The sequence below is a fragment of the Ammospiza caudacuta genome, chromosome 11 (genome assembly GCF_027887145.1).
Source record: "Ammospiza caudacuta isolate bAmmCau1 chromosome 11, bAmmCau1.pri, whole genome shotgun sequence".
Classification (NCBI taxonomy): Eukaryota; Metazoa; Chordata; class Aves; order Passeriformes; family Passerellidae; genus Ammospiza; species Ammospiza caudacuta.
Genome location: NC_080603.1, coordinates 12,655,079 through 12,782,559, shown reverse-complemented (window position 1 = coordinate 12,782,559; position 127,481 = coordinate 12,655,079). Strand labels below are relative to the sequence as shown.

The 127,481-nt window shown below is 42.4% G+C and overlaps 1 protein-coding gene across 1 annotated transcript; it reads left to right on the top strand.

Moving 5' to 3' along the window:
• The first annotated feature begins 11,675 nt into the window (after nucleotides 1–11,675).
• PID1 (phosphotyrosine interaction domain containing 1) lies at nucleotides 11,676–96,565 on the top strand. Its single transcript, XM_058812306.1, has 3 exons — nucleotides 11,676–11,707; nucleotides 44,836–44,982; nucleotides 94,607–96,565. Exons 1-3 carry the CDS (start codon nucleotides 11,678–11,680, stop codon nucleotides 95,081–95,083), a joined length of 654 nt encoding a protein of 217 aa, XP_058668289.1. The 5' UTR covers nucleotides 11,676–11,677; the 3' UTR covers nucleotides 95,084–96,565.
• The last annotated feature ends 30,916 nt before the right edge of the window (nucleotides 96,566–127,481 follow it).

Sequence of the window (127,481 nt, the reverse complement as noted above, 5' to 3'; positions counted from 1 at the left end):
ACACCTGATGAGGAATAAACTCAACACCTCTGAAAATTATTCTGTGTGAATGACTGAGAGGAATTGAAGAGCCACTCCTCACTTGTGTTGCCAGAGGGAACTTCTTTTCCCCTTCATGTGGCTAAACCCTTCTGTGTCCAAAATTTCTCAGAGATTCCCTTCTCATGTTGCACACAACCACCCAGCAGAGCAGACAGGCACATTGCATCAGACAGATGCACATCCAGCCTGTCCTCCCTTTGGGTGTCTCCAGCCTGGTTTCTGTGGGAGGCATTTGCTGTGTTACCAGCTTTGGGAAGCTTTTTTTCGCTGCTGCCATGTTTTTGAGGTTCATGTGCTGCTCAGGGCAGCTGGGCTGGAATTGCTGTTTGTATGGTACTCTGCTCTTGTGTTCCTGACCTCACAGGGGGTGCAGAAGTACAGTCCCCCCATGGATCATGGAGGGCAGCTGAAAGCCAGATTAATTCAGGGAAGAGTTGAGTCTCTCATGCTATGCTCTGCTATGAATAGTTAAAATAATGAGTGTATTATCAAGAGCTAATGAGTTCAGACATGTTCCCAAAATAAAAAATGGGAGTCAGGGCAGTCCAGTGTGTGAAGTTAAACCTTCTCTTCCAACCTGCTGAGAGAGATGTGCACTGGCTTACAGCTTTGAGGCATCCTTTATTTTAAAACAAAATATGAACAAAATTCTTGTTTAAAATTTGTTTTCTCTCTCAGCATCCATTACCCTTAGGGAATGCTCTGCATGAGCAGGGGAGCAGTGAGAGAAGGGCAAAGCAGAGAGCTGGTGCCAAATGAGAGACATGGAGCTGATCTGCTCTATCTGCTCTTTGCAAGTTTGTCTTCTGTCCCTTGAGACTTTGCCTGAACATCTGCCAAAACCCTGTAGTTGTGTGGGGTTGGGGGGGTGGCATAAATCAGATTTGAGACACTTTTATGTCCATCTTAAACATCTCATCAGGGAGATGAGAGCAGCCAGAGTCTGGCATCTGAGCAATCAGATGCTGCTGCTACCTGAGAATGCTGGAGGTTGCTGCCAAGATGGGCAGAGTGTGATGTGCTCTCAGCTCCTGCTCACTCTGATGTGCTGGTCACTGGAGAGGTGACCCTCCGAAATCATCTTTGCACATCTTGACTCTGCTGTTTGCACTAGAGCTGATGCCTCTGGTGCAACTTCTGTCCTGCAGAATCCTCCTTGCAGGACCCAGCATCTGAACCCTTTCTATCCTTTCACCCCCTCATGTTTTGGAACGGCTCCAAGTAGGTGAAGGTGATTCCTTCCAACAGGACATGGGTCAACCAGTGAAAACAAACAAAACTTCAAAGCAGCTATGCCACATCCAGCTTCATCTGGGCTCAGCTGGCTTCTTTTCTTCTGCAGTGCAAAATGGATAACAAATATGACCTCTCTGGAAAAGTCAGATTTCTCTATTATTATGAATTCCACTTTCAAATCCTCCTTTTAAGATGTTTATGATAAGACGATTATTGTAAATAAGCTTCTCCTTTAGCAAAGAATAAATCATCAAATAGGCTTTGTTTGGTGAGATCTTTGGCAAAGGAATGTAAATAAATAAGCTAACTGAATAAACTTCTTTATCTGATGTGCTGAGCAGAAAAGGCAGCAAAGTTAATCATTTAGGAAAATAAGCTGGACTGCTGTGCTTTCTTCAATAATAGACCAGTGTAAGGAAAACAATCTGCTCTATCTTGCTGAGCCGGGACTTTCTGCTAGCATCCCACAGACCATGAGAGATCCTGTTTGTCACTCTGGCAGCAGTGCTGTCTTGTCAAGGAAATGTCCTTTGGCCTAAATTTTTATTTGTTTCTTTTCCTGTGGACTGGTCTACTTCCTGTCAGAGGTAGCTCCTCACAACAGAGCAGAGATCTCTTAGAGGTCAGCTGTGGCTTCTCTTCCATCTCCTGGGAGTAGAACACACACAGACAACAGGCTGGATCTGCAGGGTCTCTCTTTGGACTCCATTCATGTTTCCGTATGAGAAAGTTTGCATGTGACTCTGCATGGATCTCAGTCCAACACCCCTCAAGGAAATGAGTGTGACTGTTCCAATTTTCACCATGGTATTTTATTGACTTATGGATTTGAAGTAATCTGAAGTAAATCTGCCTGGAATCTGAGCCTATAAGCCAAATACAAGATGCACAAGGTAACAAAAATGCATGTAGCTTCTGTGGAAAAGCAAATAGCCTAATGCAATGGAGGTTATTTTGGCATGTAGGAGCTGCAGTACTAATTAGTTTGCCAGCAGAATATTTTGTTCTCGTCCCCATTTGTAATTGTTGGATATGTGATCACTGTTGATACAATTTGGCCTCCTAGAAGCTTATTTTCTATATTGTATTGGGACAGAGAGAGCACAAATAACATGTTCCAGTTATGGTTCTTTCTCGCTGAGAACAGAGAGATATATGATGGGTTACAGAGAGCAGAAAGCAGCACCAGCTTGCTGAAAAGGGTGTTGTAGATCCCAGTGTGTGGCCTTGATATTTATTCTACAGCTCAATCTGAGGTTGTTTGATTTGCTATGTTGCATCTGTCATGTGAATAAGGCAACCAGCCAGTAACGTGTCATGATGCAGAATAATTTAATTCAAGGATTCTGTACCTAAAATGTGCTGCCCACAATGTCTTATCTGTGGACTGTACATGACACCAGTTCCTCCTATTAATTTAATTTGAACATTTATTTCAGTTGTTATGCCTTTGTATGGCATTTGCTAGAAGGGTCTGTCAAAACAAAGCTGACAGAATGTCGTGTAACTGAGAACAGATCTGCTTTCCCATGTGCCTATTATGCCATTTCACTTTCATCTTGCCATGAGTTTGGACTTGAGGTTGTTCTACATATGAAAGATGATGACCAGTTATTTTTATCTCCAGTACTCATCATATTGCTCCCCTCTTTCCTGGTGCCCTGACTTGCCTGTGTGCAATAAGGACAAAGACAGGAGGAGATTTTTAGAGGGCTGAATTAGGTGTGGAGTTTATCAGTTTTCCTCTGTCTTTTGTTCATTTCATTTCCATGGAGAGAATATTTTACAATTCCATGGAGATGCCTTAATTTGAAGGGTTTTGAAGGGTTATTTTTCTTTAATGCATGTGAGATTTAAAATGAGGTGGTAAGCTAGCAGTATTGACAGACATGTCAGGTTTAAATCAAAATGTCTCACAGCTGTTGATGAATTTTGGAAGATTTAATTTGGAATACATTATTCAACGGTTTAGATTATTGAATGGTAAATATGGTGATGCTTTAATAACATTTTGGAGTTTCATGCAATAAAGTACAAAATTTCTGTAAAAACTGGTTAATACTATCTAATTTTCCCTCACTTTAGGGGACTGCCATCTGCAGAGAAAAACCAAAATTCACAACAAAACTATTACCCTACCCCGGCATTTGGCCTGGTGGTATCCATGTTTTTCCATTGGTTTTTCAAGAAGCTCTGATTTTGCACGAGGAATAAAGCCATATTCTCTTTCCCCATAAGGCAGTACCTACCTCTCAAAGAGGGCAGAAATTATGGGCAGAGAATTATCAGACTTTAAATTAGCAGTTAAATGTGGTCTTCATTCAAAAGCAACTCAGCCTTGAGATTTCTGAGAATTCATTGTCTCTCTCTTTTTTGTTTATGTGTTGTCTCTGACTTACATCCCTCCCCTTCAAACTCTAGTGTCAAGGGTGATTTATGAGTGCAATTTTCTGTGTAATATTATGTAGCAATAGTTGGCAAATCCCTTCCCTCAGCAAGGGGATGTATTCTTCTTTGTCAGACACCAAAGAGACACACAACCCTTGAATCTCTTTAAAAAGATAATTCTTTTTGAAAGGACAAATTCAAATCCCATCTTATAACAACTCATAATTATTTATAGATATGTTACATGTACAAAAACTGCTCTGGCCACATGGAATTGGCATTTTCATGTAATGGATCCACTGGGAGTCTCTCTGACTGTCTCAGGTCCAGCTCTGTAACCAATCTCTTGCTGTTTGCTTGAAACAAGCTCTGCATGGTGCTGAGCAAAGCCTGGGAGACCAGCTGCATTGCTGTGCTGGGCACTGTTTGTGATGAAATTTAAGCATAAGATTAATGAAGGACTTTGGAGGTTTGTTAACTTTCTGTTATGCATTTTTGCCTATTCTAGGGTTGAAGTATTTTTGCATTTATAGAGCTCTTTGGGTTGCAAGACAGTAAAATCTTACGTGAAATGTTGATGGCATCAGCCTTATACTCTCGTGAGGGTCTACATTCACTGGTTCTCAAAAACTTAGAAAGGACTCAAGTCCACTAAATTATTGTACACAAGAGGGTGATTCTTGTGCTTTTCTGGATGGTTTGTAAATCTCTATTTACAACCTTTATGTGTATTTGCCAGAAAATCAGTTCACATCCACCCAGTGACACATGTTGAAATTCTTCCTGGTAATGAGTGCTGCACCCAGGTTAGGGACAAATAGGGCAGCCCTTTCCAGCTTACCTGTCTGCATTTTCTTACTTGGGACTGCGATAAATTGAAGTATAGTTTCATCCTCGAACTCTGCTCTGTTTCCTGTCTCACCCATTTTATAGTCTATGATCACTGCAGAACAGGGAATATCTTCCCCTTGTCCAACAGTGGTCGGGGGTTTCTGCCCCTTTCTGTGCTTGGCAGAATTGGATTAGGGTGTTACTGGTACTGGGTGTTGGCTGTGGGGGACAGTGAGTGCACTAAACAAATTACACCAGGGCTGTTGCACACTCTGCCATGAACAGCTCAGCAGTGGAATTTGAAAATTACCTGGGTTTAGCTCTTGAACAATGCTTGTGGGCACAGTCATTTCCAGGGAATCTGGATTGTTGCAGCAGGGCTCTAGGTTGCCATGCTCGAGTGGGGGAAGGAGAAACGTCTCCTGGATTGCCACACAGCTGACCAGTCTCCCTAAGCCTATGAATAACTGCTGGGGATGTGTCACGGAAATAGGAAGTGTGGCTTCTGGTAACTTCCTATTTTAATGGATAAAATTGGGTACTGGAATGGTGAAATCTAGATGACAGATTGCCAAATCTTCTTCTTGCTGTAATGATGCTCTGCAAACAAAAGTTGTGATTTGAGTCTGTCAAAAGTCTCTTTTCTTGGTAAGTTTTCTTATTCTGAGGGAATATCCAGTACATGTAAAATTGCCCACAGTATTATTTATCATTTATCATGCTTCATGCATTTTTATAATTTCAGTCTCTTCAGTCTCAAAACCAGCTTATCTATATAGACATGACTCTTCTCTCTCTTATGTTGTTAAAAATCAGAAGTAATTTGAATTCAATTCACTGAATCACATCTGTGCAACTCAGAAAAGTGTCATGATCAGGAGCCGTGCAGATGCCATGGATTTAACCCATTGTAAAACTGGTGTAAGGGTCATCAGGATCTCTGCACAGATTTGTGGAGGTACATACTTCTTTTTGTCACAGACAAATAAGTACCTAATAATCATTATGGGTAATTAACAAATAAAGACAATACAGTCTAAGGGGCACAAGGTGGACAGGGGTCTTAACAGGTCTTGTTTCAAGTTTTTCTGGACTAAGAGAGAACAAATCTGTAAGCATCTGGCATGTGTCAACCCAAAGATTTTCTGGCGTTCATTTTCTGCTGCTTACAAGATTAATTGGTGCATTAAGAGCTGGACTTGGGCTTCTTTAGATTGTTCGTGCAAGATTTGCTGTTGGAGGCTGCCTGGGAAATCTCAGCGTTCCTGCAAGGAGGTGTCTGGCCAGCAGCTGTGCCAGCGCTGACGCGGCGAGAGCGTTCCCTGGGGAGGTGACGACTGATCCTCCGGTCCCGTGTTCCTGTCCTCTCCTCTGCCCTGCGTGCCATCACTGCCCCCACACCCCGGGTGGGGTTCTGCAAGAAGCAGGAAATTCTCGGGGTTTTCCCCTTGCTGGCTCTCTGCTCGGTGCGCCCCTTCCTCTCTTGGACGCTGCCCTCGGCCCGGCCTGCTGCCCTCACCGGGCCCCACAGCCGGACTGGGCACGGCCGGGGCTTCCCGCCGTGCGCGCCGCCTCTCCCGTCCCCGCTCCCGGATGGCTGCAGTGCCCTCAGCCGGGGGGCTGCTGATCACATCCGCCTCTCCGCTCTCTGCAGACGCTTTTCTCGCCGCCTGTGCGGCCCAGATTCCATGGCCTGAATTCCCCCAGGCCGGCTGGCGCGGGGCCGCCAGGCACGCAGCCCAGAGGCCGCGGCCCCGCAGCGCGGCCGCTGCCAGCGCCCACAGACTCGGCCTTTCGTCCCCGGGGCTGGCCAGGGAAAAACAGCCTTGGTGCTGCTGGCCCGAGGGACTTGGCATCCCCAAAAGATCAACTCTGTGTTTGCTGCGAGGCTGACAGCCCCGCTTCCCTCGCTCACCCCGGCTCCTGAGGGGACAGTGGAGGGGCTGACTGGCACAGGCAGAATAAACTTGCCCCCCCTTTCAGTATCGTGTATTTTGTCCTTCACAGAAGTGTTGTGCCCCTTTAAATGTATGCAAGACCTTTGCAGCAACCTTCCTTCTGCACTCGTTGGCCTGCCATGGCTTTGGTGCTTTATTTTCTCTGCTGCTGTGAGCAGGACCAGTACAGTGCCAACATGAAGGAAAAGTAAGATCAAATATCTCTCTGCCTTTCTAGAAATAAGACCTCTAGAGGTAATAAGAAAAAAAGGGATATCACGTAAACATGGCCAAATACATCACTACCTATGCCTTCCATGTTTTTATTTAGTCCATCCATCTCCAAAACGGAACTTTTGGAAGAGGAAGGGAAGTAGCTGTCCTGGTACTTGGGGAAGGTGGTGGGGTGGGTAAAGCTGAAGGGGGAATCAGAAACACAAGCTCTGTGGCAGCAGTAAAGGTAATTAAAGACACCTGGTTGCTATGGGAACGCCAGCAAGAGCTTCCCCAACAAATTGGAATCAGCACCTCATTTTCCCTGGCAAGCACAATGTGGATGGGTGGGAGAATATGGTATATCCACACCTGAATTATCTCCCTTGACTGGGATACTTACTGCTGCCTCAGTTTCACAAATGATTAACACCACAGTGCTTCAGGTTATAGTGTCTCCTGATGCCATTTAAAAATACCTCTAAAGGGGATTTGAGGCAGATGCATTGGGAGCAGAAGTGCCCTCTGCTGAACCACCTTTGGTGGAGCTGCACTCCCATGTCTGCATAATCATCTCTATGCACCTACACAATCAAAATGAAAATGATTACTAAATAACATTAGGGATTATACAGTAAGCAGGGATGTAAATAAATTTCCCTTTCAAAATATCAAAACACAATACTGAAAGGAAATCAACGGCCTTTGAAGATAATGTGGTCTGTACTTTGCCAGTATTTTAATGAAACGTTCTTACTGTGAATTGCTGCTAGTTTAACAGTGACCATGCCTGAGGAAATCCCTGGCAAGGAACCAGAACCAGACCTTTAGATGCTGCTACTCCCAGCAGAGGGTGTATCTGTCACCACATGTACATTGAAGTTGTTTCTCAATAGCCTCTGAACTCTGCAAATGATTGAGACCCCTCAAACCCCAGGTTTCTGCTGGCAGTGTTTGCAAACTGCCAGTGCTCTGCCCCTGGCTGCCCTTGCCTGCACCCCATGGCTGGCTGTGGTGCTGGTGCTGTGTCCTCCCCAGGTAATGCCCTCACTGCAGCTCCCCCAGGCCCAGACTCCAAAGTGTGCACCCTGCCATGGGAATTGGAAATCTCCAACTTGGGTGTTGCTTCTGCCATATTTATATGACATGAAGTTGAGGCCATGCCATCCTATCCAGCTTTGTCATCTGCATGAGATGAAGTTCTACATAAAAATACATTTATTTTTATCTTGAATGTTAAAATGTAATTGTTGTCAGAAAAACCAGTGTGGATTGCTTGGATAGTGTATTTTGGGGTTGCTTAGGCACTAAGAATTTTTTCAGAGAAATATTGGAAAGCTCGGATGAGGTGTCTGGTGCCATCTATGCAGGGTAGGTAGCTGCATTTCTTCGGGTGATTTGACAAAGTGTTTAAGAGTAACAAGTGTATTTAGATTTTGGAAGTATGCTATTAATTACAGTCCTTTACAGACCATTAAATTTGCTAATTAGGCAAACTTACTCTACAAAAGCAAATACAAGGTAAAATGAATTAATAATTAAAAAAGGGATGTGTTTAATGAGTTCTGTATGCTTTGTAAACTTGCATAATCAAAAAGAGGATCTTGGAAACAGGACTTGCAAAGTCTGCAAAATATTTGGGGAAGCAGCATTTAAATAACTGAATGACTCTTCTAGTTGTGTTTCAGTGAGAAATAAGTGCTCCTAAAGCTAAATTAAGCTTTTGAAGTCAAATAATTCAATGGGATCAGCAAATGGATGAGTTTAGTTAATTAAAAAGGCAATGCTATAGTTAAAACCAAAATAATTTCTTTTTCTTTTCAAATGTAGAGGAGCTACGTTGCTATAAAAACCTTAAATAAAATCATCCTTATTAGGGGATGAGATGGTGCAAAAGGAAGACAAACCCAATAACTAGAAGCCATTAAAAGACAAAAAATATCCTGGAGTCACAGGAAATGCTTCATATTTACTATCTGAATAAAAGTGAAATTGGTCCTAATGCATCCAATACTCCCTTTTGAAATGCAAGATCTCCCCTGGCTCCAGTATTTCTGTCCTGTGAGCACTGAAATGAAGGAGACAGAGAAGTGGGACCAACCTGTCTAATGTATTGCAGTCTTTGAAAGGAATTGTCTTAACTCATTCTGAGGAGAGAAACTCCACAATTTGGCACAGTAAAAGGAAAATTAATAGAAAAAACCCCCTGTATCTTCTTACAGGCACATTCTGGAACACAGTACATCCTGAAAATAGGAATTCACACTATTTATTTAAGTGAAAGATCTCTGACTGGCTTGTAGCAGGACCTTACCTAATGCAGAACAGCTTAAATACCAAATAAAGAATGATGCTTGGATTAAAATATTAGAAAGTCTAGGTAGAAATGACCTAATCTTAGTGAGATTGTGACATGAACTCACCCAAGTTAAATGAATCATTTCCTGAGCTGGGCTCTGGCTGGTGCCTGACTACCCCAGCAGCACCTGGCCCAGCTGAAAATCAAGTTTCCTGCAGAGGTGTTGTGGGGCATGAACAAAAAGGCAAACCAGCTGAATTTCCTGAGACAGCCCATGGTGCAGAGCACACCTGGAGACTAAACCAACATGAGCAGAAGGGCTCAGTAGCTCTCTCATCCCCATAGTGCCACTTTGCTGCCTTGGTGAGGGATAAGGCTTGGGGAGGATGATGGTGGGGCTCAGGGATCACAGATTGCTTTCTAATCAACCAGGTGGATTTAAAAAATTTGCAGCTGAGCTGCTCCTCCCCGTGTATGAGCATATTCCTACCTTCTCATACAACTAAAGCCTGAAGCTTACAGCATTCATTTTCTTTTGTTTTCATATCCTTTTTTGAAATTAAGTAATTCATTTGTTCTCATAATGTGCCACCCATTTCGTAGCAAATGCAAATTTCCCTCCCCAGTTGTTTTAGTTTATATAAAAGTCATGTAAACCAAGAGAGAAGCAGCCTCCAGCCCCAGGGTTGGTTTCCTGCTAATTTCAGATCCTGAACTTCCTTTGTGTGCCCTGCTGCTGACAGCCTGGGTTGTGCCAGCTCCTAGCTGGTTCAGGAAATGGTGGTGGGTGGATTTATCCATATGGGAAGGGTCTATGAAACTGCTCCAGAGCTCACTTGAGGAAGAGTGAGGCTTTTAGAAAAGGCCCTCGTGCAGCAGTGTAGGCACCAGTTGAAACAAACAATGGTGTGACAGGGACATGGTGTTTGGAAAGAGCTCTAGTGGGCATCTCAGCCAGAAGCTGGTGCAGAATTAGTGCTTCACTTCTTGGAGGGGAAGGAAAGGGGTGATGCATCAGGAAATGGAGATGCAACACTTGAATTGCTTTAATCAGACCATCACTGCCCAGGGACAAACTGGTGGAATCTTTCCAGAAACAATCTAAAAGTTCATGTTCATTGTGTCTTGCTCTGATCACATCCAGCCTCAGCTGGATCCTGCAATGTGTCTCAAGGTGTTGGTCCTTGAGATGGATCCTGTGGCAGAGCTGCCCTGCCAAAGGTCATGGTTTGTCCACAGGTGAGCCTGATGCCTGTTGTTTTGAGAAGATTCCCGTCAGTATTGCTTTTCCTTGCTATTTAAAACACTGACACAGAAAGGATGCCCTGTGTCCCCAGGGTCACACACCCACATTGTGTTGGAGCCTGGCTTGCAGCCTGTGGGATGTGGTGGTCAATGCTCAGGACAAGTATGACATGGGCTCCTCTGGGTTGTTAACAAATCCTTCTGCATCCAAGCATGAGGCATTACCCAGGCAGCCTCAGGTGAGCAGGGAGGGCCAGGGGCAGCTTTTATGTCTGGAGAAAATGTTCCTTGGTGCAGCTTTGGAACCTGCAGACATTTTGCTTTTCTCTGGCATTTCTGGCCTCCTCGGGAAAGAGCAGTGCCTGCAGACCTCTAGAGTGTGTATGTCTATCCTTGTGGGTGTCGGGGCGCAGCTGGGATGCCCAATACCGTGAAACAGCTGAATGTGGCCTTGATGCTGGTTTGGTGCTGGCCCCTCGGGGACCACCCCGGTGCCCACCGGGCAGGGGGGATCCTGCTCCCAGCTGGCAGCTCCCTGTGACCCCACGCTGCGAGCAGCAGCAGCCTTACAGAGCCCTGACACCTCCTACGTGCTTGGCAGCAGCTTGAGCCACCTGCAGAACCGGAGGACAAAGTTTCAGCTGTGGTGAGGCAGCGTCCCATGGGGAAAGCTCCTCTGAGGGGGGGCACCCTCCCAGGCAGCGCACAGCGAACGCCATGAGGAAACCGGCACCGCTGCCCCAGAGGCCGTGAGGGGCCGGGACACGCCGGGCTGTGGCAGCCGCTGGGGGAGGCGCTGTCCCGGTCACCACAGGCATCCAGGTGGGATGCTTGCCGTGCCACGGGGGATGGAAGCCGTGCCCAGGTGGGATCGATGCTGTGCCCGGAGATGCTGTGCCCGGGTGGTGCCTTGCCCAGGTGGGACGGATGCTGTGCCCAGGAAGGATGGATGCCATGCCCGGGGAATGAATGTCGTGTCCAGATAGGACAGATGCCCTGCCCGGAGGATGGATGCCGTGCCCGGAGAATGAAAGCCGTGCCCAGGTGAGACAGATGCTGTACCCGAGGGATGGATGCCGTGCCCAGGTAGGACAGATGCCGTGCCCGGGGGATGGATGCCGTGCCCAGGGGATGGATGCCGTGCCCAGGTAGGATGGATGCCGTGCCCAGGGATGGATGCCATGCCCGGAGGATGGATGCCGTGCCCAGGTAGGAGAGATGCCGTGCCCGGGGGATGGATGCCGTGCCCGGGGGATGGATGCCGTGCCCAGGTAGGAGAGATGCCGTGCCCGGGGGATGGATGCCGTGCCCGGGGGATGGATGCCGTGCCCAGGTAGGAGAGATGCCATGCCCGAGGACCAGCGCTGCCGGGCGGGTCCGCGCGTGGCCCCCACGCGTGGGCGGGACGGGGCGGGGCGGGGCGGGGCGCGCGCCCGCAGAGAGCCGCGCGCGGCCCCGCTCGGCAGCGCCTCCCGGCCGCGGCACCATGTGGCAGCCGGCCACGGAGCGGCTGCAGGTAGGGGGGCGGCCGGGCTCCGAGCCTCGGGGGGCGGCGGGGCCGCGCGGCTCCGGGGCGGCGGCGGGACCGGCGGAGCATCACCCCCGTACCGGGAGTTCGCGACAACTTCTCCCCCCGCCGGCGCGGAGGGCGGGTGTGCGGGGACGCGGGACACGCGCGCACACGCAGTGCGGGGCCGCTGCCCCGGCGGCATCCCGGGTGTCGCTGCTCGGCGGCTCCGGCGCTCCCGGCGGAGTTGGGTGCCGCCCGCGGGGCTCGGCGGGGGACGCGGCGCTCGGGGGCTTCTCCGGCGCCGCTCGGGTGAGGGGCACCCCGGGCCGGCCCTGCCTGACCCGCGGCAGCGGGAGGGTCCCTCGGAGCGGTGCGCGGGGGATGCGGGGACCCGTGGGAGTCCTTTGGCACCCCCACGGCCGGAGATCGGGATGTGGCAGGGTCACCGGGGTACCCCCTTGCCGCACCCTCCGGCGGCGGTCCGATGTGCGGTGCGGCTCTGCCGTTGTTCGTGTGGCTTGTGTGCGTGTTGCATAGTCCGGGGAAATCCGAGACAGGCAGAGAGTGAGATGAAATAAAACTCACTTTGTAGTTCCACTGCGTCAGTTTCGTGTAGTTTTCCAGGGTAAGTGTCGAGTGAGAGAGAATTGGATATCTCGGAGAAGAATCAATGGGCACAGCAGATGACAAGAAAAGGTTATTACTACTTTTGCAATTCAAAATGGGAATTTACTTTGAGATCATCAAGCAGAAAATTCAGCAGTTTGATTTGAGTTGATAGTAGAGCCAAGCTGAGAGATCTGTGAGCTTTAATCTTCACCAGCCAGTAATAGGAATAATTCCTGGTCTGAAAAAGCTGTACTTTTCTCTACAATGAAAAGCTTGATTTTTAGTGGATAGAAATGAGGTACTGCATACATAGTTGATGGATTCCAGGGTAAAACTATGTGTTCTTATTATTAGTTATTTCTTTCCCTGTGTTAGTCAGAAACCTCTCTGCTAGACAAGTGGCAGGATGCCCTGAATGAAGGAGTTAATGATCTTGGGTTCTGTGGAGGCAGGGGTTCCCTGGGGAGATGCAGGGGACAGACCTCAGGTGAGGCTGCACCCGGTGGCTGGTGACAAAGGAGAAGGTGAGGGGAGAGAAGGAGAAAAGGAATGCCTACGTTAGTAGTCTGTGCTGGTCTGGATTGTACAGAATGGCTTTGTGTCCCCTTGTGGAATTGTTCAAATAACAAGGTGCTGTTATGACAAATATCTGATACTGCCTACAAGAGCATGCAAGGCTAAAGAGAACCAAATGATTGTGTTTTGCAAAATAAGCTTGTAACCTTGTTTAGCCTTGTTTAGCTTATCCTCTGCACTGTTAGGGGTCTGGCCTTAGGGAACGGGTGGGAATGGCTCTGTGCTGTGGGGAACCAGGGCTGTGAGGAGGGGAAATGATTTACCACTGGGCTCCTCACTTACCTGTTGCAGCAGAACCCAAGCCTGTAGCAAGGGGAGCCTGTGCTCCTCCCTGCTCTTGAAAGGGAGCCACAAGCACCAAAGTTCTCAGCAGTGGCCACTGACTTTGTGCAAATCTACTTTGGTTGCCTCTGGCTGGAGTCTCCAGGCATCCTGAGCTGATCAAAATGCTGAGTGCCTGTAAATTCGCTTTTTGCCAACAGGAGTTTCTGGGGAAGTACATGAATAACTGTAGATGCTCTAAAAAATAAAGAAATCAGGGGCACTCAAAATTGCAGAATTAAAGGATGCTTTGGACTTGTGCCAGCTTCTGAAATAGGGAGAAAGCCTTGGAAAAGTTATAGGAAGCCCATAATAATTCTGTGTTCACACAAGGGGCTAAATAACAATGTAGTGATTTGTGGACAAAATGAATGCAGTTGAGGGGAAGGATGCTGGTGTAACTAGGATGAGATCCTGCAACTGAAAGCTTAATCCTAATCCATATATATATAAGCTAGAGTTACATGGGCAATAAACTATCTAATAACCTCAACCCCTCTGAATTTTTTTTCCCCCCAGAAAACCCTTGAAGCCTGGTACTTTCAAGTAGTCTGATCTCCTCTTGACATGTTGTGAATCATCAGCCTGGCCAGAACTGCTGGCAGTGCTGCCTGGCCCTCTGAGGAGAGCTTGTGCACGCTATAAATGCATCTTTTCCCCCTTCTTCCTCCTCCTCAATATCTTAATTTAGTTTCAGGTGTCCCATGTTGCTCTCTTTGTCCCAGGCTCCCTCCCTCCCGGCACGTAACTGCTGTGAAACAAATGTTGGTGCTGTGGGGGTGTTGAAGGGGGGCCCTCTGCTTGTCCTTGGCATCACTAGCTCTCTCTGGCTGACAAGCAAGTGTTGTGAGGCTCTGGGTGTGGGATTTTGGTTGTAGCAGAGTGGTTTGTGGTCACTGGGTAGAGTAGGTGACGTCTTATGGTCTCTATTAATGTATTCTAGGATTACAGTTATGGCAAGTCACTACTGCAGGATATTTAGGGGATGTATAATGGCAGATACAGCCCTATCTTTTACATCAGGCTGATGTATGGGTGCAGGAAATGTGGAGCTGGCCCAGCTTTCTTGATGTTCTAATGTGTGCACGGTATGTGACTTAGTTTTGACACAGATGTATCTTGTGTCAATATCCAGCTGTGGGGAAGTGCAGGGCTGTTGTTAGTCCGTGGTGTAGCTCTGTACTAAGTAAAACGGCAAAGAAAATATTTTCATCTCTCAGAATATTTCTTTTGGCCTGGTTCAGTAAGGGAAAGTATGAACTGCCTTTGGAAGTGGATGCCTGTTGGTACGGGTCGGTCCTGCCCTCAGAGCTAAGGCAAGCTGTGTGCATTTAACTGAAACGGCAGTGGCCATCGCAGTGTGAAGGCTCCTGTCATGTTCTGACCAGCTGTGCCATGGTCCTCAATTGCTCACGGGCCTCCTTTCCCAGTCCCACTCAAAGGATGACAAGACTGCACATTCCTGGTCTGCTGCCATTCACGCAAAATCTCCTTCTGTTCCAAATGTGCTCAGTCCTGTCAAGTTTCATAGTTTGTGCTGAAGTTTTTGGCATTGACTGGATGGTACAATTCCAGTAGTGAGGTCAGCAGCAAAGCTCACACATACGCAATAGGAATGAAGTGTCATCAGCAGCTGGGTTACAGAACACTGTGAGCTGGGGCATGAGCTGGACTTGTCCCCCCTGCTGTTGTAGCCATTTGCTGCTGAAAGCTTCATCTGCTGCTGAAATGTGCCCCCCTTCCCAGAGCCTTGGTTTCTGGCTTTGCTGGAATAAGATTGTTTTTTAATTTGGGTTTGTTTTTTGTTTTATTTTGTTTTTGTCAGCCTGTCTCTACTTCCCTCTGATGGAAGCTTTTCCTATTATGCTGCCGTTTAATGAAGAAGCCTCTCTGTTTCTGGAAGATATGTAGAATTGAATTAAATGGATTAGAAGAATAACCTAGAAAATTTAGATATTGAGGTTTCTTCTTGAAAATATAATACAGCAAAGCCCGCTTTTGCTTTTTCTTTCCCTTCATGTTTTATGATTTTTTCACCTATAGCAGCATTGAAGTTTCGTCTGTTTTCTCCAGAGTTAGTGGGACAGGCAGTTACATGTGAAATCGTACATCTTGGATGTTGCAGGAATATACCACAGGGATCAGCGAGTCTCTGATGTGGTGAGAAGATGATGATTTTGCAGGTAATACAGGATTAGCATTATTCACACTTAAGAGAGATGATCTGGGACTGCGTCTGTTTGTGAGACTTTTTCGCTTCTAATTTCTGTGGTGGCTTGTGTTCGGTAAAGTGCAGGCGAGCATATGGAACATGTGTGTACCTCCCAGTCTTCTCTGGAGCAGCAGCCAAGGTTGCTTCAGGTATTTAAAGGTCATTCCCCCTGCTGGGAATGCAGAGACTCCAGTCCTGAGCTCACTGTACCTGCCTGATCTGATTGCCTTGCCGTGTTTGCAGCAAACCTTATCAATGGTTATAAGCAGTGAACACTGATTTGTGGCTTGATGCTTGTGGCAGTGGCACTTGTTGAAATGATGCCAAAAATATTGTGAAATCTTTCTTTAAAACTATTTCTAAATGTTCCTCTGTGCCTGGTTCAGCAGCCCTTGGCAGCACAGCTGGGGTTTTGGAGTTGATGGTCTCAGTGATGCTCCCGTGAGGACTCTGAAGTGGTGTTTGGAAACAAGCAAGGTGTTCTCACAACCTGAGAGGTGGCTGCTATTTGCTCTGTAGCCTAATTTTTCCTGGAAGCTTGATGCCAGACATTGTTTCTAGATAATAAATCCCAGTGGGAGCATAGTTTCCGAGGCTGTGCTGTTTATAAGCCCTGCTTGCAAGTTTCCCTGCTTCTCTTGACACGTGTGGGTAACAGGGATCACCATGTTCAAACAGCTTTTCCCCCAGAGCGGCGGTGCTGGTGCTGCCCAGCCTTGGGCTGTGTTGCCAAGTATCCCTGAACTGAGCCATGCTCATGAGCCCTCTTTTTGGAGAAAGTCTCACACTGCTTCTGTGGGTGATAGAGGGCTCAGATGAGTGAGGAAGGGAAGAGGGGAGCAGACAGCATGTGTGTCATGGAGCTTTGGGCTGGACACTGCTTGGCTTCATACAGGCATGCAGATGGCCAAGTGTTCACAGCAGGACTTCAGTGATTCTCTGTCTGCTCATCTGGAAGTTCAGTATTCTGATTGAAACCCACAGTTTGAGGCCATTTTTGGACAAGGATTTAATAATGGATGGCTGTAGTCTATTGTTAGAATTTATTTCTTTCATAAAGCTCCACATCTCTCCTAATGTGCTGTGCAATACTGTGCAGGAGAGCTGTGTGTGGGCAAGATGAAATGATGTGAAGCAGGTGATGAAGGGTAGGGAGTTTCAAGTCCTTTACTGGGGCAAGTTGGATTTCCTGAACCCCAGGGCTTAATTCTGCCATCATATAACTTGTGCAGGTCCTCTGAAATCCATGAGAACTAAGATTGTGTAAGGTTGCTTTACCACAGTCTTTGAGTTGCTGCTGTAGTGTATTTCCACATCTTTATGAACAGTAAAACAACAGTGTAGCTGTTAATGGAAGTGAAAAATTGAAAGCAGCAGTATTGGGGTTGCTGCTCACCTTTGGGCTGGGCTCTGAGCACTGTTATCCAGGGCCTCATAAACATATTCCATTTTTTACAGGAATTTGTTAATATATCTGTAGCCTTGCACCTTCAATCTACTTTTAAATTTTGTGATTGTAGACTGTTGCTAATTTCGCGTATATTACATGCATCCACTAACACTAGTATACACTAGTATCAATTGCCTTTCATGTATCAGGAGCATTGAAAAGATTTTTCACTAAAGAGAAGTGAGCTCTGGGTAGACCTAAACACGTGTGATGGTTTCTAGGTGATCACACCACTGTGGTTTGGTGATATGTTTGCATGTGTTCAGCTGTAATGTGGTTTTAGGTGCTATTGGTGCTTTCAAAATGAGCTTCTAATCCTTTTCAGTGTTCACATGCATATGTGTGTTAAAAATAACAGCATACAGTCAGTTAAAACAATAGTTTTCCAATTTTTAAAGCATATGGAAAGCCTTTCTAAGCCAAACACAAGCTAGCTGTAAGCACACAAACAGCTGTCTAGGCAGAAACTCCTGCAAGACACGTATAGCAGGACTGATACTACTACTGAACTCTGGTTTCATTAAATATTATGTCAGAAGGAAAAAATGGTAAGTATTTGAAATTTAAGCCTGAGTCATGTGGCTGCAAACGTCTGAAGTCTTACAGGCCGGTGTTTTGGCACTATATGGCTTCAGGATATCTTTCGAGGCATCAGAGTTTTGCACTCGTTTGCTGCTATGACTTTACAGCAGTCAGGAATCTTTAAAACAAAGCCCTGTGATTCCAGGAGGCTCATCTGGCACCACTTAACTCAGGTTCCTTTCTTTCTACATTATTTATTCTTTGTAGAAAATGAATGTCTCTGGAGAAATGTTAATTTTGGGAAGCATTCTATGACCAAAAGAAAATCAAAATCAATGAGAGCTTTGTGGAAAGCCCCCTGGGAAATGATCTTCAGGGTTCACTTATAGTGTAATACTGGTTTCTGTTTATGAAAGTGCCAGCCTGTTTGATGACCAAGACAAAACATTTAAGCAGTGATTTCCTTGAAGAAAGGCAAGCTAAATAATTCAGTCTACTTCAGAATTTTAAGTGCCTGCTTCAGATTTTGTGTGTCCCTGGTGTTATCCAGCAGGACAGGACAGGACAGTCAGCAGTGGCATCCCAGATGTTTCCTTCCAGGCATGGCTGTGTTCTCTGCAGACATGCCTTGGGTTGGTGCTGAGGTGTTGGGCTAGGTGTCCTCACCCTTAGAGCACTACTGTGTTTTGATGTATCTCTGTGCAGGCAAGAGGAGAGTCTGATTACCCAGAGACAGGTAAATGTGTAGCTGAAAAGTCCCTTTAAACAATGTTTAGTACTTAGAGTATTTTTTTCCCCATAGTGCTTTCATGTATAGGAATTGAACTTAATTGTATTTCATATAATAGCTAGAAGAGTTACAGGTAACAGTGTTAAGTCTTCTGAGCGGTTTCTGAATAAGTGTATCAGAACTCTTTGACCAAAAATGTTAAATGTGGATGATTGTACAAGTGTCCTGAGAAGACCTAATGTAGCATTTCATGATTTGTTTTTCCTGCTGACACCCTGAAAATATGGAGTGCAAGTATAAATCTTTGCACAGAATCTGAAGGAAAAAAGAAAAGCTGTGTATTCCCAGTATTTAATTTTCTTTTAATGATGTTGCTTCTACAAAATTACACATAGCCTCAGAATGACTAAGTTGGTCTGGTAGCACTGACGCCTTGGCAGTTTGGTGACGACTTCAGAAGTGTTGGTCTTTGAAAAGCCTCCATAAGTGTTTTCATTGGGATCATTTAAATAAATGTCCCTTTCACAGATTAATGGCTGGTTTTGCTTCCAGGCAATGTGGGCAGGAGCATTTCTAACCTGAGTTGCTGCTGGTGAGTTTTGCTGACAGAGCTGTGCTGTGACCACAGTGCTGCTGGGTTTGGGACAGCACCAGGGCTGTCAGAGTCCTTGCACCATCACCCTTTGTGGCCTTTGTCTGTGTTATGCCAGACAATTTTCAAATGTCTCCTCACATGAAAACCCTTTCTCCAGATATATTTGATGGGAGCTGCCAAGAACACTGAGAGCAGATAGAAATGTAATTAAGTGTCCTGATGCTCAGATTTGTGGCCACCTCTTTCTTCCCATGCCAAGCTCCCTCTGGTTTGAGAGATGGTTGTTCCATACATCTCATGTGAAGCTTGCAGGATGACCCCAGAGTAAGTTTACAAGTCTTCAGCTGGCTGTATTCAGCTTTGTTCAAGGCCAGGCTTTTCCAGACAGTGTTTTACCTGGTGGGCTGTGCTCTTGTGAAATCTTACCCACTCACTGAGTGTCTGGAGAGAAGAGCTGATGTTCAGTCTGGTGCCACTGGTGAAGTCACTGCTTTGAAGCTCTTGCAGTGGGATCTGATCCAAACTTCACTGGGGTCAGTACCAACCCTGAGCCTCAAGAGAAGGGCAGGAAAGCCATCCATTGGACTGTTACAGGAGATCCAGAGGGATTGTATAGTCTCATTTAAAATGAAAAGTTGTCTCTGCTATGGAGCTTCTTGAGTAATTCTGCTGGCTGGAAGGCAGGTTTAGAGGAGTTTGGGGTCTGTGAGGGGCCAAGACATTATGATTGTGGCAACATCAAAAACACCATCTGAACCTGCAAGTTTCTATCTCTCCTTTCCCTCCCTGAGTCTGGATGTTGAGGAACAGGAGGGAGGGTTGGATGCAACATTCCTTCTCTGAATGGCTACAGGGAGAAGCTCTCCAGAGTGACTCTCAGCTGCTCTGTGGCTTTCCTCAAAAGCTGGGGACCAGCTTTCCTGCTGTCAGGATTAATCTGTGCTTTCTGAACTGATCATGGTGACACTGACCTGAAAATAATAGTTTCTTGGGGAGAGAAATCACCCTTCCCTCCTTCCCTGTCATTCTGCTTAAGAAAAACAGGCAAACTAAATATCTGTTATTATTCATCAAAACTGTCCCATCCAAATTAGTATGCTGAACTTGGTTTCTAGTGTTGTGTTATGGAATTCTGTCCTTGGTTCTCTAGTATTCCCTTCTGCTGGGGAGAGGAGCACTGGGAATTGTAGTATGGTGTGCTGGTTATTCTGGCTTTGGCTCTGAGCTGGAGAGTGAAAAGACAAGCAGCAAAATTGCTAGAAAAAAAATATATCAGACTTTGAAACAGTGTTTTAATCCTTTTTCCTCTCATTTGAGGCTATTTATTTAACCAAACCTTTTGCAAATTTTAGCTTTTCCATGTGGCATTTATTATATTTTTTCTGGTTTTTGACCAGAAAAGTACCTTTTGGAACTTGAGCAAACACCAGTTGGCAGCTCCCTGAGCTGCCTGGTTGTCAGGGAATAGTGTGGACCTCTGTCCCAGCTCGCTGCACAGTGTGTCAGCAGAAGACAGCAGTGAATTTTTTTCATCTTTCAGAAACTTGTCAGCTTAAGCATTTTTCTTTTTTCCCTAGTCCATGGGAATTTTCTGTGCCTGACTATAAATTTGAATCAGAAAATGTAGAAGCTTGAATCCTGTCCCAGTGCTTTTAAGAAGGAGCCTATACAGCTCAAATCTGTACAGGCTTCAGTTTTCACAGCTGTGTTCTGTTGTTTGGATTAGAATTAGAAGGAAGGATATTTTGAAAATTTTATGTCGGCCTCTTGATAGTGTGGCTGAAAGGCCCTGTTGAGCTTGGTACTGTGTGTTTGAGAAAATCCTGATAGTAAAGACAGCTTTGGTGCCTCCTGCTAGAGCAGAGTGCTGGAGGGATGAGCAGTGCTGCTGAGGAGTGCTGGGTGCTGGCTTTTCCTGGTAGGTAACAAAGAAAAAACCCATCAGTGATTTCTGAGACACCCAAAGCCCCGAGATCCTCCAGCCAAGGATAAGGCATAGGGACTGGCCAGGCCTTGAGCTGGGCTCAGGTTCACCCTTGCTGCTCTGGAACTGTGGATTTGTGGTCCTGGCTGTGCTCAGGCTGTGCTGTGCTGCCATCAGCAATGCTCCTGTTGGGATAATGAGGGAGGTGGAACCCTCTCTGTGACATTCTTGTTGATGGAGCATTGGTGCTGAAGGCTGCAGAAGGGATGTTACTTTCTGAGATTGGACAGTTCACTTTGATAAACGAGTGTTAAATCACTCAGATTTAGGCATGCAGCCTCATCTCAGTGCATAGGATAGGCCTTCGAATCCATTAACTTTTATCTTGCCATTTGAGATGGCAATGTAACTTTTCTGTGGTTTATAAGGAATGTTAGGAAGCATTTGTTTGTGACTGACTTGCTTTGATCTGGTGTTTAGAGGCTCCTTTTTCATTAAAGAGCCTGAAGCTTGGTGCTGGGACATGTAACATTTTCAAAGGGCAACGTTTCAATCTTGTACCGCTAAAATACAGAGTTGCTATGGAAGGAGGAGTTGAACAATTTGAAAGGTTGCAGGAGTGCAGATAGGATCTGCTGTTGCCTTTTTCCCACAGGTGGGTGTTGCAATACTCAGATTTTTTTCTTGTAGCTGTTGAGGTGATGTGTGACTCCTTGTGCCTGCCCTTCACAGTCCTGCAGCTTCTGGCTTGGGAACAGGACCCAGAGCTCCTGGGATTTAACCCCCTCTGAAGTCTTTGGGTTTTGTTTTCCTCAATGTCCATCATGCACAGAGCTCAGATAATTTCCTTGGGGATGTCCAGTTGGAAGTGGGGCTACCTGGTGTGGGAAATAGCCCTGTCAGAAATATCAGTCTTGCTGCAGGGTCTGCCAAGGCACAAGGCAGCCTGTCTGGGCATTGTGGCCAGCCTGAAAGCCATCTCTAAATGAATGAGATGACTGCCTTTTGTAATCAAGGGTAGTGAAGAGCCCTGGCACTTCAAGACAGTGAAAAATACTCACTTATTCTAGTGATAAATTCTAGTTAGTGCTTATAATTCCTTTCCTGAAGCCATTCTCCCCCATCCTGCTCACATTTAAAATGCTGACAAGTTTCAGGCTGCAGAAGTGGTGGAGCTCATCCCCCCTAAGGAAAAGTCACATTTGAAGAGATGCTGAGCTGCAAGTGTGAGCTGAAATGAGTCGTGGACAGATCTTCAACTGGAAAGAGACATTCAGAGCTGCAGCTTAGGGTTTTCACCCCTGTGACTGGACAAGCTTGAGAGGTTTTCTGAGCCTGGGACTGTGTTCCAGCAGGGCAGAGCATGGTCCAGCTGTGTGGGGCAGTGAGATCTGTATAGATTAAGATATTTACATGTGTTTGTCAGAAAGACAGAATCTGAGGAGGCTTTGAATGAAGTTAAGTGCTATACACTGATGTAGAACTTCTGAGTGTGGGAGGAGCAGGTCATTAGCTAGGGACTTTAGAGGTCCATGAACAGGCTAGCATGGCTCAGGAGCCACATCTGCAGAAATCTTGCACTGAAATAGCTCACTTCTAGTTAGTTTAAATTACTTTCAGAGTGTATTTATATTGCTTTTTTCAAGTTGAGTTTTTTATTTCTCTGTATCAGGAGTTATTCATGCTGCTTACATGGTATTTGAAAAATAGCCAGCTGCAGTGTGTGGCACTCACCAGGGAAGTGCCCATACCTTGTTTAAGTTTTCTGCACTGGGTCTGAAAGTTACAGCCTGACCTTTCATTCCTCTGTTATGGTCTGAGGGTGTTCTTACATGGATGTTGAGCTTCCCAAGATAAACAGAGTGAATGTGGTTTGGCATTTAAATCACTGATGTTGTATCAAGCTAGAGAGTTTCAGAAGCCATTAATGTCTACAAGAGATGTTATTTTGTTCACTTGGGGATAAACTTTGCCCCTGTCTATATGTGGGTTTTGGTTTTGGTCCAAATTCAGATTTTTAGAGCATTGGTATAAGTCTAAGTGCCGATACTTATGCCAGTGGAGTTACACTATGTTTCTTTTATTATGAATGAGAAGAAACTTCATGTGTTTCTTTAAAAGCCCAAATGTTACTTGATTTTTTTTTTTTAAGAGTAGCTTTATGAGACAAGACTTAATGTCTAAGAGAGCTGAATTAAATGTTTCTGTACTCTCTTTTTGGAAAGAGGGTTGACCTTTTGTTGAATTCATCCTGGAGCAGGCCCTGATGCTGTTTGGATAAGGGGCTGCTCAGTATCTGCCAGAGGAGCCTCTCTCACACAGCGAGTGCGCCGCCTGCTCATTGGGGCTGGGGGAAACAGAGCACTTAGGGAAGTGTTAATAACATCACAGTCACCCAGTTGCCCCCCTCTGTGGGGGGAAAAGGGACTGTGTCACAGAAGGGTGGGAGCAGGGCCATGGCAGCTGCCTGGCAGTGGGCTTGGAGCATCACCAGCCCTGGTGCTCCGTGGTGCTGCAGCTGCTGCCCGGCACAGCCAGGAGCCTGACGCACCTCCAGAGCCTCAGGAAATATTTGCTGGTTTCAGCCAAAACCCGTATTGCTTATTTGTGGATCCAGTTTGTTTTTGAGACCTTTCCTTCTTTTCGCATTTTCTTGTGAAAATGTCATGTATTTGTTTCTTCAAAGGGTAAAAAATACCCACTTTGCTTTTTATTTTTTTTTCAGCGTTTCTCAGGAACAAACAAATGTTTCTTTTCCAGTATCTATTGTTACAAAACTGAAGTTAAAGAGCAGTCTGCCTCATCCTGGGAAAAGAAAGTATTGTTTTCAACATATTCTTACTCTCAAATCTATACATGTGCAGTCATAGTCTTCCTCATTTCCCAAAAAATCTGTCAGTTGTTAATTTTTTTTCTTGATTTTTAAACACTTTTCTGGGAGGTTTTTAAATCTGTTCTCCACTGAGCTCTGTAACTTGGTGTTTGCTTTAAAATGACCTTACAGTGCCGTGCCAGCACCATATTTGACTTCCCATGCTGGTTGTAAAGTAATGTAAGTTTGAGGAGTTGTAGATAACAGTGTTAGTCACTGCTAACAATTGCAGCTGTGCTGCAGAGCCCTCAGTCCAGAGTGGTTTTTGGCTGTGCAACAGTTTCCAGAAAAGTTAGTCTTTGTAGTATCCCAGTTAGTAGGTCTCATAGGCAGCAGTAGTTTTATTTAAGGTAGAATTTTATTAAAACCTTGAGTTGGAACTCTCTGGCTAAAGGAGCACGTAAAGGCTCCCTTTGCAATGCCAGTGGGATGGACTGGCCAGGGAGGGAACAGAGCTGTTGGGAGCTTTCCAGGAGAATTGGGGACTATTTTGTAACAGGAACTGACACAGCACAATTTGTCCATCTATTGGAGGGGGGGAGGAATGACTTTCAAGCATATCATCACCTCCTAAATGTAATCAATTTTACTACTGGGAAGAAGATGGTTTCAGTGCTAGCAATGCCAAGGTGACTGGATCCTGTGTGCTGTATGGGGACATTTCCCTGCTGAGCAGAGCTGCCTGCACCAGAGTAACTCCCCTTGCTTTGCCTGGGTGATTTACAATACTTGGCATTGTTGTTGCACTCTTTGGCCCTTCTGATTCTTCCTGAGTATGGGTATGAACTGGGAACAGAGATGGTAAAGTCCAGATCTCCAGTAGAACGGGAAGCTGAGCTGGCAGTGCTCACCGTTGTACAGAACTATGCTGTAATCTTGTCCTCTTTAAGTTCTCATGTGTGCAGTAGTTTGTACAGGTCCAGCCTTGGAAAAAGGCTTTGGAAAAAGAATCTGGAGGCAGGTGCCTACCTGACAGTGCCATGACACTCAGAGACCAGGAGCTGAGGGCTCTGTAGTGAGAGTTTGTGCCATAAACACTGTGTGGTGACTTGCTGCTGTGGTTGCTTGAAGCCTTACTGCACACTGCCTAAAGATCCTGGGTTTGCTTTAGGAAATACTTACTGCTGTTCTGCTTTGTACACCTGGAGGTCAAAAGGAAATGTGGTTTTTCTAGCTAATCATCTCTTGCCAGCTAATTGTAAGTAAAATAAAAAGGGAAAGCATGGAGTCTGGCCAGTGCTTAGTAACGTCTGAACCAACAAGTCTAATGTGGTGTTGCTTTTCTGACTTTATTGAACTTCTGTGGGAGTTTGAAGTTTTACCCTGAGAAGCTTATCTTCACTTTCACTGTGTAGTTGTTCTTTAGGATTTCTTTTGATTTTTTTGTTTGTTTTTTTTTTTTCTTCCTGGAAAGTAGTGGGTCAATATAAAGAATTACTTGGAACAGTGGGTGTGAGATGGCTAAAAAGAATAATGGTTGTTGCTACCAGCGCTTATATTATAGATACTCCATGGAAGTTAACAGTAAAGGGTCTAATGGGTAGGATGCTCACTTATAGGGGTCATATTTACAAACATCTGGAATATATATCTCCACACCCAGGCAGTGTTTGCTACTGGAGGGATGTGTCCTCATTTGGACACGATCCAGGATCAGCAGGGCACTTTGGCTGCTGGGGAGGCTGCCCACTCCTGCTGTGTCAGTGGGCAGTTTCTTGATTTTCTTCCTTGACTGTTTTGCCCTCTTCTCCTAGAGCATCCAGACTTTGGATGCTGTGTGTCCATTTGCTGAGATGCTGTATGGACAAAGGCTGGATCCTTGCCTGAGGAGCTGAAGAGTACAAGGAGAGCAAAATTATTTCAGTTCCCAACATATATGGTTCAATTAACATCTTCTTAACCCTGTGTTAATGCCTAACAGCATGTGGTGACTAGTATAAATATTTATTCTTGGTATGTAGCTAGCAGATATGTGGTAGGATTAATGCTAAATTGTTAGCACCCAGTTTAAGTAAAATCAGTTTGTCAGACTGCTTCCTTTTGTGTTTTGTTGTTTTGGATTTTTTTTTTTTTTAATTAGCAAGAGAATCCACAAACAGGGTTCAGATGGCCAGAACCTCTAGAATCTCATTACCTTAATTGAAAACTGTCACCCTTTGACATTCATAAATGATTTAGCTAGTACATCATTTAGTCACTGGGGAGAAAGGGAATTGAATGTTATAACCATCCTTCACTTCTAGATGCTAATGATAAACTACAGCCCACAGCTCTGAAGAATTAATAGCTCTTGGTTTAGAACAATATTTTTGTATAGTGGAACATGACAATTCCATTATATTTGGTAACATTTCATTCCAAAATACCTTCACTTAGAAAAAAACTAGAAGGTGCTCAAAGAACATCCTCTAATGTTGCTCTTCAGCTTTTTACACCCTGCAGATGTGTTGCCAGTGATCTGCATGTTCTTTAGAAAAAAATCAGACTGTTTTGTTTATGTTGGCCTTTCCTCACTCACCATAGGAAATAAGTTGTTTAGACAATGTGTGGGGATTAGCTGTGTAATGAACTACCACAGTAAACAAGTAATTAATTCCCATCAAAACATATACTGTGCTCTGTGCCTGGGTTTTATGGTGTCTTCTGGAAAAGAAAATATTTTTCTGTCTAAAAAGCATTTCCTACCCAGTGACTAGCTTGAAAGAAACAGCTTGAAAATGTTTCCTGGCTGGAGGAAAGGATCAGTACATTCAGTTTGCCATTGTGGTTAACATCACTGTGTGTTTTTCTAGCACTTCTTTTCCTCAGTTTTATGTACCTACTGTTAATAAATACAGGTACAGAAATTACAGTCTGTCTGAGAAAACTGACTTGATCTTTTCATTTGCTAACGCTGATGCTGGGGTTTTGCAAAGGATAATCTGAGGATTCAGGCTTGGCTTCGCTCCTGTTTGAGATCACTTAAAATATTGAAAAGTTTACTGCTGGATCAGGGGCCAGGGGCTCATGCCTTTTTTTTTCCCTTTTCTTTTCCAAGAACTAAATCAGTGGGCAAAATACAGCACTAGTGTATTGAAGGAGACAAGTGGTTGGTCAGTGCTCCTATTGGAGCTCTGTGAGTGGAGTGTGCTTTGGGCAATTGCAAGCTGGGGTTTAGCATGAGATGTTTCGGAGCACAGCCAGTGACAGATGGGTTTTGATGACCAGCTTTTGCCTTTAGAAACAAAAGTGTAGTGTTTATTTCAGCTTCTAAACCAGGTTAGTGAAGAGATGTCAGCAGTACCAGGTGCTGTGCAGCTATTTGTTTGCAGAGCTTAAGGTTTTTTATGCTGTTACTGGTCTGCAAAGAAAAGGTGGGTTCGGAGATACTGATATTTCCAGAAAATGGGCAATTGAGGTAGGCAAGCACTTATGTCCTCAGGATTTCTGCTCAGCCTCCCTGTTAATTCAGGTTTTTCTGCTGTTGGGTCCTGGCTTTGCCTGTTGCAGTTCTCCATGGGCCAGCACAGGGGTTTGGGCACTCTGCAGGTGGCGCCTCACTGGCATCGCTCCCTCTTAGCAAGCTGCCCTGCAAGCTCTCTGATCTACCTGTAACTCAGGAGGGTGAAATTATTTCAGATTGTGAGTACCTTCTGAGTTTTCCAGTACCCCTTAGTTGTTTCCAGTCCTGGTGTTTCCCAGTGCTGCTCAGCAAGGTCGTGTGTGTGTTTCCTAAGCAGGGGCTTCCTGGGCTGCTCTGTAGCATGGTGGTTTCCTTGGGTGACTTGACGCTGAGGTTTGTGTCATTTGGGTGTTGTATCATACTGCAAATGAGCGATTAACTTGTCTGGTTTCCTTGCTGATTCCCGGCAGAGCTGTTTGCCTTCTTTCAAATCATGTATCAGTTTAGTCTGACCTCCTCCATAGTCTGGCATTTCTGTAGTGCCTCATTTACTATAGATGTGTGATTACATGTGATTTTCTGTCTTAAATTGTTGCTTTTTTAAGAGTTCGGTTTTATCTGTTACTGTTCCAGACAACATCTAAAGCTGTGATTGAGGTGCTCAGAAAACTTGGAGGCAAATGAGAAGATTCCTAAATTTATTCACCCCTTGAACTCCTTCACCTGTGATGGTTTCCCTACTAACTTTAGGTGATTGGGGTGAAAGCAAGAACTTTAGGGATGGTGAGCTCTGTGATACCAAAAGCCACATTAGACAACCCCTGTGTTTTTTCAGTAGCTGTGTTCTCTATCAAAAATAAGTCTGAAATGTTTTCAAAGGCTGGGTACAGAGTGAGACCCATAAATAGATCCTGTAAACCTGCTCTTCTGAATTGCAGAACAATCCTCAGTAGTCGCACCTAAAAATGGTGAGCCATTCATGCTGCTATACTCACACGTGAGTGTACTGCCATGAAATTATCACAGAACTGGAACTAAAGCTGAAATGGAAAAGTCGTGCCAATGGAAGTAATAAAAAGAGGAGTCATGCCCCTAAAAATACTGCAATGTAATTGCTATGAAAATCTGCATGTATTTACAATAACAAAGGTCTAATTTCTGCAAAACTTTGCCATATGCGTATTTTTACATACTCTGAGCAGCCCCTGGCACCCACAGGCCTGTGCACTGTGAGTAAGGGACTGAGGCCTTGCTGAGTGCTCAGTGTTTCAATGCACATGGGTCTTTTCCGGAATTGAAAACACCTTTTATTCCCCAGGCTGAGCTGGCACTGGCACAGGAGGCACTCTGCTTTATGTTTATCAGGCTGGGAGAAGCCCAGATCTTGTGAGCCAAGAACACCAATGGTAACTTCACTATCTTCCATCCTCTTTTTTTTTAATTACTTAAATATGGCCATTCAGGGAAGCATTTAATTCTTTAAATGTGGTGAGGAAGGTATTAATGAATTGACAGTGGAGGGTTTAACCTCGTGTCATCCAGAGCTTTGCTGATGGTTGTCCATTGCTGATGCTGTGTGATTTGTTCTGGGAGGTGCTGTGGGAGTGTCCTCCCTTGTGTGGACCAGCTCTGAGCAGGGAATCCCACCTTGCCAGGCTCTCCATAGCCCTCAGCACAGAGGGATGCCATCTGTGTCATAAAGTCATTTTGGGGTACCTGCAGAGGATTCACTTGTGGACTTTTTTTTTGGGAAATACTGCCCTGTGCTGTCATCTATGTGGAGTATATTCAGAGAGAACAAGAAGCCTGGTCCTTATGCATTCATGTTAATTAGTCTAATTTAAGTTGTGGTGCAGGTATGTAAAAATGGCTTTGGTCATTTGGGGCTTGGCTGAAACCCTCTGATTCAAGGCTATAAATATACTCCTGGCAGTGAGTGAAAGCTGAAGGGTTTTCAGAGGGTCTTCTCAGATGATTCTTGTGCCCATGTGTGGAGAAATGGGGATGTATGAAAGGTTTCTGAGTAGCTGAGGAAAATATAAAAGCCTGTATGGTGTGTTTTACCTTCAGAGTCTCTTAGTTATTAGAGTTCTAGGAAGAAAATTTGTTGCATCTATTTTGGCAGCTCTTTTCACTAACTAAATACCAGGTTTATTGCTGTATGAACTTGATAATTAGTTTGTAATCCATGTATAGGCATTTCATCCTGGTGGTTTTCTTGCAGAGAATAATTTGCCTTTTATTTGTTGAGAATGGGTTTTTTTAGTGAAAACAGAACTCCCATTCATGATGGGCACAGCAAATGTAGTAAAACACTATCATAGCTGGGATTTGTTGTACACTATGGATTTATGTCAAGAATGTTAATGATTTGTTTATGAATAAGTGAGCCTGTAGTATTGTGAAACATTATCTGGCAGGGTTGCTGAATGGACATTTTGAGAGCAGAGGATTCTTCCACTGAATAAACTGTAGATATTTGTGTGTCTCAAACTACTCATAAGTAAACTTATGTATTTTAAGCAGAAGTGTTTATTTAATGCATTATTATTAATGGTGCTCATCTGACAGATATGTATGGGCCACTTGATAATAAGCAAAGAGGTGGTTAAGTACTTTTTAAGAGCAGTTAATCTTCTTTTAGTGGGCTTTAGTTTAAAAATAAGGTTTTCTTGCAGAAAGCAACACAAATCCTTAAACAGAGCACTGTGATGTTTGCAGAGTCAGAGTGGATCAACAAGGTACTTTGATTTTGCAGTGTCTCACTTGAGTGTAACACCCAGTTCAAGAGAGCCACTTGAATTTACTGATAAAGTCACCACTTGGTTTCCAGTATGTTGTACAGTCTCAAACACACACCTTCCTGACAGAGACTTGGGGTGGGTTTACTGCTTTCTTCTAATGCCCATTTTCTTGGAAGAATACCTTCTGATGGGCAGGGGAGGTGGTTCATTACCATCTTACATGAGTCCAAAGATCAATAATTATCTCTCGTGTGTTGGTAGTACTTGAGAGAATAGATAATAATCTATTATTATTAATTTAACCCTCAAAATAATAATTTGGGGGCTAAATTGAACCGCATCCCAGGTAATGGTTCCTTTCATTGCCTGTTACAATTTGCAAAGTGAAGGTGTTGGATCTTATCACTGATAGGACAAATCTATTGACCAACATCCGATATCCAACAGAACAAAGTGAGAGCTCTGTCACTGTTTTGGACTCCTTAGTCAACCTAATGTGGGACTTTCCATGCTAAAGTTAAAAAAAAAATGATTGTGATATTTATCTTCTCTTCAACTATCTTTCCTCTAAGGAGTTTTATAGCTGGTTAAATGGGTTGTCACTCAAGTGAGATTCATGCATTTTTAAATGTTGCTAAGCCTCTTGAAAAAGATGATGCTGTAGCAGGAAGCTTTGCTGTGTGACTTCATGCAACATGGGCAGCTGAGCCCAAAGCAGAGGGACTTCAGAGCTGGATTCAGAAAGTGTCAGAGGCAGTTGATGTTGTGCATCCAGGCTGCTGTGTGCAGGGTGCCTTAACTCTGCGTGATAAATTATGACATTTCTTGAAATAGTGCCCTGTACTTTTTAATGAGCTGGATCAGTGCTCTGCATCAGTGGATAGTTAAAATGAAGCAAGAATTGCTTTAACATTAAAACTCTGCCTGGAGGACTTCTCTGAGAAATTGCTTATGATTATTAAGTGAATATAATACAGTAAGACAGCCTTCCTTCTTTGCTGTTCTTTTTCCCTACCAAGTACAGTTTTGGAAGTTGAAAAATGTACAGATGGAAAGTAATGTTTAAATGGGAATGGCTTTGAAAGCTGTGCAGTGCTCTCTCCCTTTGAATGGGAATAGGGAACAGAGGTAAGTCACAATATATTGAGATGAAACTTTTATAGATGAATTGGATTTCCTCTAGATATGGTTTGATCATGTACCAAACAGAAAAGAGGCTGAAGCCAGAGCACTTCATGTGCCGAACTGGAGGAGAATGTCTTCCAAACCAAATGGGCTGGGCCAAAATGGACCTTGCATTTCTCATTCCTTCTGCTGTGCATGCACACTTAGAGATAAAGAAATGGAAAGGTAGCCCTCCTCTGTGGGAATTGATGAGGAGGCAGCTGTGGGGTCAGTCAGGCTGACTGCAACGTAACCTGCTACAGGGCAGCAACACCCCAGGGTGCTTTATACAGCCTGAGGCAGGTCAGAGGCCTTGCCATAGGGAGCTCTGCCAGGTTATCACTGAGATTTACCCCTGTCCTGCCTGTGTTATTTCTTCAATGGTGAGCATCTTGCTGCCTCTGTTTTCAGAATTACTTCCTGTTTCTTCCCCAGAATCATCTCTGACATGGTGTTTCAGCAAATAAATAGCCCCCAACTCCAACCCAGCAGCACACATTCAGGGATGAAGGCAAAGAGGGAAACTGGAAGCTGATGAACTGATTTGTTCTCTACATAGACACTTGTGCCCTTTTTCCACTCGGATACCACACCATTAAACACTATTAAATATTGGCAGCTTCTCAGTAAACTGAATTTCTGATTTCTCTACTGTGTAAGCAGAAAAGGCAATCCTAAATCTCCTTCAGGAATAGCTTCACTCTGCCAGGTTGGGAACATCAGTGAAGCCACCAGAGTCTTTTAATTTCTGACTGTAATGGTGATAAAAGATGAAAGTGGAAGTGCTCATGTTGTTGAGCATGAGTTGGAACTAATCAGCTTCCTACAGATGCTACAGGGAAAATAGATCATAACACATAGCCCTGTTTCATGTGCTGGTTGAAGCTGTTCCTGTTTTAATCTTTATAGAAGGGAAGGAGCACCTTGTATAATAGCATGGTTTTCAAAGGATTTCTAACATGTATTTAAAACAAATTATTTTTTTAAAAAAATCTGTGTTTTAGCAGATGCCCTTGTCATACATTTTTTCATTGTGTGTCAGTAAAACCCACGGTCACCCTGTGTGGATAACTACAGCATACACTCCCCTGGCTTGAGCAGCAGACAGTGGTGGTAGTTTGGGTTCCTGTTTCTGCAGGGGGTCACTGTGGCTGCAACCTCTGATTTTCTCTGTTGTGCTGTGGATGACACTGAGATGCACATGATAGCCAACGAGTGCTTCAGGACAGGGAAACAGCAAAACTTGGAACCCTTGAATTGTGGTGGTTGCTGGATTGTACCCAGGAGAGAACTGGCTTTGTTGACTGATCAAAGGTCCCCCTCGCTCATCAGCTGCTGGGAATGGAGCAGCCAGATGTTTATGTAGCCGATTGTCTTGTAAAACTGTAGAATTGGCTTGTGCAAATAGCTGTGCATGCAAAACTTGACTGATGTTATTTCAGAGGCTTTTCTAATGTCATCTGAAAATCTGTTCCAGTCAGACAACCTGGGATCCAAAATTGAAAAAAATCAAACAAGGATACCTTCTGTTCCTCAAGCCATCTGACACTAAAAATAGTATAGTTGGATTAAAGGTTGGTCTGTAGGAGGGGGACTAGTGGTGATTAATTGATATGGAGTTAAAGTCCCCTCTGAAAAATCTGCGACTTCAGTTAACAACTTGCCCAAGACTTTCCACTTTTGAGGTTATCTGTTTCAAGCTTTGCTTCTGGACTGAAATGGCATGCTTTCTTTAAAAATGAAAATATTTTACTTGTGGTGGTCTCCCAAGTAACTTACCAACAGTACAAACATTTTTACAGACTTTCCTCTAAATAATGGTAATGCTTGGAAGGCAGGAAAACAGCCATCTGTCATCAAGCTCAGAATTACCCCTCAGCAAGAGAAATGTTCATTTTGAGTGTTCAGCTCTGACTACTTTTTGACTTCCCAAGTGGAGACCTAGAGGCAAAGCCTTATTTTGTGCCCACGTGGAATGTTTTGTGCTGAATGTTCCTGATAAGGGTGTAGGCAGAGCAGCTTTGCAGTGGGCAGTGTTTGGGATCTCAGCAGCTGTAATGAAGCTCTGGGGGAGGTGTGTGGTGGTGAGGCACAAGTCCTGTGGAGCTGTCACGTTGTGCCCTGGCTGCTGGGTGGCTCTGCTGATAAATGCTCTCCACAGTGGTTCCCTTCTGAGGATGATGTTCCATCAGACTGGTTGGTCTTGATCGTCCCAGCCATGGACTGGTATTCACTTTAATTGCTTTCTAAATGAGCCTTGCTTTCCAAACATAAGAAACTGCATTAAACACTTGGAGGCAGAGAGTTAATTTTAGGAAAAGTATTTGTGGAAGAAGGAAACTTCAGAGATTCCCTTGAAAAGCCTTCCGTGAGTTTTTCATTGCAAAATTGAGGCTGACCAATAGAGAAATGTCACTAGAGATTCATATTGAATCCCTGTGTACATTCATCCATCTGCCTTGTATTTACAGTTTACCTTTAAATGTTGGTGTTTTTTTTTCTTTTCTTTTCTTTTGGCTAAATTACTGTCCTTGACATCACTGAGTATGGCTTGGAGATCTTTCAAAGAACTGTATGGCCATTCTGTATGCAAATACCCTAGATAAGCAGGGGTGAGAAGCCATCAGCGGGGCTGCAGCATGAAAAATTTAATGAAAAAAATGAATTATGCGATTGATGACCCTTGTGCTTAGTGGTCAGAATGCAAGTAACAAGAGCTGCAAATCTGGGCAGAAAGACATGCTATTAAAAAGCATTATCTCAAGATTAAGCTATAGAGGACGCATTTTTGCATGATAATCTGCTGGATTTATTTTGGCACTTATTTATTTGTGGTGGTAGTGGTTATGAAAGTGGAATTTTTAGCAGTCTCATTATAATTATAGAGGTCTGAATTTGTAAAGCTGCTCAAACATTTTGCATCAGAGTTGAGTATTTTCTTTCAGCCAAATATATGCCTTTTCTTTATTAAAAGATATAAATATATCTTGATACTTTTTTCCTCAGAGGAATGACTAATAGGTATTCACAGGATTCAATACTTTAATATTTCATCAGAGGCCCCTAATTTCTTTTATTCCCTTCTCTTTCAGGGTAAATAATTCAGATTTCAGCTGCATCAAATTTGATAAAAGCCACTCTGTTAACATCTGCAGAACTACATCTCTGTCCTCTTTGAGGGTTGCTGGAATAACTGCATCACTAATGTTTCAAAGTTAAATTGAATGGGGCAGAGGAGGAAAGTTGGGAAATGCTGGGCAGGCACTTAATTTGTTTTAATTTTGTTGGTTCTTTCACATCTGTTGAACTAGCTGCCTGACACAGGCAACAGGAGTCTGTAAATGTAGTGGGTATTCAGAATATTTCCATCTTGTATTATAGGAATATATTTTAGATCTGTATCTAGAGAAACTCAGGGCTGTAACATCATAAGTCCCTTTCCTTGAAACTTGATGTTCTATATTACTTCATTTGTTCTAAGCTTAAAATATGTTAAAACACTGCTTGCAATAATTGACAGGATTTGCATGAACAAACACTTGATAATAATAACTCCTGTCCTCCCCCCCAAACAACCCTCTCATCTACATTCCTGTTTCTTTTGCAGCTTCATTTCTCAAAGTTGAGCCCAAACTTGAAAACACAGGGGTTTTTTTCTGTGCAGAACTATTTAGGTTGTAAAGTGGCTGAGAATGGATCATGTTTGTGGTGGTGAGCAGTCAGTGGAGGGGGGAAGAAAGCTGAGACTGTACTGAGATTAAGGGTGTTCCTCTTTGTTGCTGAGTGGAATTCTTTATTCTGTAGGTCTTTTGCGTGTAGAAACTTTTAAGTCATTGCTGTGTTGAACAAAGTTTGGAGCAGACTGGACAAAAGTGAGAGTATAATTGCTGGAGACAGAGGAAGTAGCTTTCACAGTGTAAAGAGGTTGAATGATGATCCTTGTACATGCCTGAAGTCTTCCAATTCTGGCGTTACTGGAAGGGAACACTTGGATAGTTTCAAACTTATCTGTTTCCTTTAGTTAAACAATTCATGATTTCCATCATTCAGTGCGCTTAATTTCATTGGCAATGTTGAAGTATAAGACCAAGACAGTTACTTCTCTAAGTAGTGGTACTAATTCTTCATGTAGGTGCAGGTAGTAGCACACGTAAAGCAGCAGTAAAGATGAGGGTAGTTCTGTTCCTGTTGAACTTCAGATTGTTTTGCCAGAGATTTCTGTGGAAGCAGGGCTGTTTTTTTCATGGCATATGAGATTCCTAAAGACTGGGATTTGGTTATGAATGAGCACGTGTTTCCAGAATGGAATTACTTGGAATGAGTTTGTTTAATGGATTGTGGGTTCCTCCAGAGTGACGCTGCAGCGCCTGTGTGAGGACTTAGCTCTTTTTAATTGGTCCCATATGTGCTGGCAGATAGTATATTAACCATGCCTGGAGGGGATAAGGGCATCTGGTTGAATCTCATGGTGCATATTTTATTTCTTTTCTGGAGGGATTTGCTTTTTTTTCCATGGTTCTTTTCCCCCCTCTTTGTTCTTAGAACTGTAGATATGTATATATATGTATAACCACTAGCATTTTGAAACTTAATACTCAGCTGAGGGATTAGTTAAGCTTCTGCAAAATTATCTGAACTTTGCTGACAAGTAAAGAGGAAGAAACTGAGGTTTTATAGAGAAACTGGAGTTTCTGAGTATCTCTGCGTTTGAATTACTAAATTGCAAGAAGTCAGAAGCTTAATCTCTGTCTTGTCAAGTGCTAATGAATTGTTATTTGAAAACCAGAAAAATGGAAGCATCAGAAAAGATTAATTACTTTTGAAAAAACGATGCAGATTTAACCTTTATATCTGGAGGATGTGGGTATTGGAAGGCTGTCCTACCCATGGGCCCTGTTGGCCTTAACAAAGGGGAGCACCAGCCTCAGCCTTTTTACTTGACTCTTTCTGAACTGTACAAAGCAGAGTAATTTTGCATCTGGCTGTTTTGGCTCAACTTAACAAGTAAGGTAGTTGCAGGAGAAACAGGAATGTAAATGAGTTGGTCTGATTTTTCTTTTGTAAAGGTTTCTTGGTGCAAATCCTGTCAATTATCCAACTGTAAAGTTTTGCTGAATTAATGAGACACTTTGTAGAAAGGTATTTTTGATCACTTTCTGTAGAATCCCTCATTTCTGATGTGGGCTCTCTAGCGTACTACTTTTATTCATGGCTTAAAGAAGTGGAAAGGCCTACTGTGTGAAGTTGCCCTGGGGTAGTGGTTGTGTATCTGCACTGCAGTGGGACCCAATTTTTGTCTATATTCTGCATTGTGAGCTCAAAGGTTTGTATAGCTATAATCCTGGCAGAGTTCCCCCACGATGAATAATTTGCTGTTGGAGGTGGGAAAGGAGCAGTGTTGCAGGGGATGAAATGCCTGTGGGTGTAGTCAGGGCTGGGGAGGTTCCTTGAGACAGGGCAGTCGTGCTGGCCAGGCACAGCTCCCCAGGGATGCTCTGGGGCAGGCACTGATGGTGCTCATGGGGATGTGTGGCAGCAGGGAAGGCTAAAGCCACCAGGCTGCTTCTTCATCCCGTGCAAGGGCTGAGGAGGCACACCCTGGTAAGGGCTTCCCAAAAAGGCTGACTTGCCAAAGATGCAGGTCCATTCCCTTGGAAGTGGCTTGTGTCCATGGGAAATAAGAGGAGCCCTTCTCAGAGACCCTCAGGAGTGCCAGGTTTAAATCTTGGGGGTGGTTCTGACCTGGAAAAGGCAATGCTGTACATTAGCATCAAAGGACTCAGTGATAAAATAGCTTTAGAGGAAGGAATGGATTCTCCTTATTTTCTAGCTGTAAATACAATAATTAATCAGACCAGAAATTATTTGATTTACATTTAGCAATATGTAACCTTTTTTGTCCAGAATTTGTACACTTTTTTTCTCCACGGTATTAAACAGTCTTACTTGTAGCAAATAATCCGAGCAGATTCCTTGTTTGTAGCACACGCCTTTGTCACCCAGTCCCTATCCCAGTCTCAGAAAATAAGTTAGCAAGGCAAGAGAGGTGTCACTGAACTACATAACTGCTTACCAAGTTATTGCTTTATTGTAAAAAATGAAGGAGAAGAGTGGCAGAGTGAAACACTTGTTTTGAAAGGGCTGCATTGCAGAATGCAGTGGCTGTCTGGCAGGTATTGTCTGAGATGGGCTTGTTGTGCCAGGCACTGAGTGAGGATAAAAAACTTTTTAAAGCATCCTCTGACACAGACATTATTGGAAAGCCTCCAAGGGCAAATTGAAAAAGCAACAGCTGCCTTCATGCTGCAGGATTCCATTGTTTTAATATTGGGCCAACTATACCAAATAATACATGTACTGGAAACTCATGTTAGGACGAAAATATGTTGGAAAGCAGCTTAGGGGTCAGCTCAAAATCAAAGTGAATGAACTTGACGTATCTATGCTGCTGCGTGCTCTATTTTGTTCTTTCTCTTCTTGTCAGCTCCTATTTCTTTATTTCTACTTTTTCATTTTATTTTGTTAACCATTTGCCTTGTCTTGGACTTGTATTTTGACTGGCATTTGTCCTGAAAATTGCTGAAGCTGCTAAATTCTTCTGCTTCCACTGAGAAATTCTGGTATCTTTGAAACTGTAATCTAGTTTAAAATTCCAGAACTAGTTCAGTTGTGACAAAGTTATTAGATTTTGAGAGTTAACAGTAATTTCTGGGACCGAAATTTTGGTGGTAGTTATTTATGAGAGCAGCTCTGTTGATATATTGGTCAAGATTTTTTATGCTTTATTTCTATTGATGCTAAAAAAATGTTCTTTTATAAAATATATATGCCATGAACACCAGGCATTGGAAACTACAGCTTATTTCAAAATATATTTTACAGTCATCAGTGGATAAAAGACCGTAAAAGCCCAAATACAAACAGATATATTTAGATGTTTGTCTTCTATCCAACATGCCTAATTTCCACTGAAATATTAACCTGGGAATTTAAGCAGTATTATGTAGAGACTGGTGAAAGAACATTTTACTGTGGTACTGTGACTTTTTTTCCCCTCCTCCACTCATGTCCTAGGGACGTCTCATTTTATTTTCATCATTTTGAGTGTCCTGAAATATTGATCTTTCCTACTCTGATGTGGATCTCTGTGTTGAGGCTTTATGTTCTGAGCAGTTGTGACTAAACTGGGAACTTGATCTCTGAATATCTTATATGCTTAGATTTGTTTAGGTTGGGGTTTAGTTTGACTGATGATAGAGAGATGTTAGAGGATCAGTCAAGAAATTCTCATCTGGCTCTGAAGTTCCCTGCAGTTTGGAGGGTGTTTGTATCTGGGACTGTTTTGTTTGGGCAGCAATCCTGCTGATTGGAATCACATAAGCTTGGCAACAGAATAGGGGCATTCAGCCAGAGCAAACTTGAAGTACACAGGGTCTGAGAACAAAACATTTCACATGAATTAAATTGCGAGGAAACAGAAATTCTTTAAACTTGTAGGAAAACAAGGCAATGTGAGCACCATCACACAGGCAGCTGTGTGATCACAGCTATTGATAAGGAGTGCCGGTTCTACTTATGAAATCTTGATAATTTTGTGTTTTTAAGAGATATGTCTTACCACCACAGGAAGAAGAATATTCCCAAGAAGTTGGTGTCAGAGTGAGATGGAATAATTCTCAGTACTTGCATGCAAAGATCCAGTAGCATCTTCACTGGAAGGCTTTCTGACACTCAGCTGATTTAGGTTTCCTATGTACTTTGTCATGTACTTTTTCTGTCTGCAGTCTTTTATCCCTTTCCTTTATCTATTGTTTCTGTATACTACAGGTTTTTCCATCAGAGCTTTATCGTTGACTCCCTCATGACCCTCAGTAATGGCAGGAGAAGTGCAGGAGGGGCCCTGCCTGGCAGCTTTGCTTGTAGCACTGCCTCTCCTGGTGCTTTCCTTTCCTGAGTCTCATGCTCTGCTTGCTTCGGTGCCATCTTCCTCTTGCTCTTCTGTCATAAGGATTAGAGCTTATCCTGCCAAATGCAGATTACTCCTTCCTGTGCCCAAACTCTCTGTGCCACCCCATCTCTCTCCTATGCTGTCTGCTGGGGAGGGTGGAAGGAGCATGGGGACATGAGAGGGGAATGGTGGCAGGCACTGGTTGGGTCTCTTATGTGCAACCATGTGTGGTCACTGGACGTGTGGAGAGGGGGAAAAAGTTTGGTTGGTTTTTGTTTTTGTTTTGTGGAACATTTCCCAGATACTTTGTCCCAAGATTCTTGGGGGTGCCATGCCCTCAGCCCACTGAGTCATGACAAGTTGTGCCATGGGCCAGTCCAAGCTCCTCTACTTACAAATTGTATCACAGGGTACCTGCAGGCAAGCCTGTCTTACTATTTCCACATGTTGCCATTTCTTTGTGATTGAAAGGTGAAAATTCAGATATAATTATATGATTTTTCACATAAATAGCATCTGTTACCTGAAAGAAATGGAGGGGATTTGTGTTGATAGGCTGGAAAAATATAGGTCTTGAGATGCTAGATGAGATAAGCTTTTAATAACCAGATTTCTGGATTGGTTTCAAGGAGGTTTCTTAGGATGGATACCTTGAGTAGAGTTGTAACATGGTCTTGGGTTTGTGCATGCCAGTTTTGTGTTACAGACCAGGCTGCTGATGGGATGATTTCTGACTTTATCATGATAAATTGCTTCCATCCCTTCTGTAGTGGGTTTTATTGCAGTGTTCAGTACAATGTTTATATGAACTGCTACTAAAGGATAAATAAATAAAGCACGATATAGTTTAATATGGGGGAGGGAAAGCATTTATATTGTATTAGCAGTATTTGTTTAACAAGGAATGGATCAGAGATGACATTTATCTGTACTGGACAGATTGGCTTTAAACAAAACAAAGCCTTGAAATGGATCAGTTTTCATATAGATCAGAATTCTCCTTTCCTTGCTGAAAAGCTGGAGGCTTGGGGTTGGGTGGTCCTCAGCTCACAGCTGTGCTGGTGTAACTCATGGGGAAACCCTAGTGCTAAAGGACTGTTGTGTTGTCATCTCCTCTTGTACCTACAGACTGGACATGCTGGTAGTCAAATTCCACTGGGAACAGGCAAAAAGGGACCTTTGTACTTTCTAAAATTCTCTTGCAGTTCAATTCACTTGGTTGTGTCCTTCCTCTCCTAGGCTGCTTTTTCTTGCTGTAGGTTGCAGTTGAAAAGTTCTGGGTTCACTCAAAACTAAATGGGTTTCAGAGGTAGAGAGGTACTTCTGCTGAAATAGTAAATTATAGATATTATTTTTAATTTCACTTTTATCTTTTACTGATGCACTAACATGGATTTCATCTGGGAATTCCTTTGTAGGTGCTGTAGAAGGGTGAATTACCCGGAGGATTGCTTCTTGCTCTGGCAGATCCCTCTTTCAGAGTCTGAACTTTTAGAATAACTCTTTCTCATAAGTTAGCATCGTGTCTATTTTGGGTTTGGATTCAATGTGCATCTTTGGCAAAATTGGCCAAGTGCAGGTCATCTGGAAATGTGATGCCAGTTTAGGCAGTCATGTGTTGATTGTAATGCTGATGTTAAGAGAGACTGGGGGATGAGGGCTAAGGTGCTGAAGACTCTTCTTTCAATCACCATTTTGCAACCCAGTCAACCTGTAAAATGTATTTATTTTGCTTAACTCCTGTTGCTGGATTACAGATTACAATAATTTACAGTCCCCTCTTTCTTGACATTTATTTTTAAACTCCAATATATAACCCTTTCTTAGATTTTTGAGTTTGCGCCTTTATTTCCATCAGGAAAATTAAAAGATCCACTAGGCTTGGCTGCTGAATACTCAATATTGTGAACAGCAGTGACTGTTTTGTCAAGACCTGAAGATGAAGAGCATTATTATTACAAATTTCAGTGCATAATTTTCTCCTCCAAGTCATGTTTCCTTGCATGGAATCATAGTTATTTTCTCCAAGATATTTGGCCTGAGTTCTGGTAGTGACTGTATTTTTGCTGACAAACTAAACTAAAACCCAAATGCTGTTAATTTTTAGTTTTAACTAAAAATTTCAGGCAACAGAAATTGTGCCTGAACTAAATATGCAGCACATAAAATTTGCAAGTTGAATGTTCTGAGCTAGTTATTCTGGAGCTGATGTGTGACTGTTGAACTGATAACAAAATATATGTTAAACAACATAGAAGTTCTTGATTCTTACATTCAGTTAACTGGTAGCTAAGTGTGTTAGTGATGACAGGGTTTTCACTGAAATAGAGAGCACTTTGAGGGTCACCAAGGAGGAAAGAGGCAGTACCTCTGTTGTGACAGTCTTAGCCAGTTATGGGTTTGGGCTGCCAGTTATGCACCATTTGGTTTTCTTCTGCAGGGGGAAAGGATGCCATTAAGAGGGGTAAACTAAGTACAATAAACTGATGGAACTTGAATCCTTGAACAAGCAAAACTATGGTTTTGAATTAAGATAATTGTCCAGTGTTATTGTCAGCATTACTTAAATTTTGCTCTGGATGATGTAATGTTCAGCAACTAGTAAATACAATGCTAATTACAGGACTAATGCTTTCTTTGGCATTTAAGGTATTTTCATTTATGTTACTCCTTGTATTTCTTTCAAATTTAAAGTCATATCAGTAGCACCATCTAAATGGATACAGAATGAGCCCTGTGTAGTTTTGAGCTGTTGGTATAATCATGCCAGCTAAGAAAATCCTTTGATGATGAATTTCAGTATAAGAGCCACCAAATGAACCTAGTGGTTCTGGCACATGAAACATGAATGGTACAATGTTCCCTGAAACTTTATTCACTGAGTTGCCAAAGCCATGCTTTTCAAGAACTTAGTGAACTTAAAGCACTTTAAAGAAATATTTAGAGCTCACAGCAGTGGAGAGTGAATGCCTTTTCTCAAAAAATTCCTTGGCTACTGTTATAGATCAGCTTTTGCCAACAGTTTCTGCAGGAGATGCCAGTTTGGAGTGGAAACCCAAGAAATGGGTTCAGCAAAGCACTTTATCCTGTTCTTGGCTTAAAGCACATGAATAATCCCATTGACTACCCACGTGTGCTTTACTGTGACTGCTCACACAGCGAAAGTCAGGCACGTGTTTAAATAACCTGTTTATCTGGGGGTTCCCTGCATGATGTCTGCTGGCAGAGATTTGATTTTCTCATGGCAGCCATCACATGGCCTGTGCAGGAGCCCAGCATGGTCTGTATTCTCCCTGTGGGCCAAAGCAAAAGCTATTTCTGCCTCCACCCCCAGTCCTTCCTGCCCTTCTCTGGCAGCTGATCAGCTCTTTGCTGCCAATTGTGCTCTCGTGTTTTTGGCACCCAACTGCTCCGACTTGCTGCTCATGCAAGTTTTGAGTTGCCTTTGTAAGGCACAGAGTAGGCTTTTCCTTGTTTAAGATTGTATATATGGTTGTTACAACATGAAAAAAAAGATAGATCATTGCTGTAGTTTTCTTCATTTTGGTCAAATTGTGCCCTTTCTGTCAGTAGCCCCATTAAAGTTTATAGAGATGTAAGCAGAGTAGAACAACTCTTTTGCAGGTCCAAGCTCACTGCTCAGGAGAGCTAAATGGAGTTTTTTACATCTGTTGTCTAACGGAAGCTCCATTCTTTACTGGAGAATCCCTGTAAACTGATCTATGGAAATAGAGCTCTTTCAGCACTCAAGGGAGGGAAAAGTTAAATGCTAGGAGAGGTTCTTCAACCTGATTATTTCACACCATTATCTCTGTTGATCCAAAACTGGTTTACTTGGAAAATAGTATGGCTTAACCTTAATAGTACATTTTCTCCATCTCTGCCTAGCTCTCCCATCCCTCTGCACGCACAAGACAGCAGCAGAAAGCCCTGGAGGCAGCATCTCCCCAGGCTTGAAAAGGAATCCTTGCAGGCGAAATCCCTGTGACCTGTGCATGGCTGGGCCTGAGCTCCAGCACCCTTTGCCTTCTGCATTTTTTCTCTTCCAGAAATACAACCTCAGCAGCAGGTTAGCAGACCTAGAGCCTATAGGTAGAAGCAAGTCAAGCTGTAGGACACAGCAGGGAGTCAGTGGGACCAGCCAGCCCAGCTGGTAAACAATGATGCTCCTTCAAACATAGCATCTCAGACCTTCCACTTGCTTTGTACTCACCATGGCTTCTCAGCTGCTCTTCAGCCTTTGCTAAAAGCTCCACTGGAGAGGGCCTAGGAAACTCCAAATACAAGGCTGTCAATTGCAACCTAAAGGTAAAATGAAGTAGGTTTTCTCAGTCAGTTTAGTAATCCTAGATGTCAAAGAGGTGTGTTATCTTCAGAAACATGTCAGAGAATATTCTTTAATGTATAATCATCTTAAATGGAGTACTATTTTGCTGGAGCTGTGTTTGGGGGAGTGAATGGGGTAATGTGTAATATGAGGAGATGAGCAGATAAAAAATAGTATGAGTGCTTCACTGGGATGAAAACTTGAATGCTTGCACAAACACCACAGAGGCCCTAAAGGATTGCTGTTAACAGGGTGTAACTTCATGTGTGAAATAGGTAAACAAGTACTATTTTCACAGACTCTTAGTGTATATGCCTTGAACATATTTCTAAGAGTGTTTGAAGTGCTGTACTTCCAGTGGCATAACAATTATTAGACCTAAACACTGACAAACTAAGGACTGAACTGTTACAAAAAGTGTCTCAACAGGTTTTCAGTTGGCACATGATAAAGTATTTATGATCTGGTAGCAAGTTCATTTTCAAAGGAAATTCATATCCACAAAAATCCACAGAAAACCAGCACAGTATCTAAATAGTTGATTCATCCCCTGTGTATAAATAAAATGTTGAATAGACACTCTCTTCATCTAAAGTACAGGACTGAACAACAGGGACCTGTGTTGATTTCTAGCTCTGATAGAGACTTCTTGCATGGCTCTGGGAAATCACTTAGCATCTCTTTTTCTGCAAGCCAGACCCTGTAATGCTTATCTGCCTTGCTAAGGTAAAATGGAGACTGAGAAAAGGAGTGGCTGCAAAGCAAGTTAAGGATCTCCTATCAAGAGTCCGTGCAAATGGTTTAGTTTTGATGAAAGTAATCTGGAACCATTGCACATATGTCTAATAACTGCTTCTTGGTAAGGGTCAGCTTATGAAGTTTTTATAAAGTCATATTTCTCTAGACAGTGCTGTGACATGTTACTACCTTGATTAGTTCATATCTGCATTTTTTCTCTCTTAGATAAGTAGTAGCATGTGAAAATGTTCAGTTTTTCAAATAAAGGTCCATTCACGGAAGCATCGAAATGTTAAAAAATTTCTCTTGACTTCCCTGATTCCACAAATTTGCTTTGGAAGTCTTTTGAGGATTGACTTTACTAACTCTAAGCAATTGCTGAGAAACTTTTAATTTGGTGATTTTACTCTTCACTTGGATAGTTCTTCACCTAAGCCTGGGGAGTCTGTTTAAGGAAGTGACAAGTTTTGAGTGACATCTATTCATTGGTACCGAGAGTGACATTTACATTGGAGGCTACAAGAACTATTACTTACAAAGAAAGAGAATATAAAATTCACATGAAAAAGGCAAACCAATGAGGAATTCAGCTCAGTGGGAATGGTAACATCTACAAAGGTCAATGGGATGAGATTTAAGTACAGAGGAAGGAGAAAAAGTTCTTTTAATGATCTTTGATCCCCTGTTCTTCCTCTCTGTGGACATTAGTAGAGGAACTGGGTCCATAACCAGCTTTATTATATACTTGCAAGGGATCAGAAGTTGAATTTAGACCCTTTGTGGAGCATATGTGAATTGTAATGAATTCTTTCACTTTGTGTGTGTATGTCTTTTTTAATTAAAAATAGCCTCCACATTGCTGATAGTAATGAATGCTCTTAAGTCATAGGACTTGGTAACTCTCCCCAGGAAAGCTTGTGAGGCATTGAACAGCAAGTGAAACATGCAAACACATCCAATTTTAACTCTCATTTTTTCTGTACTAGAACTGGGAGTAATTTCTTTTCTTTTTCTGTTTAGCACTTTCAGACCATGTTAAAGACTAAGTTGAATGTCCTAACTCTTCGTAAAGAGCCGCTCCCGACAGTGATCTTCCATGAACCAGAGGCCATTGAGCTGTGCACCACAACTCCCCTCATGAAGACCCGGACTCACACTGGATGCAAGGTACTCAGAAGTGTAAACTGGAGGAGTGACACCACTGTGGAGGTGTCCCATGTGATTGTGAGAACTCTAAAGAGACCAAAGTTACCAACAGCATTCTGGAAATTCCATTAACTGCTACTATTACTATAAAGTTTCTGAATCAAAAAAGTCATTGAGCGTTTCTGACCAAAAATTTTGGTTTTCAGGAGGAAAAGGTTTGGGTTACATGTCATGATGCAAATTGTGGAGGATTTCTAATAGGCTGTGATCAACTGGTTGTAAACACTGCTGGTTGTAAACACTGACAATATTTCCATAAGGACTAGTGAGGTTTCTTTGTTGGTTTGGGGTTTTTAAGATTAAAAAAAGAAAAAAGCGAACCAGGAGTCTTACTTCTTCATTTGGTTAAGCAACAAGATCAATCTGCCCTGTTACATCAAAGAAGAGCTTCTGCAAAGGCTGTTCCTCTTTTAAAAAGTTTTATGGCTTAAGAACCTCGAGTGTGTTCTTCTGTGGTAAGAAACCATATAAAAATAGGAAACAAATCTGCTCTGTTTGCATCTTTTCTTGGAGTCATTTTCCTTGATGACAGAGCTCGCCTGGCCTTGCAGAGCCATGGGCAGCCTTGCAGACTGAGCTGGGTACCAGTCTGGCCTGTGCTGCCATTTGGGACTTGGCAACCAATTCCCCTTCACCCATCCTGGCTGCCAGTTGTAGGGAGTGTCCACCTGCCCTAGAAGGTCTTGGTGAAAAAGGAGAGAACTGGCCTTCAGACTCCCCTGCTCTGTAAAGTATTAACTCCAGGAGAGCTGTTGCTGGATGCTGTGTGTGCTGCATAAGATCCAAAGTGCAATTAAATGTTCCCTGCCATAGTGTGTACACAAACACGTGCACACAGACACTCTTCCTTGCAGGGGGATCAGATGTGAGTGAAGTGGGGTTGGGAGAAATTGCTTCCCCCTGCTTCTCTTGGCATACTGTACTTGGGCACCCCCAGGCCTGGCACTTGCTCAGCAAAGTTTCTTGGGAAGTGTCACTTCCAAAGTGTTTGATTCTCCCTGTCACAATAGCCAGGAACAGGACTCTGCTGCTGGGTGTTGAAGCAGAGCTGCCCTGTGCTGATGCAGAGGAATGCAGGGGAAGCAACCCTAATGTGCTTTGTGTGGTAGCTCACAGGATCTGCTCTTCCATGGTGCTGCTTTTGTCCTTTATGTTGACATCTAATGAATTTTTATAGAATATTAGTACGATCAAAATGGTTCACAAAGTATCTGGCTTTCACCCCCAGTGAGAGAGGTCAGGCATAATAATGCTTTCTGAAATCAGTTTATCTTTGTGAATGTGTATAGAATTTAAATGAAGCTTTTTATTCAACTTGCAGTCCTTCAATTGGAAAGGAATTGCAGAGAAATGTTGAACTCCTCAGTGAAGAGAATCTCATTCTATATTTAGACCTCTTTTATTTATTCATTTATTTTTCCTGTAGTATAGCATGGTAGTGCTGACTAGGGAGCATCTACCACAACTCTTGTTTTCCTTCTTGCATTGTTTCTCCTTCTCCCCTTCCCCTGTAGCTACTTTGCCTCCTGTCAGTGCTGGAGTTTCACGATGGTGGTTTTGGGGTAGTGGCCAGTGGCCAGGCTCTCCTCAGGTGATTCAGCTGTTGTGATTTTCAGTACTTCCCATGTGTATGTTCTTCCTGTGGCTAAGAAATTCTCTCCTGTTAATAATTGAAAGGCTTCAATTTTACCCAGTCTCTGTAGTCACAACCTCTTTCTTTTCCCCCTCTTTTTTCCTGACTAATGTGTTCTTCCTGACAGCTGTTAATAGGTAATGAACTTCCCTGTCCTCTTTCCCCTCCAATTACTCGTTTTTTGCTGACTGATACAACAGTAGCATTGCCATAAAAAAGCTAGAATTTTATAATTTGATTTTTTGCTTTGGCTGGTCTGATCAATTCCTGTTATTCTGGGTGTAAGGCAGGAGATGCTGTGGTGTTGCTGGTACCACCAGGCCTGTCTGGTTCTGAGACTTGGGCTTTTCAGGCAAGAGCACAGCATCCAGTTTCTACTTGCTTTCGTGAGTCACACTTTTTTGGTCCTTAATAATTTTATTCCTCTTGACTGAAATCCCTCCAATTTTTCTATGTAATCCCATTACTGAGATAGCATCATTTGTCTGACAGAGCTCCAGACATCTAATTGTATTGCACAGTTTTAACATAAGCCTCAGCTGGCACCATCTTGTTATGGGAACTTGACACATGCAATTTCTTTGCTGTTTAGAGGTCTGGGCATTGGTTTTCTGATGTGATTGCTCTTTTACTTGTCCTTTCATCACAAGGCAGGCTTTTCCTTTTGCTTTCATTTGCAGTTAGCTGCTGAATCAAGAAAAAACCTTTTTTGCTGAGGTGTAATCTCATTTAGTAATTCAGTGGGGTGATTTTAAGAATAGCAGGGAAATGTCTAGTGTAAAGTAATCTAGGGGAACCCCCATCAAATCTGGAAAGTTAAAGAGTTGAACAAATTCAGAGAGCTTTTCTTTCTTGTCCAGTTCCACATCTGATGCAGCTTTGTCGCCGTTGTGGTTTCTGAAATATATTTCTTCACCTATGACAGAAGGCTTAAGTCTCATTCCTTCTGTAACTGCATGTCTACACCTTCCTGCTTGGATCTGATGTGCTTGTTGTCCTTCCCACCCTTCTAGACTCATGGGCATGGTTTCCCTAAGCAGGAGCAATGGATAGTGTTAGCACTGATTTGCAGAACAGAGCTTTAGGTGCACACATTTGGGAGTTTGTGGTGCTGGTTCCTCAGTCAGGTGGGTTGACCTGGAGGCTGTATTTCCCAAAGGGCACCTTCTTTCCTTCTTTCCCTCCTTGCCCACCAGCCCTGTTTGCAAGTGGGGAGCGACAGCCCTGGGGTCAGAGTGGTGCAGCCCCACGCAGCAGGCAGCCTAAACCAGAACAGGATTTCTGGGTACAGTAAAGTACACAGCCTCTGCTTTCTCCTGGGGATCATTTGCTTTATTTGAGCTGCAGTGTACAGTCACTGCAGGCAGGTCTCTGGCCCGAGGAGCTGCAGCTTCTCATCCTCCTTCAGCTGAGGATGCCAGGGCAGGGCACTGGGGTGCAGCTCCCAGAGAGCTGCCAATTCTCTGGGACACACAGCTGGGGACCTGTGTGCATCCTGCCTCTTCCCTGCAATGGGAGGGGCATTTATGAATGCTGGATCACCAAGGGCTAAGGTCAGTAGCTGCTCCAAAGAATGAGAACACCTAACTGACTTATTGTATACCTGGAAATGGCAAATCTCAGCTTAAGGTAAACCACCCTTTCCTGGAGAATGACAAAAAAGAGTGAGAATAACTATTTTGTTGTTAACTGAACCACAGTTTCAATCTCAGGTTCTGATTTGATTTTATTTTAGTAGAGCATTCATTTGGGTAGGAGTGTAATTTAGATGTGCGTATAGAAAAATGCACCCATTCCTCTTCAGATCCTAAGGCTTTCAATGAGACTGTGGCAGTCCTGCTTGTAGGTATTTCCTGTCAAATGGGCACTCCTGTGTTTCAGCTGGAAACCTGCTTGTTGCTTATCCCAGCACTAAGTACCACCAGATGGAAATGCAAAATCTGGAGTATCTCCAGAAAATAAGTTACTTTCTACTCAGAAATGCCTGCCTTCTCCATGCCTTTTAAATGATTTTGTTTAAGTTCTGCATGGTTTGTTCTTCCTTAATGTCCTAATCGGCTTATATTGATTCTAATGTTTCTTGATTTCTGTCCCTCTGAGCCATGGTGGTGGCACGAAGAGAGCTGCCTAAATTACTTTCTCTCTCCTGCTGTAGCTTTTCCAGGCACTGGTGCAGTAATGCAAAAGGACAGAGGTTAAAAATGCTGTCTGCAGTTTTTAAAGTGGTGTAGTAGGTTTCATTTTTTTTTTCCTTTTTATTGGAAGACTCTTCAAAGTGAAGTCAGTGCTGAATAATCAGCACTGGGTCAGGCAATCTTATTCCTCCAGTTCCCACCAGTGGACGAGCTTTTCTCAGCAGCCTCAGAGGCCGAAAGGAGCACAAACGGTGCAAATAGTTGTATTTTTAAGAGTATGCTTTAATGAAATAGGAAAATATATTTTAGTGATATGGTACTTACAGGAATGATACTTGTTGCTTGCCTGTCTTATTGGATTGATTTTGTGAGCTTATTAATTCAGGCTTTGTGGAAGGTAGGATGTGGCAACCTCTGTGATGGTGTATCTTAATTTAAGATGGATGAAAGTCTTGTTTAACAATTTGTATAAATGGCATTTGTGAGGTAATAGTGTTTAAAAACAAGTCTTGTACATACTGATAGAGATTTAAAAGAAGACAAGAAGTAACATAAATAAATAGAGGTTGGTTTCTCAGAATAGCTTAATAGCTTCACTCCCAAAGCAAAAAGGAAGTGTTTCTTGTCCTAAGCTGGCTGCAGGCTGGTGATGACAGTGGGGCCAAGGCCACAGCTGGGCTTCTGTGGCACCAGTGTAGTGTCAGCAGTTACACAGCAAACTTGACTGGTGTAACTCTGATGCTGCTACAAGTTTGTCAGCCTATGAACTGGGTTTGGGGTGTTTTCTGGGACTTCTGGGCCCTGCCTGAGATGCCCCGACCTGTGCCTGCCCTCCAGCAGCAGCTCTGGCCCCTTCAGCAAAGCCACAGCCTGTTGCCCTTGTTCCTGCCTTTCTCCTGGCTTTGCTAGCTGCTGCCAACAGCTTTCATTTTCCCTTTGTCTCTGTCTTTCTCCCATTTTTCTTCTTTTTCTCTCAAAAGTAGCTTTCACCATTAGAGACAGTTCCATCACCTGTGGGCCCTACTAATGAATCTCCACACACACGAAATTGTCCCATGTGCTTTGAGCAGCAGGATGTACAGCAGTGCAGCAGAGACTGGAAGTTTGGCCTGCAAGGGCTAAACAGATAAATGGGGACACAATTCAGCATCATAAAGTCACCCTAGGACATAGGGGAAAGCTCATAATAAGCTTATAGGATGAATAGAGAGTAAGATTGATCGTGATTTAATTGTGATCTGTAGAATTACAATGTTTCTCATTGGGATACATATTAAAAACCCCTGAAACATTGTCTTAAAATTGCCCTCCTTGGTTTGATTCTAATTCCCTGTGTAAGGCAGTCATTTAGGAATAATGTCTTCTCAGATATTACTGCCTATTTTTGGTTTTCTGCCTTGTTAATTTTGATTGCAAGAGCCTTGCAGCAGGACTGTCTCTTACCACATACTTGCAAAATACCCCATTTCTACTCTACCCTACATGCCTCTGTAGCAAATTTAGTAATGCTGTATTGTTGCTTTTATTGGTCTTTGCATTTTTAAACTCACAATGTTGTTGCTTTTTTTCCTGTAGACCAGACTTTCCCAAGCTGTTTTCTCCAGCATTTCTGGCCTATGCAAGCCCTTCCACTGGTGTCCCATCCTAATCAGCTCAGCCTGTGGTGGCCAAATCTGTTACTATTTGAGCATTCAGGGGTACAGCGTCTGCTGGGCCTGGAGCCCCTACAGCATCCAGAAAATGTTTAAATGAGCCATCCTCCCAGTTTCAAACAGCCCATACAGCATGGTTTTGGTGGTGGCAATTTCAGCCTCATTCCTCTTCCCCTTCATTGGTCCCCCCCCAATGCCTGAGTTTTAGCTTTGGGTCACTGAAGCATGGGCAAATGGCTTCCCTCTGATGCCCTGTAATTGTGTTACTGTTATGGGTTGGTTTTGTGTCTTAATCCTGAATCAGACAAAACTCAGCAAGAACACTGTCCCTCATGTCAGTACTCAGAGACCAAGGTACCCTTTACTGGTTTAATGTGCTGTTGACTCAAATTGCCTGAAAATGCATCCATAGCCTCTCTGGGAGGGTAAAATCCAGATGACATAAATGGGTAGTTAAAAATCTTGTGTTTTACTTAAATTTCCACAAATAATTAAAAAAGCCTACTCCTGTTGAACATTTATTGCTCTTTTGGCTACTGAAACCATAGCAAATTGGAAGCTGCATATATTCTTAAAACCACCTCACTTTATACTTATAAAACTTAATGAAAGTGTTCTCTTTGCATCTATAGAATGGTCAAGGATGATTGGTTTGAGTGCAGCTGTAACTATAAGTCCCACTAGCTGCCTGGTCTTCATTACCAATTTAAGATTATATTAATATTGTAATATGTATATTATATATTACATATATATATACACATACATATATGTATATATATACATATATATATGTAATATTATATTATCTATAATATATGTAATATTAAGATGACCATTAACTTTACTAAAGAAACAAATTAAACAAGTGAGAAAAGCTAATTGTACCATCACTCCCCAGCATGCTGTTTTCCCCCTCATCTTTCATCTGAGTCAGAAGCACAGAAGGTTATTTTCTTCTTGCAATTAAAGGCCTTTTATTAAAGGCCTTCTACTGTTATCCTTAAGCATTACTTCTTTTGCATTGTGAACTGAGAGATTGTTTTTGTACTTCTTTCTCCCCTCATAAAATGACCCAAAAGAACACACATGACTTCTTGCATAGGGCAAAACTTAGTAGCTTCGCTGTATTTAGATGTAGATATAGTGCTGGTTGGTGAGAGATTCAGAGTCTGTGAGGATGTGTTTTCCAAAGGTGAAGTGCATCAAATAAACTAATAACCCAACAAGTATGTTATATAAAGATGAAGTATATATATATATTTTGTTTAGTGTTATAGAAATAAAAGAAAAAAAAAGAAAAAAAATGAATCCTGAAGCTGTGGAAGAGTAAATTGCTTGCAGAAACCTTGAAATATTACTTTATTGGCTGCATCTTGTTCTAACATTGAAAATGGAGAGTTGCATGTGCTTATTTCTGTTTCAAAACATGCCTCTATGGCAAGGCCCTACCTTGTACCTGCCTTGTACCTTGAAGCTGCTGAGTTCTGCTGTGGGCTCTGCTGTGAGCAAGGTGGGATGAGCTGTGCAGGATGGCAGCAGCCCTCAGGCAGCACTCACTGCAGGGTGTTTGACACTGGCTGCTCTCAGCTTAGGAAAGAGTCTCTCTTGCATATGGTTTTTTTAATTACATGCATGGAAAACCCATTTGTGTCAGTGAGAATTTATACTTTAAATGAGTGCAGAGGATCTAATAGAAACATGAAGGGTAGATGCAAGTGCAGAAGGTTGTTAAAGCATCGTAATGCTTCATTTCCTGATGTCCAGGAGTCTTAGGTGGAGAATATAAATTGGGTAAAGCAGTTGAATTAATCTTTAACTGAGCCTGCTTTAAATAGAATCTTCTGCAGTGTTCAGTTTTCTGTGTTGGATGTATTTTGGCATAACTTTATTTGCTTTCTGCTAAAGTGGCATTGTAAGAATAATGTATACTGAGAGTAGTGGAAGTTATGTCAGATATGTTGGTGGTATTTGGTTTTTTCTTAGCATTTGCACTGGTGACATTTTTCAAGCCATGTTTCAAGTAAAGGGCATCTTGTTATTGAGGAAGTTCTTACATCCCATCTAAAAATGGTCATATATTGCAGTCAGTTTCATATTTCTGCTTTAACTACCTTCATAGCAAAAAGTATGTGTCTGTTTTCTGCATATGGTGGAGCAACCCTGCTCTGAATATATGTATATTAATTAAAGGAAATCAGTTTTGCCTATTTCTGTTTCCTTTTGGATTTTCACTGAGAAAGCATGTCTCAAATAATTTGAAAGAGCTCCATGAAAAGAATAAGACCATCACCTTGGGAGGAGAGCTCTGGTGTCAGGCAGGATTTCTGGGAGCTGGCTGCATGTTTGTGGCCAGCAAAGGGCTGGAAATACCCTGATTGCAGAGCCTTCTTCCTGTGGTTCCCCTTGGGTTTGCTTCCAGAGGGAGGGAGCTCAAGGCTGGGTGTTGTCAGGAAGATCAGGCATGAATTGAGTTTCATAGAGATGTGTGAAAATATGCTGGAAATAGCTCTGTGTGTGTTGCACAGTCCCAGGAGGACTGGAGGATTGGAGTCCCTACTTGTTGGGCTGCATTGAAGGCTTCCAATTGCTGTGGACCCTGCAGACAGACCAGGCACCTGGGAAGAGAGTCCCCCTGCCCCAGTGCAGCCAGTTTGTGTTGAGGACGTCTCCTCAGTTCCTCAGAACAAGGCTCAGGGTCCCAGGCTTTGTCTGAACAGAGCTGTTCCCAGCACTGCTTTGTCTTGCACAATGAGTAAATAAGAGCAGAAAGGTTGCATTGGGTAAGACAGACTTAGGTCAGATATATGCGTGTCTGAGCCTATTTTCTTTGGCAGAAGACTGTAGAAAATAACCCCTAAACAATAAAATCCCCTTGAAAAAGCCAAGGGTATACAAAGTCACAGCATCCATTAGCATGTTGTGCTTTGCTCCTCCCCTTGGTGCATGTATTTCATCATTTGCACAACAATTGTGTACATTGCATTTCTTCTTACTGCTGTAGTTCTGCCCTTGTAGTGGATGCATTGGGTCCCAGTGAAGAAAGTGGGTGAGAATGCATGATATGGAGCCTGGGAAACTGTTTTAAACTTAAACAGAAATCCCTTTGGTTGGAATCTAGCACTTCCTCTGGCTTCAGAGCTTTGACATTATTAGTTGCCTTTGATTCAACAAAAGCTTGAATGGGAAGTCATCGACCCTTGATTTTGTTAGCAAATGGTATTTATCAGCAGAAGTCATCTAAATCAAGCCTTTTAGTGTAAAACAAGGCACTAAACAGTTTATATTTCATTCAGTTATGGAAGAGATGGTGATTGGCATGCAAAGAGCACTGTGTAAAATGCCAGCATAAAGGAATTAAAAATGCTCTCTGTGACTTGGTTAGGAACAAGCCCTGTCCATTCCTGGATTCCCACCCTTGCTTGTTAAAGCAAAGGGAAGCTTGGGGGGTACTGAGGAGGCCAGACACTGTGTGCAGGTGAATGCCCAGTCACTCTTCACTGAGGGAGATCTGTACATCTGCAGTATTTCTGAACCAGAAAGATCCTCCAGCCCCTTCTGAACCAGTTTTGTTGTCCCCTGCTGTTCAGCTGCTGTTCTCTGCCAGCAGCCCTGTTAGCAGAGGTCAGATCAGCTCACCAGAGCTCGGGGGAAAGCTGTGTGGGCACACTGTACTGTGGATAAAATACACAAGATGAAAACTGAAAAAGACAATGAGAATTAAAATGCATACTTCTATTAAGTAGTAATGCATTGAATGAAGGTACTTAAAAGCAATATATATCAATGGAATTCTTTTGATGCACAAAGCTCCACAGAATACTTCTGTATCTTGAAACACAAATGTGAGTTGTTTCGTCAGTTATAGAAATACCACTTTTCAGGGTACTTGGAGCTGTTGTTTAATTATAGCTGTCTTTGTAGGAGATAACCAAAATAGTTTTCTCTGAAAGAATATTTAAATTTCAAAACCAATTTAATCTCTCTACAGCAGGAAATATTTAAGTTTTGAAATTCTAAATTTACCGAATACCTTAGGAGATAATCTTCAATTATACATATATACAATGTCATACAGCTTATGCCAGTAATTTCCAGCTTTTGCAATCTGGCACAAACCCAGGACACCAGTGTGAAGCACAGTGGCAGTTGCAAGGTCCTAGATAGCTACAGATGTGTCAGGGTATTTGTTTTTTATGTTGCAGAAAATATTGCATTCATTGCAATTGTTCAGGCAAAGCCTTCTGGTCATAGGAGCTAATTGCTTCCATAATAATTAAAGTTCAAGTATTTAAGACCTAATAGCTTTAGACATATAAAAATTAAAATGAGATTGAAATTTATTATGTTGGCTAGGCTGAGCAGATGCTGCAGTCACTGTCAATTGTTTTGTTCTAGTGTGTCCTTGAGAAATGTTTCCATCTTCCTGTGGCTGTTGCAAGGTAAGGATGGAGCTGTGGTTGTGATGCTGGAGAGCACAGGAAGCTGCTGCTTCTCCATGGCCCTCGGGGCATTAAGGACCCTGCTGCGAGCTGGCTCTCAGGAGGAGGAGGAGGAGGCACCCTTCCTTCACAGCACAGGAAGTTATTCTTCAACAGAATCAAAAAAAATTCTGGTTCTGCGGTTGTTGCTCCCTGGTATTGTTGAAATGGGCCCCTCCCCACTCACCAGCATGAAATGTGCTGGGAGAGGTGTTGGCAGATCTTTTCAGATGTGCTTTTTCACAACAAAGGCATGTGTGCTTATTCTGTGAAGGTATTCTGTGTGGCTCTTCCCCTGAAGCCATGGATATTGTTTCTTTGATTTCCATTAGAATACTGCAAAATTTGCATTTGGCACTGGGTACCCACTGCTCAGGCTAGTTTGAGCCAACACGAGCCTTCTTGGAAATTTGTAATCTCTGGTTACAGCTGTACCATGCCCAGACTCAGCAGTGCTTATTTTGGGGCCAATCCTGAGTGCTGAAAGCTTACCACTGGAGCAAGCGACACTGGCAAGCAAGGAGCTGAAATTGGATTGCAGATCCATTCTCTGGCAGATGAGGTGCCAGTGGCTGTGTCTGTAGTGCACGGGCTGCTGGATTGCAGATTAATGTTGCAATCCAAAATGCTTTATGTCATAAGAGAAAGGAGGGTCCTTTGTGACACCTCTGTTTGTTAGTTCCAGAAGTAATCCTGTTCTCCTTGTACTATTGCAATATATTCTGCAATGCAGTGTGATATATAAATATGTTAGCTCAGAAGAGAGAAATTTTTCCATTCCAGGATTTGGATGTCAGTGTGTGAGACTAATAACTTCTTTTATTTATTTCATTATAATATTATTTTCTTTGCATAGCTAATTAAAAGTTCATAACAATAACCATCACAATGCTTCTGGGCAAGTTGAACACCTGATGCATGCTGTCTATTGCTGATCAATTACCTTTATTGTAAGCTGTTGTGAATATTTGACTTGAGGCTGGTGGTAATTCAGTAAGCTTTCTTCTCTGGGACTCTTAAGTTGTATAGGCATAACAGGTGCAACAGAATTTTGGTGGTTTTTTTTTGTCTAAGAAAGGATACAGATCAAATTTAAAATTTACAGTCTGGTTTGGAAAATGAGTAAGTACTTCTTAGTTAAGAACTTGCCTTGTATTGCTAACCCAGGAATCTCTGATACTCACCTATAGTCCTTTCACAGCAAGATCCTATTAAATGATACATATTGGCACAGAAGCAAAATACTGAATTTCACAGCAATGTAAATTTGGAATTAAGTTTATCTTGTTTTATCAGTGAATGAAAAATGTTGGATTAGTAGTACCCTGTTAACTTTGATGAAACAGAATACCCACTGAGGCTGTGGTCCATCCCTTTTGGAAGATGATGGTTTTTTGCCTGGTAGATATTAGGGTTGCTTTTTGAGTGCTAGAGCATAGCACACTGAGGAAAAAGAGTTACTGAATTAATCATCTAGGGCATGATGATATTTTGATTAAAGTGCTCTCAAGGTTTAAATGGCATGGCAGTGACCTGCACTTTATAATCCCAAACTTCAGTTGTAGATAACCTTATATTTAATAGATGTCCATACACAAACATTTAAAGTAGAAGGAAGCTAACTTAAATGAGCAAATTTTGGAAGACTAACAAGTTGAAAGAGTCTTTGTAAGTGTATTTTCTAAAGTTCACTCAATATTCATTGAACTGCTTGCTGAGAAAGATTTATCAATGGGCAGTTATTCGATGGAATTTTTTTCATCCTTGGGGACTTGTTTTATTTCAGTGTTTGTTGTGGATCCCTCCATCCCCCAATTTATTTTTCAAAAGGGTGGAAAGCAAACTTCAAGTCAGAAAGAGATTTAAATTAATATTTCCAAGATTAGAGAAAGATTTTCCTAAAGTCTGGTGCAATTGAGTAGTAAACTAGAAGAGATGATAAGGAAAAATAGAAAACAAAATAAGATAATATACATGTGTTATGATTATTTTAAGACTATTGTTTAAGTGGATTCTGAGTGTTCTCTGGGACAGGATGAGCAGAAAACCAAACTGGTTTTAGTTTTTTATAAAAGCTGCTTTTTTGACTGAATTATCTGTAGGCTGGGAGTAATTCCCCTGTGCTGATGTCTGACTCATTCTTACAAATAGTGCAATAATACACTTCAGCTTTGTCAGCTGTTTGTAACCACAGTGGCCAGAATCCCCATGGGAATTATCATTAATGGGATGCAGTTTTTGGGTTGGCTTTGCTATGGTATAACTTGGCATACTTCCTTTTACTGAAACTGCCATGATAAGTTATAGCATTGAAGAATCTGGTGTTCTAGTTTGACATGTGGCTTGGAGTTCCTATTGATTGAAAGCAGTCTGTTAATAAAATCAAAGTAATTGAATACAGCCTATGGGAACCAGTGCTGTTTGCCATTTGTTATTAGGCAGAAATGTTAAAAATATTAAGTAATTCTTGAAATGATTTTTATGAAGCAGCGCAATAGTAATTTAAAGAAAGGTGTGTTTTCGCCCCAGAGCTTTGCCTTGAGTTACATTTGCAGGCCTTCAAACAAGGCCAAATAAATTGTGTCACTCTGCATTCCCAAATGGGGGAGATGATATATGTCTAAGAAATATATTGTATATGTAATTTAGGTTTGGAACTGTTTACAGCACTTCTTTATAGTGAGGATAAACTGAATGACTTTAATTACCAGTGACTTACTGATGGACTGCTGTAAGGTTTTTGTTCTGCATGACTTTCCTTATCTGTATAGGGTTTTAATTCGCTGTTATCAGTTTTATGCAGACAGCATGTGTCTTCAGGTCCCCAAAGCAGGGACTGGCTTGGCTGTTGCTGTGGCAGTGCCCTGAAGGGGTTTCACAGGAGTGCTGCCTGGAGCAGGAGGCACATCTCTGGAGGCAGTCCCTTGCTGTGGTGCCTGTCCATGTCTGTGCATCCCAGCCCTGCCAGCAGTGCTCTGCATTATTTTGCAGGGTGGTGCCTCTCATGGAGCTTCTTTGAATGGCTGCAGGCCCCAGGGCCTCGCTGGCCTGCCCAGCCCTGACTCCCTGGGCACAGCTGCTGCTGCCTTTTGCTGCTGTGGTGCTCCACTGAGTGCTCCTGGGCACGTTTACCTGAGGTGCAAATGTGGCCTTTTAAAAAATTGTTTTGTTTGTGGGCCGCTAAATAAAAGGAAGACACATGGGTTTTCTGTGTCCTGGTACTGCTCAGCAGCTGCAGTTGTGTCAATTTTTCAGGTTCTGTATGTGGTACTGTCATAAGCAAGTGAGCCTGGGTTAAATAGGTAAATAAATAAATAAATCGGAATTGATCGGGCTACAGATTTGGGATATGGTGTACCTGACTGCACAGGTGAAGCTGACTGCACCTGTTGGTCACAGGGCTGCCCCAGGCTGCCCCATGGCTGTCACCTCCCAGAGCCATTCCCTGGGCTCTGGTGCAGGGCTGTAGTGAGGGTATCTGCTGTTTCTTGGGGGCTGCTGGCCATTTTCAGCAGAGTAGGGATGGTTTTTGTGTGTCCTCTACCTTCAGGTGAATCCATCCTTCAGGGCCAGGTGGCCCCTGCTGCCATCTGGGTACAGAGAAGAGTGAGGACATGTCAGGTTTTGTCCTGGGCCTCGAGGGCCCTTCCTGGCCACTGCTCTCTGACTCAGGGCTCTGACCCTGGCAGTGCCCCCAGCCAGGGGCCAGGGCCACTATGGAGCAAGTCCCAAGGTTCCTGTGTGTGCTCCCAGGTGTCTCACCTCCCTGAAATGGGCAACCCACCTGTACCTGTGGGCTATGGGGTGAACACTTGCAAATTTTCTGAGCCTTTGTCATGTTGGTAACGTAAACCAACAGGAATAAGCCTTTCCTACATCCAAAGAGAAACAGAAGAAAGCAAAACTCTCTGGTGTGGCTTTGGGTGGAGGGTTGGCCATCCCAGTCAGGCCATTCCTTAGATCCCCCTTCCTGTCCTTTTTAAGGACACTTGCATTTGACAATAGGCCTGAAATCAGACACCCGTGGCTTGTGGCCCTTTGAAATATTCTCAACAAGAATTTATGCAGTGGGAATTAAATTTCTATCATTTTTGGACAAAAGGATTGCAATTTGAGTCCTTCACTGTGGCACTAGAGGACTCTCAGGGAGTCTAGTATGCAACCAGAGATGCTCAGGTGATTTATCCCCTGGACTTGGTAGCGTGAGCCTTGTGAACTATCATGAGGCACTCTTGCTGTCTCTTTGGATTTGTTAGTGTGCCCTCATTTTGCAGTGAGTCCTCATGTGCTGCCTGTGGCTCAGCTGCCTGATGGGGCATGGTGAGGAGCAGGGAGGGAGGAGCAGGCTTGGGATGGTCAAGAGCCCTGCTTGATATGGCGCTGCCAGGCAATTGGCCAAACGAGGGGCATCTTTCAATTAAATATGATATTATTGCAAAGTATTTCATAGAATTATTTTTGTTCAGGTAGCTCTTCAGTAAGGTAGTGAATTTTATTTTGAAGTGAGACAGAGACAATGATTACAGAGATCTTTGCATAATTTTCCCCCCTCTTTGAATTAGATTGCATGTTTGTTCTCTGCTGGCCATTACTTTCATGTCAGTATAAGTACAAGAGGTTATAAAAGTTCATGATGTTTCTCACATTGTAGCAGCTTTCTGCATACCAACCCCTTTGCCCTTTCGACTACATGAAAAACTATAAATGTGTCAAGCAGGAAGATTTAAATTAGTGCTTTTAAGGTCCCAGACACTCATTGCAGAGCTTCGGTTTCTTAAGGGCTGTCTGAGCTTTGCTTTACGTGCAGCCACACGGTCATGCCGACTAAACTCCTGCTAATTGTTTTGGAGACATTTTTGTATGGTGTGTCTTGAGAAAAGAGTCTGAGCATCTGTGAAACAGATGAAATGAAAATTCCTCTGGCGTCTATCAGCAAACATAAGCAGGTGGAGCATTTCCAAGTTTCTGCAGCTGAGGGAGGGGCTCCAGAAAAAGTGGTTGTTTGCAGCACAGAGGGGAAATGAAATTAAAAATAATTACTTATGTATCTTCATTTGTCAGATAAGGCCAGTTCAGGAACAGCAGATTTCTGCTTCACTTCAGGGGCCATTGTAAATTGACTGTCAGGTTTTTCAAGGAAATGAACAGGGCACTGCAGACTCTAAGATGCAAATTGCTGAATCTAGAATTGAGACTGCAAATAGGGCTCATATCTCAGTTTGAAAGGTGTAAAGTGTTTACACTTATTGCCTGTGCAAGGTTAATCAAGGTAATTTTTGAAATACATTGCTGTATCAAGCTCCTAATGGAGAATTCCTGAAAATCAAATGGTTTGTATGTTTTAAGGCAAACCCCAGGAATTTAGAAATAAAAAAAAAAATATGCTGCTGGTGCCCACTAAAGGAAATGTGTGTGGTAAGAAGCTGTTTTTGCTGCCCAGAATGAAAGGCCAGCTGGCATCAATTAGCACTTTATGCACATGCACTTTTATAGAAATAATTTTTACTGAGCAGATTTCAAAGCCTTTCAGTGCCACTTAGTTAATCCTCCTAACAATCCTGGCCAGAGCTGCCCCATTATACACATGGGCAGACTGGAAATTGGGGAGGTTTAAGTGTCTAATCCATAGCTGCAGAGTGAATCAGTTCTGTCCCATCTTATCTGTCTTTGCAAAGCAGCACTACCTTTTCTCGGAAAGGAAACAAAAAAACAACATACAAGTTACAGCAATGGTAATGTGGTGTCATTTAGAATATCTTGTATAAGGCACTGCCTTTAAGCAGTGTATAGGATAGAAATACAATTTTATGTATTACATGAAGGACAACTACAAAGGATTAAGTCATTTGTACAATAATTGACTTCTCTCCTTCAAGTTCATTGTTTATTGTTTGTTTTTGTAAAACTGCATAGACAAAGAATGACATTTCCCAGTACATGAGAGAAAGCCTTGCTGTCTTTTCAAGAAAGAGAGCCTAGTTTTTTTTAAAAAATAAATACTTTCTTCTTCTAAGAGCATGACTCTGCAAAAATGCAGGCATGCTGAATTTGACCCAGGGTGTGAAATGAGCAAATGTCCTTCACTACTTTCCCTGAAGATTGCATCCACTTAAAACAAGCTGCTGCCTGTTTTCCACTGTAGTCTTTAAAGGCCAAGAAAGTGCAATTACAACATGCAAATATGTGGTTAAGCCAATAGTTCTTGGTGGCATGATTGGAGCCTTGGATGAGAGCTTGGTGCCTTTCTTTATGACTATTGTGTGTGGGTTGTTGGTCCCTGTACTATGTGGGGTGGGGAGGAAGTGTGAGACTCCAGGCTGTAGTTGAGAGGAAGGTGTCACAAATGTCATCCCTAAAGCACTGGGTCTTTTTCTATGAGTTTGCAGGGTGATGAGGAGTTTAATTTTTTAGGTTTTTTTCCCTACAACAGGAAGGTTGTTAAAAAGGAATCAGGGAATACATAGAAAAAAAAGCTGCCTAGCTCTCTAGTATCTCATGCTGCTGTGGAAATCAGACAGTAAATAGACAAATTATCCTGTAGTCATGCCTGACTGTAGCCTGAAGATATGAAGTGTTTCTTTATTTCCAGCTGACAGAAGGTATAAATGAGGATCATCACTGTGAATGAGCCAGAGATGCCCTGTGGTTTAGCCTGCATTTGGTTAAGCTGGTGTGTTGGTTCACATCTCAGGGCTATCTTTTCAATTAATTCTTCCAGAGCTGATGAGCTGAATAATGTGAAATGTATTAGGGGACATGTGCCAGGTAATGGTGAAAGTGCTGCCTGATTATACAGATATTAAAAGATATTTTTGATAGAGTGCTGGATATTCATAAGCAAATTCCCTATTCATTTTAGAGCAGTATAACTGCACAGCAACTGCACTAAACATGCAGGGTTGCTCTGATATCCCCCCACTGCAATATAAAGCACAGTTGTAAGTTCTCCAAGATGAGAGGAGTGTTGCATATAAAGCCAACTACATTTTGTGTAATATAGGAAACATATTGTTCATATTCTACCAAGTGAAATCTGTTTTGGATTTCTTTTGCTGAGGGTCCAGATCATATAAATGATTGTGGCCTTTGCTGTATAGCAAAAAGCAACCCATAGTCTTTTCATGTCTGGAACAGTTTGACATAATCAAAATGTATATAAGATATTTAAGATGCTTGTTCAGCATATAAAAAAGCTATGGCTCAGGCTGCTATTCCCAGCTGTAAAATTCAGAGATCTTGGTAGAAAATGAAACCTCCCAAACCAGCATGCATTCCTCACTCCTAACTTTATCCAGTGTTTCATTCTCTCCCTTCTAAACATAAAAGAAAGGTAAGATAGCATTGGCCACTGTTGTTCTGATCTTATAAAGTGTGAATAATGCCTATATCCTTGACTTTCCCCTGGGTCTGGTTACCTTGCACACAAATCAGTAATTTGGGCAGGAGATGGGTGTGAGGGTGGTTGAAGGTTTCAGTGTTAAAAGTGTGTCTCTACAAATCTTCTGTGCCAACCACCTTTTAATGTTTAAATTTCAGATTTTGGATTGAGGACACAGACCCTGGCCATCTCTGAATTATTTTGTAGCACTGTACAGAAAACCTAGGAGAGTGATTGTGCTTGGCTGTACTGGATTGATAGCAGAACATGCTGGCATTGATACATGAGTAAATCCTCATGGTTTCCCTGTGGTGAGAAATGAAGTTAATTCATTTTACCAAAGTTTTGATGAATTGGAATGGATTTACCTGGTAACATTTAGGGGTGACAAAAGTGGACATTGTGCATCCCTCCCACCCCTTTTTTATTTTTTTGGTAAGACAGACAACATTATACTTACCCTTGCCTACATTTAAGCACAAAGTTTAATCAGGCTTTATGGTTTTTCTGGGGGTCAGATATAAAAGTGAGAGGTTGTATGCACTCAAGAACAAGTCCAATTTACTAGGTAATATTTTTAGCATCCTTCAAGACAACTAAAATGGGATCCTGTCTCAAAGCAAATCAAGAGTGTTTTTGCAGGGATGTGAGCATGGAATGCAAGTAGCATTGGCTGGAAATGTTACTTGCAAGTTCTTTAACAAATTGTCTACAAGATTGGCTCAAACAAACAATTTTCCAAATTATTTTGTTTAAAAAAAATCCAAAATAAATTCCAAACCTTATAAGGATTTTTTTTAAAGCCCACAGAATTAATATTATCTTGGGGCCCTTTATTTCCTCTTTGCAGAGTACCATGAAGAAAATCCATTCTTGCCTTTATTTTGCTGTCAATTACTTTAGATTGAGCGGAGATTGATTGCTTCTCTGTGATATTCTGCACTAGCAGCAGTGGAGAATATGAAGCAATCAGTTTAGTCCTGATCTTGGTTGTCAGTGAATGCAGATTAAATTTAGTAATTTTATTTATATTTTGTCTTGTTCATACAGTCAGTTCCTCTGCTCTCTCGTTGTCTGAAAGCTGCTTTTTTATCCATAGTTTTAGATATGATTTTTAGTCCACTTTAAAGTTCATGGCAATTTCTTTGGTATTGGTAGCAGTTGGATTTGGCTGAAGGGTACTATTGCATATTATGACTCTTGTTTGATTTTTTCCTTTTTTGTCCTTTAAATAGCATACCTTTGACAAGCAGATTGCTGACCTTGGCTTTTTTTTAATACTAAAAGAAAAAACGTAAATAGGTCATCAAAGCTGTTCAAAGAAGAAGCTGCAAAGCAGAGAAAGGCAGTTAAAAAATTCACTATGATTGGATACTTCTTGTGGTACTTACTTTATTTTTTGATATTTGTGTGTGCAGAGAGGCTCAACAGGCACAGTAGTGGTTGTTTACTGGTGGAAATTCTCCCTTGCAATCACACTTGGGGTAACTGCCTATACAGGTAGAGCCAATTGATGTTTGTGTATTGCATGTCCTGAGTAGGCTGTGCAGCAGAAGTTATAAAAATGGCGTTTAGGTGTTCCTTTCCAATGGCTTTTCTCAATCAAAGGAAATGTTTTTGTTCTTTTGTTGTATATTTTTATACTTATTCACTTCTTGGCACTCAGTTTCCCATAAAATCAACAACTATGTTTAAAAATATTTTTCTTCAGAGGTTGTCATAAAATGCATATGGCTGTGATGTTATTAATTTAAAATTATATGTTCCAAAAGATCCCACAGAGGTGAACTCGTTTGAGAAATAATCTATCTTCATACAATGGAACATATGTTTACTTCAAGAATGTTGCTAACTCTGGGGATATTACCAATGATAAAGGCAGCAAAAGTGAATCATTGATGTTTGGAGGAGTGCTTTGGGTTTGGTGTAATGTGGTATGTGTTTGAGGTACATGGAGAAGTGCAAGCATTTTGGCTAGTCCAGGCTTGCCTCCCCATTACTTATATTTGTCTCATCTGCACTTTGCTTACGTGGGGTAAAACAAATGGACCTTGATCATCATCTTGTTCTCTATTTGACCTCCAGCAGCAGATGCCTTGAAGAAGGAGAAACTGAAAAGTAGATAAAAAGACATTTGCACCTGGCTGATTGCTCGGTGTCTAAGGGGTGTGGGATAAATCCTGATCTCAGCTGGTGATCATCTTATGAATCCTCTTATCTTTCAAGCATGAGATTTGATTACCTCAGGTCTTTCTGTTCATGCTCACATAGCTGTAAATATAACACCTGCTGTGTTACCTAACTCTGTAAAATTACCCATTTTATAACCCTTTGACCAAGGAAGTACACGTGGTTAAAACAGGGAGCCTCTTTGTCTCAGCCCATAACGTCAGGCCAGACAAAGTAAAAGTGATTTTTCCTGCTGTGACCTCTCCAAAAGCTCAGAGACTAAATCTGCTATGCACTCTTCCTGAGGCAGAGGTGTTCTGCTCTGCCTGTGCTGTTCCCAATATAGTATATGATGCATACATGGCAATAAAAATATATTCAAAGTTAAACAGACCAAAGTGACTGCAACTTCTGGTAATCTTGTAAATTGTTCAGTTGTGCAGTGTGGTGGGTGAGTCTGAATGAGAGGTGCACTCAAATCATCACTGAGATATTTGAAATACCTCTGAATCCTCTGTGATTAGCAGAACATGTAGAAAGATACTCTTGACCATAGGAAATACTTCCTTGTTCTTACTGAGGGCTTAGATTATGGGTTACAAAATGAACTTTAAATCCTGTGCATTTAAAACCTGATTCTCTGTCTCTCCTTAAGTGTAATACCTACAGAAAGTGTCATGTGAAATGCAAGGGCAATTACAAAGTCTGGCTTGCAGAAGGGAATGTTGTAAATTATTGATAAATGACTGTAAGCATATAGGCTATAGACATAGCAATCCTTACTGCCAGTCCTGAAATATAGCAGCACAGTTCAATTGTATTGTGCAGTAAATTTATGCAAATTAATTGTCTTTCATACTGATGAAAGCTGTTTGCACTCTGGGCAGGATGACACGACTCTGACGTCTCATCCTGTTTTTTCCTCCCCTTTTCCCTCCACCCTGATCTCTGGGCGCACACTCTCATTGTTTTTTTCCTTTTTCCCCTCCAGTCCCTCTCTGTATTCCAGACAAGGAACCTGTTTTTAATTTTCATGTGTCATGTCTGTCTCATAAAACACACACACTGGATCATATGACTGTTGTGCAATATTTGAGAGCTGTTGAAATGAATATCACATAGAAGGCCTTGTAAAGTCATCTTGAAATAAACTGTACCAAGTTTCAATTTTGAAAGGGGCAATAATTCCATGCAGATGAGAGAAGTAAAGAGACACCGAAAACTAATAACAAGTACATTTAAAAACAGTCCTTGTAGCTTTTATCCCTGTCACATGGGCAGGTGTGTTAGGGGGTGCTGTCTCAACCACTCAAAGGGAACATGGTGGGGTGGCTCTGCTCTGCCATGGGCTCTATTCAGCATCGTGGTGGCCCCTGTGCTGTGCATGGAAGACACTGGCCAACCCAGCACTGACCCAAAGTGTCATCTTTGGATTGCAGGCAGAGTCCAATTATGAAACAGCTACAGATAAGTTGTGTTGTTCTGCCCTGTCTTAAGGCTCTGTGTGACTAATGGTTTAATAAGATTTTATTTTGTACATGCATATGCAGGCATAGCTTTTTTGTCTTGAATTCAATAATGCAGTTTCAGGAGGTCTGTGGGAATCAGGCAAGGGAAGAAGATCCTTGGTGGATGTTGGCTGTAAACTTCAGTGTGTAAGGCTTGTGAATGAGGGACACCACTGTGTAATTCATTCACTTTTGCAGTCAGTGCTGCATGTTTTTTGAGTGGGTTACATCAGGAATAAACACAGGAGTTTTAAATAAGCAGTTCAGATGAGAGCATGGTTTTGCTCCTGGTCACTTGTACAGTAATACACTTCTGACATGAGACCCCAGAGGGCCATCTTACAGGTACACATCTCTGCTAAGTGGAAAGCTGTGGGGATTTTAATGATGGGTGTTGCTGCTAAGTTGCCAGGCTGATCTGGAAGGAACTTTTTTTCCTAGGAGTCCTACAACATCAGCTCCACAGCACCTATTGCAGCAGGACCCAAACTGTTTTCAGGTTCTTTTCTCTGCAAAGGGTGAATTGGAGCCAAACCCAGACCCTTCTTCTTCAATCTCTTCCCTGCCCCTTAGCTGAAGCAGCGCAGGAAGGAATCAAGCTGATGATGAAGGGTGAAAGAACAACAGAAGCTGTAAAACATGTAGGATTTATAGAAGCAAAACCCAATCTTTTCTACATAAGTGTGAACCTGTTGTGCAAGGGCTTTAGATACACTGCAGAACAGGAGTGTAGCTATTGAGTGCCCACATGGAGGGAAAGGGCTCTGCAGCTACGTGGCGACTGACAGGACATTGTCATTTTGAGATGACTGTTTACTTCAGGATAATTTCATATTCCTGTCCTACAGAATATAAATAGTGGCAGGAAGGAGTTCACAGAGAAGTCTGTTAACCTAGAGCACATATACACAGTCTCTTCTTGTTACTGCTATTATTGCACACATCTGTCTCATTTGAGAAAATGTCCTTTGCTTTTCTCTTGTGCTTTGTTTCTTGATTTGCTGTCATCTGGGTGTGTTGAATTATAGATGGCTTTCGTGAATGGAATAACAAGGGATGGACAGCAAGGGCACCCATGCTGTCACATTGCTTCATTTTCTTTCCTGAGTTGGCTTTCATAGTATTGACTTGGGTAAGGCCTGGAGGGGCTGGAGGTGAGCAGAATATGCTCTTTACATCTGACATGCCTCCTGAGTTTTGGTTGGCTCCTGTATTCTAACAATCTCTTGCTTGATTAAAATGGCTGCTAGGCCATTCCTTCCACCTCTCCTTTGAAGATTGTCTATTTTGCTTTCAGATTGAGAGCAGAGGTATGAAAAGTGCCCTTTACTGCTTCTGGACATGGATACCAGAAGCAAGAGGAACATCATGACCTTCTAAATTTGTTTTAAAGGTTACTCATTTGGTGCAGAATTGCAGCCCTGTGGTACCAGGGTTGAGAGCATCTTGCAGTGACACAGCTTGGAGAGCTGGGGCTGCCTGCCCAGTCCATAGCTGAGGGTGGCTGTTGGTGTGGGCTTCACAGAGAACTTTATGGTATTTCTTCCTGGCTTTCACCAGCCAGGAGGGCTGAGCTGTTTGTCTCCATGCCTGTCCCTGCTGAATACTGCATTTGCCAAGGTTGGCACCCAAACAGACTGCGGGGGCAGAAGCAGGAGGTTTTTAAGATCATATCTCATGGTCCTGAAAGCTTCTTTTAAAAACACTAAATTTTTGGTAGTTCTTGCTGGGCAGCCTTTTAGGGGAGAGAAGTGCTCAGTGAAAAGTACTGTCTGGGCAGGAAATGCTGATTAAAATACAGCTTGCTTTATGGAGCTACCTTAGTAAGGAGGAGGGAGTCTTAGTGTCGCTCAGTGGAAGCAATTGTTTGTCAAGAATAAGAGGTTCTGCTTCTTGACATGCAGCTTTTTTTTTTTTCTTTTTTTTTTTTTTTTTTAAAGAAAGACTTGTGTACTGTGCTCTGAAAAACCAAAAGAAGGGTCATGACTGTCTTCTCCCTCCTCTCCAGGTTCAGGAGAGGAGGAGGGAATGCAGCACACAGGTTTCCAACCGATCAGAGCACGGTATGGCAGCTGCAAACACTTGGCTGCCGGGTGGCGAGGTAATTTCAGCACTTCTGTGTGCTGATGTTTTGCAAACTGCCGTTGTTTCAGAGGCACTTTTTCCACATGTGCATACTTGGAAAAAGCAAAATATTTTTACTTAGGATTCTTGGACTCCCCTTCGAACCTCTCATGTTGTACTGACATTCTTGGACTTCTTCAGGTTTTTGTAGAGTTTCTTTGCACTGACTCAGAGGAAGATTTCATATATGTGGTAGCAAATTATAGTCTGATAGGATGGTAGAAACCTGGAGTTGTTCCAGCACAGTAACTGAATCAAAATCTGAAATGGAATTACACTGCTATTTCTAGATTCTTTTCATGATTCTGTTCTAATTTGCTTTATCTTGCTCTGTGTTATGTTTTAACAATGCCCAGAATAAAACAGATTTGTTTTTATTGTGAATATTTTAAGAAAAAATATTACTTTGGCTAACTATTTTTACATCTGGGTCTGTGTTACATATGTATTACTTTCTCCATGCTACACCTGTATATAGCCAAGGACAGGAGTATGGACATGGCACTGTGCCCATGGTGAGAGCTGCCCACAGACAGAGCATCTCTGCCTATTCTTGGGCATTTTCTTCCTTTTCCTCTTGCTCTGGATTTTTGCTTTGCCGGATAAGTGGCCATCATATACCCAGAAGAGGTAGTGTTTGCAGGCTTTGTGAATCTGAGGTGATGCAAACCTGCAGAATACCTTTTTTAAGAGTACCTTGTACTATTTCTATTTCAACATATTCTGGCTGCTGCAAGATGCAGGTTACAAATGTGAGCTGTCAGTTCTCAATGTTCTTTGGCATTCAGTTTTGAATCATGGTAACTAGCCAATTGCAACCACATTTAGAACTGTCCTTTTTGTATTTTTCCCCTTTTCTTTCCTTTCTTCTTGTTTTATTTCCCCAAGCTGTGATTTAAGCATTGCCATGGATTGCAATGGTGTAGTTGCTTCATCCCAAATCACTGGGATGATGCCATTGGGTTATCCAACAGAACAAACTCTGGTTGGCTTGACTGTAATTTTGCCTTATTTAAGGAGCAGTTCCTAAACGAAATACTGAGAGTAATAAGTTTGTAATTTTAACGTTCTCTTAGTCTCAGAAAGTATTAAACCCCCTCCACAGCTCTAAAACCACTGTAACTAGAATGGCAGAGATCTCTTCACTCTCAGTGCAGGCTGAGATGAGCCCTAATTCCTGGGGTCTCTGCAGTGCTGGGGAAGGCAGGTGGGTCCCTCCTTTGGGTCACTCTTTTGCTAAGGTGACAAATAACTGTGCTCAGCCCACTGGCTGCCAGCACTGCTGGAGGGGGCCTGTTGGTTTGAGGAGATGTCCTGCAGTAAACAGTAAGGGTGTGGTAAATTATATTTCTATTGTTGTATTTCAAGATGAAGAGGAATATGTTTCTAATATCAGGATAGGTGTTGTCACATATGCCACAGATGGTTTGCTGGCTCACTGGCTTAGAAAGGAGGTAGGCTATCTTTCTTTCAAAGGATTCAGAAAAAAGAAAAGTAGGAGTATTTAAGAAATGAGCTGAATTCTTGAAGAAGTCTTTAAGTAATTAAAAAAAATATATATTTACTTATTTTGTATTTCTAGAAAATTACTTTATCTTTTGATAACAATTCAGGGACCCCTTTCCAATTCTCATGATTGAGAAAATTTGTGGTAATCCCTGATTTTTAAGATTTTTTGAAAAGATGTGCATTTGTGTATATGTCTGTATATAATATAAACATTTTAAACCTGTTTCAATGGCATGAAATAATCTTTTGGTTAGTGATTCTTCCATGCAAAAGTCTCCTGCTGAAGACAATAGAAATTCTGTGCACAGACCCACTGGGGGCCTGGGCTGCAGTGGCCTCAAGGAAAAATCCTAAATTCTTTCAAGATTGCGTGTTTTGACTATAATGTTTCAGTGTTGTCTTTGTAATTTAGCCATTCTTACAGTAAGTTAACAATGGGTTTTCCGCTTGGATCTCTATAATGATTTCTGCAAAGCTCAGTGAATTTGCTTTCCTATGTGGTTGTGTCCCATGTGGGGTTTTTAATTTTGCCCCAAGCTCAGCCTAAATGACTTCATTTAAATTCATTTCACATCAAAGTCATAGCAAACACAAATGTTTTCCTTGGTTTTTAATGACATTACAAAACTGGCAAAACATTATTTGACCCTGGACCAAGGTTCCCCCACCTAAGAAGAGTTGCTATCAGTTACCTGGATTTGCAGAACCTGGTGGATAAAATAATATTGTTTATGGAGATGAAATGAGAAAAGATGGAGATTTCAGAGACTAAATTCATCTGGGGAAAGCTTTAAGGCCTTCTTGAGGCACCTCCTGGTTTTCTAATCCCTTCTACTGACAGAGGTCCTTTTGATGCACAGTAAATGATGCTTATCAATTGAAATGGAAATCCATTATTTACCTTAGAGGCTGGCAGTTATCAAATAGGCATCCATGATGAAAGAGCTGCACTTCAAGGAGCTCATCTACAGCAGCTTAGCCTGGAAACATTGATGGTTTTGTCCCTGGAGCTAGAGAGGACCATGGGGTGTTGCTGAGGGCACCCTGTGTGTGCTGTATTAACTGCAGGCGGATATGTCCCTGAATTCCCACCTCTGCCAGCATGGAATCAATGGCTCTTTCTGTCAGTGCGAATCCAGCGCTGTTGGAAGGGCCCTTGGAAGATTTGTGAGGCATTCTGATAATGGCAAGGATAAATTGCTTTCCTGCTTAGATGAGGAATCCTTTAATTATGCTGTTGGAGGCTTTGCATGGGTAGAGCTTCAGCTGTCTGCTTAGGACAGACAGCCTCAGCTGGTGCTTGGAGGAGGAGGGAGGGATGCTCTTTCTTCTCTGTCCATATCTAGGCAGGCACTGCTCTGGGTAGGGAGTCACAGCAGGTGGTGGGGAAGTAGGTACCTACAATCAAATCAAGCTGGATTTTAAAATTTGGGGTAGTAGACTGTAGGAAAACCCTTGATCCTGCCTTCTGTACTGCATAGGAAGCAGGTTGTGAATGGAGCATCAGGAATGCAGAGCATGTGGTCCTTGCATGCTGACTCTTCCCAGCAAGAAGAGGGGGAAAGCCTGGGGCTCACTCTGCAATGCATTTCCTGTGGTAGCTCCTCGAGCCTCAGTATGAACTGCTGTAGCCACAGCCAGTGGCAGAATGTATTCCTATTTCCCTGCAATTCTTTCTAAAGGCTATTATCTACTGAGCACAGTTAGTTTCTCTCAGTAGGAGCCAAAGGTTTCTGTGCGTGACTTCTGCAGTCTCCTGAGGATAGAAAGCATGGAAAATATTTTCTACTTTCTGCAGAGTTTCTTTCATTGTGCAGTTGCTTTCCAGTTATCCTGCAGGTTGCTATCTGGGCAATCCTGTGGCACAGGGTTAGAGGATGGAGGCTGTGTCCCCAGTGTGACCCACAGTGAGTGCCTTGCAGCCAGACTCGTGGCTGTGCAGCCAGTGCAGGCAGATGCTGTGCTGCTGCAGGGCTGGGGGCATGAGGGGAGGATGTCACCTGGTCATAGCAGTGTTCATGGCTGGTGTCAAAAGCTGTGCAGAGCTGGTGCAGGCTCATTTGAAAAAGACTTTCTATTTTTGCTTAACTTCAGTATATTTTACTAAGTCATAGCAATGTTACGGTCTAAATTAAGTCATCTGCCCACTTGGAAAACACTCTAGTATTGGTTTTACAATATCCTCAGTTTTCTTAGCTATGATTCTCCAGGGAAATCCCTGAGGAATCTCTGCAAGCCTAGTTGTGAAATCATGTGGGGTTTATTGATTTTCACAGTATAGATCTCTGATTTCCCATTATGTGCAGTATAAAACATCTTCACTTACCTGTGCTGTCAGGGATGTTGGCCAGCAATGAGATAATACACACTTGTGGAAACCGATTCATTACTTAAAATTTTGAAAGCAGGAGGTGACTATATTGCTTTTATATAAACCAGCCCATATCAAAATGTTTAGGACTGCTGTGCAGGCTTTAGGGAATGTATAGAAGTGAAGATCTGGGTTAGTGACTTTGTTCAGTAATTGCAGTATGGTTCATATTTAGCCAAGGTGATTCAAATCACCTGTAATGATGAAATAGGGACAGCACCATTTGTGACAGTTACAGCTTTAGTTTAGCAGATTATTGTGCATGAAATTAGTGAGTAACTAATGGGTCTGTATGCAATGATACGCTAAGATAACATCTGGTTTATGTTTTTCTGCTTAGTGTTCCTGGGTGTATTGCAAAAGAATATGCACCTTCTCTATGACAATCAGTTGGATTTTCCAGCTGCCAAGTCACAGAACAAACTCATTTCAGACCTTATATTTCTGGCTGTGAATCAAAAGTAACTCAGCTGATTTCAAAGAAGCTATTTCCTATATGTCTGCATATATATCTGATGGAAAGATTCATCCTATCATCCCATGTGAAGAGATCTGTCCATCTCCCCATATATTGTACTATATGAACTAATCTTGGCAATGGAAGCTTTATCTGTTTCAATACAGACCTAGGAAATGATGACTCCCGTGATTTTTTGCAGTTATCTTTCTCTCTGACTGTCCCTCAGGCATTCAAGTATTATCTTTCTAGAGGAGACTTCTGCAGCAGACATTAGGAATGAGGAAAGAGTTGCATGATATGAGTCATTAAATAGCAATAAAGAAAAAAGTGATAAACTAGAGCTGTCTCAGAACAGGAACCACCTATTGTGAATTTTCAGGATTTTTGTTTGCTTATGCTAAATGTAGGCCTCTCTATCTAAATGAAGGGCTGAAAAATGGGCTGCTGAATAGACATAGCACAGTTTTGCAATTAGTAAAAGCTTTGGTCGTGTCACAGAAGTGACTCAAATGTCCCTATCTTGTTCCTTCCACATTTTCATTGCATTTGTCTTGGGTTTCTTGCTTACCAAGATACGAATTGTATTTTGGAGGGGTGTGAGGGCTGTATTAGCAGCTTCTTTTGACTACCATTTTTAGCTCCTAGGGAAAAAACAAGAACACAATACCCTGCTTAAGATCTGTCTGTTGCAGTGAATTATTTCTGCTGCTTCCAGAAAGCTGCGGCATGGAGGGCAGAGCTGCATCCTCTGGTGGGGCTACTCAGAGACATTTGAGAGGATGGCTGAGCTGTGTCCTGGAAGGGAAGAATATAGGTGGCTTATTTGCAAATGAACTTGAGGGGCAGATTAGGCAGCAGTTTGACTGTGGCATCCTCGGCAGTGAACAGTCTTTACTGTACATCAGCCCTCAGAATGTAAATATTTAAGGGGTTCTGTTGGGGAGTAAAGCCCTTTCAAGAGCCTTCTGTTTATAATCATTCACAAAAGTCAATGTTTCCTATTATGCAGAGAGTGTGGGGTGGGTTCCTGTGCTTGAGTACTACTTCACTGAAGTCACATGAAAAATGTAAGGAGCTGGTGAGCTCAGCTTGGTGCTCCTCTCTGAGCTCTTGACCAGTTTGGCTCAGCTTTTTGTTCCCGTGGCAGGGAGCTCTGTGGGCTCATCCCAGCCCACCATTAGCCTCCTCCAGCTTGAAAAGGCTGGATGTCAGCCCCCCTGAAATGTGGTTGTGACATGTATCTCGGGTATGCAGTTCCCATCTCAGGTGTGTAATTCATATCTCAAGTGTGTAATTCATATCTCAGGTGTGTAGCTCACTTGCTCTCAGCAAATCATGTCCATTTTTCTCATTTTCAAGTGCTGAATAACACAGAATGCATCTGCCTGCAGTTGTTCAGTGGTTGGACCACATTTTTAATTAGAACACAGGGATTTAAAGGTACTTGGAAAATAATGGTTTTGATAACTTGGAGGACAAAACCAGGTGATGGCTTTGTATCTGATTTGATGAAAAATTTTGCCATCCTTTAGGGCCCTGCTAGCACCTCCTCTGTGTAAGGATGATGTGGTATCAGCACACTGTCACTGTTTGTTTGTCACCTTCTGGTTTAAGAAAATGATGCTACAAAGAACCTTCTGCATGCCAGAGCTGCTTCTCATGGCACCTCTTGCGAAGAAATCAGAGGGAACAGTGAGCTCACAGATTTTATACAAAAATCATGTAGGGTTTTTCTTTTTTTTTGTGATGACTTCACATTGTTCCTTTTCCTTTTTCCTCCTTTGAAAGAAAGATGTTTTGGTGCCACATTGCAGGCACAATTGTGATGACCTTACTTTGTATGAATATTTCCAGCATCCCAGGCTCTGCTGAAGTGAGCAATACAAACACACCTTGCAGCAGCCCCTGAGCCTCTGAGGTTTGCCCACATGGGTACAAGTCTCCCATGCAGCAACTTTTGGCTTTACAGGCAGTTTCTTGTTCCCATAGACTGATGCCCATGTATGAGTCATGTCCCAGCAGGAGCCTTGCCCAGTGGTGTGGATTGATGCTGGATGAGTTAATGTCTTGTTGAATTAAGAATGCATTGTCTTTTCTGCCTCATGTTATATTTGACAGTTGTTTCCGGTGTGATATGAAGTTTTAACCAGATAGTATTCTTCCTCTCTTTAAACCAGTGTGGATGGGTTATTGAAGAACACTGAATACTAATTTGACCTAATTGGAATTTATTCAGAAAGCAATGTAAAAGTGATTAAAGTTCTTAAATGCAGTGTGAGCCATTTACTCTTGAGAGAAAACAAGAGAAAAAAAAAAGTAAGCTTACAGTAAAGGTATTAATAATAAAGGATGATTGATATTTTTGATATAATGAAATCTCATTTCTATAGTTACAATTCTACATGCAAGATAATTACTTCTGCTCTCCATTCCTGTATACTGTACTATCCAACTGGAAAAGGAACAGTGCAACTAACTCAATTGTGAGGAACTTTTTAAATTTAGGAGTGAATTTTTTCTTATTCTCTGACTGATGAAAGATATTAGTCATGCATAAACTAATTTTCTCCATCTTTTCTTAACCACCTGCTGCCTGTGTGGTGTTTATGCTGTTGCTGGCTGTTGTTGCAGTTGTAATAAAACAAGTAGGGACACAAAAATCCCTGTTGCATTTCAGTATCTGGGAGGCAGCTGAGTAAGAGGAAGTGGAAATTTTCTGATGTTACAGGAAGTGCTTTGCCCTTGAAACTGGCCAGGTCAGAGTGATGCAAATTCAGCAATGCCCTGGAGATATGAGATATTGTGGGCAAATAAATAGTAATTTATTCTCCTGTGATGGTAGTGTACAAGTGGTGCAGATGCTCCCACCTTTGTAAAGTTCTGTTTGCCTGCCCCTTCCTAGTTTCTGATTCCTTCTTAATTTAGAATAGGCACATTTGTTTATGTAGAGAAACTTGATTATTTAGGTTTAAAATTAAATAAGTTTCACAGTGCTAAGGATTCACAGTTATCCACTGGTAAGGATGGGCTGCAGGTCCCCCTCTGTGTATCATGCACATGGGACATGTTTGTTGCAGGTGGATTTTTTCTGAAGTGAGAGGTGAGATTCAGCTTGTTGAGTTGGGGGCTCTCTGCCTCACTGAGGATGTGTTGACTGTCACCAAGGTGTCATGACCCCAGTTTATATGAGGAATAAAAATGTTCCTCATTGTGTTAGGCTGTCATGTAAGTAAAGGCAGAATGACTGTTTACAAATCCAGTATATCCCATATCCAGTATATCCCAAACTTAGACTCTACCACATGACTTGACTGGTGTTAGGGAGGTGTCTGCTAACAGAAGAGTTGTTTGTATTTGGCCACTGAGTGGCACTCCAGACCCACCAATCTAAGAGGGGAAGGATTTATTTCTGCCATCAAGGTTCAGGGCTCTAAAATACAATTATTGCAAGCATGTAGACACCATTGAATCAAATTGGACTGCTGAAGGTTAAATTGCTATCTTCAGAAATGTTGTTATAATATCCATCTTGACATTTCATTATCCCAGTACAATATAAATATCAAATTTGATTAGCTGTCAAGCAGCAAGAAAAATAAACCAAAATATTCCCATCATTTTTACTCCAGAAAAATAGTATGGGATATCATTATAAATAGTGGGCTGCCAAAGGCAGATCAAAGTTTAAAAATATCAATTGAAAGTGGTATTTGGTTGGGTAGCTAGAATATTTTTGCCCCCAGAAGGTGCCATTATGAAGAGTGTTGGTGTTGAAGGCAGATGTTCAAGCTGCTGCATCCATTGCTGGATATAACCTAGTTTGGTTTGGGCAGTGGTAGCTTTTTCATCCAGCTTTAGTGATGCTTCCAAGATTCTTTTCAAGACTGAGACTTTCACTGTGTTTACAGGACCAAAAGCTCCCAGTAGTTTGACTAAGATTTGTTTTTTAATCATGCAGTATTCAAATAAAACATCATGTTGACCTTCTTGGCAAAACCATTTATGGACAACTGGCTGTACCCATATTTCTAAATTGAGATACTACAGGTCAAGCAAACCTTTGGTGTGAATCAAATTTGAATCACCCTAAATTTGAATATGGTACTTTGTACTGGAATTTAAGCAGTGCAATATTTAAAACATTATTCAATGTCATAACAAGTCATCCATCATACTCTGTGGATCTAGAACTGTTTATAACAATTTTTATTACTGTGAACAGTTTCTAATTCATGCTATAATTACTATTCAAACTACGTGACATCAGCCTAATTCTCTCTTGTGAGATTAATTGAGAATTCCAGCCTACTGTTTTGCATATATGACCGTGAAGGCAGCTGTTGGAACTTTAGCAATGTTTCTGAATAAATGCTCTTGATAGAGTTCTAGTTCCAAGTGAAGATAAGACATCTCTGCAGCTAAAAAAGAATTATGATTCCCTGTGGAGCTGTGTGTGTCACAGAGCATTGTTGAGTTTAATGACTGTGTTTGAAAAAGTGGAAAGAGTTGGTCCCATGCACTGCTGATTGTTTCCTTGTTTCACATGGTGTCTAGTAGTGATCACACAGCTCCAGGAAGGACAAATGACTGTGGCTACAGACTGGCATTGGGCACAGACGTCATCCAGCTTTCTCAAAGCAGTCTTTTAAATGTCACCTTCCTGTGATGGGAGGCCACATCACACCAGGACTGAAATTTCAGTTTCAGCTTTCTTACTTTTTTTGGTGTTGGTTTTTCATTTTTGCCTGCAAATGTCAGTTGTATTTTCTGTTGACTTGATATTTTCAGGAATCTTTGATTCTTTTAAAGTTATGTTAAGTGCACTGGTGATGGTAGACACTTTCTCTGACTTCTTGGGATTCCAGATATTGTTGTTTGCTGTATTAGTATACAATGTCTTTTCCCCTTTTTTTGCCTCCTCTGTCTTAGAGTGATCTCATGCCTTGCACAATAACTTCTCTGAACTCAATTCACTAATCTAGCTTGCCCAATCAAGTGTGTCATTGTCTTTGTGACCATGAGCTTTCCTTTCCAAGGGGCTTCATCATGCTGGAAGACTTTATGAGCCAGCAGAATGAATTTTGATCCTGTTCAATTTTGGTGCAATTACACCTATTACTATGGTGCTTGAGCCACATTAGGAACAAGCAGAGTATTTATCTTGGCTACTGGCTCTTACTCACACTGTGGCACCACGACTTTGCTTTCATCTCTTTTGGGAGATACTGTAGTAGTACCCTCCCATTTTCCCGTGTGACCTCAATATATACTGTGCTCTGCATAAACGTGGTGTATCAGCATCTGGTTCTATGTGCTAAACACAGATTTCCTCACTGAAAACCTTTTTTAAAGCCTTTTTTTAGGTTTTTGTCAGGAATCTGTGAGCTTTCCAGATTTCCATTTCAGACACCTTTGATGTGAGTGACCATGGACTGTGCTGCTGAAGACAGAGGTGACGGACTAAACATCTGAAAGGCTTCACATAATTTAAAACCAGAGATTGCTTCAAATGACAGACATCAGTGCCCAGGAGACTCTGCTGGCCACTATATTTCTGCTTCCTGTGCTCTGTGCCAGAGTTTAAAATTGAGTTTATTTCTTCCACATCACAAATGCTGGTGACCAAGTGCAGAGCGGGTCAAACTTGAAACAACCTTCCTGTTAGGCAGTGGCTGGGAATAACCTGGGGCAGGATGAAATTCCTCAGATACACGTCCATATAATTATTTGGTATTTGAGTCATGAACCAGAGCCAGGCTTTTGCAGTTGCTTCGAGTCATTTTATCGGCTGGCTTATCTTGGTATGATAGATCTGACAAGACCATATCACAGGACTCAGTTTTTGGAAAGGTATTACTACTGCTTTTGCTGAGAAGAGATTTTGTTTCCCTCTTTCATTTGCTAGCAGGAATGTGTGTTTTACCTCATGAGGGTTACCAGGGCTGGCCCCCAGCTCTAGCCTTGGTTTTCTTCTGGCCAGCTTTTATGCTGTCTCTTGTTCAAGGGTGTCAGAATTCTCTTCTGGTTTTAAGCTGTTGCTGTTTTACATGAAGTCACTCAGAGGGGGCAGGGAACACCAGTGCTGTGCTCTGTTGCCAAAGCATCCAGTAAATTCACATGGGCTGACAGGGAACACTGGGAACCCCAAGGTCAGTTCTGCTCTGTGATCTTGCTAGATTCCTGTTCTCTGTTGCTTTGCTCTTAAAGAGTTGGACACCAGTCTGTCTTTTTTTAGTTAAAAAAACCCCACCACAAACTCCACCATTTTCTTAATACCTTCAAGCTGATCATCTGTTGTGATGAGCTATAGCTCCTTTCAACTGAGAATTCACTGTGATTTCAGAATATGAGGTGTTGGGTGATTTGGCAGTGCTACGCATGTGATAATGTCCTTCAGGAGTGATTAGGGCTTTGTTCATCTGAGAATCATCTGCTGAGAAGTGCACATGTAAGTGGAAGAAACTGTGATTCCAAGAGTTTGCATTCCTTATAATGGTTAGGTAGTGAAAAAGGAGAATGACTGTACATGTACCTAAGTCAAACACCTTGAGTGTTGTGAAAGCTGCTCCATGTGTCTTTAGCCATTTATATGGAAGGATTTGTGTTAGTCTTTTGTTAATTCAGAATTTTTCCAGGCTTTAGATGATTGTGCCATTTGGCAAAGTCTGGAGCTCTATCTCCTTTTCTACACTTGCTAAACACTCCTGGATAAAAATTTCTCTTCTGTTCTTTTACAGTGTGTGCTTACTTAATTTTCCTTTCAGAAAAGAAGTAGGTGCCTGAAGGTGGCAGCTTAGTTGCTAGAATTGGAGAAAAATGCAAGCAAGATGAAGCCTGCTCTTGCCATTGCATCCTTGATTTAATTAGATTTTAGTTATACCTGACATAGAGCTGTGTAAGAGTTTTAAGCATTAGCTGGAAAGTGTGAAGGACATTATGTCTCCTTTGCCTAAAGCATAAAAGGAAAAAAGTTTTTCATTTTAACAAGAAACTCCAGAGCAGTTTGGACTCTACATCAAAGAGCAATATTTGGTTTCATGATGTCTTCCAGACAGTTCTTAATGCAAGTCCAAACCCAATCTATAAGTAGTAGCCAAAGTGATTTTTGCCTTCTCTAAAATTCTCTCTAGCTAAACCTAGCTGTGCTGGTTATGTGTTTTTCCAAAGGGCAGCAGCCTGATATAATGAAGAGTAGATTTTGCTTTGGCCTGTGGTACCGTACTGTCATCATTTTGGACCCCCTCCAAGAGAGCACAGGTGGCAGTTCTGCTGGGATCTCACAGCTTCTCTGTTTTTATTAGCCTTTCTGGCTGGTATCCTCTACTGTATGACCCACCCTTGAGATGCACTTTTTGGATCACTCCATGGAATTTCTTCTGCTCACCTTCTAAAATTTCATCCCGGTATCTTAAATTAAAAATGTCTGGGTAAACCTTACAGTGCTCGTTCTAGTCATTGGTTCCTGATCACATGAGCTATATTTGACTGATGTAAGGAGCACAGGAGTATCTTTATGGATTATCCAGGGACATCCATGCACTTCCCTGTGACAGGTGTGCTCTGGTTTGCAATCCACCCTCAAAACAGCTGCATATCTCCCAAGAGCTTTCTCCAGGTCATGTTGTGGTTCTTTATCTGTTCCACACATTTCCAGTCTTCCCTAGATGAAGTTGTAGTTTCTATAGGTTCCACACTCTGCCTGGGCTGTGTCCAGGCAGCTCCTTCCATCAGCCTTCAGTGCAGGCAGTGCTGGGGGGTGAGAGAGGCACTTGTCCATTGCCAGGATTGCCCTTTGCCGGGAGCAAAGGCTGGAAGCAGAGCAAATGGCAGGCAGGAAGGAAAGCAGATGGAAGAAGATAGTGGAGTTATCTTGCTTCATATGTGCCTGTCCTCTGTATTTGTTTATTCCTGAGTGTTTATGTAGCCAGAACTTGCTCTGCCAAGAGTCTGGGTGTGGAGGTGGTGCAAGGCCACTGCTCCCCCCGTCCCTCACCGTGCTGGGAGACACCTCTCTAATGACACTGTGCTGTCAATGAGGCAGTGTCCCAAGGACTGCAGTCATTGGAAAGCTGTGTCTCTTTTTGCAGGAATAGCACTCTGAGTGTGGCTGCTGGAGCCCAATTTCTGTTCTGTTAATTGCACTGCTCCCTCATAAATTGCCCTTGCAGTTTCCCTCAGTAATGCCATTCATCACCTCTTTTAAACTCTGAATTTGGCATATACAGGGCCATGTAGGCAGCTGCTGGTTATATTTTAATGATACAGCTTGCTAAATGCTTCTTTAAGAAGAAAAGTGTTATAAATAATTCAATAGAGTTATTTTGCAGTACATATATATGTCTGTCATAGCCTATTAGAATAGCAGAGTGTCACTTTAAGGATGCAGAGAGGAAGCTGTCTGTTTGCACTGCTGAACAATTTGGGGCCATAGGAACCCAGGGCTGTGACAGGCATTACGATATGATGCATTAATGCCATTTCTGGGTGTTATTAGTTCATCCCCACAGGGGCTGTGCTGCAGTTGCATGATCTTGCTGCCATGGGAGGGGCTGCCTTATTTTTGCTGTAGTTGATTTTAATGTGGAGATTTTTATAATCTCTCTGGTACTTTTGTGAGAAAGGGAGAGGCTGTTGTTTTATAACTACTTAAAAAAAATTAAATATCTGACCTTGCTAACAACAAAACATGAAGAAAAATTACATCTATATTGTCTGCCACAGTAATTGTTTTTTCAGGAGGGGACTAACCTTTATTTCAGCTTTTTCTCCTTGAAAAACAAAAGGTAAACAAGATCCTACAAAGAAACATCATGTGTTGGCTGCTCTTGCCTGGAGTAAGAAACAGTGCAGGGTTTTTTTGTTGTTGTTTTTGTGGGTTTTGTCCCCCCCATGAATTTGTTGTCGATACAGTATGCTTTCTTGTAAATAAGATTTCTTCCCAGGAATAGCTAGGTTGGTCTCTTCAGATTTGATTTTTGCATACATGGCTTGAACCTTACTGCTGTTTGTGGATTTGCACTGTAATTAAAGGATCTTCTGCTTGGTTTCGGTCCAACAAGAGATACCAATTTGTTTTGATGAGGAGGCAGCAGAAGAAAAGAGTGGAAGGCTAGAGGCAGATAATAGGAAACAAATAATGTAGTCTGTGCTTGTACTGTAAATATCTGTATTTTCGCATAAAGTAAATTCTTTCTTACCCAAAATGCTGTTTGCTTTCTATTGTGCTGTCATATTTAAGCTTATACATAAATAACCTAAAATATATGGCATTTTCTATTTAAAACCATTTAACCAGAATAATAACAGCTTTGGTGGGAAATGAGTGTTAGGGGAGGCTTAGCAGAGGCTCTAATCCTTGTGTAAAAGTACAGGTACAGCCATGTCTCAGTGTCTCATACCAGTGCTGGATCAGGCTCCCTGGGAACAGGAACACTGCTTCTTTGGGCTACATGGGGAAAGCTACAGAACTTTACATGATGAGTGATTCTTTATTTGTTAATGCACACACTAATTTCTCTTGCCAAACTTCTGCCTGCATTTTTAGATACTGAGAGAATGGTCACCTTTTCTTAAAATGCTTGACACGTGTTGCTGTCCATGCTCTTTTGAAAATCTCTCTGTCAATATGTCAAAGCAAAGGGGGAGAGCACTCCAAACCCATGGGCTTTCTTGAAATGCCTGGAAGTATTTGGTTCCTTGTCTCTGGGGAAGAGAAACCGTCCTCTGTGAGCAGTTATTCCTGGCTTGGCCATTTCAGACACTGCTTCTTTATTCTTCTTTATTGTTCCTTTCTGTCTGATCCTGAAAGTGCTGGAGAAAATATTATGCACTAGTTGTACTCTTCGTTTGATATGATCAAGGGCTATTAAGCTCTTAAAAGATTTGCTTATTCTATTAAATAATTTTAAAAACTATATTGAAAATTGTTACTCTAGGATGATGATAAATGGGACTGAGTTTCTGCTTGTTACAGAGCTGGGAAACACCTGGTTAATGGAAAATGTTGAAGTAATTGCTTATATATGTATTGGAGTCATAGCCATATGTTGATTTTTAGGTGGTGAGACCTCCTTGAGCTTATTGTGCTACACAATGGATTTTGCTTCAAGAGAATGTTATAGGCATCCTGTGTTGTAATCCTGTAATTAAATTCTTTAGGAATTCTTTAGTTCTGTTGTCATGCTGAAGAGCCATTTCAGAGTCAGTGTTGCTTTATCCAGGGCTGGCCCTCTGTCCCTGGTTAGGCCAAGCAGCAGCTGGGTAAAGGTATCTGAGTGTCAGTGGCAAAGTCCCTGGTGGGCTCTCCACTCCCTATGGTTTGGTCATGGCCCAGTGACTGCCAGGCTGCAAACTGGAAGGTAGAAAATAGAATTATGATGTTTTTAGCTGCAGGTATTCATTACTGCATAAACATGGTAACTGTGAAAAAACAGTGAAGGATTTCTTTATTTTCATAAGTACCTTTTTTCCGTAGAGCTCTAAAATTTGCACCTGATTGTTCTTTTAACAAACAGATCAACAGCAGGGCTACTCGCTATAGATTTTCTCTTTGCAAAGTCAACTTCAGGGTCAGTGGAATCTATGAAAAATAATTTTCTGCCCTTTGTTAAAGCCACGACCTCTGCAATACAGAGAAATGAACTGTGGATATGAAGGGAGATTTTGGAGCTTGCTGTACAACTGGTGTGAATAGTGATCAGTCTGACCTGCAACCATCTGAATGCTTCTGGGGCAAGCTGCTGTAATAGATGACATAAATTGCAGCAGTGATAAGCAGAGCTGTCCCCAGAGAGGAGGACCTTTGCCCCTATCCCCTTCTTTCCTCCAGACAGTCCTCCACTTTGGAGTGCTGTTTTCTAGGCTCTCCCATCCTAGGTTCAGTGCTTCCTTTCATCTTGGCTGAAATTAGCACTATAGAAATCCCCGTGTCTCAGTTTTGCTGCAGGTGGTTAAGGGCTGCATTTCTGGCTGCTTTGCAGGCTTGTCACCTTAGAGGTGAAATACAGCCAAGAGATTGGGTTGGAGGCAATGTACCTTTTTCTGGGAGAGGTGCTTGGGTGGTACTGTGATTGAATTAATCAGCTTAAAAGGAAGGAGGCTCCCTCTGTGACACTGTGAAAAGCCTCCTGATGCAGAGAGGAATTTGCAGGAGATGGGCATCTCTGGAGCCCAGAGAGCCTGATGAATACCCAGTTCACTCACAAGGCCTAAGGATCACTTTCAGGTCCTTCTGTGCTGGTTGGAAAAACATTATCTAAATGCAAAGTGACTGTACTGAAGACACAGGCAAGCACTAAATCCATTGTGAAAACAGGACCTTGGAGGCACTGTGAACCATGGCTTTGGAAATGAATTAAAAACTGTATGGCACCATTGTCTTCCATCATTATACTCTTTGGGATGTATTTATTCCTTTAAAGTCTTCTGTTTAGTCTGCTAACATACTCTTGCATTGTTGAGTGGGAAATTTCTGGTTTAATTGTAATACAGTGTGATGAACCTTAGAGGCAGTGAGGTTGTATTCTTTCTTGTCTGTGTAGAGCCTATGTTGCCATGGTCTGGATCCAGAATTTGATAACACAAACAAGTGATAAATCAGACATATTTATCTAAGGACTCATTTGGCAAGAAAAAGAGTTGTTTAACTATATTTTCTTCTTCATAATGTGTTTAGTGCTTTTTATTAAGTTGAAATGTGCAAGGTCTGTTTTTCATTGCTGCAGTGTAAGTGCTCCATCCCCGTGTAGGCACTGTATTTCTTCTTCTCCAGCCTTCAAACAAGACTTTTCCTGGAGATGCTAAAATTTTTGAGAGCGGGAGGAATCTCAGAGGGTTTGGTTAAGTCATGGAACTCATTTCACGTAATGATTCATGAAGGAGATGTAGAAGTAATGACAGAGTATTTTAATCAGAGACTTTGCGGGATGTGGGTACAATTACATTTGTATGGGGTTGATACTTCTGTGTTCCCTGTACTCCTCAGGGAATGTGTTTCATTTGCAGTGTGTGAATGATAGGAGAAGGACCAAATACTGCTATTTCTGGGAGTCTCTGTAATTTGTTTTGTAATTTTATCTCTTTTTTTGAATGGTACTGGTCTTATAGCACTTGGGGGAGGAAGAATTGAAATAATTTTATGAACATTACTTCTGTTCTTCCTGCAGTGTAGAGCTGACACTTCCTTTGATATACAATCCAAATTTGTAGTCATCTCCAGTGATTCCTGAAGTTGGCTCCCTTCCCTTTTGTTCTTAATTTCAGGTGTTGTTCAAGTTGTGCCAGGAATTAAGTGCAGTTGAGATTTTTGGTCTCCAGAACTGAATTTCTTAGTAACAGAGGTTTTGTTCAATTTTATTACTTGGCATCTTCTTTTGAAGGCAAGAACTAAAGGAGAAACACAAGGATCTCCTGGGGAATGCATAAAGAAGGGAACCTTGAGGACAGATCTCTTACCCATAAATGATAGTGAAAAACATGAATTCTGTGTGGCTTTCTGGAAGTGCTTCAGTGCCCAAAGTCTTGGAGAGTATGTAAAATACACATGCCTCCATGGAAAAGGTGGCTGAAGTCGTAACTGTTCTTATACTCCCTCATTGCATGCTCCATGAGGTACAAAAGTTTCTGTAGGACTGATGCCAAAGTGAATTTTCTGTGTGTTGGAAAGGAAGGGGAACAAAGTAAAAGTGAACAGTCTGCTCCCCTCTGTGTCCATGGGCTCCTTCCCTCTACCATGAGACAATAGCTGTGAGGAGCCCAGGACTAAAAAGCTTTCTGAAACATGATGAGGTGCTTAATCAGATTTCCGTGTTTGGTTTCAACCTCATGTGAATAAAGAATGTGTAGTGAAAGAGGTTTGTGTGTACTTTGTACATAAACATCAAGGTAGGTGTCTGCCTGCAGGGGCATTGTGGTCATGCAAATTTATGCCACACTCTCCTGGCAGAAGGGATATTCTCAGTGAGAAGGTTTTGAGGTAGCAGAGGAAAGGTTTTGGAAGGACTCTGTGTGAAGGAAACTTCCAGAAATTGCAATAATGGCTACAGAGTGGGTTGGTTTTCTCACCTTCCTGGCTGCCTCCACCTCTCTCTTTGCCTGTGAAGACTCCTGAAGGGCAATGGGAAATGAACTGGCTTATCCAAGTATTAATTTCAACCCAGCAGTAACTGAGTAGCGAGAGAGGAAGTTACATGAGGCAATGAAAGGAGACAAAGGAGGAAAGTGATCTAAATAGCAACATAAAGAAAATATTTGGGAATAAAAGTAATCATTGACTTGTACAATAGGGTGTCCAGCAGCCCTGCTGAGGTTGTGTGTGATGGATGTATTTGTTCATTCAGTTATGTCTTGCACAAAAACATTTTTAAATTGCTGCTAGAATGAAATTGATTTCTTGAGTTTTAAATAGTGCAGTGTAAATCTTCCACTCACACCAGGACCGAAGAGTCTCTGACTGCAAGCTCACTGCAGTTTGCCAGTTCCACTTGATTTCATTTCAGATTCATCCCTGCAAGCCAAACCACAAAAAGAGCTTCCTGTCCAGTGGAGAATGAAATGCAAGAGGCGATCCTTTTGTTGCTAATGGGAGGCTGCAGGGAGCAGAGCTGGCTCTTGCTGAGGTTGTTGGTTAACTATTTGGGCTTGGTTAACTATTTTGCTGGTGAGGCAGAGACTCCTGGTCACTGGATATAAGTTAGATGCCCTTAGATCTAACTGAAGGCAGTATTCTAATACCTGGGGTAGTTTATAAAAAGACTTGCTGAGCAGCAGCCTGATGTAATGAAAGGTGAAAAGCTTGGATGGTTGTGCTTCTCAGGATTCTATTCCGGGAGAGTTTGGCTCACTGCTTTATTTACCCCACACTGGCTGTTTGGCCTGTGGACTCAGTGGGCCTTTTCTGGTTGTCTATTTTTCCTCTCAGAGCTTATAAATTAAGCCATCAAGGGTAATTTTTTTCTCTTCCAGTAGGTTTATTTATATATTAAATCTTAAACTTGCCAAATGCTGATGTGTTTTCCCACATCCTCCTTGAGCAGTGTGGGGTAGTGTTGCTGATGGGCCTGATCAGGTAGGGTAAGGAGGGTTCACTCCTGTGGGCATTCTGCATGTTGTCTTCTGTTCCTCTCCTCAACTGCCACCAGTGGGAGGCCTGGTAGAGCTCTCTAGCTATGAAGAGGGGTTCGGAGATGTCTGTGTGCTTTTGGTGTCTTACTCAGAGTTGGGACATTATCTCAGATGTGCCCTGCACTTTGATGCCAGTCATCTGCAGTGCCTGGAGTGTTTGTCCTGCACAGGGCTTGAGAAATTAGTAGTTCTTCTTGGGTGAGCTCTGCCCTCAGAGAAGCCCCATTCCTGAGATGCTGCCCTGGACTGGATGTTGGGACACCCACTCTGGATCACAGTAACTCACCTGTTCTGCCCGCTGCCATGTTAAAGGGCTTTCCTAGGCAACTTCAGAAGCAGCAGCACTGAAATTGGTATTATGTTTTTCTTTCTACTGGGGAAGAGCATTTTTCAAGAAAAGGTATTTTCACAGTGCCCCAGCTCTCCCTACTCCTTTGCTTGCTGCAGCTTCTGAGAAGCATGGGGGCTGTAAAACCTGAAAGAACAATGATGGACTAAAAATGAAAGCTCTTCTGTCCTTCAAAGGCATTTAGTTGGGGAACTATATCCAAAGTGACTATTCTGTGCTGTCCCTTTATGCCTTACTTGTGTGGTGACCCCTTCCTGGGGGGCTTCTAAGGCAGGATCTGCTGCATGGTCACAGCTGAGAAACACATGGGAAAATAAAAGCACCTGCAAAGGGCTGCTGTGAGCCTGGCTGTGGGGACAGATGGACAACTGGAGCAGCTGCTGACCAGCAGTTGTTTTTCCTTAGGAGTTCTGAAGATGTAAAGAGCCAAATGCATTTCTTGCTGGGCTTGTTTATTATTTTTGTTTTCAAGGGGGAATTGTAGCATGACTGTAAGACATAAGTTCAGCCTTGGTCCCGCAAAAGGAGTCAGATGCTGTTGACTTAACTGCTGAAGAACTGCTGATACTTCCAGCTTTTTCTGGAGCTATCCTTTGATTCCTTGGAATAAATCAGACATTAACTACTGATGAATTTTTTTTTCTCTCCTAATCCAGTGGGCAGCCCTAAGAGTTGATGGTTATTTTCCACTAAATAGTTGCCTAGCTCTGTCTGTTCTCCCTCTGAATTTTGTCTCAAAAATAAAACAGTTCTTCACATATTTCTGTAAGCCACATTATTGCATTTACTGTGTATTTCTTTGAGCTGAGGAGCCCTGCCATTCCCACAAAGACCCTTGTGTTCGTGCTGCAAGGCTTTGGCTGGACACAGGCAGTGTGGGTGAGGGAGCAGTGACAGGCAGAGGGAAACTGTGAGCCTTTTTACTTGACTGAGTTATTTTTTAGGTCTTAAGCAAATGTTGCTTGAATGCAGTTCATGATATTTGCTCAGTGATCCAGTGGAATGTCTGGGATATTTTTGTTTTTCCTTCAGAGCCAAAAAGCAGCTTTTGGCTCTAAATCCCAAGCTGCCAGCCTGAGGCTGAGTCACTGTGCTTTAGGCTGAGGAGAGCTGAGCTGGTGTGGTGAGACGGCTACCCTGTCCAGCACAGAGCACTCCTGCTGTGCCTGGAGCTGGATGTGTTAATTAAAGATGTTGAAAATTACTCTACAGCTAAATCTGCTTTTATTGACATGAAAGCTGTGCCAGGACTTACCAAGCTGTTGGACAGCATGCTGAAGGCCTGTCCCATTTGTATTCCAGCTCCACTGAGGATAAAAGAAAAACTAGTTTCAGCCATCAAATCTGCGACTCTTTGGTGAGCCCTGATTCTCCCCAGCCACTCAGCTTGGAGGTGCCGCTGGGGGCTTTGGGCACACTGTCATTGCAGTGAAGTTGAGCACAAGTTTCCTGAGTAGCAACTTCTTGCAGAGGTTCCCAGATCTTGTGATGATGTGGAGATGAAGCTTGCTGTGTCCTGGCTGTGACAATATGTGCCTGAACTTTCTCATCTTGCATCTGCTTTTGTGCTGCAAACCCAGGGAGCATCTCCATGTATGTGTTCTTGCAGCAATTTTCAACAAGACATGCATACGTCCTTCTAAACCTGCTTTTGGCTGCTGTTCTTCCAATCTCCTCTGCATTATTCTTTAAAACTTCTGCAGGTTTACCTGATCTTTGGGCTGGTGTTTCTTGGCTTGGCTGGGATGAACTGACAAGCTTCAGCCATTGGACAGGTTTTCCAGGGAGATGTTGGAGTTGTTATCCCTGGAGGTGTTTAAGGGTGTCTGGATCTGGTGCTGGGTGAAGTGGTTCAGTGGTGTAGGGGTTGCAGTGGTGGTGCTGAGTGGATTGTGATCTTAAAGGTCTCTCCCAACCCTGATGTCTCCATGATTCTGTGATGGTTTGCTTGCTGACTGGAGGGTCCGTACCTGTGCATCTTAGCACAGACCCTTACAGGCACTTTCTTCATTGCCACGTATCCTGAAGGTGTCACAGGAGCAGTTGTGTTTTCAGGAAGAAAATGTCTCATTACCTCTGCTTGCCTCACATTTAAGTGAGGCAAACTGTCTTCATCAAACATAATCAGTAGCAACTAGACCAAAATTGAGGCTAAAGGAATGTTTATTTTAAAACACCGATAAACAAAAGAGACAGTCACCTACTACTAAGATTGCACAAGATTCAAGATCCTCTAGTGACTGCAAATATGCAGAGTAAATACCTGCTAGCTGAAGGTCAGTGCTCTATTTTTGTTTTTTTCATTTTCTGTGTTGATTTTGCTGACAAAGACCCTCCTTATATAGTATGGAAGAAATACATATATTAAATAAATAAGGAGTTAATTTTATATATGATCTTTTGATCATGGTCTTGAATAGTGAGAGAGCTGAGAGTCCTGTATGTGTCCCTGTGCCAAGAGAGCATCTGTCCTCATGTAATGCAGTAATTACGGGTCTTTACAACTTGGATCTGATTTCTTGGAGCACTGATAGTCTATGGGCTGGGGATAGGGAACAGAAGGAGAAAAAGTCAAATGACTGCCTAACTTCAGGTGCCCAAGTGAGGCTTGTGAGGTAGGGGCAGTATGGATATATGATCCATTGGGGAGTCACATCTGAGATCAGAGAGACACATGCAGGAGCTAAGCTGCTCTTTATCTGCTATGAATTGCAAGTGAAAAATGTGAGATCAATGATGAAAGAGTATGAAAAGGATATGAAAAGAAAAAAACCCTTATTAATTCTGACAAATCATAGTGTGCTAGAAGTTTAAATGTCTATTGCAGCTGCTCTACTGGTCTTTTCAAAGTTGGTAAGCTCTTAAACATAGTTATTAAAAGATATTTTCACCATATGTTATTGGATTGAAGGGGCTGAAAACAACAACGTCAAAATACTCAGATATTTCTGTCTTTCCAGGAGAGTGCATGAAAAATGACATCAATTATTCTCCATGTCCTTTGACATGAGACATCTCTATGTGTCACATGGGTGTAGCTGCATTACAAAAGGGCAAAGGCACAGCATTTTTCAATTGAGGACAGTTTTGCCAGACACTGACACGGGTGTTGGCAAATCTCTAGGGTGAAATAAGGACCTCTTCAGAACATCTTGGCTTTTACAAAATGTTTGGATGCTTGCAAGCATAGAGGTGGTGAAACCTCAAGAGTATTTTATGTCATGCTTGGTGACAGTGGCTTGCCAGAGCATGAAATTTGCCATAGAAGGGCAGGAAAGAATGTGGATAATTTTTAACACGCCCAAGAAATTTTTGTGAGATGTATGTATCTTCTAGAAATTTGTGGAACAGATGGAGCACACAAAGGACTAAAACGGCCATAAAGAAATACACTCTTATCCCTGGTAGAAGATATGATAGGAGATGCCTTCACTGCTTAAGGTTAACACAGTGGCATTGAGCTGAATTTGCATTCCTTTTCTCCCTTAAAATAGTGTCCAAAATAAGTAAAGGCTGCAACAGCATCATAATTTACTTGTTGCAACCAACCTGTAGCTGCTCTGCCTTGCACTGAGACTAGAATCATAGAATTATGAGAATCAAGATTGGAGAAAACTTCCAATATCATCAAATCCAACTTTGACCAAACACCACCTTGTCAACTAAAAACCATGGCATTTTGTGCCATGACCAGTTGTTTCTTGAACACTTCCAGGGATGGTGACTCCACCACTTCCCCAGGCAGCTTGTTCCAGTGCTTAACAACCCTAGAGGGGAGGGAATAAAGGTCCTGGCCTCACTGTGTATACGATGACACTTGCTATTGGACATGCCACACTTGCACAAATAAGTAATTTTCCTGGACTAATGTTTGCTGCCAAGTGAGTTCCAGAGTTTCAGAGGAAGAAAAAGCATTATTGAGTCCTGGTGAACTTTTGCTGGTGGTCAGAGCTGTATTATCACGGATGTGCCTTTCAGCCTGCACTGTGGCCTTGCTTGTCTTTGTCAATGATCACTCTCTGGTCAGTAAAGCTGTGGAGTTGATGCTGTTCAGGCACTTCAGTGTGTTTTCCTATGTGCAATGATAGCTGTAACAACATCACTACTGCTACTACTAAGGCCTTTCTGTGCCCTTCACATCTCAGTCTTATGATTATTAAAGATGAAATTCTGGGGTTTTTTGGGGTCTTTTTTTATAGTACCTGCTGGTTTCACACTGATGAGATATCAATGATTTTACTGGGAAAGACCACCAGTGGGAATTTTTGCCTCAAAATAGCTTTCTTTTCCAACTGATAATGAAAGGGATTATCTGTTCTTTGACCCTTGGTTGGCAGACTTGGAAATTGAAAAGGAAGGTGGTTGTACTGTACTAGCTTCACTGTAATAGTGTGGTCAGGGGTTTCTGAGCATTTAAACAAAGGTGAGTGTGCTGTGAGATGTGTCAAGGCAGGAGCCAAAATGGAGGGAGCACTGCTTGTGGAATAACCTTGTGATTCTGAGCTCAGGGAGAAGTATCTTTCTGTGAGTCAAAGGGTGGAGGAGTCTCCCCAGCCCCTGTATCCCTGTTCTGTTTTGGCAGGGGACCATGCTGTGATGAAATGTTAGACATCTTGGTCTTCACCAAGAGCTTCAGTGATGCTACTCTTGTCAAATGCTTGTGTCTCAACTAGGAAAAAAAAGGATAATTCATTTTAAAAACCAAAAAGTAACAGCACTAGTAGGTGTAGATGTTTCTATATAAGACACAGCGCAGGAGAAACTTTAAAGTTGAGGTTTTGTTTATTCTTTTCTGTGAACTCCTTATTGTAATGTCTAAGCACCTTATAAATATTTATGGATGTGTCCTCAAAGGAAAAGGAGATTTATATAATGGAGGTTCAAAGTCATGTTAAAAGAAGCAACTTTCCAGAGGTTCCTACACAGTTATACCGTGACAGAACTGGGACAGTACGTCCCATTTTGGTAAACAAGCCAGAATTCCATCCTTATTATTAGTTGCTTTTGCATTGGCTGCTTAAAGAGTAATTCGCTGCTTTTTTTTTTTTTCTTAAAATACAACTGCTTTATTTTAGGGAAGTCCATTATTTTTTGGAGCTTCACTCTTCTGCAGGCCACACACACTGATTGATGGCCAACAGGAGGTTGCAGCTAGCTGCTGCAGAGGAACAGAGGAGAACATTAAATTCAATTTATGCTGCTGTGTTACAACTTGCTCTGATTTTGCTCCTTGGCTGCTGAAGGTGTTGGAGCATCACTTGGGAGTCGTCCATGCTCAGAAGCTGATGCTGTGTGTTGGGGTGAATTTGCAGCACAGAGCTCAGCAACACTGACTGAGGAGTGGAGTTGCCTTTGCTTTCCTCTCCTCTCCCCATGCTCGTGCTGCTCCTCAGGGCAGCTCACGAGCTGGCAGCAGCTTCCTCTTTAGGACAAGCCAGCAATGAAACAATTCCCTGCATCCCCTCTTGTGCACCCATGAGAGATGCTGATTTCTGTGGTCTCCAGGTGACACTGGGCTTCTCCAAACAGCAGCTGGGGGGATAAAATGTTTGCCGTGGTGGCAGCTCTCTCCTGCAGCCAGGGATTCAAAGCTGTGTTTGACCAGTGACAAAGTGCATGAGCAAGAGGCTATTTTGCTGTTCGTCGCTGTTCGTCGGGGTTTAAAATCTTTGTGCAAATCTCTTGGTAGTTAGTGAAGGACTTGTGATGCTGCAATGGGCTTTGAACTTGACCCCAAGTGTCACGTTACAGTGTTTGTCTTTTGTTAGTTGGCTTGTGAGTATGAAGCAGTGCTGAGCGAACCTTTGGAGAATATATTGAATGTGCAAATTTGCACAATGATCTTGCTCCATTCAAAGCAATCTGACTTTGGATATATGTTGAAATACCCCCCAGTATGCTCTAGACACATTCCTCTTTGGTCCTGGATGTGCTGTTTGTATGTGTTTAGTTGGCACTGTGAACGCTGCGGTTTTCTTTTAAGTTTTTCTACAGTACTTTAGGGAACTCAACTCTCATCACTAATAAAATAAAATAGGGCAAAACACTGGTAGGTCTTGCCTTGTTAACTGTTCTAGCTGTTGTGTTTCCCACTGTTCCAAAAAAAATACAAAGATTTATAAGATTCAACATATTCCCAGTGCAAATCATGAATATTTATAGGCAAAGAATAAGACTTCCCATTTTGAAATGTTAGTGCTAGGAAATTGCTTTTTTGGCAAGCGTGATTAAGCCACACAGACTTCCAATAAAGTTTTGTGAGCTTTTTCCTTAATTATGGCTTAATTTAGGCCTCTGAGTTTAACAAAACGTGTGAAACTTGCAGCAAAATATTTTTCTTGTGGAAAACTGTTTGCATGGATTCCAAATCCTGTATTTCTTGTGGTTATGATTTTTTAATGTGCTTAAATGTGGAAATTCCTTGTTTTTTCTATACATTTCTTAACACATTTACAACATAGAAATAACCTATACTGTGTGTTTAATGCAGAATTTTGAAGAAATTAGTTTGAAAAGTGTGTGTGATTACTTTTTTCCTCCAAATGCCTTGAGTAAAACGTAGAGGTTCTAAGACATCAAGCAAGGGGTAAAAGATTCTGTCTCAATCAGTTACTGCTGCAAGAGATAAATGAGGAACAATTTTGCTTTCATGCAGTTGTTCTTAAATGCACCATCCTGACAACAGCAATAAATAGAATAATCTGCATAATTGCATTTATGTGGCATTGACCTGTCTTTCCTAGAGAAAATCCCTTTTCCCAGATAAAATAATCTTCCATTCAACTGTAAGTGGAAAGATGCCTCATTAGTAGCTGCACAGATTTAGGGGAATGTTTCTGCACAGGCTTAATACAGAATTTTGATGTGGACCTCCTAGTGAATTTGATATTTGGTGAACAAATTTCTGTAAAGGCACTAAAACCACCTTGCTTTCCTGTGCTGATTGCCTAACAGGGTATTACTCAAAAGGACTAGACAAGAAAGGAGAGAGATGATGTGATTAAACTTAGGTAGATTTATTACTAGATTTTTTAACAGCATATTTTCTTAAATTAATGTAATAAATATCTCAGCCCTGCTCAAAGATACAGTTTTGAACAGCTTTGAGCTATTGCTGGCTTAATACTTAAGTAGAAGTAGCCAAAGTGGTGGAAGAACAGGATCATTTTGGAAAAGAAACATTCAGTTTAAAATCCTCTACTGTGTGATCACGCTTTTCAGACCCCCTGCAGTCTTGCATTATCAAACTGAGAATGTCTCCATCTCCCTAATACTAATATTTGAAATATGATACAGAAAATCATCTGAATAAAGTATGAAGGAAAAAAAAGATGTGGTTTGCATCACAGCTACCTGGGACCTGCTCCAGTGGCACTTGCCCTTGCTAAGATGAGCTTAGGGGTAGTCATGGGCTCTCAAGCTGGGCTTTCTAGGGGAGGTGAAGAAAGTGGAATGCCTTGAAACTCAGACACTTGGGCATTTTTAATCTCTGGGTTGGAATGGTGAAGTCAGCATTTGTAAAAGCAAATATTTGGAAAGCAGTTTGAAAACTGTTTTACTGAAAATGATGCTGAAATGGGGGAGTTTGTGAGGGGAGGTGTGTGCTTTTATTTCCCCAATGGAACTCTCCGGGATGGCAGAAAGTACCATCAGAGTCTGCTCTGTGTTTTCACCTATCTTTGTTCTTCTTTGCAGGTTACATATTTGGGTAAGGTTTCCACAACAGGGATGCAATTTTTGTCAGGCTGCACAGAAAAACCAGTCATTGAATTGTGGAAGAAGCACACACTCACCAGGGAGGATGTTTACCCAGCTAATGCCCTTCTGGAAATTCGCCCTTTCCAAGTCTGGCTGCATCATCTGGACCTCAAAGGCGAGGCGACAGTGCACATGGATACCTTTCAGGTAGCACGTATAGCCTACTGCACTGCTGACCACAACGTCAGCCCAAACATCTTCGCCTGGGTCTATCGGGAGATCAACGATGACCTGTCCTACCAGATGGACTGCCACGCTGTGGAGTGTGAGAGCAAGCTGGAGGCCAAGAAGCTGGCCCACGCCATGATGGAGGCCTTTAAGAAGACTTTTCACAGCATGAAAAGCGATGGCCGGATCCACAGGAACAGCTCATCGGAGGAAGTGTCTCATGAATTTGAATCTGATGATGGTTGACTGAAGTCATTCACAGTTCAGCAAAGGCAGAAATGGCTTAGGGAATGAGAGCTGATAGATGAATAAGCAACAATTGAAACTGGGTAATGAAAGGACTGCCAAACACTTGTCTGACCACCTTTTTAAATCAGAAGAGCAATTTGGTACCTACAGATATGCATTATTAAAGTAATTACATTGCATTGAAATCTGCTGCTGTTGTAAAAGTGACAAGAAGATCTCCCTCCCCCACCTCTGTCACCCTCCCATCACTGTCCCTTTCTTGTCTCTGTAGTTCAGGTACATACCATGAAGTGCAGTCATTCCTGTTTGTCTTATGAGACTGGTCAGGCAATTTTATTAGTTGCTTCTCTGGCATTCCTAGCTGCAGGCTGATGCTGATGCACAAGAGCAAGTAGGCCTGGAAAGCCCTAATGGTTCCTGAAGAATCTTTCCCCATGATGCATCACACAGATCCTTTGACCATACGTAGGCTAAGAGAGCCATACACAGCCTTTTAGACTAATGGCCTGGCATTCTGCAGTTAATTCATATTTCACAGATAAAAAATGAAAGATGCTTGTATGTACACATTATATCATATGCTATCCTTTATTTTATTCATTGTACCTATTTTCTTAATGTACTGGCTGCCATGTCTTTCACCCAACACCAGTAGTTGCAGTTTCAGACTATGTACTGCAGGATACCAAAAAGGGGTGGGCAGAAATACTCCCTGGTGGCTGGGGGTTCAGCAAGTCAGCCCTGCTGTCTGTGCATTATCCTACCCTGATGTGCTCCACAGGAGGGGGCCCGCTGGGAAGAGCTGAGGGACGCTTGGGTGTGTCAGTGTTAGAACTGTGACTTCTCATCAGCCTCAGGTGTGACGAGATCCGAGCACGGTGGGCACCGCTCTGTGTCCCCCTTTCCGCATTGCTGGGCGAGCGGCCCTGGTGGGATGGAGCTGGCAGTGTCTCACCACACAGGGCTGCCTCACTGGAAAGAGCTGAGGAAATGGTCCCTTAGGAGTCAGGTTTGAACAGCTGTTCTGGTTGAGAACCTCATGTTAAGATTTCCATATCTTTCCTTGTTCACAGGTATACAGTCATGCCTTTCTTAAATGCAGATGTTTAATAAAACTCAAATAAAGGAAAAACTTGTTTCACTTGATATTTTTTAAGGCTGAGAGCAGATCAATAGTTTGCAAGTAATGCTGCTCCTTTGTACAATTTTGTTTGTAATTATGGTAATGTTAGGGGCACTAGGGCACCTTACAGAAGCCTTAAAAGAAAGCTAATCCAAGCAGATAGCTCTGTGTCTGTGTTTTGTGTCTCTGTGTTTGTATGTGAGAGTGTATGTGTGAGTCCAGTGGTAAAGCATGTAGATTGAGCATGGAGATGTATTGAGGAGGGCCCACACCTCTTGAAAATATGCTTGTTGCTTTACAATGTATGTAAACTGTTCTCCAGCATAAATGCATTCATACTTTAATAAAAAAAAAGTTTTGAGCTAAACCTTGTTAGTTTTAAGCTGTCTTTCCAATATAAACTCTGTGGTTTTGTGTGTGTGGGTTCTGTGTTTATTTCATTTAGTGGAACAAAAATGTTAATTTATTTCCATTTAATTATTACATCAGTCTTCATGGGAATTGCTGTTAACATTTTAATATTACTTTCTTTTCAATATTTAGGTTAATTATTGCTGTGAGGTTTTGTGTTGGTTATGAGGGGGTTGTGTGTTTTGGTTGGTTGTTTGTTGGGTTTTTTGTGGTTTTTGTTTGTTGGTTGGCTGGTTTTGTTGGTTATTTTGGATTTAGGGTTTTTTGTTTGGTTGGTTGGAGGTTGTTTTGGTTTTTTTTACTTTGTGGAGTGGGGACATGATTTATAACTTTTGCTTAGCAGGAGGTGGCAGAGATACCCCCACTCCCAACCTGACCAGTTGAAATGAACTCTGCTGAGTGGGAGCAGTATTGCCTTCCTTATAGAAATCACAGCATGGTTCAGGTAGGGCATTTGATGGCAGGATGGGGAATACACCACCATGCTGGCAGCTTCAAATTTTTCTCTGAATTTTTGAATGACTCAGTGTTTCCAAATAGAGATCTAAAAAATGATTTCTCTTTTTCTTCCCACAATGTGTACTGGGAAGTGGGGAGTCATGTATGGGCTACATGCTGGTCAAAAAAAAAAAAAAATCTGGGTCCTGCTGTGTATATAGTTGCCTTTTTGATCAAAGGCAGTCCTGCTGTGTATATAGTTGCCTTTTTGATCAAAGGCAGAATTAGCCAAATTTCCTTCAACTTTTAACAAATTATTTTCTTTTGCTCAGAGCTGTATTTATATGTTGGTTTCCTGACTTGTTTGGATGCTCTGCACTAAAGCTGCTATGAATGGGTGTGTGGAATCCCTCATTCCGTCCTCTCACCCAGATGTCCCTGCTGACAGCAGAGGGGTTTGTGTGTGAGCCCCAGGTCTTGGCCAAGGGCTGCTGGAGTGTGGAAGGGGCAGGAGATTCCCAGCCCACCTCACACTGGGCTGAGGTGCCTCCTGCCAGCTGTACAGAGAACTGCAGTGGGTGGTTTGAGTTTGGGATTTCCATTTCTGGAGTAAATAATTAGGAGAGTGGGATGTCTTCCTGTCATGGGGTGGGTGTGATCTTTCTGGCTGACACAGTCTGCCTCTCTCACCCTCCAGTCCAGGCCAGAGTACAACTGCACAGAAATCTGGTCAGCAGTGGTGTGGCAGCAGCACTGGGGCAGTGACTGTCCCCCAGTGCTGGACCCTGGTGAGGCTGTACCTCAAGAGTGTTGTGTCCAATTTTGGGTCCCTCACTATATGACATTGAGGCTGTGGATTAGCTGAGAATTTTGCATGAAAAAATAAAATATAAAGGAGAAAATTCTAGTCCTTTTATTAGAAAATCAGACCCTTTGAAACATGAACCAGCTGTTTTCTAATAGTTCAAACATGCAAGAGAATATTAGGGAATGTGAACTGCAGTTTGTCTTTGAAAACATGAGATTTGAAAAATAATCACTATCATGAGTTTGGATCCTTAGATAATTTGGAATTCAGGCCAAATCTCTCTGCATTATCAATTCCAAATGTGTGATGCCATTTGCAAGAAGGAGAAATGCTTTAAATCGTGAATTGCTAGCATAGCAGTTATCACTGATTATCAGTTGCCAGTAGATACTGGAATGAAATATCAAGTTAAACTTTTACTTCAATTAATCTGCTGGAGAAGAAAAATCACAAAGTTTCCATCAAGAGTAATTTCCAGTTGGCTAAAGTCATTCCTGTTCAACTACAAAGAGTCCAGTTTTGGATCTCACTGCATCCCGCTGTGGGTTGATGAGTTCCTTCAGTGTCAGCCAGGAAAACATGTGAAGGATTTATTTCCCTCTTGTGCTTCTAGGGGAGAGTGGAAGGGATCTAAGTGTCTGTGTGTTATTAGGAGTGTGGAAAAAGCATTTAGGTCGTCACACCTCAACGCCACTACATAACATCACCATGGTTATGCCAAGGGGATTTTCACTATTTTTCTAACTACCTTAAGAAAGGGAAACTGTTACTCTGTATAGAATGAATTTGTTTGGTTTTCAAGCTCTGAAGTCTAAATATCTTCTGTTCCTACCAAGTCTTCTGTGGAGCTGTGAGTGAATGGTAGTTGTGCCATGGGGAGAGTAACACTCTGCACTAGTGAGCATAGATTGCATGAGAATTGCTTAGATGTGCATGGGGGTTCTAGCCCAGGGGGATGGAGAAAGGCAGAGAGTAATTTCTTTCATGTTTAAACTCAAAGGCTCCGAAACACAGCTGAATGTTTTGTTTTGTTTAAAAAAAAAAAAAAAGAAATAACCAAAAAGACAAAAAAAAAAAAAACCTCCCCAAAACAAAACCCTCTGCAGCTGGTTCCACTCCTTAGCTTTTCTGTAGGGAATGACTTCAGTTTTACATGAAAAAGCAGTTGGATTTTGCCAATGACTTTCATTTAATTTCCCTAAAACTTACAGATAAATGGTATGTGATTGAGAAGCGTTTGATACCTAAGTGGCAACCCCTTATCAGTCTCTTAGGAAACTTTAAATATGTTATTCTCGAAAGTTTTGAGACTTCCGTGTCAGTGAATTCACGGAATTTTATTTTAATTGTAGGGTTCTCTGTGTGTCTGTATACACATGTATGGATATATCTGTTCATACATATCCATACACACCTTGAAACATGATCCTTGTTAAATATCCTGTGTATGATGGACATGTGTAACAGTAGGTGGATGTGTGAAGGCAGTCTTGCATGTTAGTCTTGAGATGAATGTTTTACTTATTAAAAGGTTCTCCCTTTTACAGTAGGAAACAAATTAAATTGTCTACCTACATGCAAAATTTGATGTACCATATGCATTATTTACCACTTACCACCAGAGCTATCCCACTCCATGCCCAATTAGCTGCTCTAAGAATGATACATGGTTAGGCTCATTTTTCCCTGTGGCAGTGAGTTATTAATTTGTGCATAATTTGAAGTGATAACTTAAATGTATGATTGTTGTCCTGTAGACCAGAGTTTACAGTAAAATAATATATCCTTTAGTGAAAGTAGAAACACTCATTATACCTTTCTTCTAATATAATTTTAAACAGATACAGGGTGTTTTTAAAAGTTCCTTTTTTGTTGAACTCCATTAAAATGCTTCCTCTCTCTCAATGTGCCATTGATCATGGTTGGCTGGGGAAGGGCCAGGTTTTCCAGGGAGGTGGTCACTCCCACCCCAGCAGGATACAGACACTGGTACTGTGCCCCTGTGCTGCAGTGCAGTGTCTGCTTTGATTTCCTTGAAGTTTGGGAAGACCTCTCTTGTGTGGCTGTGGTTCATTGTAAGTGCTCTGAGAATTTCTGCAGTTAGGATTGTAATTAATTTTGATTGGGGCTGTTAAAGCAGATACAATGATTTTCTGAAAATAAGTGTATGTTTGGAGAGATGTTACCTTGTCTGCTGCGGTGCCTTCTCTGCAAAAAAGTTGTGTTGGAAACACAGGTGGGATGCTGCACATGCTGACTGTGCTGCAAATGGGATGAACTGGCAATGGGCTGGTAATCCTGATGGAGAGGATGGGAGGGCACAGCAAGGTCCCAGCTCTGATGGCAAAGGAGTGACTCTTAATTGCTGTACCTGTCACATGATGCAGAATCATCCTTCCCAGAAGGAGCATCTCTCTCCTTCCCAACTTCCACCATTGAAGTGGGAAGATAGCACTAGCTGGTAACTTTTACCTGTTAGGCTTTGATTTGCATTGTGCTTTACATACTCTGTTATTTTCCTGCAAATCTTATTGCTCTCAGAAAGAGAGGAGACATTATAATCCCATGAATAATGCATCATGTGGCTGGTATGTTTTCCTGCAGGCAGTATAGATTTTCTGAGAATGATGGACAGGAGTAGATTTCATTCTTAGTGAATTGTAATTTTATACAGTTTATATAGGTCATGTGAATGTGGAAAAGTGTGCTATTCCTATTTCAAATTTGTTATTTCAATTTAGTTACCTCTCATTTAGAGAGTAGAAATAGTTTTAGACATAATTACTGAGGATATAATTAATCAAGGTTTTCTTGCATAGTTGGGTTAAATTGTTGTGGTTGAGTGCTCAGTACCATGCCAGTGCTCCCTGGCTCAGTCTCATCTTTAATGGATTCCAGATCTCATGGTTTCAAGTAACAGCTTTTCAAGATCCCAAGACAATAATGAAATACACAGAGGAACTTCAAAGGAAACTCTTCTAGAAAGGAAAAATGAGGTTAAATGATGATAGTCAACTGCAAGATATTTTTGTATCCATAAAATATGTCAGACCTCTTCCAGTGCAGGAACAGGTGAAATCTGAAACTGTGCTTGACTAATAGACCATGCTTCATATCTACCCAGGGTCTCCTAAATCGGCTGGGACCTGATTTTCTCTGGGGTTTCCAGGTAAGTTCCTTTATATCTTTTCAAGTCAGCTCTGGCCACACAGACTAGCAGCATTTGTGCCTCCCTTCCCTGTTTCTAGCAGTCCTTGCTATTGAGTAGCAGAGGAATGACCTGGGATGAGCTGGAGGCAGGTCTGTGTGCGAGGAGCTGCGGGATCCCTGCACCCACTGCTCTGCCCCAGCCTGGCTGTCCTGCTCTGCTTCTCCGTGGTGTCCCTGTGAGGAGGTGGCTGTCACTTCCAATGAACCCTGCTCTGCTCCCTGGGCCATTGCAGTGTCTTCTGCAGGTAGCGTGCTCTGATTAAATTTGTGTGGCCTGTCAGAAAAATACATTGTTCCTTACCAGTGCTGTGGAAGTGTGTGGATGGTAATGCACGGGGCTGTGCTGAGCAGGGAGGGAAAGGCTCCTTCCTGCAGTCTGCAGAAGTTTAACTGCCAGGAATTGCCCAGCGTTTGATAATTAGCGCATTACAGGTCTCTGCTGGGCTGCATCCACCTCTGTCCTGTCTCAGGTCATTCATGCCTTGGTGCCAGGGGGATGGTCCCAGTGGGCTCACGTGTGTCTGGGGAACCAGCCAGGAGTGGGCAGAGGAACATAGTGGGACCAGGCCAGCCCTGTCACGCCTGGTTGTTTGGTGCCCTCGCAGCACAGCCCTGTCACCCCTGACTGTGGGGTGCCCTCACAGCACAGCCCTGTCACCCCTGGCTGTGGGCTGCACTCACAGGCCAGCCCTGTCACCCCTGGCTGTGGGGTGCCCTCACAGGCCATCCTTGTCACCCCATGGCTGTGGGGTGCTACCACAAGCCAGCCCTGTCACCCCTGGCTGTGGGGTGCCATCACAGGACAGCCCTGTCACCCCTGGCTATGGGGTGCCATCACAGGCCAGCCCTGTCACCCCTGGCTGTTTGGTGCTCCCTCAGGCCAGCCCTGCCACCTCTGGCTCTGTGGTGTCCCCACAGCCCAGCCAGGCCGCAGGCCGGGGAGCCTGGCAGGCCATGGCGCTGCAGCTGCTTGCCGGGGGAGGTGATGCTGAGCTGTCCTGAGCACGGTTTTGTGCAGCAGATCTCAGCATTCCCTGTGCCTTACTTACAGGAATCCTAATTTATGCTGTTATAAAGGTTAAGAACAGAGAATTTCAGCATGGTTCACATTCTGCCTGCACGCTGCAGTGGGTCTCAGCTAATTCAGCAGCAGCGGTTTGTTCTGCTTGAAATCCTGGAGAATGGCTCCTCTCCTGAGGTATTTCTTCCAACTTAATTGCCAAGTTATAGTGAAATATGAGGTCCGTTGTTGTCTGCTGGAGCACTGGGGATTCTGTTTTGTTGGCACATTTTTCATGACCTTGTGTCAGCAGCATAACTAGGCTATGAGATAATTTGTATGCTCTAGATGAGCAGCTGTGTACATCTTAGCCAAAGAGAAAAGCAAGTGTGATCAGTTCAGTGGAGTTAATCAGGTAAAACACAGAATTAACTCTGTTCTTGCATATTAAGTCCTGTCAAGATGTGTGTAAATTTCATACAGGTGGAAATCAAAACAATCTGAAGTACTATACACCCAGATTTAATAGGAGAAAGAAAAACAATAGCTGCAAACATGGAAAAAAATTCTACAATCACTTAACAGCTAAAAAGAAAGAATTGTTGTACCCTTATTTCCGTGTGATGCTCTGGTTCATCAATGGCTTTCCACTCATTTCCAAAGAAAACAGTTTTGAGGTTGTAAAGAAGGAGGATTGCTCTGCTCATCCCTGTGCTGTTGCAGATGCCCCACAGTTAACACAGGGTTTTGGAAGCTATTGAATTTACTGACATTTTGTTGGCAACAGGGCTGAGGGTTTATTAGTATAGGAAAACCAGAAGGAACAGACTTGCAATGGTGTCTGGTTATCCTTAAACTGCATTTCCTGTGGAAAGTGTGTGAGTAGCTTCAGGAAACAGTGGAGGACAGATTCTGCAATGGACTTTGCCCTGCAGAAACTGCCCTGCATGGGAGATAACTGATGCTTTGGCATGAGATCTGGAGACCTCTGAGACATCATCCTGAGGAGACAGTGATTTGGCATTAGCTCTGATAATCACATTATTTTTCTTACATATTTCTGATAAAAATGAATGATTAATTTTTCAGTATGTAATATTTGGGTGGGGAAGTGTGGTCTTCTCTCTTTTTTGGAAAACTGGGAATTACCTTGCGAAAAAGATATAGGGCTATTTAGCATTTGAAATTAGGAAAAGCAGCAAAAGCATGCTATTAAACCTGCATTTATTGAGTTTTAATGAGTCACATGTCATCCTGAGTGTCCTTGGCAGCTCACATGGTTTGGGTGCTTCTGTGGGGGAGTATGAAAAATACAAGGGGAAAAAAAAAAAGCCCCTGTAGTTTCTTACAACAATGCAATTATTGTAACTTAGAGTGTCTGGTGAGATGTTACCTCCCCTTCTTTCTGTCTCATGCTCCTAGAGGGAAGAGATGTTGTGGGGATTGGCCAGGTCCCATCCACCTGACAGAGATAGTGTGATCAGAGGTGGCTCCACTGCCCAAACCAAGCCATGGGACAAATCTTCCTCAGCATCAATTCATAAATTACTTCGTTGAAGAGACCTTAAATATCATTTAGTTCCAACTTCCTGCCATGGACAGGGACACTTTCCACTAGACCAGGTTGCTCAGGGCCCCAACTAACATGGCCCTGGACACTTCCAGGGATGGGGCATCCACAGCTTCTCCAAGGAATCTGCCAGTGCTCACCACCCTCCCAGAGAAGAATTTCTTCCTAACATCAAATGTAAATCTCTCCTCTTTTAGTTAAAAAGCATTCCCAGCATTCTCTGCCTGTGTAAAAAATTTCTGTATCTTTTTTATAAGCTCCCTTCAAGTACTGGAAGACTGCAGTGAGGTTTCCCAGGAGGACTCTCCAGGCTCATCTTAAGGAAAAGGAGGGTGGTCATTACACTAACGTGTTGTACTTGGAAATTTACATGGGATTGTCACATCATGAGCATTTTTAAACCAAATAGGGATTGTAAGGTTTAGTCCAACACAGTAATAGATGAACATTTATTAATGTTCCAATGAGCAGTAGCAGAGAGCATGTCTCAGGAGAAAACCAGCAGGAGTTAAAGGCTCCATCCATCAAAAATCTCATTATCCTGTTCTCGTTTGTTGGTACCTGTCTCTAAATCCAAGGAGTCCCACAGTAAAGTGTTGGGATAAGAAATCTCATGATGCAAGCAAAAGGGAAGGAGCTTAATGACTGCTGCATGTTCTTCATCTCATAATTTTATCAGTAAGCTCTCAGACTTCTAGAAATTGCTTTGAAATTGGCAGCCCAAACTTAATATCTTCTTCCATTTTGCCATCACATGCAATTTTAGTTCTCAAGTGACTCCAATTTTAAATTCCTGGTGATTTAAACAGCTGCATTGTGCAAAGGCTGGAGTGAGGGCATGCTTTTGTAATCAGGCAGCCCAACTCTAAATTTTATGGTGTGATGGTTACTGTGCCCCATTCAAACTATGCCCCATTACACAGAAGTGCATTCTTTTGATTTTACCAAAGAGACCATAAATATGACAAAAAGCATAGCTGGAAAACATGATTTCATGCCTGGATTTTTCAGCTACTGCAAGGAATAAATGAAGTGGTCTCTGAAAGGGGCATATCTTTGCAGTGAATTATCTTTGTATTATTTGTATGGCTAGCAGAGCTCATCTGTGAGCTTACCAGAAAATATATGCCTGCTACAACATTTAGAGTAACAGGTAACTCAGATTTCAAATCAAAATAATAAGAATGTAACTTCTTTTTTTGATGGCTCAGTACTGTAGAGACTCAAGGTGTGGGGGGAGGAGGTTATTATACTGCATATAAGAATGTAAAAGGTGTTCTGTAAGTACATAAATGAAATTAATTGTCAGCAGTCATATACTTGGCAAACTATAAGGCTTATTTGCCTTAAAATTTCTTATTGTATCCTTTCCCTTTTCCCCAAGGTGATATAATGTTTTCATCTATGAAAACCTGGTTTTGAGAAAGATTTGGCTTCAAAATGTAAATCTGCTTTTGATTCAACATTAGGACCTAGCAGACAGTCCCATTTGTTTGATCACTGCTGTCTTTCTTCCAAAAAATCCCAGGGTGTGTTGCCAGCCATGATTGGCAGTACAGAGCCTGCGTGGTTGCTGTCAGTAATACTAAAGCTTAACCAAATTCTATCATTAGTTCACTACCAGCTTGAAACACCTGAATAAATGCAATCCAAATTTCAAAACACAATCAAATCACTGTACTGTCTGACATTACTGAAGCAAAGAATAAAACAGCATGCACAGGTATAATAATTGAGAATTTAATTTGGGTAATTAGGTTTAATATATAATAAAATTTTATGGTAAACACTTAAAATGCTTCTAAAAATATGGAGGCTTATTTTTATAGAAAGGTAGTTATTGCAAACATTTCTATTGGGTAATTTTGAGCTGTAAGTTTTTATGTAAAGTATTAACTTACATGGAAGTCCAAGTGCAAGTCCATGGGCAAGTGATTTCAGCTGGTGTTGGATTAGATCCTGTGGGACAAAGGGCAGACTTCATGCCAGCTTTAAAAATAAAGTTGCTCACTTGCAAACCTCAAATCAAATATTTTTCCTTGCCAACAATGTTTTTTAAAATATTTTCTTTTAAGGTCCAAAAATAGATGTTTCTTTCCCTTTCCCCTCTCCTCTTTGCACCTTCATCTTACTTGGTTCTTCCCTGAGTGGTGAACCTGGTGGCCAGGCACATTCCAACAGTATTTGCAACAGCCAAAGGCAAACAGTGCTGAGCTGGCCCCTGTCTTACCTGCCTTTGGATGGGCTGGTGGCCACACAAGTGTCAAAGGATACTTGCAAAGGAGGTCAAGAGAAAAGTTAATTTGCTAAGTCCCACCTCTGATTTTCAGTGCTCAGGTTGATAGCCTGTGGGCCCCACTGAAAGCCTGTGATAAAACAGGGCTTCAAGGCACTGGATTTTGGATGTTTCCAGAGATAAGGTAATAGCAATAGTGCTGGGCTCAAGATTAATGCCATTTGAAATGCTGAGATAGTGAGAGCAATTTCCTAAACCCTTCCTGTGTTCACACAGCTTCAAGGCTCGGCGTGCTGAGCTTCACTGTCAGCTCACTCCAGTGACTCAGGAATGCTGGTCTGGAAGCAGCTCAGAGGTGCCAGGCAAGGCAGAATAAAGCCAGGAGAAAACCCAAGGCAGTTCTACATTTATAAGGGTATGCAGATAAAAATTCTTGTGTGCACTTCAAGGATAGCAAGTACTATTTTTTCTCAGCTGTAAATGTAGTGTGTAAGAGGACATAGTAAAATATACTATGAGGCTGTTCAGAAACTGGGAATTACCATAGCAAGCAGAGCAGTGCTCCATTCTGTGCATTTTTGTGTCTTTGGAAGTGGCTTTTGCTCCAAGGAAATCTGAGTATTTACATCTTTTTAAACCTATCTACCTCATTAGAGCCATCTGATATTCTCATTTTCCTATGCATAATTAATATGTGAACCCTATCAAACAATCGAATGCAAAGATAACATGTGGCAAAGCTAACAGGCTATGCACATGCTGTGCAACTTTTTTTTTAAATCAGTAGTAAATCTTTAAAGCTATTTAAAATCTCTTTACTCCCCCATGCAAAATTCTTTAGTCTAGTACAGTGATAAGGGATAAAATCACCCTGTTCTTTCCTGTTTTGGCAGTATTATGCTGCTGCATATGTATCCTTGTGCTTGTGTCTGCCCCAAATGGAAAACTTAGCTTATCATAGCTGATTTTTACTTCCTTCCTGTAGTTCTCCAAGTACCGCTCGTACTGTCTGTAATAGGGGACAACCACTTAATCTGTGTTGAAATAAAACTCTCAGTATTTCCCACAGAATGGTACTTGAGTTATGGGCAGATCTGCCTTGCTACTGACAAGGCTTCTATTGACTTCCACCAGTACAAACACCAAAATTCATCCAGAGCATTTGAACCTCTGGTTTGTCAGCAGTTTCTCATGCTCAAGGAGCATCTGTAGAAGAGTTATGGCCTCAAGCAGCTGGAAACTGGTGACATTATGTTTGGGGGCAAGACTGGTTCCTGAGGCTGGCTGAGAAAAGATTCCTCATGCCACTGCCTCCTGTCATCTCCTGAGGGCAAGAAACAATCCTACTAATCTTCTGTGGGACATTTCCACAACATGTATTGGTTTTAGGCCCTCTACTTCCTTCTGAGCAGTGAGTGTATCAGCAGCCCAAGACTGCAGGAGAACAGGAAGGTGTGACAGAGCTTTGGTGTACAAGGATCATTGTTTCAAGAGGTATCTAAGTCCATCAGCTCTCACAGGCTTAATTTTTTTTTTTTTTAAATAAAGCCTAAGGACCAGTAGAGCAGTGAAGCCAAGTTTGCAGACCTCACCCTGTGCTGTTGTTTCAGGCCTGTCCTCTGCACTGTGACCACTGGTATCAGCCTCCTCTCTGGAAGGTGCTTGTCCCAGAGCAGAGCAACCCCTGCCTTTCCCTGCCAAGGAACCCCTGCCATTTCTCAGACAAGAAAAACAATTAAAAATCAGCTTGTGAACTGAGGAGGGATGGTGAAGGTTGGGACTGTCCATACAGCCTGGAACTGGGGCTGAAGGAGTCAAGAGAAGAGGAACCTTTTCTGTCAAGGTGGGCACAACGTTTCCTAGCACTTTATCTGGACCTCATAACATAAAATGCAAATGTCAGTAATGGTCTAAATGCATCCATGTAGCACACACCACAAAAACATGCCAGTGCTCCTCCACCAGAAAGAATTCCTGCATTTGAACAGTATGAGGCTTCCCTGGGGGTGTCATGTAATGGTGACAACAAATCTGTGGTTCCTGTTCAGGGAGGTGCTGCGTGTAATGCTGTTCTTATGAATGTTTAAAAAAATCCCAAAAACTTCAAAAGAGTCTCGCAAACAGTTTGCAAGCCTCTGAGTTTAGCAGAACACAAGAATCAATCCTGAAACAAAACAGTAATACCAAAGGCTGCTTGACACAAGACTGTTGTTTGTAGAGGGAAATGAAAGTAGTCTGATTTTTCGGACAGTAAAGTATATGAGGGGAAAAAATTAGGGACACTGAAAGCTGTGGGAGATCAGCACTTCTGAGAAGCAGCTGGTTTATTACAGTTAGGGTTATTACATTAATATTCAGCCCTAAGGCCTGGATTTTGTCAGCCTGTAAATAAATAATGTCTGTTGAAAATGCCTTCCCCCAGTAGTAATGTTCTGCATCAGGAAGGTGTCTGTGGGATGTGCCCAGCACAGCCACTGAGGGGCAATGGCCTTGTCCTCAGACCAGAAGCTGACCACGAGGTTTACAAATAGCTTTTCACCACAGACATAAATGAAATCCAGTGCTGCATCAGCTGCCATGACTGTCAGGCAGGGAGAAGTTTGCAGTGCCAGCAAGAGAGGCACAGGCAGGTGTGGGGGCTGCCAGAGCTGTGTGCCCCAGCTCAGGCAGTGCTGGCACCATGGCTCCCTGTGCCCACACTTCCAAAAGGGTGATCCACAACCTGATCACACACTAGCAGCCAAATCTCACCACTCAGGGAAGTGGCAGGCAGGAGCAGAATGGCAAAATGCTGCCTGGCATTAGAATAAATTAATATTATGTCATCCCTGCTTTTCTAGAAGTTTAAATGTTTAATAGCATTCTGCTCTTGCTTCCCCCACTTGCTTTATGTTTCACTGTGTAACAGTTGTAAACTGTACAATTGCCTTACAAGATGTTCATTACTATGTGATAAAATATTCATCAAAGGAGAGCAGTAAAACAGCAGATCTTCAGAAATGCCTTGAAAAGATTTGAAAACAAAGAAAGGCAAAGCAGAATTATTAATTAACAATAACAGAATTCTTGAGATAATAGAAACCAGGCTTTATTCTGAAATCTTATTTGTTCCGTGTCCCATATCTCAGATTTTAAAAGGAATGTTTGCACAGCAAACTTAAAGAGTGTTTTACATTTATGAGGCATAAAAATTAACAGACTTTTTTATGAGCATCTTTGCATGCACAGACACAAGATTTTTTGTATCATCTTATTTTGAAATGCAAACAATTAAGTGATGGTGGTGGTGCTACATCAGTATACTTGCTGTGTCTCACTGAGGACAGGGCTGTGGCAGGGAACTCCCCATGGCTCTGACTTGGATCCCTATGATCAGCACTTGCAGCCAGGCAAGTCTTGCACTGAAGGTGAAGGTGGCTTTCACCAGAGTTAAAGGTGGCTTTAGCTGCCCATGGAGCCTCTAATGGAGCAGCTCCATAGCTGGTGCAAGGCACTGGCCCAGGAACCACCTCCGTTTTCTAAGGGTAGGATCTGGCACTGCAGCATTAATGGTGATGTTAAGGAAGTACAGAGAAAGGACAGGAAAAAGCAAATGACCAGGATTTGCTGCTCCTTTGGGATGAAAGGTAACAATAAATAGTGAAGGATGCAACCTCTAATTGCACAAACCCTAAGAATTGATTCTTTATATCCCCATGAGGCTGTAAGCTATTCCTATTGCTAATGTCACGGCCAAGTGACAAGGAATAAAATTATAGAGGTTAAGCAACTCACTCATATCAGGAAGGGAAGTCAAGAGATCTGCATTTTAAATGGCTTGAGGAACTTGTCACACATGGTGCTGAGCACCTGCATTCCTCAACAAAAGGCCTGAACATCAACCCTGTTTCTTGTAATTCTTTCCTACAGCAGAACCCTTCCTGTAACAGGGGACCAATGTTGGTTTATTTGGTTTAGATTTGGGGGTTTTAGGGTTGTTTTGTGTCTATCTATACTGTATAAAGGTATAGCAAATCTTACTGTATTGCTGCTTAGAAGCAGCCCAAAATCATCTGCTACAATTACCAACCATGTTGTTTCATTATTAACTTGAATAAGATCACTCTTATTTTTAAGAGCTGTAAGCTAGTTCTTGTGGGCCTTGATGAAATGTGCTTACTGAAGCTGAAATCCAAACTACCTTTCTTCAGAACAACATATTGCAATTTCATTGCAATAGGTCTTGCTTTCTGTTGTTTGGGTTGATTTGGTTTTGGTTTTTTTATTGAACATTTATGAAATAACAGTGCCTTTGATTATCTAACACTCCAGAATGAAAAATATTATAATTTTGAGCTATGATGGACAAAGAGAAACAGGGAAAGTGGAAAGGCAAAGGAAAAGCCTTCACTCAAACATATTGTGCAATTTAGTGAATCCTAATGAAAATCTAATCAATGGCAGCTTTATAGAAATGAAGTAAAATCAGTGTGCACATGTGTAAAACAAAGCCACCAGTCACTGTAATGGTAACAGTCCACAATTTTTCCGGACACCACTTCCATTAATGACATTTATAAATTGGTCCCATTGTGTCTCTGTAGGAAGTGGGGTGGGCAGGTGTGCTCTGATGTGTCTGTTACCTCTGCTGGTTTGCAAACAGAGGAATAGTGGAGGAATAACAGGGCAATGGACACTGTGGTAATTTTTTCTTCCCTTTTCAACAAAAAATAGTAATTTTTAGCATTTCACCTGTGCTTTTCTGAGGAATTGTTTTAAAGGTCATGATTTTTCTACTAATTTTGATTCATTGCCAGTGCTTCACAGAAACAGTGGTAGTGCTCCACTCATCAGTCTCTATTCACAGAAGAAACCCTGGACTCTTTGAATGTGTTTGTTTTCTACCAAGTAGGATATAATTTTGTTTTCATCATTAATTATCCAGCCTAGGTTTTGTTTTCCTCTTTCTGGCCTGCATCAAGTGTCTTCAATTTTCCATAATTTGCTGTCTTCCTAGTAGTCTTTCTAATGATCTCAGGAGAGGTCCTTTATTAATTGTTCTCAGTATATGGACTTCAATGCCCTTCTGCAAACTCATTTTAAATAAGCTTTGTCCTGCATCCTCTTGTTAAGAAAAAGAAATCAAATACATATGAATTATCCCAAGTATAATTTGCCCAGTTTTACATCTGGTTATAGACAAAAGACATCTGAATTCCTGTTGACACTAACCCAGATGCAACCACAGCAAGGAGAGTTTTTAATCATGGCTGGAATGAAGGACGCACAGGATCAGCATTTTTTCAAGATTTGGTCCCTTGGACCAAAAAAACCCAAAACTCAAAAAGCAACCAAAAAAAACCCTCCAAAACCCAAATGCCAGCAAAACCAAAATCATAAAATTCCAAATAAAACAGAGTCCAGACAAGGAACCCTGTGAAGGTTCACCCATGCCTTAAAGCAGAAGGTCAGATATCCAGTGTTGGAGCTTCCCCTGGGGCAGCGTCTCACCTTTGGGGGTGCCCTGTTCCTACAGGCTGCCACAGTGAGGGATCACTCAGGTAACCCCCAGCACATATTTCAGTTGCCAAGGGTTAGAAGTGGCCGCTTCATGATCTGCTTCCAGTGAATGAGAAGCCCTGGGGAGCCAGCCAGTGATCCTGACTCCTGGCCCTACATGGCCCAGTCCTGGCCACTCACCCACTAACTGAGGGCTGGAGGGAGGCACATGGCAGTCTGTGACACAGCAGTGTCATATCCCTTTATTCGTCTTCAGCCACCCTGCTGGGGCAGGGAGAGAAGGGGGGAAAGAAGGACTCAGCCTCTGGTTTTCTCAGCTAGTGCTTGTCAGTAGACCTGATTTTTTTGCATATACTCTGCTCTGTAAAAATCTGCTTGCACCTGGACCCTGCTGTTCAGGCAGAGCTTTTTTATAATCAGCTGTTCAGTGGAATCCAGCTGATTTCTGTGCTGTTCCTGGGCTGAGGGACACTGAGGGACACTGCTGGTGGCCTGCTGACTCTGCCTGGGCTGGGGAGTGAGTAGGGAGACTGAGCACCACGGGAGGTAATGTGGGGCAACCAAAGGGAACTGAGCAGGCCAACCCTGGATGATTCTCCTGCCCCATTGCAGAGGACAGCTCCTTGCTTTGGGATCTGTGACTTGGCAAGGCAATGAACTCCACAGGAAAAAATATTTCTGACAGAATTATTGCCCAGTGGCAACAACTTTATGTGCCCTGCAGCCATGGGCAAGTGTGTCTGTGTGGAGCTGGTCTGGGCAGGCAAGGGAGGACCCCTGGAGGGGTTCAGTTCTTCCCCCAGCCACGGCCCCACACCCACCCCAGGAAGGGTGGACAACCACTGCCATCACCAGGGACAGGACCTCCAACTTCTCTGCAGCTCTTCCAGACGCTCCTGGCTGGGGCAGGCTGAGAGAGTACGTGTCCAGCCACTGCTGGTATCTATTCCAGGACTGCAAAAGGTACAAATTTGCTTCAGTAACAGTGATCTTGGCAGAAAACAGAGGCAGCTCCAGTGCTCTTTTTCATGCATACATATTTTGGACTCCCAGCGAGAGTTATTAGTTATTAAAAAGCAATCAGATGAGTGTGGCTTTGGAGTACATTTGTTAGCCATCTGATATCAATTAAGCCCCAGTCTCCCGACTGCAAGGAATTGCTGTTACCTCATACAAAAGCAGGATTAAATTCCTTCTTTCCCTCTCCCCCTCTTTGAAGCTGGTAATGTTAAATATCTCCCACATTCCTGGGGGCAATGTTGCAGCTATCCTGAGTATGTGGATGCTTTCAATTTGTAATTAATAGATCTGCATGGCAAATGCTTATGCTGGGGGAGCAGCAGCAGTGAAGGGGTCACTGGGCTGTGCAGTGCTAATTACCCTGGTGGTCAGTGCCCTGTCCAGCTGAGCAGCTGCCCACCAAGCCCAGGAGGCCCAGCTGGGATGCCATGCTCTCTGTTAACTCCCAGAGAAAAGGAGGGCTTTCTTCACTCACAGATGGGGGCCTGTCCCTGACAGTAAACCTGCTCTTTCTCAATGCTTTGCACAACCCAAGACAGAGCTAAGAAAGGAGTGGAAAGTTTCCACCCTCTCACGCTGGATTTCATATCCCAAATGCCCCATTTGACATCGACTGGAAACCCCAACAGAAGGTTATGGTCTGTATTAGCACTACTGCTACTCTTCTGTCAGGTTTTTAAATCTTCCAAATAAGTCTCATTTATATTTCACTGCAAATGTATTTGTTTGCTTAGCAGGTATGACATGGGAATGCTTCTGTGATACTAAGAATCCAGATCTTTCTATCTTGAACCCCTGTGCTTGTCAAACTCTCCTGCACACACCAGCAACAGAACCTGCCAAAGTGACACAAGACCCTGCAAAGAGTGTTTTGGACACAAAGAAATTGCTTAAGTGAATTCCATATTTCTTTTCCAAGGCAATTTTATCTCTTCATGGCTTGTTTGTATCAAGCTTGTCCATTTTAATGCAAATGCTGCAATTTAAGATTAAAAAAGGGAGAATACTTATGTCAGCCAAGTTGACAGAGGTTTATGCAAATTACATATTCTGTCAGAGTGCAAAGTCACAAACAATTGCCAAACCAATTAACTTAATATATTTCAGAAAAATAGCTCTTCCCAATTAGTGAAATAATACCCATTTTCAATTGAATGGAAGAAATTTTTTTTCATAGGTATGTTAAACATACACATAGTTTTATAAGTGAGAAAACTACCATATAAAAATCCTGCTATAAACATTACAGTTCAAAATGTGGAATTGGTTATGAATGGTGGTTTTAAGAGCAGACCTGCTAAAAGCAGCAAATCACTGTGTAACATTTTGTAATTCTGTAAATGTGTACTCTACACATAAACCTATGTGCCTGGCATAATCTCTAATGAGATTTTTATATAAATGTATATTTTACATGTATTTTTATATGCAGTATGCATATCTATTTTCATATAATTAATACTTGCTGGAAATTAGTTTCTTCTCCGAGTTTCAGTGACAGCATCTTCATTGCTTTTTCCTGTTTCTATGACTTGAAAGAATTTATTGCCTAATAGTTCACTACAAAATTTTGGACAGATTTACTGTGCCATAGACAAGATTTATCAGTAAATCACATATTCATTATTTCCATCAGTTTGGACTAGGGCTCAAGTATTGCCTTTGGGATGAGTTTCTCAGGTGTACCCAGGTTTGTTTGTGGTAAATGGGGTTTTTTCCACAGTCCTAAAGAAAAGACCTATTTGCAAATCCTAACTTCCTGAGGCCTGTGGGTGGAGGGGTTTTCATTTCCTCTTCAGGTCTGGTTCAGGGACTGACGTAATTCTGATGGCTTTGATGAGGTTCCACACAGCTGGGTGGAAGCCAAAGATGAGACATTTCTGTCTGAAAGGATCCAGCTGGTGAAGAAAACACCAAGAGTAGAAAAACCATGGGTCCAGCTGTTCTTATATTTTCCTGGAAGGACTTTTGCTTTAAAAAGTTATTTCCATCATAATCTGACATGATGGAAAGGTGATAATGCTCACCTGCACTCTCTCCATGACATATTCTTGGGATCGGTCACACTATCCTCAGGGCTGGGTGCAGCCAAAGGCTCCATGAGCTCAGCTGTACTTGCCAGTGTGCCAAAAGCTGCCACCACACAGGATTCCACATGGAGGATAAAGGCTCCCCTTTTCCCACTGTCATAGGGATTTTAATGAGGTGTTTTGTCTTGAATAACTGAGGTGATGTTCAAACATATTTTGTATTAATATCACCAAACATGTCTGTACCAATGTCTTCCATTCAGTGGTATAAGTTGTCCAAATAGCCTTAGGTTTGACATTCTTGAACTTCAGTCTGCTTGATTTTCTAAAGGTAATGTAAAAAATCCTGGAGGACAACAATATTTGTCACCAAGGGGAGGTTTGTAGGAAGGATTCCCAGCATCTATGTTTTTTGAATGGCTGTCTTCCTGTCCATTTCTACAACTTAAAGTAGGAGGAGCTGCAACAAACTTTTCATGGGAGCAAATCCTATTCCAGATCACTAAACTGACTTCCAAAAGCTTTAGCCCAAGTTTTTGTACTTTGGAGTTGAATTTTAAAGAAATATAAATGCCAGAGCCGATATACAGCTCAGAGCAGATAGAGAGAGTATCATATTCTTATTTTATGATTCTGTTGCCAGAGGGAACCTTTTATCATAACTGTGCTGTCATTGTTGCATTCATTAAAGAAGGAAAAAGGAGAGAAATTATATTGCTCAGGCAGTGCTTCATTTCTGATGATGGATCCCACACACCCTGGGAGCTCGGAGTCAGGCAGGGACATGAAAACCCCAGGGCTGCCCATGGCACTGGGTGGCCTCAGCAGCACAAAGGTGACACTCCCCACTTAACCACTGCATGTGTTGGAATGGCAAAGCTGGGTGGTGGATCTGGGCTGCTCCCTGACAGGATTTTACGCTGCAAATAGGCAGCAGCAGGAGTGGAGCTCCACTCACTGCTCAGAGCCCCAGCTCAGGCCCAGAGTATGGCTGTGGATGCTGAGGTGTGTGTCAGTGTGAACCCAGGGGATGGTGAGACACAAAATACAATGTCTTTTTCTCAGAATAAAAACTCTTTTTCTCCCTTAGATGGACTGGGTGAAGAGAGGAGTTGCTCACTTGAGCAACAAATTCCTCAGTGGTTGTTTTTGTCTCAGTGAAAGAGCCAAAATTTAGGATTCTTTAAGCTGAATGTTTCCTCACCTGTGTTTGCTGTTGCCTGCTTTGGGCATCACTGCTGGCCAGAAGGAGCTGCAGCACACCTTTCAGCCTGGATCACGCTGGTGTTCACAGGAAGTAAAGGGGATTTAAGGTAAAATCACAGCACAAGTGAAACGTCCTGGCTGTGGGCAAGTCCCCATCAGATGGCACGTGGTTTCCAAAGGAATGCAGGATAGATCCTGGCGCCTTCCAGGACAGTGATTGAGAGCAGACTGTGAGTGTGCTCCTCCTTCAGAGCTCTGGCTGGAGGGCTCAGGAGCCTGGGGATGGCAGGTCATTGCAGCCATGGGATGGGCACATCAGCACTTGGGCATTAAGACATTCTTCAGGAGGGCAAGCTTTATAGTGAAAGATAATTGTGGGGTTTTTTTAATTGGACAGATAACTGAAGAATTTTAGAAATGTTTCATCCAAATGTTGAGCTCTCAAGAAGCTGCACCCAGCCTCCTGCCCACTCTGTGTGTGCATTTACACTCTACAGTCATCACACAGCTGGGAAGAGATGTGGGTGGACAGAATCTTGTGGAGTATGTTGGCTTATAATAAAACAAAGTCTTTCTGGGGTAATCTCAAATAATTTCTGTGTCCTTAGGGATATCAGGAACCAGCTTTTTATGCATTGCTAAATATTTGGAGCACAGTATTACTACTTCCTTCAGCTGAGGCCAAATTCTAAAAAATGCTTAGATACCTCATTCTCCCTAAAACCAGTATTTGCTAATTAGTACATATTTATCACACACATAGACATAATTTACATATTTCTGATGCCCTGCACAAACATATGCCTTGGTCTCCAGACATTGTCTAGAAATTAGAGGAGGTGAGGAGGTACCTGCCTGCAGATCAATTAGCATCCCAAATTAGTGCTCTTGGATACCAGTTCTAGGTCCAGACACAACTGGACTTTTCCTTGTGGAAGTTTGACCCTGCAGTAAGGTGAGTAGGTGACCTGTCTTTGCTCTTACCCTGTTCAAATTTAATCTTTAAAGGATTGAAGATATGTTTATGGGATTGGGGAAATTGAGAGTGGTTTTTTTCACTGGAAATTGTGGTGATTAAGGGGAAAAGGCATCAGAGGTAGGGTGAAACTAATTGAAACAGCATCTTCAAAAATGTGTATTTTCATGTTGTACAGAGACTAAGAAGAGAGATCTGAGCTTCTGCTCTTTTTTTTTTTTTCTTCATTGCACGTTTCAGATCAAATCCAGCACTGGTCTTATCTTTGGAATTTCCTAGATCTAATAAATCTGAGATTTCAGCGTATTTCCAGCAAGGTAAGCTGCTTTTCATGTGCTAGGAAAGGGGATGGATGATGAAAATTGTCAGATCTTCTCCTTTCCTTCAGGGTGATGTAGATAAAGTGTGACTCCTCTGAAGCTGGAGCAGGACCAGCACCAGAGGATATGGGTAGATGCAAGATAGAGCTGATTCTCCTCCTGTGGTTTATATCTGAGCCACTACTTTGGACTCACAGGGAAGAACTGAGGAGTGTGGGGTTTTGGAAAGAGGAACAAAGGAGATAATTCTGTCTCAGCTGTTAGGGAGTGGCAGGATGCTCAGAAGCTGCTTGCTGGGCACTTTGGCTGAGCCAGTGAGGTTTTGTGTGTTGCTTGTGTGCACAGCTCAGGAGGCCGTGTTTGGCAGCTGACCCACAGAGGGTGGGCATTGCCCATGGCTGCTGTGAGCTCTTATGGTTGCTTGCCAGGGCAGAGCCTTTTTCTGTTGCTTGTCAGCAAACCCTGGCACTGCTGATGGGTGGCCTGGCCCAAAAGCACAACAAGGACCATGTTGGATTGTCTGTGTGATCTAGAGCTGCTGCACAGGGATGGAGTGACTGCTCACTGTGATTTCTTTCCTGCTCACATTGTGCTCTGCAAATTATGAGATGTAAAGAAAAAAAACGCGGGGAAGTTTTAGGGCTAGGTAAAGGACTCTGTTAAATCCATACACCCATTTCCCAGAAACAGCAGCAATACAGGATAGCAGGGCTGGATTCTTGTATGCGTGTATCTGCATATTTCCATCAAAGGCAGTCATTTGTCATTTTAAGCTTGAGCAGGTTTTTGCCCTAAAAATCCTGTAAAATGTCTCTTTTTAGAGTGATTTTTTTTGTTTGTTTTTGGTTTTGTTTTTTTTATGTTGAAAGTTGGACTGCTCCTGAAGATGGTTATGCTTGTGGCAGCTGGAAAGAATTTGGGGTAATTGCCTACCTCACTGATTTTATGGAGCATAAAACAGAGCAGTGATGTGAGGAACAGCTTGGGTCTCTGTTTCAGAAAGGCTGTGTTTTCTGTTGGGGTACAGCCCTGAAAGAAATGCACAGGTACGCAGAAATACACGAAATGCCGCCAAAACTGTCCCCTCAGCAACCTCCCAGAGCACAGTCCTGCAAGGAGCTAGGGAAGCACCTTGAGAGCTCACCATGCTTCAGCCTCATGCTAAAATGCAACTGGTGTCCTAAAGCCAACCCAATAAACAAAAGCTTTCTCAATATTTCAATGGGCTGGCATTGCCTGTGGCCATGCCAGGCTGTAGCCAGGGCTGGTGTGTGTTTCATGGTTCTGACGGAGTGTCCAGGGATGACTGCCATCACTTTCATGACTGGCACCCAGAGATGCTGTCACAGTCAGGTCTGGCATCTTTATGAAGTATTAAATAGCCACCATACATCTCACCGGGGAAGACCAAGAGAGTGTTGGGTCTTCTAATCCAAATGGTACTAAACTCAGGTTTTCTTACAAAGATGTTGGATAATCTTCTTCTTGTCCAGAGACCCCTTTCATCTTTAATTTTAGAGCAGGAGATGGCCAGTGACAGGAAGGACCATACTTGCCCTTAAAAAAAAAAAGGCAAATGATAGGTCTGTGATTTCAGTCCTATGAATATCACTTATTGTCAAGGCGGGAGTCTGGAGTCAGAGAGCAGTGCAGGCAGCAAGGTGCCAGCCTCCCTGCTTGAACTTCAGTCCCTCTGAGCCAAGAAATGCTCTAATTATTTTATGCAACATGTGGCCCTTTGATTCTGGCAAGCAGAAGCAGAGAGAAAGTTGCTATGCAACCAGGCAAGCAGCTGCTGAGCCAAGGAGTCCAAGAACTGGGAACTTTTACAAACACAAATTGTCTTGAAAAACACAAATGGATAGAATTTTATAGTTGCTTCCAATTTTTGCATTTGTCATCATCTTCCTTCTGAATTTATTTAGTCAGTGTTGGTGAAGGGTCATAGAAATGTTGCCTCAGGTGCAGGCTGGCAGCCTGTTTTGGGAGCTGTAAAACTATGGGAATTTGGCTTTGGTGACAGTGACATTCTGTCCATGCAGCTGACAAGGGACTTTAATTATTTTAGTCTAGGCTTGCACTGAGCCCAGAGCCCTCCCCCAGTGACTGCAGTGCTGGCTGGGCACGGTGTCTCTGGCAGCGGTGCCGGGTCACCCGGGGGCTGTGCCCAAGGCCACGGCTGGCAGGGATGAGCTGTGCAGAGGGACATCCCACACTGCCTTTGTTCCTAAACCAAAATGAGCTCCAGGGTCCCTGCAGGGACCATCACCCTGGGGTGAACGTTTCTTCAGATGAATGGCTGAATTTTGCTCGTGTTTTCTGCAAAAATAGATGTGGCTGACTTCTCGAAGTCTGGGCAACCAGCAAACTGATGTTACTGCTCTGCTCAGATGTAGTTCTAGTGCTAGCAGGGAGGCCTGTCTGGCATTAGCTTTTTATTTCATAAATAACTGAATAAATGGTAGTGAAGAACAAGTTCCCTTTTCTTCCCTCAAATACGCACAATGAACTAGCAAAGGTCACTGACAATCTTTTTAATGGAGTTACAACTGGACACAAAACACAAGCTCTGACTACCACTTGGGCTATTTACCTACTTAATAAATTCCAGGAGAAGTGTGCATTCAGGGCTGTAAAAAAGTCCTTTATAACCATCCCTTCCCATACAGGCTGTAAACTGTGTTTAGACACTCTGACTTGGAAATGATATATTGGAATAATCACTGCTCCCCCTGCACCACAGCCTAATTCATTGCATGGCAGACGGGGGCATTAGGCGAAGTCCCTGCAGAGGAAGATCGATGGTTAAAGAACTGCCAAGTAGGGCCACAAATCCTTCATCAAATTACAGCCAGGGTGTTCAGGCTGCTTCCTCTGGCTCTTATTGATAAAATCCAGACAGCAAATTATCATGTCAAAGTATAAATTCAAAGCAGCAGAGCGATAATCATCTCCAATTCCTGATGGATAAGCAACTAATGAGAGATTTGATGAACTACAAATGCAGGAGATAACGAAATAATTACAAAATGGCAAACTTTTGTCTGCCAAACAAAGTTGGAGACTTTAGGGAAGAAGGATAAGGAGAAATTTTTAATAGGTGCTTTTTATAAGGAAAATGTGTATCAACAGTCCATCTTTGACCAGATACATTAGGGAAATTATACCAAAGCATATTGGGAAGTGTTCAAGGCTAGGTTGGAGGGAGCTCTAAGCAATCTGGTCTAGTGAAATGTGTCCTTGCCCGTGGCAGTGGGGGTAGAACTAGATGATTTTTAAGGTGCCTTCCAACCCAAATAATTTTATGATTCTGTGTCCACTTGGTGCTTTTCCTAGTTCTGCATGTTTCTTAAATTTTATTCCAGCAAGAGATCATTGTGATTTTAATAGTAAAGCTCATTTTCCTGTTTCAGTAATTAAGAGTCTAATTTGTCTGTTGATGGTTTTGGATGCACAGAGTAAACGTAGGGAATGGATATTTGTGCAGGCACCTGGGAAGCCTTTCAGTCCAAAAGGCTCTTAAAATTATCTGTTATAAGACGTTAAATCAACAAAGGAGGTGAAGGGGAAAAATTACAGAGGTTTCTGTCTGTGAAGCTGCAAAATATCTGCCTGGAGCTTGGAATCAGTGAGTGATGAGGCAGTGGGTTTGGGTTTGCTGGTGGCAGGGACCTACCATGCTGAGATCCACTGAAGGGTCTCTGAAAGGGGATGAGCTACAAGGTCAAGTTTTTGAGGTAAGATTTTATCTGATCGGAGATATGGTGCTGGTGAATTTTTTTTTAATGCTTCAATATATAAGAAAATTGCATCTTACAGATATCATGCAGATGGAATCTGAAAAATGCAGCCATGCCCTGACGCTGGAGAAGGGAGATGGAGACTGTGCTCAGGTCCTGGCTCTGTCTGCCTGAGGGGACCATGCTGGTTGCAGTGGAGGTTGAAGCAGCTAAGGGAGGTTTGGAAAGGGGCTGGAAGGAGACCTAGGATTCTGCATGGCAAGAATTTCTCTGAGGAGAAAGCACCAGGAACTGCCCCAGTGGGTGAGAGTTGAATTTGGGCAAAATCATAACAGCTGGGGAACAGCAGAAAGGCAGGAGGAGCTGAGTTGTGCTCTAGGAATGAATCCCTCACATTTGGCCTGCAGAGTAAGGAGTCCCTCATTCACTGGGTGACAGCCCGGGACAGCAAACCATTCCCTGGGGAAAGCACTGTTCCACAAGCCTGTGAAACCAGCCCTTGTCTCCTGATGGGTGCAGCTTTGGTGGCTGATCTCTGGAGACTCCAGCCTTTTCCCAAACACTGCAAATTGTTGGAAATCCTTATTCCAAAGAGCTTGCAGTCAGAATGAAAAGAAGATGGAGGCAGTTCAAAAGAAACAAGGACAAGACAAATTTAAGCATATGTGATATTGAAGATGTCATTAGTTGTAAATAATGATTTGCTTGACCTTGGCACTGCTCCCAGGAAGTCACACCAGGCTCAAGAATGCAACACGATGACGCACAACTTGAAAATCCTGTGTCAAATCCCACCTGGTTCCTGTTAGCTGAAGGTCTTGCTGACACTGCTCATTTGTTCTTCACTCAACTGAAGACTCATGAACTCATTGAAGAATGCAGCTTGATGGAACTGCTTGGCAGACCATGATAGTTTTAAAAGATTTAATAAATTGTTAATTAAAGGAGGAGAAAAAGCTCAGAAATGTCTGCAAACATGCACATTGGTTTTTTTCAACATTTTGTAACTTAAGTAATTTAAATTGATTGATGAAAACTGTTTCCTTTTCTTTTTCTTTTTTTTTTTTTTTTTCCAGTGTGGGATGTTTATGGAAACTACTTTGATTTGGGCATGCCCAAATACTGACAACGCTCCTTGTGTCTTCCTCAAGGACCTCATCATAGCTTGTGCAGATAGGATTTCTCTAACTTGCAAGTGAATCACACCAACATGTTTTTGAACCAGAGCTTCATGGGGATGCTCTCTAAAAGCCCAGCTAACAGCAGATACAGTGTTCATGAAGTACTGAATATCCATAATGTTTTTTTTTATGAATATGGTTTGAATATATTTTCATACCTCCTACACAAATATAGAAAAGTATTTTAATTGCTGTCATCCCTCTTAGCCTCCTGCAGACCATCTGACCCATCAGCTTTGTTTGCTATTGCTGAAAAACTGGGATTGAACTTCATGAATGAACTTTGAGGTGAGCTGAGGGAAGACACCCAAGTGAAGACATCACCTCACAGATTCATGTGCTGTTTTGTTCCCTTTTAAAAATGGTGTAATTTTCTTAAATAAGAGTGGGCTGATGTTTGTTCTTATTTCCTTTCCCTGTGGGGAGACATTTTGGACTCCTATAACATTTTGTGTGTTGGGGGGGGCAAGCCATGCCCATGTGGATATCTGTGCTTACATATCTGCCTTTAATCACAGTTTGCTATGATTGCTGCATACTGCTGATGGAGAAAACAGGGCTAAAAAGCTGCTTGAAGGGATACAGGAAGCTGGAGGACCTGGTGGTAATAATTAGCATCTCTTGAGGAGTGACTCCATGGTCCTGAGCTGACCACCAAGGTAAATAGAAATCCTCTGAGCCAAGCTTCTCTCCTCTGGTTGTGCATGTGAGCTTTGATAAAGAAACAGTTGTAATTTTCAAGTTTGATGCATCTAATGAACCTCTGCTCCTTCAAATTTGTACTGAACATCTCTGTGTAACCAGTGAGTAAGAGGAACAGAGTTCAAGTATCTTCCCTCATCCTATTTCCTGATAAGATACATAAACATGGCCACGTTACTTTTTCAAGAGAAAATACAATCTTCTGGCTTTCAATGAGCAATTGTGAAATAAGCTGTTTCCTCTGTTCTTTAAAAGTACCAGTTTTAGCTAATCAAATAAGAAGTAGGAGGAGGACCACATAGTTCCTTCTGAGGCCTGAAGAGATTGTTTGCGACTCAAAAACTCAGTAAAATCAAACCCAAAACAATCCCAAATGATGGCAGCTGAATGGAATGGCAGGGATTGTTCTGAAAGTCTGAAGTTCTTTAGGAATTTATGTTTCTGAGTCATCCAAGATCCCCAGTGGTAAGCAAAATAACAAAATGGAGAAAATGCCTAGAGTACCATCCATTAAAAAACAAACGAATCACAGAGAACTTTGCCAAGATATAACTCAGGCAATTAAACAGGGAAAGCATTCCTGCCTTAATCTTACTGTGTTTGTTGGTCTTACACTAGGATTAGAACTTGTAGATTTATGACCTGTATATAAAATAAATAAAAAAAATCTCTCCTAGAAGAGGGATTCTTTTTGCATAAAAAGTGATGTTTGGCAGAGATGATTGTGCACTAGATTTGACTTTCAAATATTCTCACAAATCAAAGCAATTTCTTGATGAGCCAGTTTTACTATTCTAAACCCCAAGGCAAAGCATCCCCAGGTGATACAAACTGAAGCCCTGACTTGAGCAGCTGCAGCTGAAGCCCTGTTTCAGATAATTGGAATTCATTAAGCCAGGCCAAGAAAGGCAATAGGAGCATGGCAAAATAGAAAATATCTAAATACCTTAAAACCAAGCCAACCCTTCCCTCCTCTTGCCCTTAGTCCCCAGACCCTCTAAATCAGCATTCCTCCTTTAGGCTCAAAATACCTGTAGAATATCCCCTGAACCACTCCTGACCTATGTTTTAAAATGTTTTGTAAACTTGATTCACCTTCTGCTAATGAAACTCTGCCTGTTTTCAAGGGTGAGAGTGACAAAGATTGGGTTGGAAAGAATTTCTTCAATTCATAAAATTTCACAGGTGCTTGGCACCCAGGGGAGGGTATCTCAATCTGCTGGATGAGTCAAAACCTGTCCATAAAAGAAAGGGCTGGGTGATAAAGAAGAAGAGTGTTGCTGGTGCTTCTGTGCTGCTCTTATGGCTTCAGCATTGAGAAGCTTCCCTGGAATTGGTTTCTGTATTGAGGGAGCCATGGGCAGTAACTATCTGCCATCAGGAGAGGGAATCAGAAAAGTTGGATGCTGCCCCAGGGTCTCTGATTCTTCTGCTCCTCCTAAACCATGGGGACTGTCAGGGCTTAGCAGAGACATGGGCTGAAGGAAATCTGAGCTGGTGAATGACCATCAACATCCAAACTTCTGCAACTTCATGTAAAGGTACCAAAACCCAGGGCGGATATGGGGTCACACAAAAGCTCAGTTTCTAAAGGCACTTTTCAGAAGAACCTCATTTTAAGGCAACACTAGCCCTGCAAATAACTTATTACACTTATTTATAAGATGCTCATGAATAATTTATACTACATTAACTTGTAAATGTGATAGCTTTTGAAATCATTAGGCTCCAGTAGCTTGCTTTGTAAGTCCATGGGCTGGATGTCATTATTAAGAGCTAATTAGCTCATTCAACTGGAACACATTCTGTCAAACAGCCATGCCAGCACTCTTCTTTTTATTACAACAGATTATATTAATTCTAAAAATATTCCAGGAATGGCACAATGGAAATATTTAATAATAAAGATACAACATTCTATATGAGTAGATAATTTCACTACAACTTTGAAAAGTTTTCCAAGACTCAGTAAATGAAGTATCAAGATTAAAATTATTTTGATAAATATATGGTATTAGAAAACTCTGATATATATATATAATTTATTTAAATTTTAAAGTGATGGCTAATACATGGGAGGGATGCTTTCAAAGTGTTCATTTGGATGTGTGAGAAGCTTGGATCTTTGTTTAAAAAGTTATGCTGCTAAAGTTAGATTTCTAAGCCATGTTTGGCTCTAGAAAGGACTCAGATCACAAGTAAGTGTGAGCAACATACCCACAACAGCAGGGTCAGGAGGTGGGGCAATGCCTGAGGCTGCTCTTGTCCCACTCTCAGGGAAATACTGTGGCCACCAGTCAGTTGTAAATCTATTTTTTTTCCATGAAAAGTATTATTTATTTGCTGTTGAATTTTATATATGGAGAAAATACTGCGATTTCCTTCTCTACTGTTCTTCCTATGGGTGTCATTCCAGCCGCTGTGAAAAGAAATTCGAGGAGGAGAGGAAAGATTAGGCACTGAGTGAGCATTTACCCCCTCTGGCACTGGACCAGGAGTCACAGCCAGCACAGCTCCTCAAGTGCCAAACCCAGGTGTCAGAATCAGCCCAAGAACCACCTGGGCAGTACCATGGGGAAGATTATCTGCACAAATGATTTGTTCCCCAGTCCTCCCATCCCACCCTCCCTGTGAAAATAATCACAGTGTACCCATCCAGCACAATATCAGAGGAGATGTTCTGTAGAAAGTGTCTTTTTTTCAGCATAAAACAAAATGTCATTTAGGCCCATTTCTGCTAAAACCCTTTGGGAGAAGAGCCTCTGTAGGAAAAACAAATGCCACTGGGTATAAGAAAAAAATCTAGCTGGTTTGATAGCAATTATCTGAGGTTGGATTTGTAAAGTATTTACTGTATAAATTATCCAAACATTCTTTTTCTTTCCCCAATATTTTGGGTTTATATTTGTCTTTCCTTCAAGTTTAAACATTTTTAAGCTTCAGTACTTTTAAATCCCTATTACCAGTTTTTAAAGGGATTAGGGTAAATGGCTTTTATTGTGCAGTCACAATACTATTGCTTTCAAATACATCTTCTTGGATTTCCTGTTCAGAAGAAAAAAAAAAGGAGGAATTTAAATAATTCACAGCAAAGCTACAACGTCTGTTTCTGCCCTGATGAATGTTTCCCTTTAGGAAAGGCAGTTCTCTTATTAATATAACATCTGGCTTTCATCTTGAATACATACAACAACTCAAAAGCAGGAGAAAAAGAGTAGAAAAATATGAACATTCTGGCATATCAAGTAGCCAAGAGGTCTAATTAACAGAAATAATACCTCACAAGCAATTCTGGGGGACAAGGTGTTTCAGAGGCTCCACTTGGTCACCTGGAGAGCTGAGGGGAGAGGGATGGCGAGAGGAGCAGCAAAGAGCTGGGATTTGTGGCTCTGCAGGTCCCAGCAGTGCTGTTGGGGGCCCTGCAGGAGCGTCCCCTGCAGGGAGGGCAGCAGGGAAGCTGAGCAGGGCCACTGGCAGCTCTGGGCCACAGCCCCTTGGCTGCTCTTTGCCCTTGTCAGACAACGTGTCCCACTCCTGCAGGACCCATCTCCAGGGCGTCCTGCCTTCTAAAATGCAGTTTTGAGAATTAGACCTATGTTTAAAGAGAAAGTAATGAGGTTATTTAATAATTTTAGACTTTTATCAATGAAATGTAAAAATAATCCACAAAAACCCCAAACAAATGAAAAATAAAATCTAGAAATAAAAATCCTCCAGAGAACCAGTGAGGAGGGCAGGGATTTGACAGCTGTCCCAGAGTCATTTTGTTTCCCTGCTGCAGATTGGGAGAGTGGACATGTGCACATCCTCCTGATGGAGGTATGGACCCAAATCAGGGGCTGCCATGAGCAGGGTCTCTCTGAATTGAAGCCAGTTCAGGTTTCCTGCCTCTCTCCTTTGCTGTGGGGGGTGCATCGATCTGCCTTGTCCATCAGTGAGCAGACACCAGGCTGGCCAGAGCATTGCAGTTTCTGTGTGCTGGCAGTCCCCAGCTGTTGTCCATGCTGGTGTGAGTGCTCTGGATGGGCCACAGCAGAGCAGGGACTGCGGCTCTGCTGGGGTGGCATCTGCAGTGTGGGGGTGACAGCACAGGGACCTCCTCAGTGCTGGGAGGCTCCTGAGCAGAGTTTGTTGTAGCTTAGAAAATCACTGTGCTCACTGCAGCTGCTGACTGGAAGCTGAGCCCAGCCTGACAGGAGTGGCTGGCAGGAGGGCAGTTGGGTATAAATGCCTTTTTATTTCTGCTACATCTGAGCTACTGTGTAGCACTTTGATCTGAAAGCTCTTGTAATTTAGAAGTTTTAAATTTAATGTTATGACTTTGAGAGGCAGCTAATATAATGTTTAATTTTCATGAAGACTTATCTATTGTTATTTTTGTTTTAATAAATTCTTTTGGCCTTGCACTATAAGGGCTAAGTCCTGGGAAATGAACCCAAGAGCTGGATCTGTCTCAGGGTCTTGTATCTTCTCCCTTTATTAGGTCTGCTTCTGTCACCCTTAAAACTCTGTAGCTTCACAGCATGTCCCTATAAGGTAAAATTCAATTCCTCCTTTCTGTAGAAGGAAAAACTGATGCACAGAGCAGATAAATTACCTGCCCAAGGTCAGAGTGTGACTGAGGGAGCACTAGCACACTGATGAAATCATTTCTATCCCATTTTGATAAGCCTGAAAGTGGCTCTTGTTAGGAAGCACTGGAATGGAATATCTGTACCAATGGGAAAATATCTTTATACCCCCTTTTCATGCATACCTTTAGTTTTTTACATCAAACCTTTACATAAGCCTTGGTGATAAATTTTAGCTGCTAGTGAGTAAGCATGAATGAACAAAATTAAATTTATAGGGAGCAGGCAAAATGTTGCAAATAAATCTGCAAGAATGTACTGTCTTCTATCCTGCAAGACCACAGGGACCAAGCC

Coding starts and splice junctions, on each gene's coding strand:
- PID1 (XM_058812306.1), top strand. CDS start 11,678: ATGTGGCAGCCGGCCACGGAGCGGCTGCAG. Junction 11,708..44,835: donor CGGCCACGGAGCGGCTGCAG/GTAGGGGGGCGG, acceptor TTTTCTGTTTAG/CACTTTCAGACCATGTTAAA. Junction 44,983..94,606: donor GGACTCACACTGGATGCAAG/GTACTCAGAAGT, acceptor TCTTCTTTGCAG/GTTACATATTTGGGTAAGGT.